A 121556-nucleotide genomic window follows, 5' to 3' on the forward strand; every position below is an offset into this window, starting at 1 on the left:
TAACAAATACAGAATTATATTTTACTGATGTGAAAAACCATTTTCTTTTGTTGCAAATTTGTTTTGGGCTTTTTTTGGTTGGTAATGAATTTTACCTTGTTTCCTAAAAAAAAAAAAAAAAAAGACCATTTAGATAAATAAATAAATTATAAAATAAATTAATTAATAAAAAGTAACTTTTATGCCAAAAAAAAGGGTTAAATAAAAAGGAGCAGCCCACCCCAACCAAACCATCCATCCTCACCTTTCTTGCCCCTCCATCCGCCCCCCTTTCCTTCCTTCACCACTAAAACCACAGCACCGCGCCTTCTCCGACACCCCTATTCCGCCATCGTCCACAAACTACAAGGCCTACGCTTCACCAACCTTATCCGCTCTGCAACCACGCCAAGCGCGACCTCACCCGCCAAGCCAACGTCGAGTCCTTCTTCGCCGCCGAGAAACCCCAATTCTTGATCCCGCCGTCGTGGCGGCATTCACGCCAACACCACGTACCCGACATATTTCATCGCCGTAAATCTCCAGAACCAGACCAACGTCATGGTTGCTTCTTTGTTAAAGGAGGAGCCTGCTTCTTTGTTGAACACTGCCAGGTTGCTGCCTTGTGCTTTTGCTTCGTAAAGGAAAAGAGAAATTGGAGATCTACTAATAAAAGTGGGCGATGGCGGTGTTCGGTGGCTGGTGCGGAGAAGATGAGCCATAAGCCAATATCTTTAATTTTTCATGTACCAACTGCGTTTTAAATTGAATTTTCTGAATTTTTAACATTTTTTAAATAGTTAAATTTTGTTAATTTATTGCTATTTAATTAATGTTTTAATCTAGTTGGATGAGGAGTGGGTCTCGTATTTTGAGCATTTAAAATTTGCAACAAATTTGTAGGATGATGATTGACATTGCAATGTTAAAACATGAGATTGTAGGCATAATTGAGGTAATTTTGTATAACTTACCCAAAAATTAACATTAAAGAAAAATATGAAGTTAAAAGAAAATAAACATAAATACGATAATATCACATCATCACATAACCATTTTGGTCATTTTATACTTTTATATAAAAGTTTACTAAACACTTAAACACTTTTACAATTAAAATTTACCAAACATTTTGCTGCTTTATTTTATAATTGTTTATACTTGCGATACAACGAGAGCAGTTTTTTTTTTAAAAGCATGAGAATACCAAACTAACCCTTAGGAGGAGGTGCGTACGAGTGCAAGGGCTTCACCAGCATGCAGGTTTGCAGAGAATCTTAGCTTTCTGTAATCTTCATAAGTAAAGGGAACGTAAAGTCGAGGGTGCTCAGAATCCACCAATTCTGGAGGAGGTTCCACTACTACTCCCTCATCTGGTCCACGTTGGAATGAAGCGATCGAAACTCGAATTCTCGTCTCCCGAAATTGGACTCTGTGCTTCACATTGCACAACCTTCCATTGCTCCATGCCTTAAAATATTAACAACATAAGGAAATATGCACAAATGAAACATGTTACAGACTTGTAGAATTTGAGGGACGCTAAACAGACAATATATTACCTGAGCGACATCCCCAAGATTAACAAGGAGAGTGCCTGGGCAAGGATCAACAGCTACAAAGGTGCCGGATTTGTCCATCACTTCCAAGCCACCGACAATTTCATCGTCTTGAAGAATGGCTAGAAATCCTGAGTCTGTGTGTAACCGTAGACCAGTGGATCCAACTGATTCAGGAGTGAAGGTGTACTTGTTTATCCTGAACTAGCAGGGCCACCCCTTAAGGTAATCATTATCAGCCAACCCTAGACTCTCTGCCAATTTCTGCCCCATATCCACAATCTGCTCACACACTGCTTGAGCATACTTCTCTATCACCTCTCTGCTCGATTAGTGATAAAAACAACTTTAAGACGAGTTTTTCTACTATGCATCAACGTATGCAATACATTGCTCAAATTAACGACTAGATTTATATATTCATGATGAAACCATTGTATATAACATTATGCTAAAGCACAATTTAACATGTGTGAGGAAACTTTTGTTTGTGTTTTTAACTATTGACAAATCACAATTGACATGTTTGTAGATACTTTTGTTTTTATATTTTAAGTCAATTCAGTATATGTTGTTATTTGCAGGTAGGTAACGAGGAATTGTTCCTTAATTGTAGGGAGCCATGTGGCTTTTTAACATAATGAGATTAGAGTTTAGAGCTTCGAGTTTAGGGTTGACATGTAGGCCAATTAACATAATGACTATTGACTAATCTAGAGATTAAGGTTCAAACAATCTTGTCATTCAACAATCCTCGTTTGAGATTTGACCTTAGCAAAGACTGAGCTGCACTAGACCAAATAATTATTCGGAGTATTCGGGTTATATTTTCTTGTTTTATCTTAGCTAAAATTTAAGCAATAGTAAAACTATCAGACGATCAAAAGCTAACCTCTGGTAGGAAGAAGCATTTAACTGAGAGCAAAAGCTATCCAAAGCCTGACGCGATCCCAAGTCGTAGAACCCCAAAGATTCAAAGATAGGGTTGTCTATGCCGGGAGCCTGGTATCCACTGCCTATTATCCCATCCTTGTTCTGCTTCTTGATCTCCATGGGCAGGTCCAACAAAGATCTGACCACTGATTTCATCTCCGACATCAGAGCCGGTGGGATCATGTGGTTCACAAGCCTGAAGCATCCCCATGTCTCTGATGCTTCCCTCAGCTTCCTGTACTCTTCTGCTTCTGGAAATTTTTTCAGGTCAATGGCTGGGATTGTCCTGCAGTCTTCCTCTCCACCTCCCATTTCTGAATTTTGGGTTTGTTTCTTATAACTCCTCGTTTTTTTTTATATAAACAGCGAGAAAGAATCAAACCCGAGACTTCGAATATTTTAACTTTCAAATTCTACTTTTTATTTGGACATTTGCATTGGATTTGTTCATTTGGGATTGAATGACTGTACCATACGCATTTGTTTTTGACTAATTACGGTAACATTAATTAAGGGGTCGGCAAGAAGAAAAAGATTAGCACGCCTCCCATGTTAATGCAAATCGTCAGCATCATTATTTTTTGCCATAAAATCATCATCAGCATGCACTTTCAATTATCTAGTACTTCTTTTCAATCGTCAGCATCATTTACTTAAAACATTTACCATCTACTCCTCTTTTAGGGACGGCAAAATAAATCGCAAAAACAAATAGACGATAGATGTTCCTTCCAACTCTTGCAAAATAGAGAGCTTTGTTAGCTTGGGGTCCCTAGAAGACATTCACCATCTAACATATATATGGGAAGATATGATATTCTATATTTTCAATTGTATATATGACCGTTAGATAGTGAATATATTAATATACAGTAGCTAATCCTTTAATTTGGTGGGCAGAGAAAATTGCAATATAAATTTACTTTGAAGTGCATATATAGCTAAAGGGGATTAAAATCACTATCATTTTTGAATATTTTCGGGTTAAATGAGATGCGTTGAATGTCAATAATGCTAGGCATATCAAATTTTGTAATAAGCCTAATATTTGGATGCTCACATAAACTCCTCGGAAAATATCTATTTAGCAAATTAGATAAAATGGTTTAGTAGAATGTTTGATGAGAAAATAGCAGAAAAATTATAAAACTATCAACTAAGCTTGATAAAAGATATATTTTACAATTAAGCTTGATAAGAATTCAATTGAAGTTTTTTTTTTTCCTTGAACAAACTCGGAGAGGAGGATTCGAACTTAGAACTTCACGTACAAGATAAATACTACAAATGCCTTGATCTTCTTTTCTTGGTTTAACATAGGTTAAAAGGCAGGATGATATATGCTACCTAAGCTTGTCATATACATATCAGCAAATTAGGAAGGGGTGCGTAGGAGTGCAAGGGCTCCATCAGCTTTCAATTTTCTGGAGAGCTTGAACTTACTAACTCTAAGATATTCGTAAACAAAAGGGACGTAGAGACGAGGGTGATCCGAATCCACGAGTTCTGGAGGAGCTTCCCTCGCTTCTTCCTTTGGCCCCAAGAGAAATGTAGCGATCGAAACTCGAATAGTAGACTCCTTGCGTTTTACTGTATGCCTCACATAGTACAGCCTCCCACTGCTCCATGCCTTGGTATAAAAATATCAACAGCACGGTGTTATCAAATAGCATTAGTATTGTAGCAAATAGTCACATCGATAGCAAATAATTCAAGACAGTCTTGATATGAAATAAATAAAGTATCGATGGAAAACCTGAGTGAAGTCTCCAAGATTAACGAAGGGAGTTCCAGGGCAAGGATGAACAGGCACAAAAGCACCAGATTTGTTCATCACTTCTAAGCCACCAACATCATCATCCTCTTGAAGAATTGTTAGAAATCCAGAATCTATGTGTTCTTGTATGGACCTGATTGATTCAGGAGAGAAGTTGTTGAGCATATTAATTCCACATCAAGGAAATAAGGGACCTTGCATGCATGTACTTATATGTAATTGACTCCCCATATAGCTAATTGATTTTACAGTGGTATCTCAGCTTTCTTCCAAAGTTGTACTTGTTCATCTTGAATTATCAAGGCCATCCCTTGTGTAAATCACTGTTGACCAACCCTAGACCTTCTGCCAACTTCTTCCCAATATCCACAACCTGCGGCTCGCATGTTGCTTGAGCATATTTCTCTAGTACATCTCTGCTCATTTAGAAACAAATGCAACTTCAAAATATTGAGTGGGAAGTTAATGAAACGGTTTAGATCGAATATCGGTACTTGTTCAAAGGAAAATACCACAAGGTCATGGACCTTGAAGATTATTCCACATCTAGAAACTGTGATTCTACAAGACATTAGATAACAGTATGAATTGCCAATTTAGTCCATGAATTATTGATGAGTAGATTTTATATTATATATTGAACCCTATTCTTAGTATATTTTGGTTAATATTTTGGAAGAATTTTCATACTTTAAATTGTATTTGTAATATAGGACATTCAACTTCTTCTGGAGCAAAACGTGGTCAAATGGATGGATTTTGGAGTAATTCTAGTTGGAGGCCGTTCATGAGTCACTTGGATTGATCATGTCGAAATATCAGATTTTTCCACCAAACGGTTATTTTTTGGCAATAAAATAAAGGAGCGATACACGGTGCTGGAATAGTGACGTTTTGGGCTTGAATTGCGTTTTTGGAGTCCAAGATGATCTCGGATGAGTTCGTGACCTTCTAAAGATGTGTTCAGAACGTCCCGATCTTGAAAACAAGCAATTATGGGCCGATTTTGGATGATATTTAAGGCTAAAACATGGCTGGACAAGCACTTAGCAGATTCTCCTGGCTTAATTAGGACTTTATTTCCTAAGATATTTTGTTATTATTTAGCTTCCTAGTTAGAATAAAAGACTACATTTTAGGGTTTATGCGATGGCATGGCAGCATCTATTGCTTTGCCGTTCTTAGTTTTTCTCTACGCTTTCTTTTATAAACTTTGGAGACAGAAGAATTTCTAGGGTTTTCAAAGGCTTCCAGATTTTCTACTTCAAGGTGTTTTCATTCTTAATCATTCTAATAATATTCTCTATGATTTTAATTACGAATATGCGTAACTAATTCGTTTTGCTAGGGCGAAGCCTTGCATGAATGCGTAATTTTTATATAATTGCTTATGATTGATTGCATGCATGCTTTGAATTATTAATCACTGTGATTAAAACTATCTAACTATCTTAATGCCTGATCACCATTAGGATTTTTAGAAAAGTAATTTGATGCAATTTGGTTAGAAGGTTCCCTAAAATTGATGATGGCTTCTTGTGGTTAATAATTGTAATTTCACTTAAGATGAACACCATGTCTTAAGGGTTGCATAGTTTTTCAAAGGGTTTTCATAAAGCATAATGAGTCTTTCATGTTCAAATTTGATCCGAACGTCCGGACAGGTTGCATGTTAGATATACGTTTTATGGTAGAGGTTCCAAGTAGAATATATATTAGGAAAACCTAACCTTCAAAGTGGCATGTGTAGATCATAAGTAATGGGTAAAAATTCATAGGATTGCTAGGTGATGGTGAAACCCTAGTGCTTTTATAAATTGGTATTTAAAACTCTTTTCTTTTGTCATATTAGTTTTTAATTAAAATTCGTTTTTAATTTACCCAAGTCCGAAATCTCTTTTCTCAATTTTTAATTCTAAGTAGTTAATTAGGAATTGTTTTTACATAAATTATCCAAATAGTCTTTGAGGAGAACGACCTTGCATAAGCAGATATACTACAACATCCTTGTATTCTTGCAAGTATTTCATGTGATTTTGACCCTATTTGCATAGACAGTAAAAATCCTATCAATTATCACCTGAGTGAAAATTAGGTCCCTAAACTATTTTTCTAGAAAAATTAGTCATTAAATTGTAAAAATTTTCCAATTACATCCCTAATATTATATTCGAAACTACTATATTCAATTTTCCATCAATTTAAGTCATGTTTTTGCATGTGATACACATTGGAGGCTAGATTAGTAATTTTACATAAAAAATAGTGCAACTAACTTTGGAGGGTAAATTAGACGTTAGATTCGCAATCTATATGAAATGTTAAAAGTTTATAGGCAAGAAAAAAAAATGGTATTACGCTCTAAAATGTGTCAAGTGACTTAAGTTGACGAAAAATTGGATAAATTAGCTTTGAATATAATAGTAAGCATGAAATTAGCAATTTTAATTAATTTATGGACTTATTTTACTGAAAAACTAATTCAGGGACCTAATTTTCACTGAGGTGATAGTTCAAGAATGAAATCGACACTTCACCCTAGATAACAATATATACAACTATGAATGTGTTCTTTTTGTCTCTAATACTCATTGCTTGATTATATATTCTCATTGACACTTCATATTTTATCCCTGAATACTTAGGTGTCACTAAACCATGTTGCTAGCAATATATTAAGGCTATTACATTGATTTAGTGAGCTAGTTTTTTTCTCTCTCTTTGTTTTCTAATTTCCATCAAGCTAAGATGTAACAATCAAGAATCAAAACTGTTAAAATAATCCTAGTGATACTAAGTATGTGATCAAATATCTTAGTATTTAGGGCGTTAAGTGTTTACACATGCGTCTCAGATCGAAATTTCTATTTTTTTTTAAAACATAAAACTATCTCAACTATGGGTCGCACCATAATTTCATACCTCATCTTTTAAACATTGCAATATCATATTTCAACTTATGATTAATTTGCAATGTCATACCTCTGTCAACTTTTAATAAAAAAAGCCCACTCCTTGCCTAACTGAATTAAAAATTAATAAACTAATAATTTTTTATCTAAACAAATTTAAATGAATAAAAAAAAAATACTCTCCCTCATCTTTTACTCCTTACTTCTCTTCTCCCAGAACCAAGAACGTGCTTTTACTGAACCACTGAGTGGAACTCGACCAGCTCCGAGTCCGGGACTGAGTCAGGCACGCCCGACTCTTGCAGAACGTGGTGGGCATCGTCGACTTTTCAGTCGGAGGCACCTATGATATCTGTAACGGCACCGGAATACCGAGATGGGGATCGGGCGGTCGAAGGAGAATTGTACGAAATGGTGGGGGGGGGGGGTTGTTGAGGTTTCGCGGAGGGGGGGAGGAGCGACGGAGAAATCGGCCAGTTAAGCCATTGATGGCGAAGTCTGAAGATTTAATGGGTGAATCGAGATCGAATCGATCACCCACAAAAAAATTTCTGGGTTTTTTCTTTCAAAATTTTTTTTATCTGGGGAGAGAGGAGAAGGAGGGGGGGGGGGGGGGGGGTTGGTTTGGCGCTAGTGGGGTCTAGGTTTTCGGCTGTGAATAGTGAGGGTGATGGGTGGTAGGGGATGGGTTCCACAGTTTTTTAATAAAAAAAATTTAAATGATTTTATCCAACATTTAATTAATTTTTTAATTTGAATAGGTGAGGATGTAGATCCCGTACTTGCCACAATTTGTAAGACAATGTATAATATTGTAATGTTTAAAAGATGAGGTACGAAATTGTGATTTAATATATAATTAAGATAGTTTTGTGTAATTTACCAATTATTTTAATAATTTCAAACTCTCACCTTTGGTTGGGTCCCATGTAGTAAAATAGCTCCGCCTCAATTACAATTAAACAATTCCGCCTCTTCCTAAATATATTAACGTTTGCATCTAGCAAATGCTAATTATGCGATAATTTAGTGATAAAATTGGCTTGGAGTACTATTAATGTGACATTCATTATTGTCATCGTCATGCAGTTTTGGAGTATTTGAGTTTTCATCTAAGAAAATTAGATGAATATGTTGGAATTGACATTAAATCAACATGCCTAAATTAAAGCAAGAATCAAACAAGGATTGAGATATCTTGGACGCAAGATATTTGACTTTGTGTTTCCTAGTTGGTTTGGGATTTGGTTTTAGTATAGGATTTGGTTTCCTATATTCTATGAACTTTGTGTAAACCTATGACATCTATTGGTATAAACAGATGGATGTGGGTTAGAGTTTAGTGTGTGAGAATTTCAGAGACATAAGTTTGTATACTTGAGAACACTTTGTGTTTGTGAGTTTTCTTGTATTTGTTAGTAATCAATAAAGCTTCCGTTAATAGAGAGGTATTTCTATATTGGAGGAACTCTGGAATCGTTGTGTTTTGTTTATTGCTTGATTGTTTCTTAGTTGGGTTTATAACAAGTGGTATCAAAAGCTTAGGGCCTTACGTGGATTGTGACCATCAATCAATGACAAAGACTGGTGATTCCACCAGTGGTGATGATGTTGAAGAAAAATATGGCACTAGTGGAACCAAGAGAGCAGTTCAGGAGTGCTAGGCTTGAAATTGAGAAATTTGATGGAACAAACAACTTTGCTATGTGGCATCGAGATGTCCTGATACAACAAGGTTTGGTTGTTGTGTTAGGAGACATGCTGTTCTTGATGAAACAAGGAAGAACGAGAAAGATTCAACGCTCATGCATGCTCTACAATTAGGCTATGTTTGGGAAAGCAACAGAAGTATGGTGTGATGAACATAACTTCTGCATACGAATTGTGGGTTGCATTGGAGACAAAATATATGAAGAAAAGTGCAGAGAATCGACTACATCTCAAAAGCAAGTTGTACAGGTTCTAGTACAAAGAGGGCACAAAGATGATTGGCCATCTAGAAGAGTTTAACAAGCTTCTAGCTAAATTGGCAAATCTTGAAGAGATGATCAAAGATGAAGACAAGGCTTTGATCCTGATGAACTCATTGCCTGAATCCTATAAGCATTTCATGACAACTTGGATTTATGGCAGGGAGACAATTAAGTATGACGAAATCTCAAGTGCTTTTATGAATCATGAGGTGAGACACCTTGATAGGCAAGAAAGGAAAAACTTTGAAGCTTTGATGGTGAGAGGGAGTTCGAAAGAAAAGAAAGGTTCATACAGGAAAAATAGTAGGTCTCGTACTAGAGGAGTCTTAGAGAATAGGAAGTTCTTGGATAAAGATGAGTGTGCTTTTTTTCGTGAAAAATGACATTAGAAGAAGGACTGCCCTAAAATCAAAGAAAAGACTAAAAATAAGAAGGATGACTCAAAAGCAAATATGGTTGAAGTCGAGGATGAGGAATTTTTCTATGCCCTAATTGCATCGAGCATTGTGGTTTATATGAAAGAGTGGGTGCTCGACACAAGTTGTACTCATCACATGACTTCTCAAAGGGCTTGATTTTCAAGCTTCAAAGTTATGAATGGAATTGTGTACATGGGAGATGATAACCCATGTATAACTCAAGGAATTGGCAACGTTAAGATCAAGCATCATGGTGGTGTGATTTGAGAATTGCATGGTGTAAGGTATGTTCCAAATCTGAAGAAAAATTTGATCTTACTAGGCACTCTCGAGTCACAAGGTTACAAGTTTTACCAATAACAACGTGCTCAAAGTTGCTATATTAGCACTTGTCATAATGAAAGAGCCTCATAATGGCTTACTTTATATGCTACAAGGAAATACTTTGGAAAATGGAGTGGTTATGGTAGCTGATGAAGTGCAAAGTGATAAAAGTGACTTGTCTGCATTATAGCACATGAGGTTGGGACATGTAGGAGAAAAAGCATTATAAGGATTGATCAAGAAAGGGTGTTTAAAAGGAGCAAAAAGTGGAAAGATAGAGTTCTGTGAGCACTACGTTCTTGGCAAACAAACAAAGGTGAAATTTGGCACTACTGTTAATCAAACGAAAGGGATTTTGGACTATGTTCATTTTGATGTTTGGGGACCTGTAAAGAATGCTTCTTTAGGTGGGAAAATATGGTTTATATCTTTTATTGATGACTACTCTCGCAGATCATGGATATATATGATGAAACGAAAGGACAAGGTTCTTGATATCTACCTGGAATGGAAGAACATGGTGGAGAACAAGACTGGAAAGAAGATTAAGATATTGAGAAGTGACAATGGAGGGGAATATACCTCTGATCTTTTCTTCAAAGTGTGTAAAAAGGAATGGATTACTTGGCATTTCAGTGTCAGACTTACTACACAATAGAATGGGATTGCAGAGAAACTAAATATGACCTTACTCGAGAAAGTTCGTTGCATGCCATCTCAAGCTAAGCTGTGAAAGAGATTTTGGGCAGAAGCTTTAAGATATGCATGTCATGTGCTTGATTGACTACCATCAACAGCATTGGAGGGTAAAACACCCATTGAAGTATGGTTTGGAAAACTGGCTCAGGACTATGATAAGCTACGAGTGTTTGGATGCAATGCCTACTTTCATGTGAAGGAAAACAAACTGGATCTACGAGCCAAGAAAATTGTCTTTATGAGATTCAATAGTGGTGTGAAAAGCTTCAAACTTTGGTGTCCCGAGTTAAACAAGATTATAATAAGTAGAGATGTGACATTCGATGAAAGTCACATGAAATTGAAGGAAGATGTTCAGATGGTGGAGCTTAGGGAACAAGTAATTGTGAATTCACAGCTAAGTAAAGAAGATGTGGAAGAAGAAAGAAAAGGTAATCAACTTGAACATGAAAAGAATGATCTCGAAGAAGAAACACCATCAGAAGAACTAAGATACAAGATGATTGCATAGCCAAAATGAAGGGAAAAAGAGACATATCCCTACCTGCGAGATATAAAGATTGCATGGCTTGCATGATATATGCATTGCCAGTAATTGAGGCTAAAATTCCTACTAATTTTGAAGAAGCAGTAAAGAGTGAAGAAGAGAGTAAATGGCATGATGCAATGGACAATGAGATGCTCTCCCTTCACAAGAATAAGACTTGGGAATTGGCGGAGCTGCCTAGAGGAAGAAAAGCAATTGGCTGCAAATAGGTTTATGCAAAGAATGATGAAGTGGATGTCCAGACCTTGGTAAGATTTAAAACTAGGCTAGTGGCTAAAAGATATGCTTAGAATGAAGGAATAGATTACAATGAGATTTTTTTCTCCTGTGACTAAGCACTCCTCTATTTGAATATTGCTTGCCCTAGTTGCACAATTCAACCTTGAATTGGTACAACTAGACGTGAAGACTGCATTCCTTCATGGTAATTTGGATGAAGAGATTTATATGAGACAACCCGAGGGGTATCAAGTGAAGGGCAAAGAAAGATTGGTTTATAAGTTCAGAAAATCTCTTTATGGTTTAAAGCAATCGTGCAGGCAGTGGTATTTAAGATTTGACAAGTTTATGAAGGGTTAAGACTATACAAGAAGTCACTATGATCACTGTGTTTATCACAAGAAGTTGAAAGATGGTTTGTTCATGTACTTGTTAATCTATGTGGACGACATACTCATAGCCTCAAGCAATATTTCAAAGATAGAAAAGTTGAAGGAGCAAATGAGAAGGGAGTTCGAAATGAAGGATCTCGGTGAAGCCAAGAAAATATTGGGAATAGAGATCACAAGGGATAGACAAAATGTTTTGTGTGTTTGTCTTAGAAGCAATATCTTGAGAAATTGTTACAAAAGTGTGGAGTAACAAAAGACAATAAGTCTGTAGGAACTCCATTAGGTGCTCACTTCAAGTTGAACAGTCAACAATGTCGCAAAACTGATGAAGAAAAGATGAAGATGAATGATATTCCATATGCTAATTTGGTTGGAGGATTAATGTATGCTATGGTGTGTACTCGTCCTGATATAGTATACGCATCTGGAATTGTTAGTAGATTCATGCATAATATTAGAAGAGAGCATTGGAATGTTGCTAAATGGATACTAAGGTATTTACATGGAACGAGGGACAAAGGTATTTGTTTTGAAAGTTGTGATGAAGGAATTGATAAGTTCTCAGTTGGATTGTGGACTTAGACTTTGCTGGAGACTTAGACAAGAGAAGATCGACGATTGGGTAAGTGTTTACCATGACAAAGGGTCATATATGTTGGAGATCAATATTACATCCAACGGTGGCATTATTAACCACAAAAGCAGAATACATGGCGATCGTTGAAGCTATCAAAGAAGCAATGTGGACTCTAGGGTTGTTAGGAGATTTAGGTGTAGAACAACACAAGTTGGATGTATATTGAGATAGCCAAATTGCCATTTATTTGGCCAGATATCAGGTACATCATGCTATGACTAAGCACATTGATGTATGATATCATTTTGTGAGAGAAGCGGTAGCTGAAGGTGAGATTTGTCTAAAGAAGGTTGTTATAGAAGATAATCTAGCTGATATGTTGACAAAGGTGGTTAATGCAGCTAAGTTCGAGAACTGCTTGGATTTGGTGCAGTTGAAGCAAGTTTGATCTTGCGATATGGTTGAGCAACGAAAGTTGTTTGATGCCTCATTATGGATTTCATGCCAAGGTGGAGATTGTTGGATTTGGCATTAAATCAACATGCCTAAACTAAAACAAGAATCAAACAAAGATTAGGATATCTTGGGCGCAAGATATTTGGATTTGTGTTTCCTAGTTGGTTTGAGATTTGGTTTTAGTATAGGATTTGGTTTACTATATTCTGGGGACTTTGTGTAAACCTATGACATCCATTAGTATAAATAGATGGATGTTGGTTAGAGTTTAGCGTGTGAGAATTTGAGAGGCAGAAATTTGTATACTTGAGAACACTTTGTGTTTGTGAGTTCTCTTGTATTTGTTAGTAATCAATAAAGCTTCTGTTGATAGAGAGGTACTCATATATTGGAAGAGCTTTGAAATCATTGTGTTTTGTTTATTTGCTTGATTGTTTCTTGGTTGGGTTTACAACATAATATATATGGGTTAGGATCTAGGACGCACGCTTTTAACACACATTTTGACACTTATTTTGTAGGATCCACTTCATAATATTTTTAATCCGAACCGTCTATGTTTTAGTATATAATTTATAAATCATCTTTGCAAAAATTAGACAAATCCAAAACCATTAAGATATTCATTTGTACTGAAAAAAATGGACGAATACAGTTCTATGAAACACTAAATTTAATACAACGATCATATATGTAATACCCTGAAAATTTAAATATGAATTAGATATTCATAATTATGAATATGTGGTGAAAATCGAAAATAAATCGATTTATGATTATGAAAAATTGAATTGAGAATGTTTAAAGTTTTATTTCCGAGAATTTTGATAATTTACGTCGGTTTTCCTTGTCGATAAGTGAAATGATGAAAATGCCCTAGTTGGTTAAATTGACATATACGAGGACGTATCCTCATATTTTATCGTTTTCTTAGCATATTTGGATAGAGTTCGAACTCACGAGGGTGTGGGCGAAAACCGTTCGTGAAACGGAGTTATAACGAATAAAATAGAAACGAACGAGCGTAGGGGCAGAATGGTCATTCCACTATGAATCTAGAAGGCTTCATAATTTTGGGGGCTTGTCGTGGAAAAGAGGGGAAAAAAACGAAAACCACGGGAGTGGCTGACAAGGGGGGAGTTTCAGGAGAGTTTCAGGAGGGGGAATGAGAGAAGATTGACCGAATGGGGAGATGAGAAAGAAAGAAAAGGGGCCAATGGGAAGAGAATGCATTTCAAAAATGAAAAACTTCACATACCAAACGCTTGGAATGATCTAATTTAATATTATATCATGAACTAAATGATCAATATGAGTTAGTGAACATTAAGTAACGTACCAAACTCCTGGTACATTACAAACACATAATGTATAACGTTTTTCCAAACAAATCGTTTCAAAAAAAGAAAACTTTACGTACCAAACGCTTGGAATGATCTAATTTAATATTATTTCATGAACCAAACAATCAATATGAGTCAGTGTAACATTAAGTAACGTACCAAACTCCTGGTACATTACAAACACACATTGTATAAGGTTTTTCCAGACTTATACGTTTCAAAAATAAAAAAACCTTTACGTTCCAAACGCCTGGAATGATCTAATTTAATATTATTTCATGAACCAAACAATCAATATGAGTCAGTATAACATTAAGTAATGCACGAAACTCCTCGTACATCACAAAGACACATTGTATAACGTTTTTGCAAATGGATACGTTTCAAAAATAAAAATTTTACGTACCAAACGATCAATATATGTTAGCACAAATTAAATGACATACCAAATTCTTGGTACATTACAAAGTTGCAGTCCAATAATGTACCAAACTAAAAATGTTAACTAGTACATTTGAGCTAACGCACAAACATAAATAATATGGCACAAAGTCAACTTATATTCTCAACAGAGAGCCAAAATTGCATTTTGGCATGGTAAAATAAAATTATTAATATCCTTAAATTCAAATCCTTCTTATATTCAATAATCAGTATTTTTCTTAGATTAAAACTCACTGGAAAATAAAATTCAATAGAAAAATAACATTATTAATATCCTTAAATTCAAATCCTTCTAATATTCAACAATCAGTATTCTTTTCGGATTAAAACTCTAAGACATTAGTTTGCAAGAATCTAGGAACCTTGCGTGCATTTTGGCGTTAAGAAACTGATACAAATATGTTAAAGGCCTTGGCAAAATATGTAATTTAGGTACATTACAATGGGTTAATTAAAATACACATGGCACCAAAATTGTAGGAGAATGTTTAATCAAATTGTTAAAATGAACAAATGTTTAATCTAAGAAGCCTAAAAATGAGGGGTCTATATCAGAACGCCCCTTCTTTTTAAGTAAAGGAAGAGAGAAATTGGAGATCTACTAATAGAAGTGTGTGATGGCAGTGGGCGGTGGGCGGTGGCTGGTGTGGAGAAGATGAGCCATAAGCCAATACCTTTAATTTTTCATGTACCAACTGCGTTTTAAATTGAATTTTTTGAATTTTTGACATTTTTAAATAGAAAATTTTACAACAAATTTATAAGTTGATGTATGACATTGTAATTTACTAAAAAATAAACATTAAAGATAAATATGAAGATAGAAGAAAATAAACATAAATACGATAACCACTACAAAATATATGGTCACTGCACACAAAATAATATTGTGCCTATAAGGCCAAAGGACATCAGCACATGTGCCCATAGAGCAATAGCAACACTGCGGTAACCAAAATGTCATGTGCACTCTATTGACGTGCCCTTAGGTGAAAGGGCACAATATGTGGTTTTGTGCTCAAAGAGATGAGCACAACTAAAGGTCATTTTGTGCCTATATTCTAACAAAGTTGTCAGATGACCTTCTCCCATCCATATTAGCACAGCTTTTGTTATTGTGCCCAATAGGTCAAATATTTAAAAAAAATATATAAAAACTACAAAAAATTGAAAATTTGAAATAGCCTACAAACTGAGACTGAGGCTAAAACAAAAATATTCAAAATCATCCATCAAATATACCTTTCTTGCACGGATCTGGCGACCTCCTGGCCTCCGCCAAATTTTCCTTGAATTTGCAATTTGGGCTGCTCGACATGGCAACAGCATCAACCGGAACAACAGAGCCGATTAAAAAGTGTTACGATCACGGAAGCATGGTGTGGTGCTGGTGAGGAGAATGCTCAAGGCCACATCTCATTTGCTCAAGAAACTAGCGTAGCTAGACAGCTGAGCCCCTGCAACATAAGCGGTGAGAACAAAGCCAGCGTAGAACATCCTCGGCACGCCAAATATATTTGCAGTTAGTACCCCAAGTACTGGTTTCAGCACATACTGGGCGATAAACCCAACAGAGAGTGGTAAAGATCTGCAACAGATGAGAAGTAAAGAATATTGGGAGCACACTCAAACCCTCACTAACGGATTAGAATAAATAACTGACAGAAGAATATTACCTTTTGAATACATAATGTTGAAAAAAGATATTACCTTTTGAATGCAAGGACAAAATCATCAATCGAAAGTTTGATTCCAATTGAAAGCATGATCCCACCAAGAGCAGGGCATATAAATCCTTGGATACCCTTTATTAATTTTGAGTTAATACATTGCTAAACTAAATTAACAAAAATTAGTGTCTCATGTGCCTATAATCAAACACATGCTAGCAACATAATGCTAGACTCTAACTTCAACTCTCGCCTCGGGGACTTTGGCCTCGCACATGCCCTGGACAACGAGAAGACCTCGTACGCCAAGCTCAAGGGTGTCCCAGGCACGATGGGGTACATAGCCCCTGAGTGCTTCCACACGGGGAAAGCCACGTGCGAGTCCGACATCTACAGGTTTGGGGCCGTGATTCTAGAAGTCGTGTGCGGGCAGCGGCCATGGACCAAAATGGGAGGGTTCCAATCGTTGTGGATTGGGTTTGGTCATTGCATAGAGAAAGGCGCGTGTTGAATGCTGTCGATCAGAGTCTGCTGGGAAATGATTGATAACATTCATCAAAGTATACATAGATGAATGTTTTGCAATAAAATATAAGAACTATATTCGAAGAAATGTAGAGAGAGAGAGAGAGAGAGAGAGAATCAAGAGAATGCAAACTTTGTTATTTCTTAGAGAGATGAAAGATTATCTCACAATGATTCAATTGACACGTCCTGATCCCGATGTCCACCGAACATCGGGGTGGTCACGTACTGGCCGACACTCAAGAGTTAACGAAAGCCATTTAATTAATGCAAATGATGAGAACATGTGAAATATGCATAAAAATTGGGACTATTCAAGCACTAGAACGTAAAACACAATACTAAAGCTCAACTGCTAACAATTAATTATTAAGATAATGCATGACATGTTAAGAGCATACGTCTAATACAGAGTACAAGCAGAAATTAAGATAAAGAAGTGCTATTACAATAGGTGCCGAAGCAGAGAGAATATAGCACGATGTCACTGGTAAGGGAATGCCTCGTAGCTCAAATCGTAGTCCTCATTCCTACGTCTTGAAGGGGGCGCAAAATAAACATGAGTGGATCAAGTTGATATAGATATAACAAAATAGTTATCAACATACTAACCGCAAGGTTTTATGAAAACACATATATCATGATAAATAAAATAGGTTTTCCGAAACTAGCATGTCGTGCAATGTCTTAAAACATATCTCGTATATATCGTAATCACTAGTGAATGTCCAATATCCCTCCAAGCCTCGTGCCATGCCAAAGGAAAATCATCTTCAGGCCCTATGCCAACTCCGTGTTTCTCAGCCCGTAGCTAGAGATTATTTATTTAGGCCCTATGCCAACACCATAACCTCGCCCGTGATGGAATCTATCCCTCGCCCCGTAGCGGAATAGGGACCACTAGGTAAGTACAAAACCATTGAACATATCTATATTTGAAAAGCATCTTTATAGTATAAAGTCATCCATCATCTATACTACGAAGAAGTGTTTGAAACATGTTCTAAATATTATATCGTCATCCATCAGATATCCTATAAAGAATATAGGTTATAGGAAAAATAGTAATAATTTAAACTAGCCTCAATAAGCATGTTATCCCATAAAACGTAATCATTAAATCATGCTTTTCATGTATGCATTCTATTATTAAAACATGCATTTTTAGAAGAGGTCCACTCACCGTACACCGTTGGTGCAAAGCCATGCCCAAAGGAATAACGGAAACTCCGCTATTAATTACACCTATGCACATAAAGAGTACAATTAACAAAACTATACTCAAACGATTGAATTTCGGAAAACGAACGTCATAAACGAATTTAGGACGTCGAATAACATAAAAGAAGACCTCGGATACGGCCACACATCACTCCACATGCCCTCACGTGCCGCAGTAAGGTGGCAGCTCTGAGGCCACGTGGCGCCATGGGTTGCCAGAATAGTCGACGATGCCGCCATCAACGCTGCCATGGACAGTGGCGCGTGCATTTCATGCGTCGGCACAGGCCATCGCCCACTCACCGGCCACGTGCAGGCTCATACGCGGTTGGGCTGGGGTTTCTGAATCTGATTTGGGCTTGGTTAGGGTATTGGGCTTGGGCTTTGGGGTCCAATTCACACGGCCCGAAGGCCTAGGCCCGCACGGCCTTGAGGCTTGAGACCTAAAGGTTTTGGGTTTTAAAGGAAACGGGCCTAAAGCCCTAACCAAAATGGCCCAAGGCTTTTTGGGTTTGAGAAATTAAAGTAAAAATAAAAAAAATGCAACGGAAAAAGGGTTTTGGGTTAGGTCATTAACATGCCTAAGGCTCGAGGTTTTAGACTGGCTTGAAAGGCCTGGGTTTCGACGGGAAAGCGCCAGAGCTTTCCCAACTCCGGCCGATGACCATACTTATCCATTGAATCCGATCTAGGTATCAAATTGAAGAGGAAGGTGAGAGAAAGAAGTTGGTACCTGCTGTTTGCCGTGAAATGGCCGACAATGCTCAGAAATTGGGCTGGGTGCCCTCGGGTTTGCCTGGGCTTTCCTGGGCTCCATCGTGCCTCGCAACAACGAGAAAGGGAGAGAGAGAGAGAGACGACAAGGTGTTAATGGTGAAAGTGGTGTTGTCGACGCCGAGGTGGTAAGGGTGCAGGTGGATCGGAAAGTGAGAGGGTTTCGAGATAGAGAATGAAGTGAGTGTAAAGAGAGATAGAGTTAAAAGTGAGAGTGAGAGTGAGTGAGGTCTTGGGTGGGGGAAAGAAAGAGAAGTGGGGAGTTGGGGTGCTGCCACGTGGCAGCTTAAGGGAGTTTAGAAATCTAGATAGAGGGTCCAGTTTAGTCAAGATAGGGGACCAAAATGAAATTTCATTACAACTTTAGGGAATTTATGAAATTACACTCTAATTTGGGGGTGGTACAAGCATATATAGCAGTCGAATGTAACTTGTCAGCTAAGCTATCAATGTAACTAACTTTTAACAAAGTAACAGAAACTAAAAGACTACAATAGTTGATGTGGCATTCTTATTTGACTGTGATAATATGTCAAATGATGTAGCAGTAGTCATATTTCTTCAACATCCCCTCAACTGGGATTTTCCAGTTTGAGATTGTAACAATGATTGACAAATGAGGGACTGTGAAGACCTTTAGTAAGGACATATGTAGTTTGATCTTTAGTTGGAATGTATGAAACCTCCAAATCTCCTTGTTGTATTCTCTCCCTTACAAAATGGTAACTGGTGTCAAGATATTTTATCCTTGAGTGAAAAATTGGATTTGTGCTTAATGCAATGGCAGACATATTGTTACAGTGAATAATTTGTGGAGCATCCAAGAATACTCCCAAGTTCTTCAATACATTTCATATCCAAGCTATATCTGTTGTAATATGTGCTAAGGCTTTATATTAAGCCTCAGTAGAGCACATTAACATTAAGGTTTGTTTCTTAGACTACCACAAGATTGGATTATTCCCTACATAAACCACATAACCAGTAATTGATCTTCTATTATTCAAATCTGTAGCCCAATCAAAATTAGAAAAAAAAAAAAAAAAAAAAACAATAAGCTTTGTAACTGTGTTTGTAGAAAAAGCAATACCAGTGTTTATGGTTCCTTGAAGATATCGAATAATTCTCTTGACAGCTCCCAAATGGATATCAGTTGGTGAAGTCATGAACTAACATACTGTACTCACTGCAAAAGCAATATCTAGCCTTGTAAAGGTCAGATATTGTAAGGAACCCACAATGCTTTTATAGGTGGTTGGGTCTGTCAAACCTTGTCCTTCTGAATAAAGCATTTGATGATGAGGTTTACAATGAGTGTTTGCAGGTTTACATGAATCCATTCCTGCTTTGTGAACCAAATCCTTAATGTATTTAGATTGATTAACAAAACATCTCTATTATCTTTATATTGAACCTGTAAGCCCAAAAAATAAGTAAGCTGCCCCATATCTTTTATCTCAAATACCTCAGAGAGCTCTTAAATCACCTTTTGTATCTTCACATGATTGGAACCAGTTAAGATTATATCATCAACATATAGTAACAATATGATGATATCGAATTCATCCCTCTTTACAAACAAACTTGTGTCAGAAGTTGATGTATGAAATTCCAGAACTGCCAAAAACTTTGAATTTCAAGCCCATGGGGCCTATTTCAATCCAAGTAATGACTTGACCAAGTTGCAGACATAAGAAGGGTAAGATGGATCAACAAACCCTTGTGGTTGCTTCATCTAAACCTCTTCTTGTAAATCTCTATGTAAAAAGGCATTTGTTATGTCTAATTGTTTAAGATTCTAATGATTAATGGCAACTAAAGCTAGAATAATTCTAACAGTGGTATGCCTCACAACTGGACTAAAGGTGTCCAAGTAGTTAATCATATGTTCTTGAGAGCAACTTTGGGCTACAAGCCTTGCTTTATACCTTGAAACAGTGCCATCTAGATTTTTCTTCACTTTGTATAACCATTTGCTTCCTACAATTGCTCTATCTTCAGGGGATGAGACCAATACCCAAGTCCCTTGTGCTCTAAGTGAATCATACTTCTCCTGCATTGCCTTTGCCATTGTGGTATAGTGGCAGCTTTTCTAAATATTGCAGGTTCTGATGCATCAGTAATCTTAGATATAAAAGAGTAACCTCTAGTGAAAGGTTCTTTTTCATTGATTTGAAGTGAATGAAGTTCAGGACAATGTGCTAACACAGCAACATAATTTCTTCTCTCAATTGTACCACTCTTCAATCTAGTAACTATTGAATGAGTAGATGATATTGTATGTCCAATCAAATCAGATTGAGATAAATTTGGAAGAATTACCTCAAGTTGAGAATCTGAGAGGACATGTAACAATGATTGTGTACCAAAATGATGATTTGTAGGAGAGGGGTGATGTGAAGAGCTTGGAAACTCATGTGAAGGGTGCTATCAATTGAATTTACATCTCTATCACTAATTGGAAGTCTTTGTGAACTACTGGTACTTAAAACATTCAAGTTATCAACCAAATTCACACCTTCACCATTTCCATGAATACTGTGAATACTTCAACTTGGACCAGTATCATTCTCTAATATATTCATAAAGCTAACTACTTGAGAATCATTCTGTAACTGTGTAGTATACAGAACCTTTTCTTTTGGAACTTGTAATTGAACCAAAATAGGTGACTAAGGAGACCTGTGAACAATTGAATGATCCTTATGTTTTTTAACTTGTCAAAATGGATATACATCTTCATCATGTATTACATGCCTTGACAAAATGAACTTTTTGGTCTTGATATCATAACAAATGACTCCCTTGTAGCCATGAACAAAACCAAGAAATACACATTGAGTTAACCTTGGCTCTAGTTTATTCTTGTTAAATGGTCTCGATAATAGATATACTGCAGTACCAAAAACTTTAAGATGCTTAATCTCAGGTATACCGCCAAACACAACTTGATAAGGAGACTGCATATTTAAATTTCTACATGGCATTCTGTTGATTAAAAATGCATCATGAGAACATGCATGATACCATAACACTGGAGACATTTGTGCATCTGATAACAAACTAATAGTTGTCTTAACCAAATGTTTATGCTTCCTTTCAGCAAGGCCATTTTGATGGGGTGTATAAAGACAAGAAACCTGATGTATAATCCTTTTTATCTCCAAGAATTGTCTAAACACACTGCTTATATACTCTTCTCCACCATCTGATTGAAAATATTTAATTGACACATTGAATTGATTCTCAATAAAGGCATGGAACTTGGTAAAGATTGCAAAAGCATCTGATTTATTAACCATTGGAAAAATCCATACAAATCAAGAGCAATCATCAACAAAGCTTATGTAGTACCTATAACCCTCTATAGACTTCTGTGGTGAAGGACCTCATACATCTGAGTGTATCATTTCAAGCACAACATTTGACCTATCTTGACTTAATGAAATGGCAAGTTACTCATTTTGCCTTGAATACAAGCAGTACATATAGATGGACACAAATCTATACTAGTTGACACTTCAGCATTATTCAACATGACACTAAGAACCTCTTCAGATTGATGATCCAACCTTTTATGCCAGACTGCAGTTTTTATTTTCTTTCCAACAAATGATGCACACCTTCCAAAACTTGTAGTTTTTGACCTTGAAAACATTGTTGTTGGTATCTTGAATAGCTCCCCCATCATCACTTTTTCCTTGGTATACAATCATTCAAGTTGCCTTGTCTTGTATAAAAAAGATCAAATCATCACATATAAACCAGCAACCATTATCTCTGCATAATTTCTTAACAGATAACAGGTTCATTGTAATTCTTGGCACATGTAACACATTACGTAGAATTAATGACTTTTGTTGAGTTTTAATGAGAGAAAAACCAATATTCTAAACATGCAAACCTTATCCCTTACCAACAGTAATTTTGGCATCACCATTATAAAGAGTAACATCTACATTTGATGTCATATGGTGAGTTGCAATCGTATCAATTACCCATGTATCAGTAGCTGAAAAACCTTGGATATTTGAATTTTCACTTGTGTCAGTGAATCTTGGGCAGCCATACCAGCAAGAGATGTTGAGGGTGCACTTCCTTGATATGAAAAATTATTCATGTCAAAGATTCCAAAGCTCTATGTCCTATTTTTCCACAAATTTGACAGACCAAGAAACCATCAGATGATTGACTATTATCAGCTCTATGATAACAATTTGGTGTTGTATTCCCTCTTCTGTAGCAAATTTGACACTCATGAGATATAGCATTCTTGTAGTTGGTATTACCAGTCCAAGTATTTCCTTGTTTACTTCCATTTCCAGAGAAAGAACTTTGAGAACCTCTATTTTGAACACCTTTCCCATTGTTTCCAAAAGTAGAGTATGACCTGTAGTTATTGTTTCCACCATTGTCTTCACTAGAAAATCTTTGATTATTGAAATTATACCTTGTATTGTTATATCCACCATTGTAATATTGCCCACTTGGGGCCTCTGTGCATTAGAACTTTCCCCTTGTTCATAACCTTGATCAGCTTCCTGAGACCTCTGTGTATTAGAACTATTCCCCTGAACATACATGGCTAACATTGAATTTGACAAAGTTGTAATTCTGGATTCAATACTTCCTTCAGCACCAAGAAGTTGAGCTCTAAACTCTTTCATTGAAATTAGAGTTTCCTTGGCTAAGATTATTGATCATCTCAATTATTTTCTCTCCTGCAGCAACCAATTGATCTTTGATACCCTTTAGTCTAAGTAAGTACCTATCAATAAAATCAGCACCTTTCTATGCATTATGAAATTCAGCCTTGAGTTGATTAACCCTGACAACTGATACAGAAACATATCTTTCTTGTAAACATTTCCAAGCTTCTTGAGAGGTTTTGCATCCAATGACATAATCCATAGCATCATCTAAAAGTGTAGCAATAAGAAAACTCAATAATGACACATATGTTTTAACCCAATCTTTATAGGCAGTAGTAATTTCTCTAGTTACACCAGTCTCAATATTAATGACATACTTTGGAGAACACTGAGATTCACCACTAAAGAAATCATAGCCCTTAAGAACTTACTGAAACTGATAATCCAATTTGACAAAATTATCTTCTCTCAATTTCACAGTGATCATGCCCAAATGACTCTCAATTTTCATAGTACTAAATGCCATATCTTTACAGTATTGTAATCACAAGCAATCTAAAGCGAATAACAAAGTCAACTTCTCAAACAATCTTCAAGAACACACATTACTGGCTTCGGCCTTGTTTGTGTGAAAAATTCAACAATCAATTAAAAAAGCAATGGCTATCGGCCTTTATGCTTTGACAGAAATACTTCATCAATTATACAATCAAGAACTGGCTATCGGCCTTCAAATTCATACTTCAAAATCAAGAAATGGCTATCGGCCTTCAAATTTCAATTCTTTTGACAGAAAATTCTTCATTGCCACAATTACACAAACAATAGGAGTGCATAAAGAAAAGCAACACCTGATAAACTCGAATTCTGATCACCCGAACCCAGAAAGATCTTCTATTACCAGAAATCTTCACAGCAATCGAATTGTCACAACACAGCAGAAAGAATCACCAAAATATTGAACCAATGGCGAAGATACCATGATAACACTCATCAAAGTTACATAGATGAATGTTTTGCGATAAAATATAAGAATTGTATTCAAAGAAATGTAGATATAGAGAATCAAGAGAATGAAAACTTTGTTATTTCTTAGAGAGATGAAAGGTTATCTCACAGTGATTCAATACAAGCTTATATAGCAGCCGAATGTAACTAACTTTAACAAACTAACAGAAACTAACAAAGTACAATAGCTGATGTGGCATTCCTATCTGACTATGATGATATGTCAAATGATGTGGCAGTAGTCATATATCTTCAACGAAAAGAGATCCTCTCCGGATCTCTTCCACCAAGGTCATCAGATCAAGTGATTCGGGCCTTTGAAATTTCATCCAATGGCCCACCTGTTTTGACCCTTTAAAAGTTATAATAATTTTTGGCTGTTGGATGAAATTTCAAAGGCCCGGATCACTTGATTCGGTGGCCTTGGTGGAAGAGATCCGGAGATGATCTCTTTCCATCTTCATGATTACGTGGCGGAGGAAGCCAATAGGCTTTTGCTTTTTGGGCTGGCCTGTATGCACCCGATTGCGGGCAAGAGGCCCAAGACCCAAAACATTATCCAAATCATTTCCGAGTCAGTTCCGGTGCCCCGAGTTCCACCTTTTAAACCCGCTTTCGTATGGCCCTCCAGCAATATGCCTGAGGGAGTGAGTAGCATAGCAAACACAGTGAAAACAACGTCATCCTGTCCCTTTGAGATCTCGGTGTCGGATACTTCGGAGTGGACTCCATGCTATGATAGCCTGGATAGCAATGGAGAAACATGGAAAAGGATCCTTTGCGGATCCCTTCCACAAAATCCTACCAATCAACAAATCTGGGCCCTTAAAATTTGATCCAACGGCTAAAAACAGGGGGTCCTTTTAAATGTTATAATAATTTTAGCTGTTAGATCAAATTTTAAGGGTCCAAATTTGTTGATTGGTAGGATTTGATGGCAGGGATCCGAAGAGGATCCATTTCCGAGAAACAAGAGGACATAGTGACAGCTTCTCCTTGCTTTAAGATTCTTGTTCTGTTGTCAGTCCCACGTTCTCCCATTTTATTTATTTTTCCATTTTTTTTAATTTTAAAAAAATAAAAGAAATTTCTTTGTTTTTTGCTTGAGAAATTTCCTAGTTTTAAATTTGTTTTATTTTCTATTTTGTTTTCACCGAAGGTGCCTTGTTCATGTGTAAGTTCGTATATTTTGTCTCAATATTTATAATTATATAGATCTTCATTCTATTTTCCGTACTTATGAATAATGTAATATAAGCGAACAATTAAGTTTGGTAAGCTGTGAAGTGCATACTAATCCCTACTTCTTTTGTGAATTACAAATTATTATCACCTTAATCTTCTTTTGTGGCGGGTTATAATCAACTATACTTTCAAAGTTAATCGAGAAATGATTATACAACTAGAGTTATATTTCCTTGTGTCTATCATATTTATTACGTCAAGTTTACATAATGAGTGTTGTGGATACAAAAGAGTGATTTTAAAGTTATTCGTGAAATAATTATACAACTCAAGATATATTTTCTTGTGTTTACCGTATTTTTCATGTCAATCTTACATAATACGTGTTGTAGACACAAAAAAAATATATTCCCACTGACACCATAGGTTTTCTCCTTCAGTACACGACTCGCCTTCAAAACCAAATTGTTGGGTTGATTGATTACTCTATGATCGAAACCATGACACCATTGTTCTTTCAATGAGCAATCCCAATTCTATTAACAATTTATAACACCGAAGAAATCTCCACTAGAAAGTAGAACCAGAAACAACAGTGAGATTATCTGAACAAATCGGGATTAACCAGTTCAATTAGACAACATTGTAATATAAAATTACTTATTTCAAGATATTATATTAATGTAAACATAGCAACGCATTAGGCTCACTTGTGTCTGGTGCCGCATCAGCAAACTTATTAGGAGGGGGTGCGCATGAGTGCAAGGACTTCACCAGCGTGCAGTTTTGTGGAGAGTATGAGCTTTCTGTAATCTTCGTAAGTAAAAGGAACGTAAATTCGAGGGTGCTCGGAATCCACAAATTCCAGCGGAGCTTTCACTAGCGCTTCCTCCTTAGGTCCCAAAAGGAATGTAGCAATCGAAATTCGAATGGTTGCCTCCGTGGATTGTACTCTGTGCTTCACATTGCACAACCTCCCATTGGTCCGGGATGTGACAACTTTCCACCCCACATCAAACTCTATGTATGTTTGCTTCAATTGCGTGTTCACCCCACAAACTCGTTTTCTTTCTTCCCGGATCTCCATATTGAAATCAAGCAAATTGAAACCAAATGAGATTTTACTCTCAAATGATTTGAACAATAAAATTCTCAGACGTTTTAAGTCTAACCATGGAAGCCTTATACAAGGTTTGGAATCGTATAACGGGCATAGAAGAGAATGTTATCACAGTAAATTTTGGGGTGCATTCATATTATTATTATTATTATTTTTTAAATTGTACGGACCCTAACTAATCATTCAATATTGTACGCTAATAAAGAAACCCTAAAGTTATACCAAGTAGAGAACAAGTAGTAAAATTATCAGACGATCAGAAGCAAAGCTGTGGTAGGAAGAAGCATCCAACTGAGAGCAAAAGCTGTCGACAGCCTGACGCGATCCCATGTCGTAGAGCCCCAAAGCTTCATAGAGAGGGTTGAAGCTGCCGGGAGCCATGTATCCACTTCCAGCTATCACATCCTTGTTCTGCTTCTTGATCTCCATGGGCAGGTCCAGCCCATGGGACCCAAAATTATAAATTTTTGGACAACAATACCCCATATCTTTTTCATTAATTCCATTGTCTACCCTCTTTTCTCTTCCTCCTCCACCATAAATCCAGCAACCCAACCATGGCTTCTCCACCGTCTTCCCCGTAGGACAACTTCATCCTCCCTCTCCGATTGGCCCTAACGCTAACCCAATCCGAGTACACCCACCCGAACCCAACCCTGCCTTCCTCCTCCCTGGTGGTCCGCAACGAGACCGTCGCCCTCCGCCGTGCCAAATTAAACTGGTCTTAACAGGTTCCTATTAAAAATCTAATGAATTGATTTGTCACCTCTAACGTCAGGTTTACATAATGCATACCGTAGACACAAAAAAAAAAAAAAAAAAAATATTCCCACTGAAACCATAGGTTTTCTCTCCTTCAATACACGACTCGCCTTCAAAACCAAGTTGTTGGGTTGAATGACTAATCAAAGATCCAAACCATGTCACCATTGTTCTTTCAATGAGTAATCCCAATGTTTTTAACAAATTGTAAGACCGAAGAAACCTCCACTAGAAAGTAAAACCAGAAGAGAGATTATTTGAACAAATCTGGATTAACCAGTTCAATTAGGCAACATTGTAATTTTAAATTACTCATTTCAAGATATTATATAATCTCTGTAAATACAGTTATTGGCATTAGGCTCACTTCTCTCTGCTGCCACATCAGCAAACTTAGGAGGGGGTGCGCATGAGTGCAAGGGCTTCACCAGTAGGTTGTTTTGTGGAGAACATGAGCTTTCTGTAATCTTCGTAAGTAAAAGGAACGTAAAGTCGAGGATGCTCGGAATCCACAAACTCCGCCGGAGCTTCCACTACCGCCTTCTCCTTCGGTCCCAAGAGGAATGTAGAGATCGAAAATCGAATTGTTGCCTCCCTGCATTGTACTCTATGCTTCACATTGCACACCCTCCCGTTGCTCCATGCCTTCACATAAAAATATCAACAACATAAGAAATATACCCAAATGCAACATGTTACAAAAAATTGGAGAGACACTAAACAGAAAATAAGGTACCTTAGCAACGTCCCCTAGATTAACAAGGAGAGTGCCTGGGCAAGGATCAACGGCTACAAAGGCGCCGGATTTGTCCATCACTTCCAAACCACCGACATCTTCATCGTCTTGAACTATGGTTAGAAATCCTGAGTCTGTGTGTAAAATTACACCAGAGGATCCAACTGATTCAGGAGTGAAGTTGTACTTGTTTATCCTGAATTGGCAGGGCCACCCCTTGAGATAATCACCATCAACCAACCCTAAACTCTCTGCCAACCTTTTTCCTATGTCCACAATCTGCTCATACACTGCTTGAGCATACTTCTCTATCACCTCTCTGCTCATTTAGTAACAAAAACAACTTTAAGACAAGTTTTTCTACCGTGCATCAACGCAATACATTGCTCAAGTTAACGACTAGATTTAAATGTGCTAGATGAAACCGTCGTATATAACATTATGCTAAAACACAATTTAACATGTGTGCAGAAACTTTTTTTTTTTTGTGCTTTTAACTAGTGACAAGTCACAATCAACATGATCTATTAAGGTTGTATTTTTTTCTTCATTCAACATTAGTCGTCGAATGAGAATTAGAGTTTAGGGTTGAAATGTAGACTAAATAAAATAGAGTAATGCTATGGAGACTAAATTTATAGACTAAATTTGCAAACTAAATTATGTGTCATCAATAGGAAATAAACACGTTTATCAACATTTAAGTAATAATCAAATCATCAACTTCCATGTCATGTAGTTTACAAAATTGAGTCTATAAATTTAGTCCATTAGCATCACTCAATAAAATATATGATTATTGATTAGTCTAGAGATTAATGTTCTAACATTCTTTTCACTCAACAACCATTGTCCGAGATTTGACCTCAGCAGGAGACTGAGTGTCACTAAACTAAATAATCACGCGGATTATTGAGGTTGTGTTTCTTGCTTTCACTAAGTTAAAATGTAATCAAATTACTGATACCAAGTAGAAAACTAGTAAAATTATCAGAAAATCAAAAGCTAACCTCTGGTAGGAAGAAGCATTCAACTGAGAACAAAAGCTATCGACAGCCTGACCCGATCCCAAGTCGTAGAGCCCCAAAGATTCGAAGAGAGGGTTGAGTTTATTGGGAGCCATGTATCCACTGCCCGCTATCACATCCTTGTTCTGCTTCTTGATCTCCATGGGCAGGTCCATCAAAGATCTGACCACTGATTTCATCTCCGACATCAGAGCCGGTGGGATCATGTGGTTCACAAGCCTGAAGCATCCCCATGTCTCTGATGCTTCCCTCAGCTTCCTGTACTCTTCTGCATCTGGAAATTTTTTCAGATCAATGGCTGGGATTGTCCTGCAATCTTCCTCTCCTTCTCCCATTTCTGAATTTTGGGTTTGTTTTTTTATTTCCCTTTTTTGGTGAATACTAAGAGACTTCCGAACTCTACTTTTTATTTGGACATTTGAGTGTACCATACGCATTTGGGGTTGAATGAGTGTACCATAATTATTTGGGGTTGAATGCAAGAACAAAAATATTAGCACGTCATCCATGTGCGGAGAAATTTTTGCAGCAAACCGTTTATGCACGTACAAAACTAGGAAAAAATTTCTCCCCAGGGCAACGTGGAATCTTACAATCCACGGGTTGAATGCAAGAACAAAAATATTAGCACGTAATCAATGTGCAGAGAAATTTTTGCGTCCAACCGTTTATGCACGTACAAAACTAGGAACAAAATTTCTCCCCGGGCGGCGTGGAATCTGACAATCGGTGCCCTTAGGGGCCCGACGTAAAATATTAGCACGTAATCCATGTGCAGAGAAATTTTTGCGTCCAACCGTTTATGCACGTACAAAACTAGGAACAAAATTTCTCCCCGGGCGGCGTGGAATCTAACAATCGGTGCCCTTAGGGGCACGACGTCCTCGTCAGCACACTTTCGGCCGGGAAGTGGTTCTGATACCAAATTGTCACATCCCAATCCACATAGTAAGATATTGTTCGTTTTGGGCCACGTCCTCACGGATTTGTTATTGGGCTTCCACCCAAAACGCGTCTCACTGTAAGGAGGTGAGCATGTACATATAAGGCACATCACTTCCTCTCCCTCAGACGATGTGGGATCTTACAACTTACATCCCCTAAACCAAGTTACAACCTTTTTTACCAACTACAAGTTTCGCCAAACTAGTTTCTGCGAAAAGTTAGATGGAATGGCGGCCATCTCCTCTATCTTTCACCGGTCGCTCATCCTGAATTTCTTCCAAATCTTCATCGTTTCCTTTCTTGCCTGCTTGTTCTTTCCAATATGCAGCCAACTTCTTCAGCCGCCTGATCTCTTTTGAAGAAACGTTTTAGCTTGGATCATTCACGATTGATCGTACTCTTGATGCATATATATTTGAATTTAGCATAAAGGTGTGAAGAAATAGTAGTCATTACCAATTTATGATAAGTTACACAAAATTACCTCAATTATGGATCGCATCACAATCTCATACTTAAAATTTGATACATTGTAATATCATATCTCAACTTATGAATTTGTGGCAATGTCAGACCTCTGTTAATTAATCTGTTGAATTGATCGTTAAGTGATAATGTGACAAATGCAGGGTGATATTTTACAGATGTAAAAGATCCTTTAGATAAAAAAATAAAATTATAAAATAAATCAATTAATAAAAAGTAAATTTTATGCCAGAAAAAAAAAAGGTTAAATAAAGAGGAGCAGCCCACCCCAACTAAACCATCCATCCTCACCTTTCTTCCCCCTCCATCCGCCCCCCTTTCCTTCCTTTACCACTAAAACCACCAGCACCGTGCCTCCTCCGACACCTCCTCCTCCGCCATCGTCCACAAACTACAAGGCCTACACTTCACCAACCTTGTCCTCTCTGCAACCACGCCAAGCTCGACCTCACGCGCCAAATTTACGACTAGATTTAAAAGTGCTAGATGAAACCGTCGTATATAACATTATGCTAAAGCACAATTTAACATGTGTTCAGAAACCTATGTTTGTGTTTTCAACTAATGAAAAATCACAATCAATATGTTTGTGGATACTTTTTTTTTTTTTCAAAGTCAGTTCAGTGTACGTTGTTATGTGGAGGTAGGTAACGAGGAAACGTTCCTTAATTGTAAGGAGCCAAGTGGCTTTTTACAAATATGAGTACTGAAAAAACTATTAAGGCTATAAATTTCTTCTTCATTCAACAATAGTCTTCAATTGAGAATTAGAGTTTAGGGTTGACATGTAGACCAAATAACATTTATGACTATTGACTAAACTAGAGATTACGGTTCTAATATTCTTTTCATTCCAAATAATCACGCGGAGATTGAGCATTGTCTGAGATTTGACCTCAACGGAAATTAAGCATCACTAAACCAAATAATCAAGCGGATTATTGAGCTTGTGTTTCCTTGTTTTCTCTAAGCTAAAATGTAATAAAATTAGGGTTTTATTCGTAGTTGCACCCCAAATATTATTGATTACACTTCACTTACTTAATACACTTACATCTGCTTTTCAAATTACAATTTATTTTCAGTACAGACCCCACATATTTTTCAATACTACCCTCGTACACCACACTTTCCACCCACATCAAACTCTATGTGTGTTTGCTTCAATTGCGTGTTCACCCCACCAACTCGTTTTCTTTCTTCCCGGATCTCCATATTGAAATCAAGCAAATTGAAACCAAACGAGATTTTGCTCTCAAATGATTTGAATAATAAGATTCTCAAACGTTTTAAGTCTAACCATGGAAGCCTTATACAAGGTTTGGAATCGTATAAGGGCATAGAAGAGAATGTCATCACAGTAAATTTTGGGGTGCATTCATAATTTTTTTTTTTTAATTGTACGGACCCTAACCAATCATTCTATATTGTACGGATTTATACCAAGTAGAGGAGAAATTTTTCCAAGTGACGGGAACACCATGACACGTGGTGTTCCCTCACACATTAGGATTTAGTTTTATTTATTTATTGAAATATAAAATTGAAAGATATTCAAGATGTCAAATCCTAATGTGTGAGGGAACACCACGTGTCATGGTGTTCCCGTCACTTGGAAAAATTTCTCCAAGTAGAGAACAAGTAGTAAAGTTATCAGACAATCAAAAGCTAACCCATGTTGTTATGTGGTAGGAAGAAGCATCCAACTGAGAGCAAAAGCTTTCGACAGCCTGACGCGATCCCATGTCGTAGAGCTCCAAATCTTCATAGAGAGGGTTGAAGCTGCCGGGAGCCATGTATCCACTTCCAGCTATCACATCCTTGTTCAGCTTCTTGATCTCCATGGGCAGGTCCAGCCCATGGAACACAAAATTATAAATTTTTGGACAACAATAATCCTTAACTTTTTCATTGATTCCATTGTCTACCCTCTCTCGTAGCCTCTCTCTCCCTTTCTTCTCTTCCTCCTCCACCATAAATCCAGCAACCCAACCATGGCTTCTCCACTGTCTTCCCCATAGGACAACTTCATCCTCCCTTTCCAATCGGCCCCAACGCTAACCCAATCCAAGTAAATCCACCCGAACCCAACCCTGCCTTCCTCCTCCATGGTGGTCCGCGATGAGACCGTGGCCCTCCGCCGTGCCAAATTAAACTGATCTTAACGGGTTCCTATTGAAAATCCAATGAATTGATTTGCCATCTCTAACGTCAGGTTTACATAATGCTTACTGTAGACAAATATATATATATATATATATTCCCACCGAAACCATAGGTTTTCTCTCCTTCAATACACGACTCGCCTTCAAAACCAAGTTGTTGGGTTGAAAGACTAATCTAAGATCCAAACCATGTCACCATTGTTCTTTCAATGAGCAATCCCAATGTTTTTAACAAATTGTAAGACCAAAGAAACCTCCACTAGAAAGTAAAACCAGAAAGAACAGAGAGATTATCTGAACAAATCTGGATTAACCAGTTCAATTAGGCAACATTGTAATTTTAAATTACTTATTTCAAGATATTATATAATCTCTGTAAATACAGTTATTGGCATTAGGCTCACTTCTCTCTGGTGCCACATCAGCAAACTTAGGAGGGGGCGTGCATGAGTGCAAGGGCTTCACCAGTAGGTTGTTTTGTGGAGAATATGAGCTTTCTGTAATCTTCATAAGTAAAAGGAATGTAAAGTCGAGGGTGCTCGGAATCCACAAACTCCGCCGGAGCTTCCACTAGCGCCTCCTCCTTCGGTCCCAAGAGGAATGTAGAGATCGAAAATCGAATTGTTGCCTCCCTGCATTGTACTCTATGCTTCACATTGCACACCCTCCCATTGCTCCATGCCTTCACATAAAAATATCAACAACATAAGAAATATGCCCAAATGCAACATGTTACAAAAAATTGGAGAGACACTAAACAGAAAATAAAGTACCTTAGCAACATCCCCTAGATTAACAAGGAGAGTGCCTGGGCAAGGATCAACAGTTACAAAGGCGCCGGATTTGTCCATCACTTCCAAACCACCGACATCTTCATCGTCTTGAAGTATGGTTAGAAATCCTGAGTCTGTGTGTAAAATTACACCAGATGATCCAACTGATTCAGGAGTGAAGTTGTACTTGTTCATCCTAAGGTGGCAAGGCCACCCCTTGAGATAATCACTATCAGTCAACCCTAAACTCTCTGCAAACCTTTTTCCTATGTCCACAATTTGCTCATACACTGCTTGAGCATACTTCTCTATCACCTCTCTGCTCATTTAGTAACAAAAAAAACTTTAACACAACCTTAATAGATCATGTCGATTGTGACTTGCTCAAGTTTTTCTAAAACACAATTTAACATGTGTGTGAAAACTTTTGTTTTTGTGCTTTTAACTAGTGACAAGTCACAATCGACATGATCTATTAAGGTTGTAATTTTTTCTTCATTCAACATTAGTCGTCGAATGAGAATTACAGTTTAGAGTTTAGAGTTTAGGGTTGACATGTAGACCAAATAAAATAGAGTAATGTTACGGAGACTAAATTTGCAGACTAAATTTGCAAATTAAATGATGTGTCATCAATAGCAAATGAGCACGTTTATCAACATTTAAGTAATAATTCAATCATCAACTTCCATGTCATGTAGTTTGCAAAATTAAGTCTATAAATTTAGTCCCCTAGCATCACTCAATAAAATATATGATTATTGATTAATCTAGAGATTAATGTTCTAACATTCTTTTCACTCAACAACCATCGTCGTCTGAGATTTGACCTCGAGACTGAACGTCATTAAACCAAATAATTACACGGATTATTGAGCTTGTTGTTTTCTTGTTTTCACTAAGCTAAAATGTAATCAAATTACTGATACGAAGTAGAAAACTAGTAAAATTATCAGAAAATCAAAAGCTAACCTCTGGTAGGAAGAAGCATTCAACTGAGAGCAAAAGCTGTCGACAGCCTGACCCGATCCAAGTCGTAGAGCCCCAAAGATTCGAAGAGAGGGTTGAGTTTGTTGGGAGCCATGTATCCACTGCCCGCTATCACATCCTTGTTCTGCTTCTTGATCTCCATGGGCAGGTCCAGCAAAGATCTGACCACTGATTTCATCTCCGACATCAGAGCCGGTGGGATCATGTGGTTCACAAGCCTGAAGCATCCCCATGTCTCTGATGCTTCCCTCAGCTTCCTGTACTCTTCTGCATCTGGAAAATTTTTCAGGTCAATGGCTGGGATTGTCCTGCAGTCTTCCTCTCCACCTCCCATTTCTGAATTTTGGGTTTGTTTCTTATTTCTCCTCGTTTTTTTTTATACAAACAGCGAGAAGAAAAAGCTTAGCACGCCTCCCATGACTGTACCATATGCATTTGTTTTTGATCATTTATCAACCTCAAGGAACACGAGGCATGTACTATCTTATATACAAAGTCAACTATCCAAAAGTCCTGTGTCATGTTCAGTTTTGCAGATTTGCAATGGCAACGGACAACAATAATACATACCTCTAGAAATTAAATCGACCTAGAAAGAGATTTGGCAGGTAAGTGAAAAGATTGAGGAAGTTGAGGTCGCTCTGTCAAGTGTCATTGCCGAGAGTTGTAGATGCTACATTATGACACCAAGAGAGTTCTGGATACTGTAATTTTGTATACTTTCATGCATGCATATATACATAAAAGATCTTGTAATCATTTTGGAGTTGCAGTCAAGAAAGTTTGAAGTACTTGATGAAGTTAGAACTTTCATTTCTTCTTTGCCTTTTATTTACATTGCCTTCGCCACACGAATAAATTACTAAGATCCACACGAATAAATTATTAGGATCGATCTGTTCGTATGTTCTATCTTCATCAGAGCACTCGATTATTACTGAAGACGCATAAAAGCTGATGCAATATTATACCTATATTAAAACCCAACACAAGTTACTGTTCATTACAGTAAACGGAGTAAAACGTCACTCAAGTTAGTTTTCAGCCATTACTTTTTTCCTTTTTATACAGTAAAATACCGAATTTGCCCTTCATGTTCACCTGTCTGTGTGGACTCTTTCTATTAGTCTTTTCTTAATTTTTTAAACACATGCATAGCTTGTGGGAGACAAAAAAATTATTAAAAAATGTGATTGAAATCGAGGCACATGGTTTGTGGCACAACAAACAATAAAAATTTATATCATCTTTTAGCCTTTTCTTAATTTTTTAAACCCATGTAAAGCTAGTAAGACAAAAAAAAAAATTCTAAATGTGATTAAAATCAGGCCACATGGTTTGTGGCACAACAAACAATAAAAATTTATACCATCTTTTAGTCTTTTCTTAATTTTTTAAACCCATGTAAAGCTAGTAAGACAAAAAAAAAATTTCTAAATGTGATTAAAACCAGGCCACATGATTTGTGGCACAACAAACAATAAAAATTTATACCATCTTTTAGTCTTTTCTTAATTTTTTAAACACATGTAAAGCTAGTAAGACAAAAAAAAATATTTAATTTTTTGAAAAAAAAATTTAATTTTTTGAAAAAAAAATTTAAAACCAGGCCACATGGTTTGCGGCACAACAAACAATAAAAATTTATACTCGACCAAATGGTATGTGGCACAACAAACAATAAAAATTGGATAAATTACAGTTTACCGGATAAATTACAGTTTACCTCCTTAAGTATAGAGCTAATTGTAATTTCATACAGCATTTTTAATACGTTTCAATTTCATATATTTACTAAACATTCACTAAATTTCATACATCCCGTTAAAATTTCTGTTAAATACACTGTTAATTGATGACGTGTCAGTTAAATTTGTTTACACTAGCAACCGGCACACACGCTATATGTGTGCAACTCAATTTTATTTTTATTGTGGTATGAGTTGTAATCAATGTGCAATGTATAAGTCATTCTGAAAAGAAAAAAATCTTTTCACTGTTGTATGAGTTACAAGAACTTATGAAAACAATTACTAACATTAGTGAAATAAAACCAAACTTATGAGTTAGGCAATACTTTCAGAATTTTATAATAATTTGTAAAGATATTGTTACATGAAACACTAAAATCATCACTAATTTCAGTACATCTCCCAAAAGTTGTGTAATGTGGAACTCTACTTTGATGAAACGAAGTCCTGTAAAAAAGTAAAAACAATCGAATGCAACAAAATGAGTAATTGAGGAGTGATAAATCATGATTAATATATGTATTTCAATGACACATCGAACGTATTGCAAGGGATTTTAAATGCTGAAAATTTTCTTCCTCCAACCTCACATAAGATGTAGAAACTAAATAATGAGGCTCATATCTTCAGAACATTGGATGCCCATTCATGGTGGGAGGGCCTCCAGTCAAGGATTCGTGGGTCAAAGAGGCAGGGGGCGGCGAAATAAGGGTCATGGGGGAAAACGCAGAGTATGTGGGAGAAGTTGTTGGGTGGTGGGTCTGGCGGAGCGCGATTAGGGTTGGAGGAGAGGAATAGCCTACATAATTTGCAGGTGGGTTAGAGGCAGGTGGGATGGGAGAAGGGGATGAAGGAGGTGGGGTGGTTAGAGCGATTGAAGAGGATTTTGGGGAGAAAGATGCTGAGAGTGATAGAGAATGTAAGAGTAGGAAGTGTTTTTTTTTTTTTTTTTTTTTTTTTTTTTTTTTTTTTTTGTAATTAGAGATATGTTAGAATTACATGTAAATGAGGCTTTAAAAAAACAGCAAAACTTGGGAGTGTGAAATTATATTTCTGCCCATATTTCTTATTCATGTTCTATTTTAATTAGAGGGTTAAACCAATAATTTCATAGGATTTTGGTTAACAATGAGAGTTTTATTAATTAGTAGAGATAAATAAAAAAATAATAAACAAATAAAGTTTTAATTATTTAAATAAACGCCAAAATGAGTGAGCCCCATCCCCTTCAATTCATCGTCATCCCTCACATCCGCCCTTGCCGACCTCCCCCTCTCCAACCTCCCCATGCTCACCACCACTACAATCAGAAAGGCCTCATCTTCCCCCTCCTTATGTTCCCGATACTCTCCAGCAACCTCTCTCTATTTCACGGCTACTCGCTCAGCGAATTGAGATCCGACAATCTGGCCCATCTCCAAGCTTCTACAACTTCTGCATTTCTCTTCCATGGCGCAAGTCGAATACGCCCAAGCTTTCCTCACGAAGGCAGGCTTTTCCTTCTCTCACTAACCCATTGTCGGAAAGCTCGTCGCTGTCTCCACTGGGCTGATTCGCAGCCTCCCAGGCCCTGTTCGAAGAGACCACCATAGACTACCTTTTCATCTGCAACAGCGTCTTCCCCCATCATTGCTATACATGTTTACAACCAGGAGATGAGTGTTGGGTTGGATTATTTCATCTTAAATTTCTAAAGCAGATGGAAGATGGAGAGAACTCGTACGAATTTGGTGATTTGTATGTGCAGATCACGACGATTTCAGTTCTTCGTCTCAATATGCCTCAACGCCGGGATCGCTTGCAGCCTCATTTCTAAGTCATGAAAGAGGAGCAAAACAAAACATGAGTGAACCAAGTTAATATTAAAAATACTAAAATCAACTACCCTTCAAACGTACTAACCCCAGTTTTAGAAAACTCATATAACATAATAAGAAAAAAGTTTTCCGAAAACCCTAGCATGCCATAAAACCTCCGTCGTTTGCATCGCCTCATCAACACCAATATCTCTCTGAGCTAGTTATAATCACCAAATCAATTGAAAATTTAAACCCTAAAATCCCGATTAGCCCCAAATTCCTGTTGAGATTCTCAGACAAGTTCTGTTGCAGGATATCATCCGGATTCAAACATGGAGCGCCCTTCGATTTCTCCTTTCTTTCCATGCAGTCTTTATTCGTAAGTGGTTTTTCCTCTACCTGCATTCAGACTTTAATTTGAGCTCTATCCTGTGTTGCATGAAAAATGGGGTAGGTTTTATGTATGAAATTTCTGTATTCCTAGTTTTCTCTTTGTTCCTATTTTTTAATTACATCCTAAGGTTCAGCTACATTCAGATTATAATTTGAGGTGTATATCGTGTTGGATAAAAAATGGAGTGTGTTTTATGAATGAAACTTCTGTATAACAATGCCCAGGTATTTACATGTATATGTGTGTATACTTAGGAAAATAGTCATTTAGGTAGCTGAGTGAAGTGCGTATGATGATTACTATTTGGGATTTATATTTAGTTATATTTAAAAAAAAATTGGTTAGAAGGAGGAGGACAAATAAAGAGGAAGATAAATTATGTGCCTGGATAGACATTTCTCAGTGTAAAGTGTGTGTGCTTTGTAAATTTTTTTTAATCTTTCTTAGAAATAGAGCTTAAGAAGAAAGAGGAAGATAAATTATGTGCCTAGATAGAGATTTCTCAGTTTAAAGTGAGTGCACTTTGTAATTTTTTTTTAATGTTTCTTAGAAATAGAGCTTTCTTAGTTATTAGTGCTTTAATGAAAGAAAGAAAAAAAAAAACATTGTAGTATTGGTGTTTTGTGTATCTGATTTGTAACCGTATTTTCTATTGCAGATCATTGTCAGAGCAATTTATATAGCTACCGAGTGCTCTTGCTGAGATTGAAAAAAAACAGGTGAGTCCGGCTACTAAGTAGTGTCAAGTTTACAATTTACAAATTTCTATTAATTGTTTTGATAAATGTTTATATATATATATATATATATATGCGCGCGCGCGTGTGTTACCATTGCTTTGAATGAAAAAAAAAATTGTTATAGTGTTATTGTTTTGCACGTCTTATTTATGACTACTGTTTCTAGTGCAGATTAGTGCTACAACAATTTATATAAACCACAAAGTGTCTTTTGCTGAAATTGGAAAGAAAAATAAAAGGTGAGCTGACAAGTAATGTCAAATTTAGAATTTACAATTTTTTTAATTATATTGATAATTGTTTATACATATATATAAATGTGTCTTGGTATTTGTATCATTCTTTAAAAAAATTTGGTATATCAAATGTCATTTCGTGCAAAATTTGTATTTTCGTTTATGTCTTTTACAATGCGGTTCAGCTTTTATTTTTTCTTTTTGTGTTAGAAATTTAGAAATATAGATTAAAACATCTTTGGTGGTGGGTAACAATTTTGTTACTTCACAGTTTAATAAATTTATTGTTCAATAATATTTATGTTGGTTTTTCACAGGGTTTGAGAACGTGGCATTATTTAACATCAAGTTGGTTTTGTTCGCGTTCCAAGATTCTCTACACAAAAGGTAGGTGATTTAAACTTCTAAAATTATTGAGTTCAAATTTATACCATCCGGTTTAATTTTATTTTTTTACAATTAGAAGAAAGTTTCATGTTCTGTTTAGGTTTTATTATACTTAAATTGAAATTTTAATTTTAGTAGTTTGTTTGCATTTAATGTTATATCTGTTGTTTTAATATGTGTGTTGCATCTTTGTTAATTTTTTCCTTTTCCCCCAATTTGTTTACTGCTATTTGTTTTTCAATTGGCCATAAAAATTTGTTTGCAATGTCTAAAAGATCTATAAATGCATTAACAAACGATGTTGTCAAGCAGAAACAAAACAATGACAATCAATATAATATGTTTGTCAATTATGGTCACCAACCAAAAAGAGTGTGTAGAGCCAGTTATATTCAAAATTCTCAAACCGTTGTTTTGTCTCAAATTGATACATTTCATCGAACTTCATGGTTTGAACATTAGTACTAGCTGGTCAACTGCTGTACAATGTGCTATCAAAGATGCAAATTATCATAACGCAGTCCATTACACGTGTTAAAAAAATTGTTTGTGGCTCTAATAAAAGGGAAAAAAGGTTGTTAGTTTGTCAAACAATCTTGAAAACACACGTGAAAAATCCTTTGATCGTGAGAATCACAATCTCATAAACAAGAGTCCAACATTTCTCCAGAAAAATAGAATTGGTATGTTTTTTTATTTTATATAATTTTTTTTTTTGTTGATATATAACTTTGGCATTTAGTTAATAGTATGTTATTCTTAAGTCATGTTTTCTTTGTTTTCCTATGTATGTTGTTATGTAGGAATTGCAGAAAATTACATGGATTTTGGAGATAAAACTTATAAGTGCGTTTATTGCGGTGCTTATTTTTTTGCTAAAAGTGTATTAAACCGAGGTCGAAAAAAATCAACCAATCTTTACACTTCGTTATCAACAAGGAAAAATTTAGTTATAAGTGACTGCATTTTCTTTGCGTTAGCTGGGATAATATCTAAGTGACTGTATTTTCTTTGAAGCAAAAATACGAAGAAAACAAATATAAAAGACTAGGACGAAATTTCGAACTCCTATGTACAAATAAAATTAAGAGCATGTCATTTATACACACCATCCACACTGTACAACTTACATCCTCCTAAACTAGTTACAACCTTTTTTCCAACTACAAGTTTCGCCAAACCAGTTTCTGCGAAAAGTTACATGGAATGGCGGCCATCTCCTCAATCTTTCACCTATCGCTCATCCTGAATTTCTTCCAAATCTTCATCGTCTCCTTTCTTAATTGCCTGTTTGTTCTTTTCCAATATGCAACCAACTTCTTCAGCCGCATGATCTCTTTTGAAGAAACGTTTTTGCTTGGATCATTCACGATTGATTCAACTCATGCATATATATTTGAATTTAGCATATAGGTGTGAAGAAATAGTAATCATTACCAATTGGGAGGGTTAAATTATTGGAAACTTTAACAAAAAGTTTCTGGTATTATTCATTTTAATGAAAAACCATATTTTTTCACTAAAAAGTCAATCATGGTACTATTCATTTTACCCTTTATTTTGTCATTTTCGTTAAAATCAAAGTTTTTAAATCATTTTCATTAATTTTCCCTAAATTATTTCAAGTTAGACTTGTGGATAAATTATACAAAACTACTTAAATTGTGAATTGCACCACAATCTCATACTTAATATTTAAAACATTGCAATGTTATATCTCAACTTATGAATTTGTGACAATATCAAACTTCCATTAATTAATCTGTTAAATTAACTGTTAAGTGATGACGTGGCAAATGCAACACATATTTTTCTAATGGGAAAGACAATTTAGATAAAAGTAAATAAAATTATATATATATATATATATATTTATAAAAAAAAAAGTGACTTTATGCCAAAAAAAGTTAAATAAAGAGGAGTGGGCCCACCCCAACCAAAACCACCCGTCTTCACCCTCCGTCCCGTCCATCGTCCCCTCCATCGCCCCCTCCTTCCTTCACCACTAAAACCACAGCACCGCGCCTCCTCCGACACCCCTCCTCCGCCATCGTCCACAAACTACAAGGCCTAGGCTTCACCAACCTTGTCCACTGCAACCACGCCCTCACCGGCCAAGCCAACGTCGAGTCCTTCTACGCCGCCGAGAAACCCCAATTCTTGATCCCGCCGCCGCAGCAGCATTCACGCCAACACCACGTACCCGACATATTTCATCACCGTCAATCTCTAGAACCAGACCAACGTTATGGTTGCTTCTTTGTTGAAGAAGGAGTCTGCTTCTTTGTTGAACACTGCCAGGTGGCTGCTTTGTGGTTTTGAGTGGCCAAACTCAAATTCCTAATTTTTTTAGTAAAGGAAAAGAGAAATTGGAGATCTACTAATAGAAGTGGGCGATCAAGGTGGGCGGTGGGCGGAACGGAGAAGATTAGCCATAAGCCAATACCTTCAATTTTTCATGTACCAACTGCGTTTTAAATTGAATTTTCTGAATTTTTAACATTTTTAAGTAGTTAAATTTTGTTAAATTATTAATATTTAATTAATATTTTAATTTAGTTGGCTGAGGAGTGGGTATCGCACTTTGAGCATTTAACAAAAAAATTTGCAACAAATTTGTAAGTTAATATATGACATTGCAATGTTAAAACATGAGATTGTAGTGCAAATGCGACCCATAATTAAGGTAATTTTGTATAACTTATCCAAAAATGCACATTAAAGATAAATATGAAGATAATTATAACTTACCCAAAAAAATATACATTAAAGATCAATATGAAGATAGAAGAAAATCAACATAAATACGATAATATCACATCATCACATACCCATTTTTGTCATTTTATACTTTCACAACAATTTTACATAAAAGTTTACAAAACACTCAAGCACTTTTACAATTAAAGTTTACCAAATACTTTATTACTTTATTTTATAGTTGTTTCTCCTCATAGTACAGCAGAAGTATTTTTTCTAAAAGCATGGGAATACCAAACTAGCTTAGAAGGAGGTGCGTACAAGTGCAAGGGCTTCACCACCATGCAGGTTTGCGGAGAATCTTAGCTTTCTGTAATCTTCATAAGTAAAGGGAACGTAAAGTCGAGGGTGCTCGGAATCCACCAATTCTGGAGGAGCTTCCACTCCTGCTTCCTCATTTGGTCCACGTTGGAATGAAGCGATCGAAACTCGAATTCTTGCCTCCTGAAATTGTACTCTGTGCTTGACATTGCACAACCTTCCATTGCTCCATGCCTTTCTTAAAATAATAACATACAAGGAAATATGCACAAATGAAACAAGTGACAAACTTGTAGAATTTGAGGGACGCTAAACAGACAATATATTACCTGAGCGACATCCCCGAGATTAACAAGGAGAGTGCCTGGGCAAGGATCAACAGCTACAAGGGTGCCGGATTTGTCCATCACTTCCAAGCCACCGACAATTTCATCGTCTTGAAGAATGGTTAGAAATCCTGAATCCGTGTGTAATCGTAGACCAGTGGATCCAACTGATTCAGGAGTGAAGGTGTACTTGTTTATCCTGAACTGGCAGGGCCACCTCTTGAGATAATCATTATCAGCCAACCCTAGACTCTCTGCCAATTTCTGCCCTATATCCACAATCTGCTCACACACTGCTTGAGCATACTTCTCTATCACCTCTCTGCTCGTTTAGTGATAAAAACAACTTTAAGATTACTATGCTTCAATGTAAGCAATACAGTGCTCAAATTAACGACTAGACTTAAATGTTCTAGATGAAACCATCGTATATAACATTATGCTTAAGTACAATTTAACATCTGTGAGGAAACTTTTGTTTTTGTGTTTTTAACTATTGATAAATCACAATCGACATGTTTGTAGATACTTTTGTTTTTATATTTTAAGTTAATTCAGTATATGTTGTTATTTGCATGTAGGTAACGATGAATTGTTCCTTAATTGTAGGGAGCCAAGTGGCTTTTTAACATATATAAGTATTGAAAAATCTATTAAGGTTGTAATTTAATTTTTTTCTTCATTCAATAATAGTCGTCAATTGAGAATTAGAGTTTAGAGCTTCGAGTTTAGGGTTGACATGTGGACCAAATAACATATATGACAATTGACTAATCTAGAGATTAAGGTTCTAACAATCTTGTCATTCAACAATCCTCGTTTGAGATTTGACCTGCGGAGACGGAGAGGCATTAGACCAAATAATTATGCGGAGTATTCGGGTTGTATTTTCTTGTTTTCTCTTAGCTAAAATTTAAGCAATAGTAAAACTATCAGACGATCAAAAGCTAACCTCTGGTAGGAAGAAGCATTTAACTGAGAGCAAAAGCTGTCCAAGGCCTGACACGATCCCAAGTCGTAGAACCCCAAAGATTCATAGATAGGGTTGACTATGCTGGGAGCCAGGTATCCACTGCCAGTTATCCCATCCTTGTTCTGCTTCTTGATCTCCATGGGCAGGTCCAGCAAAGATCTGACCACTGATATCATCTCGGACATCAGAGCCGATGGGATCATGTGGTTCACAAGCCTGAAGCATCCCCATGTCTCTGATGCTTCCCTCAGCTTCCAGTACTCTTCTACTTCTGGAAATTTTTTTAGGTCAATGGCTGGGATTGTCCTGCAGTCTTCCTCTCCACCTCCCATTTCCGAATTTTGGTTTTGTTTCTTATTTCTCCTCCTTTTTTTTATACAAACAGCGAGAAATAATCAAACTCGAGACTTCGGAAACTTTAACTAACTGAGCTACGTAGACTTTCAAATTCTACTTTTTATTGGACATTTGGATTAGATTTGTTCAATTGGGATTGAATGACTGTACCGTACGCATTTGTTTTTGACTAATTACGGTAAGATTAATTAAGGGGTCGGCAAGAAGAAAAAGATTAGCACGCCACCCATGTTAATGCAAATCGTCAGCATCATTTTTTTAGCCATAAAATCATCATCAGCATGCATTTTCAATTTTTAATGTTTCTTTTCAATCGTTAGCATCATTTACTTAATACATTCATGCAAAAAAAATTGCAAAAACCAATAACGATGGACGTTAGCCCTCCCTCCAACTCTCGCAAAGTGGAAAGCCTTGTTGGTTGCTAGAAGACATTCACCATCTAACATATATATGGGCAGAGATGATATTCTATATTTTCGATTGCATATATATCTTATGATGAATATATTAATATACAGTAGCTAGTCCTTTAATTTGGAGGGCAAAGAAAATTAGAATATACATTTACTTTGAAAATCACTATCCTTTTTGAATATTTCTGGGTTAAGTGAGATGCTTTGAACATCAATAATACTAGGCATATCAAATTTTGTGATAAGCCTAATATTTGGATGTTCACAGAAACTCCTCTGAAAATATCTATTTAGCAAATTAGATAAAATGGTTTAGTAGAATGTATGATGAGAAAATAGCAGAAAAATTATAAAAAATTGATATATACTAAGTACTGGTTTGGTACTGAGGTGCTTTTATAAAAAGTGGGTATAAAAAAAAGCTGAGCTAAAAAATGTATTTGTTAAACACTTAAAAACAGCTTATTTTCATAATTTTGGGTAAAAAAAAAACTGAAAAAGTGAAGCAGCAAAAATAAGCTTTGAAAAAAAGTTGAAAACGTGAAGCAGCATAAATGTTGGATTATATGTTGAATATTGGATTATGATTTCTTGTTAAACGTTGGATTATATGTTTAAAATAAAGTTTATAAATATTTTTCTTTTAAAAATGAAGTATATTTAGTAATTCACCTTTATTTGTTAAGAAAATTAAATTAATGGCACATCTAATATTATACTTTTTTTTGTCATTTTACACAATCACAGCTGTTTTACATAAAAATTTACCACACACTATAACACTGTTTTTTTTTTTTTTCAAAAGTACTTTTACAAAAAAGTTTACTAAACACTTTGCTACTTTATTTCACAACTGTTTATTCTCATAGCACAGCAGAAACTTTTTTTTTTTTTTTCAAAGCACATTAATACTAAACTTGCCTTAAAACAGGTGGGGAAATCAGTGTAGTGGATTTCCGGTTTTACCCCTGATTATTTTGCTGTTATTCCAAATTTGCCCATTTGTCTTGCTGTCAATTGAATTTTGTGACACGTGGGACTCCCAGCTTCCTCCACCTGTTTCAGTCGCTCACCGCCTCACCGTAAAAAAATTAAACCGGATTCCTTTCAAATTTCAAGTTTCAACCACCGCTACCACAGTTCTCCCGCACCTCAGCTCTCACCTGATTCTATTTCTTCTTCTTCTTCTTATTCTTCCCTAAAACCCTCCAATTTCCCCAAAATCCCTCCCTTCCAAATCCCCACTACCTCCTTCTCCCCCTCACAGAGTCAGATTCCCCCAAATCCTTCCAAGCCAACGGTCCAAATTTTCAATCTTTCCTCCAAGAATTAGCCGTAAGCATCCATTTCCCATTTCTAATTTCGATCCTTTAGGTCAAATTTTGAACCTTTAGTTATTGTCATTGCTTAATGTAGTTGTAATTTAAAGTTTGATTTTTTCAGTTTTGTTATTTCCTGTGCAGGACATCTTTGATCTTCCAGATGACTACTTTGCGCAGCTTTCGAATGATCGCCGTCTCGATGTGAGTATCTCGATAAGGAACAAAGGATAGGTTCATGTAGAATATATTACATAGCAAAAGTTGGGGATTAAGCTATTTGCGTTATTTGATTATATTGTGGGATATTTGGTTAGAAAATTGCTGAATTTTGTGCTGTTTGTGTGATTGTGTTTATCCATTAGGTTTGTTCTGCGCAGATATCATAGTTTCAATATTTCATATGATTTTGTTGTTGGGTAGTTCTTTCAAGTAAGTTTTAACTCTGTTATTCTGTACTTATTTGGAATTTGATGGTGTTTCTGTACTGTTGCAGGTGATTACCAAAAAATCGATTTCGAGTGCACAGGTAGTGAATAGTCCTTCTCTGCTTTAAAAGCCTCATTAATTTATCATACGTACTGGTTCAATTGAGTTGTGTTTTCTGCAAAGTGAGGATTTGTGCTAACTGATGGACTTGGTATTGCTTACGGAGCAACATGCCAGGACTTTACTTATTAGTAAGTGTTATCCAATTTATAACATAGTGGGATAAATATTGGATGTCTGATGAGCAAAAGAACAGAGGTATCTATGTCTTCTTATTATCGAGGACTCAATGACACTTGCTTCTATGTTGATTGGTCTTTGTACTCTTATCTTTCCATTATTTTGTTAGTTGGTCATTGTGTGAATTTAGTTCTTCAAGACTCCAAACATTAATGGATCTCACATAACTCTTTATACATGATAAGCCTATTGTAGGAGTATGCAAGTGCAGAAAATTAATGGCGACGTGAAAGACTCGCTAATTCAAATGATCCTTCGATGGAAGGAACATAAACACACGCACACACAAATGAAGCAAGCGAGATGTGGAAACTGTAGATTTATCACTACATGAAGATAAAGAAGTTCCCTTAGAGCAAATTAAATGAAATTGAAAGAAAGAAGCACTACGTGAACATTTGAGATAAAAGTGATATAGTGGCTGGGGTGTTAGAAATTGCATATACCTTTCTGTTGATTGAATTGGTTCTTCAACCATTTCAAGATAAGTGCTATACATGCATAGGTACTCATTTCTCTACACTTTTCGAAGATCTTATAAATCTTTTCCTATATTTATGCTTATTGTGTACAATTCAGCAGGTGGTGCATATTTCCGTCAACCTTTATACATACTTGCATGCTGAGAACTGTGGTAGAAGATTACTGGTGAGATGAGCAGTTCAATAATTCTACTCATACGTTGCTCTTAACATATGTCAGTATTAATATCGATGAGCTTTCCCGTAGGGCACTCACATTATTCCGCTCTGCATTTGTATGTCAGAATATAAGTTCCCTATTGATTATGCACCATTGTGTTAAGCATTAGTAGAACCTATCTTGCATATAGGAGAAAAAGAAGATGCCAACGAAGGGGTCAGACATGAAAAGTACAAGGAAGAACCGCGGAGAAATGGAGGATATTATGTTTAATCGCTTTGAACAAAAACCAAGTCAGCCGTTACCGATGGTAGTTGTAAACAAGAATGTAAAATGCCATCATTGAACACCTAATATGGTTATAGATATGTATTGAACTTTTTACATGTTTTATACGTTTTTAAAACCCGCAACAACTTGCGGGCACTTATGTTAGTATCAACTTAGCTTGATAAAAGATATATTTTATAATTAAGTTCGATAAGAATTCAATTGAAGTTTTTGTTTTCTTGTACAAACTCGGAGAGGAGGATTCGAACTTAAAACCTAGATAAATACTAAAAATGCTTTGATCTTGTTTTCTGGGTTTAACATAGGCTAAAGGCAGGATGATATATGTTGAACACTGCCAGGTGGCTGCTCTGTGGTTTTGAGTGGCCAAACTCAAATTCCTAATTTTATTAGTAAAGGAAAAGAGAAATTGGAGATCTACTAATGGCGGAAGGCGGTGGGCGGTGGGCGGTGGGCGGTGGCTGGAACGGAGAAGATGAGCCTTAAGCCAATACCTTTAATTTTTCATGTACCAACTGCGTTTTAAATTGAGTTTTCTGAATTTTTAACATTTTTAAATAATTAAATTTTGTTAAATTATTAATATTTAATTAATGTTTTAATCTAGTTGGCTGAGGAGTGGGTCTCACACTTTGAGCATTAAACAAAAAAAAAATTGCAACATATTTGTAGGTTAATGTATGACATTGCAATATTAAAATATGAGATTCTAGTGCCCATAGTTGAGGTAATTTTGTAGAACTTACCCAAAAATACACATTAAAGATCAATATGAAGATGGTTATAACTTACCCAAAAAATATACATCAAAGATAAATATGAAGATAGAAGAAAATAAACATATATACAATAATATCACATCATCACATACCCAATTTGGTTATTTTATACCTTCACAGCGATTTTATATAAAATTACCAAACACTCAAGCACTTTTACAATTAAAGTTTAACAAATATTTTGCTGCTTTATTTTATAGTTGTTTATATTCGCAGTACAACAGAAGCAGTTTTTTTAAAACCAGGGAATATCAAACTAGCCCTTAGGAGGAGGTGCGTACGAGTGCGAGGGCTTCACCAGCATACAGGTTTGCGGATAATCTTAGCTTTCTGTAATCTCCATAAGTAAAGCGAACGTAAAGTCGAGGGTGCTCGGAATCCACCAATTCTGGAGGAGCTTCCACTCCTGCTTCCTCATCTGGTCCACGTTGGAATGAAGCGATCGAAACTCGAATTCTTGCCTCCTGGAATTGTACTCTGTGCTTGACATTGCACAACCTTCCATTGCTCCATGCCTTACTTGAAATATTAACATAGGGAAATATGCACAAATGAAACAAGTTACCTGTAGAATTTGAGGGACGCTAAACAGACAACATATTACCTGAGCGACATCCCCGAGATTAACAAGGAGAGTGCCTGGGCAAGGATCAACAGCTACAAAGGTGCCGGATTTGTCCATCACTTCCAAGCCACCGACAATTTCATCGTCTTGAAGAATGGTAAGAAATCCCGGGTCCGTGTGTAATCGTAGACCATTGGATCCAACTGATTCAGGAGTGAAGGTGTACTTGTTCATCCTGAACTGGCAGGGCCACCCCTTGAGATAATCATTATCTGCCAACCCTAGACTCTCTGCCAATTTCTGCCCTATATCCAGAGTCTGCTCACACACTGCTTGAGCATACTTCTCCATCACCTCTCTGCCCGTTTAGTGATAAAAACAACTTTAAGACGAGTTTTTTCTACTATGCATCAACGTACGCAATACATTGCTCAAATTAAAGACTAGATATAAATATTCTAAATGAAACCATCGTATATAACACTATGCTAAAGCACAATTTAACATGTGTGAGGAAACTTTTGTTTTTGTGTTTTTAAGGATTGACAAATCACAATCGACATGTTTGTAGATGCTTTTGTTTTTATATTTTAAATCAACCCAGTATATGTTGTTATTTGCAGGTAGGTAACGAGGAATTGTTCCTTAATTGTAGGAAGCCAAGTGGCTTTTTAACATAAATTAGTATTGAAAAATCTATTAAGGTTGTAATTTAATTTCTTCTTCATTCAATAATAGTCGTCAATTGAGAATTAGAGTTTAGAGCTTCCAGTTTAGGATTGACATGTAGACAAAATAACATAATGACTATTGACTAATCTAGAGATTAAGGTTCAAACAATCTTGTGATTCAACAATCCTCGTTTGAAATTTAACCTTAGCGGAGACTGAGCTACACTGGACCAAATAATTATGCGGAGTATTCGGGTTGTATTTTCTTGTTTTCTCTTAGCTAAAATTTAAGCAATAGTAAAACTATCAGATGATCAAAAGCTAACCTCTGGTAGGAAGAAGCATTTAACTGAGAGCAAAAGCTGTCCAAAGCCTGACGCGATCCCAAGTCGTAGAACCCCAAAGATTCATAGATAGGGTTGACTATGGTGGGAGCCCGGTATCCACTGCCAGATATCCCATCCTTGTTCTGCTTCTTGATCTCCATGGGCAGGTCCAGCAAAGATCTGACCACTGAATTCATCTCCAACATCAGAGCCGGTGGGATCATGTGGTTCACAAGCCTGAAGCATCCCCATGTCTCTGCTGCTTCCCTCAGCTTCCTGTACTCTTCTGCTTCTGGAAATTTTTTCAGGTCAATGGCTGGGATTGTCCTGCAGTCTTCCCCTCCACCTCCCATTTCTGAATTTTGGGCTTGTTTCTTGTTTCTCCTCGTTTTTTTTTTTTTTTTTTTTTTTTATACAAACAGCGAGAAAGAGTCAAACTCGAGACTTCGAATACTTTTAACTAACTGAGCTACTTTAGACTTTCAAATTCTACTTTTTATTTGGACATCCGGATTGGATTTGTTCATTTGGGATTGAATGACTGTACCATACGCATTTGTTTTTCACTAATTACGGTAAGATTAATTAAGAGGTCGGCAAGAAGAAAAAGATTAGCACGCCACCCATGTTAATGCAAATCGTCAGCATCATTTTTTTTTTGCCATAAAATCATCATTAGCATGCATTTTCAATTTCTAATGTTTCGTTTCAATCGTCAGCATCATTTACTTAACACATTCACTATCTACTCCTTTTTTAGGTGTCATGCCCCGATCCCGACATACATCCAGGATCGATATGTAACATCACCAAATATCCGTATATCCAACAACCCCGCCTCCGGGATATGTACAAAGCATAATTCAACATTCGAATTGCGTAGTAATTTTTGTAAACTTTATGGCTGCATTTAACCTCCTCATTAGACTGCCTACGTACCCTAGAAAGGGATCAAGCCATTCGTAGTTCACCAGTTCAATAAACTCCTATCACTACTGCAAGACATTACTACATACATGTAATCAAAATAACTACTAAAAACTGTATTCTTTCTTTGTATAGCTTGTCTAGGCATATGAAACATATATACACATAGCTTCAGAACGTGAATCATCAACTTGATTTTGGTTTCAGTATAGGCATGCGTATAGATATTTATGTTTAGTGGGACATCATTCTACCATTTATGAAAACAACATGATACGTATTAAGGTGAAGTACTTAATCGAATAGTAATCACACCAAATTGGATCTGTCAATCATTGATATCTATACCAGCCATGACATTACCAACCAATATACTTTAGATATAATTGTAATCAATTACTGTAAGCATACCCCTTTCAAATTGTAAACCAAAATACAAAGCCAATAGTACATAAAAAAGCAACAATATAACTATAATCTAATAATAACTAGCTGGACTAGTTATAGCAAATAAAATGGTTCGTTGGAACTAATCCAATTGGAGTATATAATGAAATTGAGTGAGGAAGATACGTCTAATTTGATACATAGGCAGATAAAACTAGCTGCCTATATTTTCTCTGTATAAGTAGTTATGTATTTAGCATATAATAGTTTGAAAACAACCACCTCACATAGAATCCAGTATATTTATAACTTCATTAAATCTGATAACATTTATTTGCACTAGTTAATCAAATAAGCATGCCAAACAAACCACAAGAACCTGACCCGCCATATTAAATTGGTCTTGAATTCAGAACATAGTTATATTCAACTAGAGAATAAGTAAAATGTTTGATATCAAGGAACTAGTTCTCAGGCCATAGAATAACATGTGATCCCTAAACTATAACATTCGAATAATTATTCGTAACTAGTACACCAGCCAAACCATATCAATGATTCTTAATAATTAACATAGAAAACCAAACTGTTTATTCAAGTGCCTCAAAATAAAATATAAATTCCTAGCAGTCTTAAGCTCTTCATCCTCTGAAAGAATGAAATAAAGACCTACCAATAAATCAGTGACCAAAACCAAGAGTCATATACTACTCTAATAATAGCATTGTCCAATCAAGTATTTAGCATCAGCATCTGACAATGCCATGGAAAAATATAGAACCACTCAGTAGTTTTAGAACTCTAATTATCTAGACAAACCTAGGCTACAACACATACAAATTCAGCAATGTTCTTCAAGGGTAGGACAAATATGGCACACAAAATATTCAAATGTATCTGGCCTCGATTATGGAATAACAGTAATACTTATAAAACCAACCCAACTCTTACATTTCTAAAGAGACCCAAATTGAGGTTAGGATTTCAAGGTTCTTCCCTAAATATGCAACCAATCCTTATTGCCCACTTCCGATTCAACTCCTAAACAATACAACGAGTATCATCTCAAATATTCATACAGAATACCAAATTAAAATTCGAAATCAATAATTGATCCCAAAACTGAAAGTTAAGACCTTGGGAAAAACTTACGCTAGAGGAGAGCCTACGGGGAAAGAATCATTATTTTCACTTGGGTCGAGGCCAGGTTCCAGCGGGGTTGGCCGAAACTGGAGGAAAGTCGCCGGAAAACGTCAATATGTTTGGCCATTTTTTTCATCAACATAGCTTCTGGTAATTTGCTACGTTTGGTTCTCAAAAGCAGTATGATTTATCCAGTATCTGCTAAACAAAATTATGTTGTGTAGAACTATTATTTATTCACTAGAGAAGTCAAAGAACAAAGCCACGCAACAGAGCACGGGTTTAACAGTCAGTTTAATACCCCACCCATATATATTTTAGGCACAAAACTACAGAATGCTCAAGAACATTTGGATTTAGCACCAAACTAAACATCAAAACTGAATAATCTGCGATTCGAGAATCAAAAATTACATACCAGCTAAACAGCCAGCTCCTCTCCAGTTTGTACATTTACACCAAACACTTACCACCACAAGAATTTCATTAGAACTTTTTTTTTTTTTTTTTTTTTTTTTTGGGGGGGGGGGGGGGGGGGGGAGCAAAACATTTTCCCATAAAGTAGTATACCACCATTCCTACTCTTGTTCAAAAATTCAGCTTCCAAACCCAACATAAATCACACACAATCATAAAATTCAGATATGGGTAATTGAGAGGAAACAAATCAACCTAATGCCAAGAAAAAAAAATCATAAAATTATCAAATAAATTGGGCTTCTGATCGGGAATTTGATTTGATTTGATCCAGTAGGATTCCAACGCTGTTGACTCATCATCAAAATTCAAAAAATCGCAGAATTACAAAATTGAGAGATGGGTATTTTAGAAGAACTCACGTGGAAGACGATGTTCTCTTTGAGAGGCTGGAATCAGAGTCGACGAAATAGAGGATTCTCCTCCTCGTTGCGTAAGGAGAAAGGGTGAGGTTGGGGGTTTTTTGAGATCGAAGGTGCGGAATTCAGTTCAGTCGTTCGCAATAACGAATACTACGAAAATATCTAATTAATATCTCACACATCTCCTGACTACTAAGTAAGTAAAAGTCGACACATACCTTTAAGGACATTTTGATCATTTCAAATTTTTCAAAAATGTAGTAAAATTATAGACGTGTTGTTAGGGATAGACAAATACTTATTGATTATGGATAACCGCGCTTATCCGTCTATTTAAATCTGACGGTTACAGTTATGGATAATCGTTTAGATAAATAAACGGTTATGGGTATAACCATTTACCCATGAAATTTAAATAGACAGTTATAGGTATTACTCGCGATTATAAACCGTACTCATTTAATCGTTTATTTTAATATATGTAAAACTAAAAATAAAAAAAATTAGTTTCTAACTAAGTTTAGTATCGCGAGATATAATTGGTTATAAAGGACTATATAATATATATATATATATATATATGTATATATATGTGTGTGTGTGTGTGTGTGTGTTTATTTATGTCTCATTTGAGAGAAAAATATAATTGATAAAATGGGCTAATGTTTAATATATGTGATTGAATGTGCTAAAGCATTAGAGTGTTCGAAAATTTTGTTTTGGAATCTTTTAGAGCTTTAACCAATTCAAGATAATGATTACCTTGAGCATTTAGAAACATGTTATTATCCGATAATGCGTACATTTATATATTATCAGAGTTGTTAGAGATTGAAGTGAAATGGAAAGCATGTATTATTCTGTTTATTTTCTTCACTAGTATCTGATAAAAGAAATGAACGTAGAGAGGGACAAATGAGGAAAACATGATTATTACTTTCTGTTTTTCATCTTTTTGTACTACCCATACTATACAAGCATACATCTCTTTTAATGCATGTAAAAGGCTTACACATCAAAACAATAAAACCAAACTTCTACTATTTAAGCAATATAATTTTGACTTCTATTCTTCCACTTTCCACCTTTAGCCATATGTGATTGTTTTCTTTGTATGGGCATTCACACTAATTTCACAACAAAAATCATTACTTGAGTATTTATAGTCTCAACAACTACTAATGTTAGTGAGAAACAATTCAAGAATTAATTACAAAAAAACAAAAAGACACAACTTTGTATTACTTGGGCAAGTAACCACATTATTTTTCTTAAAAAAGGCACAAGGTATGGAGAAATATCATCACAATAATTCTTAAGCCTATCTTTTCTCCTTATGCAGCTACACCCCTCTCTCTCCTTCAATTAAATTTAGTCCACAACGCATTGTTAAACACGTTTCTGACACTGAGCTAAGGAATTGAATGTTTGTTTACTACAAAGCCGTTCACAATATTCATCAAGCAATCCAAGTAATCTATAAAACATGGCTTCAATTTCGATATTTTTTCAACAATGATTGCATGAAACATTCACTCTAATTTTACATTTTTTTTTCAAATTATAGATTCAGCTTAAATTTATTGTTCTTATAATTGTGGTGAATTGAATATGCGTAAATAAGAGAACAAAAAAAATGGGATTTTTCAAACCATACACTCATGGGAGCCGCAGCCTGAAGCTGCGCTGCCAGAGCCACCAAGTCGTTCCTGCTCCAAAACCCTAAGGTCCAAAATAAAGCCGTTTTGCATCATCTTTCTTACGGACCTGGGTTGTCTGCAGTTGACCCGCAATCCAATTGGGCATATGCACCAAACCGTCCCACTTATTTTTTTTCTTTTGGACCTTGTTTTATTTTTGGCTCACATGAAATAACAAGCCCATGGGTTAGGCCTTGTTTTTCACTTTACCTTCTTAGCCCAATAATTGGATATATAATCTATTAACTCATTTACTTCTCATTTGTTGCACAACAACCCAAGAACCACTCTTTTAGGCCTGCAAACCACGACAGTCTCATATTTTGGGTCATCACTCATTCTTTTCACACATAGGTCCCGAAGCTATTCCCGTTCACTGCGTTTCTATATTGTGTTTGTTTGCAAGTATCATGAACATAGAGTTCATACTTAAACTCGAACTTGAAGTTTTGAAAATAAGTGCCATAGAAATTCGAAGTTTCATAAAACAACACACCCGTTAAAATCTGAAGTTCTTGTAGGTGATTTGTTAGGATTACATGTAGATGATACTTTTAAAAACAACTGTAAAATTTAGTTTGTGCAAATTACTTTATTGTCCATAATTTTATTATGTGATAGAAGACAAAAATATTTTTTCACCCTCTTCTAGTTGATAAAAAGAGCTTCATTAATATATGGTTTAAATTAACTTCTTTCTTACAAATTTTTTATCTGTAAATAAACTAACTTGAAATAGGTCTAATTTTATGGAAATAGATCTTCTCCGAATCCCTTCCACCAAATCCACCCAATCAATAAATCCAGACCCTTGAAATTTGATCAAACGACTACAAACAGGGGGGCCCTTTAAAAGTTAGAATAACTTTAGCCGTTGGACTAAATTTCAAGGATCCGAATTAGATGATTTGGTGGATTTGGTGGATTTAGTGGAAGAGATCCGGAAAGGATCCCTTTCCCAATTTTATGGCCTAACAATTAGATTAGTCCAATTTTTAGTTATTTTTTATTTAGGTCCATGAATAGGACTCCATGTGTCAGCACTTTTTGTTGTTAGGTTGATACTTTGCATTGTCATTACTATTTTACTCTACTATAGCTATTCAATGAAAAAAAAGAAAAAAAAAGAAAATAATACGATCGGTACTTTGCTAGCTACTCTCTTTAGAGATAATCGCTAAAAAGATAGCGACCGATAGGTGAAAAAGTCGCTATCTTCATACCGATCCCTTCCTTTTCATTTTTTATTTTAGTTTGTTTTTTTATTTTTTATTTTGTTAATGTTTCTTTTATTTCTCTTACTATAACAACAAACTATCATATTCGTGTTTTTCAAAATATATTTTTTCGATGCAAAATATATTATAAGTCATTTTTAAACACTTATAATTAATGATTTAAAACCCAAATTTAAAAATATTTTTCCATTTTCTCACTTTAAGAATCAATAAAAAATAGTTTCAGAACCTAATAATCGATAGGATCACATCCAAAGGTTTTGCAATATTTTCCTTAACTCCAGTGCAAAATATTTCTTAAAGCTAAATTTTTTTTAAAAAAAAATTCACAAAAAACTATGTGCTATAAGCCGAAGTTATAGTCATTCTATTCGCACCACATATTTCCTAAAATTAATTTAGGACATTTCCAAAATTTTGGACACCTATAAATCTCTTGGGGGGCCTCGATATTAGTTATATTATTTTTCTATTTTTTTTTTTCAACTCAGGTACCCTATTAGTCGGAATAAACCCAAATTTCAACTGATCTTTTACAATCTAAACTACCTATCATATAAGTACTTTTACAGTCTAAACTACATGTCATATAAGTACTTGTACAAGCTAAACTACCTATCATATTATAATATTAGTCAGCATAAACTTAGATTTCAACTGATCTTTTATAATCTAAACTACCTATTATATAAGTACCTTTATAATCTGAACTACCTGCCATATAAGTACTTGTACAAACTAAACTACCTATCGTATTGTAACTACCTATCATGGTGGAATAAGGTATTTTACATGATTCTAATAGTAAAATGTAGTCCTCCATCTTGGTAATGTTAAAAGCCTCCAAATCTAACACGATCAATGTCAAAAGCCTCTTGAGCAATTACTTACATAAGACAATCTATATATAATGCTCGCGAATCATGTAGACTAGAATCATGTAACAAATACCAGCAAAAATGAAGCTTATTGTTGTAAACGACTCAACGAAAACATGTAAAATTACTTGTAGTTCTCATAGTTTCATGCGAATTCAAAACAGGAGTCGAATAGAGTTTTTGATGAAACGACGAGATTTGATAAGTAACTTTTTTTTTTTAATACAACGACATATTTTACACTAAAAAGGATGAGTTTTTTTATGAAATGATGAGATTTGATGTGTAACTTAAAGTTCCATGTTAATTCTGGAAGAGTCATGATAAAACATTCAACGACAATCGGTGCAATTTTGTTTTCAAACTATAGACACTTTAATTGCTCTACTTATTAGACCCTGCTCATGATTGTGCAATACATTAAACCCATATCAAAACATGCGGATCAGGATCCTCTCCTGAGCAAAGGGTGAGGATCCTCCTGACCAAACTCATCGAGCCATTGAAATTTTATCCCACGGCTACAAACAGGAGGCCCCTCTAAAAGTTATAATAATTGTAGCTGTTTGATAAAATTTCAACAGCCCAATGAGCTTGGTCAGGAGGATCCTCACTAGGAATAGACAAATACCCATTGGTTATGGGTAACCGCAGTTATCTGCCCATTTAAATTTGACGGTTATGGTTATGGGTATAACCGTATGAAATTTAAATGAGCGGTTATGGGTATTACCTGCGGTTATAAAGGGTCATATAATATATAATATATATATATATATTTATATTTATGCCTCACTTGAGAGAAAAAATATAGTTGATAGAACGGGCTAATGTTTAATATATGTGATTGAATATGCTATAGCATTAGTGTTCCACAGTTTTGTTTTGGAGTCTTCTGGAGTTTTGACCAATTCAAGATAATGATTACTTTGAGCATTTAGAAACATGTTACTATTAGATGATGCGTACTTACATATATATATATATATATATATATATATATATATTTAATTGGCTTCGAGTTTTCAATAAATATTTGATCCCAAAATTAGAAATCGATTAAATGGCTTGGACCGATGAACATATGTTTCTAAATAAAAATTCAAATATTTATCAAATTAGCATTTTAGTAGACTGATGCGTACTTACATATATATATATATATATATATGTATGTATGTATGTATATATATATGTATGTATGTATACAAGAATATTAATTAATCTACAACCATGCATGATTCTTGTAATAGATTGACCGTTAAATAATTGGGAGACATCGCATATATTCATAAATAATATTGTTGTTAATATAAAAATACATGTTAAATGTACTTCTAACGGTATTTAATATTTAGAAAAAAAGAAAATTATGACAAATTTCTTTTTAATTTTCAAGTTGTTAAAAAAATAGATAGACGGGTAAAAAAAAAAAAAAAGTAAACGGGTACGCGGTTATGGGTAAATGGGTATGCGATTATGGGTATGGGTATACCCATTTATGTAAATATCCAACGGGTAAACGGTTATGTGGGTAAAAGTTTAAACGGTTATGGATAAATAACCGCAGTTACCCGTCCACCATAACCGTTACCCATCCCTACATGTTGTAACATTAGGAATGGCAAAAAAAATTGCAAAAACCAATAACGATAGACGTTAACCCCCTTCTCCCTTCCTCCAATCCTCGCAAAGCGAAGGGTCTTGTTGGCTTGGGGTTGCTAGAAGACATTCACCATCTAACATATATATCAGCAGAGATGATATTCTATATTTTCGATTGCATATATGACTATTAGATGGTGAATGTATTAACATACAGTAGCTAGTTCCTTAATTTAGAGGGCAGAGAAAATTGGAATATACATTTACTTTGAAGTACATATATAGCTAAAGGGGATTAAAATCATTACCCTTTTCGAATATTTTATGGGTTAAGTGAGTGCTTTGAACGTCAATAATGTTAGGCATACCAAATTTTGTGACAAGCCTAATATTTGGATGTTCACAGAAACTTCTCTGAGAATATCTATTTAGCAAATTAGATAAAAAGGTTTAGTAGAATGTATGATGAGAAAATAGCAGAAAATTATAAAAATATCAACTAAGCTTGATAAAAGATATAATTTATAATTAAGTTCGATAAGAATTCAATTGAAGTTTTTTTTTTTTTTTCTTGTACAAATTCAGAGAGGAAGATTCGAACTTAAAACCTACGAGATAAATACTACAAATGCTTTGATCTTGTTTTCTGGGTTTAACATAGGCTAAAGGCAGGATGATATATGCCACCTAAACTTGCCATATACATACCAGATTAGCAAGGGGTGCGTAGGTAGGAGTGCAAGGGCTCCATCAGCTTTCAATTTTCTGGAGAGTTTGAACTTGCTAACTCTATAGACTCGTTTTTTAATGTTTTTAAACACCTGAAAGCAGTTTTAAATAAAATATTTTTAGAACCAAATCTTAGTAAAAATGCAATTTAATTATGGAAAAGCACTTGAAGTGCTTCATGCTAAAAGCACTTGTCAAACGAGCTCTAGAACATTTGTAAACAAAAGGGACGTAGAGACGAGGGTGATCCTAATCCACGAGTGCCGGCGGAGCTTCCATCGCCTCCTCCTTTGGCCCGGAGAAAAATGGACAGCCTCCCATTGCTCCACGCCTTGGTATAAAACTATCAGCAACACGGTGTTATTAAATAGCATTATTATTGTAGAAAATAGTCACGTAATCCCTGAGCAAAGCCTCCAAGACTGACAAAGGGGAGTGCCAGGGCAAAGGATGAACAGGCACAAGGGCATCAGATTTGTTCGTCACTCCTGCAACTGTCTTTTTTTTTTTTTTTTTTTTTTTTCATTTCACTTTGTGTTGGCTGGGATAAAATCTGAGGGACTGTACTTTCTTTGACGCAAAAACATGGAGAAAACAAGCATGAAAGACAAGGACGAAATTTCGATCTCCAGATACAAATAAAATCAAGAGTATGTCATATATACACACCATCCACACTGTACAACTTAGATCCTCCTAACCCGGTTACAACCTTTTTTCATCACAACACAATAAGAAAAAGAGAGTATCAACTAGAACACAGAACCAAATCGAATGCTCGCTCGATGTGGTCTACCCTGCCGAAACCCTAAAGCTCACATTCCAAAATTCTGCCTAAACTTGTAATGCTAGAATTTCCAACTACAAGTTTCGCCAATCTAGTTTCTGCGAAAAGTTACATGGAATGGCGGCCGTCTCTATCTTTCACCGGTCGCTCATCCTGAATTTCTTCCAAATCTTCGTCGTCTCCTCTCTTGCCTGCTTGTTCTTTCCAATATGCAACCAACTTCTTCAGCCGCATGATTTCTTTTGAAGAAACGTTTTTGCTTGGATCATTCACGATTGATCGGACTCTTGATGCATACCTGAATTTAGCATAAAGGAGTGAAATTACAGTAGTCATTACCTTTTGGGAGAAACATTAAGAGTCAAATTATTTGAAATTAGAAAAAGTAAATAATAAAGAGAAGTGTGACATACATTAGAGAATTGTATGTCTCGTCCACATTTGATTCAGCAGGAGAAACGTTTACAAACATAAGCGTCTTCGCGTTACCACCAAGTGAATCACTCATTAGCATCGTTAACTTATGGTTCCTGTACGGTATGTGTTGACCACCGGAAGATAAAGAACTAATAACATCCCCAAGTGCTGAAAGCGACTTGTTGATGCTTTGCGCTTCTTTAAGTTGACTACCTGAAGAGCCCGACTTCTTTATTCTTTCCGAACCAGCAAGATCCACAAAACTTAGCTACACATGATTATGTAAAAGAAAGATATTAATGAATATAATTTCCAAACAAATATTCAAATAGACCTGAAGTGAATGCAAACCAATGTGCATCACCTTAATTATTTATTTTGAAATATATTAATATACCTTTCCTCTTGCAACAGATTGGGTTTGAAGGTTGGTACTTTCGATGACAACAGAAACTATGAGGTGTGATCTTGAACTTTCATCGTTCATCTGAGTTCCAGCAGTATGCCTTCGTTCAGAACCTCTTTGAATGACACTTTTCAGTTCTTCATGTGATGAAATTGAGAGAACAGTTACATTCTCAACCGAGACCATACCCTAACATTACAAAATCAACCATTGAGCGACCTTAAAGATGTGATACTAATCAACAGATCAGAATAAAAAAAAAAAAAAAATTAAATAACATGAATTAAGGATCAAATGTGATTAACCAAAAATACTCTTCACAGTCTGATTAAAAAACACTGGCCTCGTAGAATTACAAAGTATTACAGACATGTGAAGAAATTACCTTTGAATCTTTCTTGATCTCCAATTTCAAACGCTTGGCATTTTTCGGTAAGAGAAGGTCTACAAGTGTATCTTGATACAACTCCAACATGTATGCCTGCGTAAAAAATATTTACTCATTACCATTACCAAGTAGTAATTGAAAAAAAACCATTACCAAAAGCCTAAACAACAATGAATGTAATTCGTATATTTCTTAGGGTGTTAAACCATATATGATAAGACTTCTTGCCCATCTTGTATTTTTTTCCCATTTTCTTCTATTTATATGGGACGTTTTTATTGTACTTACTGTATAGAAGTTTCCCATGTTCATAGGAAACGAAAGCAATTAACAATCTTATCTTGCTCTTGCAAGGGTTTTAAGCGACGACCACTAAAATTGTTCAATGTACAGAACCAACAAGATAATACCTTTAATGAAAATGAGAATTTGTTGTTCTCTCGCCTCAATATTTTAAACAACTCTGCAGTAGCTCGTGGAGTAAGTCCAGGATTAGTTTCTGAACCGTAGATGGTATATGTCTTTCCGGAACCGGTTTGCCCATATGCAAATATGCACACATTATACCCATCAACTGCAGATTGTACCAAATACTGCATTACGTGCACGTAAAAAAAACATGTTAGAAATGATTTACAAATGTATATTCATAGCAATTAAAAAAAATTAGATCTCTTTCGATGAAACCATTTAATACAAAAAAACCTTACCCTTGTATCTTCAAAGACATCCTCTTGGGTGGCATTACCATCAAATACACGATCATACATATGTTGTTTCAATTTGTCATCTTTCCATGGATGTTCAATTGTGAACTCATCTACACTTTTAACTGTATCTCTTTCCTTTTCAGTAATTTCTTTTTCACTCAAGGGTCTCAATCGACAGAAGACTCTAATCTTGCCTTTCATATCTGAAAAGTACATAGAATGGAAAAAATATCACGTCAGGGATACTAAAGGGACAGAACAAAAGGCTTACTTAAATATTGCAAAGATTTCAAGGAATGACAACCTTCTATAGTATTAAAATATCGCTTCCTCAAAAGTTGTTCTTCCTTGTAAAGCACTTCCATCTCAGCTAGCTGAGCTCCTTGCATCCTCAAGATGGCAGCAGTTTGCTCGTTCTTTCTATCAATGTCCTGAAATCAAACATGAATTTGTTGGCAATGTTTACCATTTTTGGAACCTTGTACATAAAATAAGAGAGTTTTAACAAAAAGCCCATGGTACTGTTCACTTTAACGAAAAACCACATTTTTACACTAAAAAGTCAATCCTGGTACTATTCACTTTACCCTTTATTTTGTCCTTATCATTAAAACTCAAAGTTTTCAAGCCCTTTTCATTGGTTTTCATATAAAATAAATACAACAAATGAAAGAAAATGCTTTATTAAAGAATCTATACAGGACCATTACCTCTTTCATTTCTCTCAGTTCCTCCAATTCCTTTAAGCTACTTTGTAATTCAGCAACCTCAGAGTTTTTGGTGGCAAGAGTTGACTTAAGACCTGCTAATTCTTGGTTAACTCCTTCAAGCTTCTTTTCAAGTTCAAACACTTGAAGTTTTAACGCTCTGCGCTCTTGCTCAAACTTTTTCCCGACAGAATCAATCTACATAATGAACACTCACTAAGATATTTGATTCTTCTATTGGGCACCAGAAACAAAGACATTACAATCATTAAAAAAGAAACAACGAACCAACACCAAATTAAGATGTCAAGGGAATTACCTCGACAGATTTAGTCTTTTCGAGGCCAGAAAGTCTTTGCTCCAATGATATTTTTTCATCAGATAGTCTCCTTATAGTTTTTTCTTTTGCTAACAATTCCCCACCACGAAGCTTTATCTCGTCTTCGAGCTTCTGCAATGCCTGTGTAAGATATTGTTTTCAAAATCCCTTGTGCCTTATCATAAACCACTTGATAGAACCAACTTAACTAAATTGATACCGAAATGTATTTTCATAAAAAACTTACGTGGTTAATTCCACCAACTTGCTGTGTTTTGTTATTTTTATCTGCCAATTGATTACCCAAGTTTTGCAGCCTTGCTTCCAAGCTTTTTTTCTCTAGCAGTGCAGCCTAATAGATTTGTGAATCCAGTTAGAATATTTAAAGCACATTGAGTGCAAATACAATTAGTGACACTGACCTGAAGTGCCATATCCTTTTCATCACACAATGATCTAAGCCTATCATGATCACATCTAACTTCTGTCAGGTTTTGCTTCTCAGATGCCAAGGATTGCTTCAAACTTTCTATTTCTTCTTGCATGTTTGCTTCTTGTTTTTGCTTTTCACGCAATTCTTCCAGCAACTGAATTAACATAGTTTCATTCAACCACCAGGTAATAGCAGTAATCAACAATTCAGCATGTTAAAGTCTTATTTTCTTACTTGATCAGCATTCGTCTGAGACTCTTCAACAGCTTTTGACAAATCCTGTATACGTTTTTCATAAACTTCATCATCAGAGGGCTTAACATTGTTAGAAAGATCTCCGTTTGTTGAACCACTAGCAGCAGGCCGAGCTTTAGAGTAGCGCCTCAACATGACATCATTTATGTGTGTTTGAAGAGCAACACAAATTTCTTCACCCTGCATGGAAAGGAGAAATGCACATAAGTCAAAGAAACTTTAGTGAAGAGGCCTAAAAACCTCAAAAACAATGTATCAACAAACAGATAAGTTAGAGAGGTGCCAAAACCTGCTTAGTTTCAAATTGGAAAATGTGAAGAACACCTGCAACTCTCATCTTAAAGAAAACAGCAGTATTGCTACTACCAAATTGCATTATGTCTCTTAGCTCAGCTGAATGTAGATATTCCTTTGGAACTGGACGGAAAAAATGAACCTGTGGAATGTGATATCATAATGTCAATACAACGTTAAAACGAGGTGCGCACACACACATATATTATATTTGTATATAAAGTTATAAACTCACCCCTCTTTTGTTGATGCCCAAAATAATTTTCCCTGGAAGAAGTCCAATGGGATCATCAATCTTGCGAACACTGAAGAAGACTGAATTCCCATAAGGAAGTTGTCTCAGTATTCTCAAAAATTGTTGTCTTGCATCATCTTTTGTCAAATTTTCCTACAATACAACAGCAATGTCTTATATCAAAAGTATTATCTCCTTCAAAATAAAGACGTATGATTGAGGATGCATGCACAAGGAGTCACAGACAACCAAATCAGATAACAAATTTGTATTTCTTTTTAAAAGTAACTGTACATAAGAACTCGTGCAACAGATTTCCATGCATATCAACTTAAAGTTTTACCACTCTGGTAACTTACCATTGAATGGTAACGAGAAAGAATATCAAACTCCCACTCTCGTTTTGCTCGTGTCATTGCGATTTGTCTGGGTAGGAAGCGTTCCAAAAGCAAATTCCAGTCACTGAAAAATATTAACCTCAAGTTAAGATAGAAAGACCAACTATAAACGTGACATGCTCTAAAACAATAACAGATAACAAAAAGCCAAATAAAATATGGAACAAAAAGGTAGCAAGAAACTGACGTGCATGATTCAGGATTGCGCAGAAATCCGATGTCAACCAAGATTTGCAATGCAGACAGCTGGGCAGCATCATCTCTTCCAACAGGATAATTTCCCAGTATATAATCATGTTGCAACTATAACATAACAACATATAAACAAACTTTGGAGGTTAATCGCAATAGTCTAATACTACTGTAGAAGTTAATCATCAAGATAGAAATCATTATGTTCACAAATTCAACTTGAGCTCTTGAAGGCAACGTTTACCTTGGTGTCATTCAAAAAGCCATGTCAAAACAACAGGTCAACAAACAATGCTCAATTTCTTTTTTAATGAGCATCACAAAAGAAAAACAACAAAGGATTAGGAAGCTTAGTAATACTTTTATTGAGATTACGCACCTGAACGTAGGACAACTGCACAAACATTGGATCTGTGACAGCTTCATCCGACTCCCGAAACAGCTTTTTCTTAAATGTCAGCTTGCAATGCAATATTTCTCCTTTACTTCGATCCTTTGCGGCCTTGAGTTCTGCTAATAGATCCCCTATGTACTTGTTGTCATCTAACCCAATATACTCCTCTGTGTGACAAGAAAATGCATATCAGATAATGTTCAGTGAACCCTAACATAGGAAACCACAAGGAAGAAAAATAAAAGAATACCATTTCCAGGATCAGGTGATTTGGAGCCAGTTACAACTTTGCGGCATTCAAACAGACTAAAGCTAGAAAGAGCTGAGAGTTTAATTACCCCTGCAAGTTCCTGAAAGCGACACGGAAAACTATCAAAATCATAATCAAGAAGACAGATGTATGACAGAACAAGAATAAAGAAACTTTTAACAGTAAAAAACTGGGGCATATTATTATTACAATCCTATGAGTACTTAAAGGTGATGGATCGTAATTGCAAATCACAAATACAAACTAAACAGATTCAGTGGCAAAAGACCTTGTGAGTTAGACAAGTCAGCAACACAACTGTGGTTACTCATCATACTGGATAATTCAGAGTCATTATGCCATAGTCAGAAGTAATGACTTAAAAAAAGGTCCAAGTTATTAAGCGATTGAAACAAAATTTCTTAAATATCAGTACTTCAAATGTGTGTCAAATACACCCAGTATGTTGCTACTGTATCTGTATCACCCTAAATATTTACTTTACCAGAAAGTTGTTTGCTTAAAATTTGAATTTTGTGATGACCTACCAAAGCAAAGGCTTGCCAGTTGCCACTATGTTTGACCGTAAGGCACATGTAATTCTGCTTTGCATATTCAACTCTTTATTTTTGTGATATTTTGTCCTTTTACTCTTTGGTACCCAAACAGATAGTGCACATTAAAGTTGATAAGCCTACCTCAACAGCATCAGCCACTGTTGTTGCCATTTCATATGTGATTTCTTCAAAGGTTTCATCCAAGAAAAACACAATTGTAGTTAGCTTTCGACCAGTTAAAAGCGCTTCAATCTCCTCGCGGCCTGGTATTGTATGCCTAGGACCAGCCTTTACAGAACGCTTCAAGGCATTTAATGTATTAATTGCTAGAACTCGAACCTCAGAGTCAATATTCACACCATGTGCTACATTGTGGACATACTCGGACAAATACCCCCCAATGTCCTTGCTCGGAGGCATAGAGGATGAACACAGATACATTAATTCCCATGCTTTGATCAAATATTGCCTGTTATAACAAAACCAATTAAGTCAAGTCATGGAGCATAGAATTGACAATAGTTTACCACTGCCTTTTACACACCCAAATCTTATCTATCATAGAAACAAAACACTATGACTGAAAAGAAAACGATGCATACTTATCAGGATTATTTCTTGTTTGTTTTGAAATCTGAACAAAAAGTTCATCCCGAAGCTCTGTCCGCTTCAAGGTTTGCTTAAACATCTTTCCAACAAGCTCTATCCGTTCATCTAAGCTTGCTGGAGTAACTCGATCATCAGATGAATCAACTCCCATGTACTTCAAAATGATTTGGAACAGTTTCATTGCCCGGCTTACCAGGTCACTATTGATTTTCAGTAATGATGTAGGTATTGGATCCTGTAAAAGCACATAATTTAGCTCTTCAAGAGTTTTATAGTTTAATAAATAGAAGTTTTATGAAACATTGGATGTAGTTACCTTTTGGTAGCACAGCATATCCTCAAAAGTGAACCTTTCTCGGGGTTGTGGACCAACGGATTTTTTTGTAAAGAATCCACGTTTTCCAGCGGACTGAATCTGTTTCTGCATCAACCTCAAAAATCCTTCTACCTATTTTCAAAAGAAAATAAATTATATAAAGAACATAACGACTGTTGATTGCCCTAAAACAATGAGCAATAAATATTATATGTATTCGAGTAATTTAATTTCTGGAACAAAAAAGACTACAAAGGAGAATGACCACCGAAATGTATGCTTGTACATGTTGTGTAGGTGTGTGTCAGCATATCCCGTTGATTATTAGAGAATATATGCTCCTACCTGAAATCTATCAATCAAGGGTATTGCACCAGCAAGTTCTGCTGGAATGTCCATGGACAAGGTCCTTGGTGTTCTGCAATTAACAAGTGGAGAAAATGCTGACAGTCAAAGGCAATACGACGTCATAACAAGTAAACTGCTATCCGCTTATCAGCTTTGCAAACCAGAATGTTGAAGAACCCATCTTTTTTATTGTACCATTATGAATTAGACATCATGACCGATTTCAAATCACAATTTTACAACCAGAGATAATATGTCATGCCTCACTCTAGATTATGCTTCCAAATAAAACAGGTAAGCGGAACAATGAAGGCATTCAAAGCGCAATTCAAAGACACTGGTTAAGAGGAACATGCGAGTGAACATACTGCGGTGCCAAGCTGGAGCTATCACTGTCATAATCATCCCCATTTGCAAATGCAGCAGCAGCAGAGCTGTGTAAAGGAGTTGTATTCCCATTGCCATTGCTAGAGCTAAAAGAAGACCTACTTGTTCTAACACTTTGCGCCATTGACGGGTGCAGGTCCATTGTCATTTCAGTGCAACCCCCACAGACAGACACGCACACACATACTTTCCAGAACCAGCTTCAGGTCCTCAAATCATTCAGGTACGAGGTTATCTTCCTTAAATTCAGAACAACACAAAAACAAATGCAACAAAAAACCAAGTAAAAAACACATTCATACGAAACGTTACACAATCAAAACATAATCTGTTCATCCTAATAATTTCCAGAAACCTCCAAAAACCAAAAAATAAACACATAAAGCCGACAATTTCCATGGTAAGGAGCAGCATCCAGCCACAAACGACCAAACCCAGAAAATAAAAAGCCTCAAAAATAAAAAAAGCTCCAACCTTGATGAAATTATTGCCTGCCTGAAATTGGGTCTTTGGATTTTGCCTCTGAGGGGATAACAGATCGAGAGACAGAACGAACAGACAACAAAAAAGCCCAGAAAAAATCAAATGTAATATGACATTCATAAATCGATTAAACAGGGAAGAAGAAGGTCTCTTTCTCTCTGACACTGACCTCTGCAAACATGAACGATCGGAGAGAGGAGAGAGAGAGAGAGAGAGAGAGAGATCTGAGCTACAAAGATAACCCGGACACACCACTGCTTCCAGTGAAAAGCAGAGAGAATCACGAGACTATTATAAATGACAAAGGGTACTTACGTAAATTCAGCAAACATTTATTTTTTAAAGCTTTTGCTTTTTTTATTGCGCGTTCGGTGCGACTTTGTGTGCATTTCAATTCTTCGAGTTTTCCGAGCGCGAAATGACCATTATATCCTCGTACCTCTACTCATATGTAATTCGAATTTTTCGTTTTTTTTCCCGAGGAGGAGGGTGTTTTTATTGGTACGATGCATATAAAATTTGAAAAGGTATGGAAGGGTATTATTGTAATTTAGGGAGTGTCCTGGGACGGGAGGGAGATGCCCCCCAAACTTTGGGCCTTCCACCCGCTAAAGCTTGTACTTGTGGGAAGTTTTTTGGTGATGGGCCCATCCCATCTAACTTTATCCTTACAAGTTTCCTACTTTAGAAGCCAACAATTTCACTTTTGTTTATGGTTTTACTTAAAATTTACAAAAAAGAAGAGAAAAAATAACAATAATATCTTTTGTTGAAGCTCAATTAGTACCTACAAATTTGGATATGATTCTAATTTGTAAATGATTTTTATTTTGTTTGCCCATTTTTAATGTCCAAGCAAAATTCACAATCTGACAATATAATGTCACATGTTAATATCTTTGAGTCTTCCTTACCACGAAATGGTTGATTATTGTGACTTATCCATCAGCTGGTCATTTTATTTATATATATATATATATATTAATTAATAAAAACACTTATTATCAACCAAAATCCTATGAAATTACCAGTTTAACCTTCTAATTAAAACAGAACATGAATAAAAAATATGGGATAGAAATGTTATTTCACACAACCAAATTTTGCTTTTTTTTTTGTTTCAAAACCTCATCTACATGTAATCCTAACAAATCTTTAATTTAAAAAAAATAATAATAAATAAAAATAAAAATAAATAAAAACTTCTCATTCCCACATTCTCTATCACTCTCTTCCTCTCTTCCTCTCTTCCTCTCTCCTTTTATTTCAAAAACAAAAATAAAAATTATTCTCACACATTTTGTGTGTGCCCATATGCTAGTGTGTGTGTCTGTGTCTGTGTGTGTATGATAAGACATTGTTTAATCATAACATTCTCAATTAGGACTACATTAACTTAGTATTTTGTAGTTCTTAAAAGATTCTTCTACCAATTTAAAACTTAGTAATTTGAAACTTTAGTTGTGGTTTTAATAACAATTTCATCATGTTCAAGTTCAATTAGTACTACATGTTTGGACATGATTTCACTTTTAAATGATCATGATTATATTTTTGCCTTTTGAGATTGGTTCAAATAGATTTAGAGTCTAACATCATAACAAGTTAAGTATCTAATAACACAATATCGTTATAATCATAGCATTTACAGTCGTACGTATTTTTGTCAATTCTTACCGCCTTACAAATCTACCAATTAAGAAAATGTCATATTTACCCTTTGTCAATGTCAAAAGTATAGGAACACCCCATGTCTTAGAAGGTAAGAAAATTCTCAAGTCATGCCATGTCCCATCGGGAGCCTGCATTTCAAACAAGGAAATTGGGTCCCTATTTATTCTATTTTTACAAAAATGGATATTCAAAGTATCTTGCTTTGCTATATAGAAATGCCCCTAATGTCAAGAAGCCGGCATTGCCGGCAAACATGCCAAATGTAGAAGAAGAGTTTAATACAACTCACGAGTGTTGCCACTTGATTGACTTAGCAACACAAATTTGGATATATGAATTTATTGCTTAATTAATTAGATTTACGTTTTTTTCATATGACAACTACGTGGTCACCAAGTGATTAAGAAATGCATGGTCACTCAATTTTAATTTTTATCTCAACTTTCAACGACAAATCTAAAGTTGAATGATCATAAATTTTTAGTTACCAAACGAAAAGTAAAAATGAAACTCTTTTGTATAAATGTCATAAATGACAGAAATAAACAATAATAACCCAGAAAGTAGAACAAGTCAAGGAGCTTAAATTGCTATAAATGAAATCATGAGAAAGATGAGAAGTGGGTACGTCTCACAAACAAATGGGTCTAATGAGAACAACCATGTAAAAGCAACCAACTGCACTCCATCTACATCAAATTATTTATAGCAGCAGGTGAAAAGAGGGTCCATTTTCTGCTTCTCCGGACAAATTGCCCTCCAACAATGATGGTACCTTTTAATTTAAGCAAACCCTAATCATCACATTTTGGAACCACCTAACTTATTATTAGTCCGTCTTCGCTTTCTAAATATTGTCTTATAATTGTAAGAGACTTGTAGCTCAAGCAATTAAGAGTTGCTAGTTTTGCGTCCAAATGTTTTAGGCAGAGCAATGCCTTATTATCTTAATATCCAACAAAGCATATTCAGCAACAACAAAAATTTGGTTGGTTCAAAAAAAACAAAAACAAAAATTTGGTCGAAATGTGGAGCAACATGTGGAATGAGCCCACATGTGTTTCTTTTTCCCTTTAAAAATGACATCTTCTTTAGATGGTTTAACGTTTAAGGTCAAAGTGTTCTTGTAGCTTGTAGTGGACACTAGTGAAATAGTGAAAAAAAAGGAAGTTATTCGTTAAAAAAATAAAAAATAAAAACCAAATTCCAAATTCAAATGCGTAGACATGATTACAATTAGTGTCTAAAATATGTATGAATTTGTTGACATTTTCGTCAAAAAATCAAGAATGGATATGAAAATGAGGGGTTAAAATACAAACTTCACCCTATATCGGTGAGTTATAGGAAAATCAATGAATATTGATGATATTTAGTATGTAAGTTACCGATTCATTATAAAAATTTTGCAAAAATCCATTGCAGATTTCGAACCTTAGAAGAAAAAAAAAATGAGAAAATCTTATTTAATTTCGACTAAATTTGAATAAGTTAATATACCCACCCCATTACAAATTTCCAGAATTTTCGTCAAAGGCAATCAATACAATCTAACTGCATAAAAGAATACAAGTCGTGTAAATCAACTACAAACTAACCATTCAACTGCATCTCTATAGTGCCATGCCATGAAAGAAGCTGGCCGGATCCTGTTCCTTAAGCGGAGCCAGAACTCAGTGATTGAATGCTGGAGTACAGGGATATGCTTCTCGTTTAGCACTATGTCTTACGATGGTCGGATTGCATTTTTCCAACTGTTGGACATGCTTCGAAAGACAACTTATGCTAGCAAAGATTTTGATCCTTTGACTTTGAAAAACTTTTAGCAAAAATCCGTAAGCGCTCCATGACGTCTTGGATTTTCTCTGAAATTGCACTGTACAGATGTTTTTGAGCTGCCTCGTCCAAACCACCGGGGCAACTGCTTGGCCATCCTAACGTAGAATGTGAAGTCTTACGAGACAGAGAGGTTGCCATCTGCCTCATTTCAGGAAGGTCCAATTCCATTGGCTCGCCAACTATTATCTTAATGTCCTTATTCCATAACGGAAACGGAGGCCTTTTACCACGATGAAACTTATCAGGCATCACCTGGAAATGTAAATATTAGCAAATGGGAGATGAGCAATGTTGAACAAATGTGTCATAAAAGATCGGTAATGGTATAGTTAATATAACCAAAAATAAAAGATCACAAAAACGTAAGGTTAATATGTATTTTACTTTCTGCGTAAATGGATAAATTCCGTCATATGTCTAGTCCAGTTAACTAAATCATTGTACAGGACTTCAAAGAGTAAGACGTGAACACCAAAAAGTGTATCAAATTGTTGAATAGCACAGCAGAAGTTCATGATATCAGCTTATTTCACTAGATATTCTGGCACGGCTTAGGTAACTTCAACAAATGTAATAAAACATACGTCAGTAGTGCAATATTTTCATAACATATTGAATGCATAACAGAAACAGTTTTAACTGCCACGTTCACGAGTTTCAGTGGGTTTTGAGCCACACCAAAATTCTAATATCCCGAAAATGTAAGGCTGAATTTTCCACAATGATATTCTGTGTAGCAATCATTCCCAAACTACACAGCTAGCCATTTGGACGTCAGGTTACAATGTTATGGCTCAAGTTTTCAGTCAATTGATCAGAACCACACTACAAATGACAAAGAGTATGTTGGATAGAGAGAGAGACAAGGAAATGGAAGTCTGAATCAATCAAGGACCGTCGTGTTAAATGGATGAAACTAATACTGAAGTTCACGTCATACTTTTCGCAGGGAATAGAGAAAAGAATATTCAATCAGATAACTTGTGATACTGTTGTACATAATGTATGGTTTATAAAACATGTCAGTACTGCATTTTGTTGGGGTGAGTGGGGAGGGGATTGAGAAGTTTCCATCTTTAGCAGTTCACTAACATCTAATAACAATATAGTCAAAATCTTATGAGAAACACACACAATTGGTTGAAACAAAAGTCCAAACAAAGAGGAAGAATCCTAAGAAAAGAAAATTACCTGTTCAAATCCAGTATGCACAATTGGCAAAACTATAGGGGTTACAGGAGCACGAGCAATGAGACTAGCGGTCCCCCACTTCAATCGTCTTATAGGTGCATCTTCCTGGTACACTTTTCCTTCTGGAAATGTATGCAACTGCCCATCAGAGATCCAAAAGTTTGAATTTTGAATAACCAAAACTTTCACATAGATGTCAACGAATTATACATTACCGAACAAGTTAAAAACTTTAAAAAACTACTGATTCTATAAGGCAACATTCCATTTCACAAACAACTAATGAAGAACCCATCAACCCGAAAAGTTACAACCTGTATATTTAAAAAACACAACATTGAGCTATGCAAACCGAAATATGCCATTGAATTCAGCAGAGTCACATCCTAAGCAACATTGAATAGCTCCCAACTCAGTGGTGAAACTGGACTGACCCATTAAGCAGAAACTAAGAACATTTAATAAGATTAAGAAGTGATTACCCATGAACCTTCACTCAATCTCTCAAGAGCTTCATTCATGTGTTCTTGATAAATGCCGCCACCCCGCGTAATCGGAATGCACTTTCCTGAACAAATCATCACATAAAAAACAAATCCCACCTCCAAAATAACAGATACAATGTGCAAAAAACCCAAATCAAGGAAAGAAAAGAAACCAAATTCAACTAACCAACTCTGAAGAAGTAAGAAAGCATTGAATTTTTAAAGCAGATGTCCTCGGCGGCCAAAACCCACCTCGACAAATTCGCATTAGTGATGGGGAACCCCTTGAAAGCCCACAAAAAGGGGTCGTCCATGGTGGACATGTGGTTGCTGACAGTGACGAGTGGGACCCCATTAGGCCGAGACCGGACCAGACGGAGAAGCGTGTCGGCATTGTGGACGGTGGTGGAGTTGAAGAGGGAGACGACGGCCTTCGCCATACCCCCAACCGTCGTTAACACCATCTTCCTGGGTATGCCGCCCACGTAATCGGACCGGGCAGCCCATTCCATGATTCTTCGACCCATGATTTGGTTCAGCGGAATCCCAGTTGGGTCGATTTGGATTTCATCGATCAGGGATCGAATTGGCGTGATTTCGAACGCTGCATGGTTGATTAATTTAGCGGAAAGGCAGGGTGTGTTAATTTCGTTTGTGGTTCGCTGCGCGTGGAGTGAGGTTTGTTCTAGTGAAATTGGTGAGGAAGCTTCATCTTGGGCCTAGTGGGCCTTTCCTAATCTTATCCATTGGGCCTTTACATTTAAGGTCGACTTGTTTCTTGGAAAATGTAAAGTGACGATAATGACCTTTTTCCAATAAGAAAAAAAAAATTCCAGCATTGTAATTCTGAATTAATCATTGTTCTGAAGATAAAACTAATTTTGAATTAATGTTCTGAAATAACAATTTAACAGTCTAAAAAGTGTGTCATATTAGACTAAATTAAACTGTTAATTCATCATAATTCTAATTTATTGCCTCACTCTTCCTTGTAATCTTTAAAAACTTAATTTATAAAGTCACTTCTCACTTGAGTCCTAATTTTTGTGGGTGTGTCCTAAAAATCCTCGCCTATAACCGCCTAGGCACCAAGCAACTATTTACCATCCCAATTAATTTCTAAGCATTTGAAAAATTAAGAAATAGCGCTTAGAACTCCTTAAGCGTCCGCTTAGCCCGCCTAAGTCATGACTCTCTCTTAGATAGAAAATTGGTAATTGTCATTTTAGATTTTATTTTTGTTTAATAATGTAAAAGGTTTATTGAATATTTATATGAACACTCATGATATGTTTGTTCCATGTATTATTAATATGTTATAATACTTTAATTCATATGTCATTGTATTTTACAATCTATGTATTTCAATACAATTATGTATTTTTGTAAATATAAATAGACACTTATTTATAATAAATTTATTAAAATTCGCCTAGGCATTAGGCTCAATCCATCGTCTGAATAACGTTTAACATCTTTTAGAACCTTAGTGTGGCCACACTTGATAAGACACAAGAACTCCACATTAAACATACAAAAATGATCTATGAAAATGATTCTAACATGCTTTATTGTCTGTTTAGTGTTCTCCGAGTAAATTTTTTATTTTTTATTTTGTGAAAAAAAATTGCAAAATATTCCCCTTACATCCATCTATTGCAAAAAAGTTCAAATATTTGTTTCTTCTTCGTACTTGCCACGTGGAGAAGTAGGTAGTAAGTACCCCATGAGGCCAGATCCTCTTTATGAGGATCATGGAGATTTTTAAATTGTGTTCATTTATCATTTATCGCGCGATCAATTTTAGTTATATACTAATTTAAAATAAAAATATTAAAATAATTTTTAATTGTATAAGATAAATGAATATAATTTGAAAATTTCAGAATCCCCATTGTAAGTACCCAAGTCGGTAGAAAAAAACCGAAAGACAAACGAAGAATCCAGAAACCAAAATGAGAAAGTGACATCACACATATGGCAGATTTGTGCGTTTCCCAGTCTTCTCTTTTCCTCCTACGCCCCAAAATCGGAGCTTTCCCCAACACCGCCATTTCTCTTCCCCTCGCCGGCGGCGGAGCTCGGCGCCTGCAACACAACAACAATCTCACCTTTCACGGATTCAGAGCTTCTCGCGGTTTGAGCTACACCACCTCGATTCAAAAGCTTGGAGTGGTTTCCGACACCAAAACTTCCACCGTATTCACTGTTGATTCAGGAACTAAGGATATCGGTATCGAACCGGTTGCCGGCGGCGGAGACGGTGGGGGTGATTTTGGCGGTAGGGGAGGCGGCGGCGGCGGAGGCGGTGGAGGTGATAATAGCGAGGGTAAAGGGGAGGGTGAGGAGGGACCTGAAGAGAGCAAGAAGAAAGGGATGTCGATGTCTCAGAAACTAACCCTAGGATATGCTATTCTTGTTGGAGGTAATCAATCAAATTCCTTTGTTTTCGAATCGTTAACATCTTTGATTAGCTTGTAAAATGTAAAGTTAACATCTTTGATTAGCTTCTAAAGTTGGTTAGGAAGGCAGATAATAGTTAGGTTTTGCCTGTTGGGTTGTTAACTTGTTACGATTGTGGCTAAAGTTTGAGTCTAGGCCTTGAGTGGTGCTTGTAATGCCAAAGGAAGTAGAGAGTGTTGGAACCCCCAGTCCCACATCGGACAGAGGGAGAAGAGAAGAGTGCTTTAAATAGAAATACCCCTCTCTAATTAACACCGAGGCCTTTTGTGATAAAACCCCACACCTGAGGATTGTGCAAGTGGTTAAGTGGGGACAGTATCGGTGTTGTTGGAGTGGGCCCTAGGCCCGTTGACCTGAAAATTTCCACATGGTATCAGAGCCAGGGGACGGGCCCGTACTGCCACGTGATTGGGTGGATCCCCATTGGCCCCGCGTGATTGTCCACGTAGGCCAAAGATGCCACGTGTTTGGGTGGGTCCCCATTGGCCCCGCGTGATTGGGTGAGTCCCGACATGGCTCCACATGGTTGCCGATGTGTGGAAATTCACGTGTGACCCATAAGTGGGGTCTCACGTGCGGGGGAGTGTTGGAACCTCCAGTCCCACATCGGACAGAGGGAGAAGAGAAGAGTGCTTTAAATAGAAATACCCCTCTCTAATTAACACCGAGGCCTTTTGTGATAAAACCCCACACCTGAGGATTGTGCAGGTGGTTAAGTGGGACGGGTTTGATGTCGATTAGTGTGACGGGTTGGTTTCCGATTTTATTCGTGATCTCTGATTCCGCTACGGAGTCATGCTCATGGATTGTGGTTGTAATGTGTACTTGCAAGTTTATAGGTGATTTTTAGTAGCATTGCCATATAGGTGGGTTTATGGATGTGGATGGTTCTCATAGGAAAACTTTTGTGTTTGCAAATTCGAAGTTTCGAGAAGCTTTTCAGTCTAGTATCTTCCAAATGTCACTAAATCTTTCGTGCTTGAGGTACCTGCTTAGGTTCAAACTTCTACTTAGCTTTGTGTTCCAAGACAACAATTCTTGGGATCAAATAATTATCTCGTGGATAGCAATCATCCCTAGGAACATATCAGTTTATTGATGTCTGGTTGCTTTTTTGACAGTGGGTGGCCTTATGGGCTTTTTGAAGAGTGGCAGCCAGAAGTCACTGTTGGCAGGGGGAATATCATCCGCCTTACTGTTTTATGTTTCTACTGAGCTTCCCGTAAGACCAGTTTTTGCATCATCTATCGGGCTTGGTTAGTTGTCATCACACTCATCTCATGTACTTATGTTGATAGTTGCTGCAGTAGTTGATTGGAAGATTATGTTTGCTTTATATCCATTTTAATGGTTCTTCCACATATCTGCTTTAATGACATTATTTCAATTGTATAATGCCGCTAAATACGGGCGATTCTAGGATTATCCCGTTTTCGCTTTTTCTGAGTGCAGTTCAATATCTTAATTTTGTTCGACCTTAACAAATTACTAATTGTCATTTTCTCCAACCTCCAGGGTTGTCTGCTGCCCTCCTGGCTGTGATGGGATCTCGTTTCAAGAAGTCAGGGAAGATCTTTCCAGCCGGCATCGTCTCTCTTGTGTCGCTTGTAATGACTGGTGGCTACTTACATGGAATTCTACGCAGTGCACACTGAAAATGCAGAATGTAAGTTAGACTGTAATAAATGTGAGTATACCGTCTGGAATTATGGATCTTTCTTTTTTTGTTGTTAATATCCGGTATGGATTATCAGCATTAGCTTTTGAGGAAGGCATGTAAACTTTGTGTTGGAGGATGTCGTGCTTGAAACTTCGAATGTTTGTTCGACAATTTCTCACTGTGAAAATTATATGCGGTTTTGGTTTGCTCCTAGCTTCCACCTATGATGAAAGTTCGATTCCCATCCTGTTCACTGGATTTATTCCAACTATTAGGTAATGTCAGCGGTATGCCCTGCCGCAAAGCACATGAAATCTTGCAGAAAGAAAGAACTGCAAGAAATCGAATGCAATGCAGTGTGGAGTGCTGAACCCGGGGACTATGGCCTCACACGGTACAATGTTCCTCCCGGAACTTTCATTTGGGGTTCAGCCACCGTACCTAACTGCCGAAACCTGATTGACCAATGCACTTCGGGTGCCATAGAAATGCACAACCAAAAAATTGTTGTTCAAACTTGGATGAAACATAACAAGCAGCTTAAAATTCACCACACGACTAAAGTCGCACAAATAGTTTTGTTATCTGTTTGGCAATTCCACGATGTAAAACGACGAGTGCGGTCTAACCGCCTCGGCATAAACAGGGCCAACACATCTACGAATTCTTCACCAATCGAACACAGAATTCATCGTCGACCACCAATCTGTTTCAATCGACGGAGAACTTGTACACGCATGGCCCCGATTACACAAACGGGCGAGTCGGACACAACAATCACTGGTTAAATGTAGGTCTTTGCGAAATTACAACACATACGCTGAGACATAAACAGGGATAGAAGTTCAAGCTGGCTAGGCAACAGAAGGTTGAGTTTCTTCCTGAACCATGGCGGATTGTTTGAAGCAACCCACAACCGGAGAAGCGTTATCGCTCAGGTTAGTTTTTGCATCGTCGTCCTTCAGTGTTGCTGGCAAAGTAGGATATGGACTGTTGCTGACCATCCTGAAAGAATGAACAAAAAACAATTAAAACGAGAATTAAACACAGTAATTGATGTGTAAACTGAGACGGCCTAGGTACGGTGACAGAATGAAAACCGATACAGGATTTAGCGAGGGGGCACCTGTCCCGTCGCTTCTCCAGGAAACGCTGAAGAGAATGTCTCCTTGCAATGGGAAATTCTGAACCAAAAGAAACAATGAAGCCGGAATCACGAAGCCATCATTAATACTCTCAGAAGGAATTTACAATCACCGTGTCGATAGTACTGAATTCTTACCAGCTTGCAATTTGCAAATGGAACTATTCTGCTCAGGGTAGGGCTGGACCACTGGTGAACCAGGAGCAGTATAAGAGTTTTGCAGCGTGGACGATCCTGTACGAATCAGTGGACTTGGAGGACAGCTTGTCGCGGTATTCTTCACATCACTAGTCTTCTTATCAGCAGCAGCAGCGGCCGCAATAAGCATAAGTTCGCGAACCTATTACACATTTAAGTGCGCAAGTACAAAATTTGTCAAGCTCATAAATGACCGAGTTACATGTAAAACGCTTATGCTTGTGCTGTTTAAGGGTAGAAAATAACGTACCTTTTCCGCAGTAATGGCGTCAAACACGCTCACGCTCCCTGCGTAGAAGATGGTGAGCTGAGCCGGAGCAGGACAGGTAATGTTTAGTGCAGATGGTACTTTCCTGGCACTCAAACATAAAGAACAACAAACAAAGTCTCATGTGAACCTAGCATGAAACAGACGTGAAAACTGAGATTGAACAGACTGGTAGTAAGCGCTTTTAACTCTTCCAGAAGCAACCAGGCTCATAAAAGCGCTTCTATCAGAAGCGCTTTTGACAGAAACAAACAGGCCCCAAATCTAGAGTTGCTTTTAAAAGAAAAAGAGTTACATGATAACTTAATCTGCTATATATTTTGCCCTAATTTCTTGTTTCCAAAGCAGAAAGCACCACAAAAACATTAAGCACAAACACAATCTACCGACATCATGAAACTACCAGATCAGATCTCAAACAAAATCACATTAATGTTTCCAAATTGCTAACCAACAAACCAAACAACGTTGGAAAATCTGAAGGAAAACAAACACGAACAGTATCACTCTGCAAATTGCACCTGTGGGGGCTCATAAATCCAAATTGACCTTATCTAAATCAGATAATTACAACTAGTGCAGGTGAATTTTCTTGTTTTTGCAATAAAACCCCCAATAATATACAAAATAATATCTTTTTCCATCCCCAAGAAACTAAATCTTCCTAAATCCAAAGCTCGGTCAAAGATTGACCCTTTCTTTCCAAACCCTTTTAATTCAACCGAAGAAGGACCTAAAATTCGTAGCTAAGTTGACTAGAATACTGTGCTCCCGAGACACCCAAATTTCAATCACCCTTCTCGTAGTTTAAATCAATTAGAATATTGCTCGAATCAAAAACAAAAAAATACCCAACAAAAAAAGTTTTTAAATTTGCAATTTATTTAAAATTTTGAGCTCACCTGGTCTTTTGCAGATCATCCTCCGTCTGGTTTGGCTTGTTTTGGGCAACCATTTCTTCTTCCATCTCTGAAAGCTGCACCTTCACATCGCAACCAACTTCTGCTTTTTCCTCCATTGCTTTTTTTTTCCTCACAGTTTGTTGCTTGCTTCACAACTTTCCCGGAAAGTGTTGAGCAAACACAAAACAACTCATTAAAAAAGCAGCTTCTTCCGGAGACCAACCCACCCAACCTCTCTCTCAATTATTAATTAATTTTCACCATTTTCTTAATTTCCCCACGTGTTTAAAATCCAGATGCTTTCTGGCAATTTAATAACGTTAACGACAACTCAGCCGCGTTTGGAGGTGCTATCTGTCGCCTTTGGAGTTGTCGTGAGCACATACGATCGTGTGGTCACAAATATGTTTCTAATTATTTGCGTTGATGTGAGATGTTCCCATTAAGGTGAACTGCTTGAACAGATTGGGGTATTGGTTTCTTGGGGAAATTTCTTACCCATACGTTTTTTAGTGGAACCAGTTGCACCACGATCTTGTGGTAAAAAATCATGATCGTGTGGTCAAAAATTTTGAGTGAAACCAGTTGCACCACGATCAAAGTTTAGGGCTTGGATCGCAGTAGAGAGGATTGTATGATTCCAGGCAAAAGCATTTAAACTACTAAATCTTACACTAGTGATAGCATCGGTAACAAAATTAGATTTCTTAAAAATATGCTTCCAAGAGATATTGATAAAAGACGAAGTCAGACTTATGATAACCAAAATGTTATTTTGATTCTTCGAGGAATGCCAAATCTCCCAATCACTGCATCAATGACCAATTTGGAGTCATTTACGACACAAATATTTTGAAATATTTAATAAAGTAACCACGATCGTCGCAAATTATGAACCCCGCTGCAGCTCTCTGATTAAAAATGTTATTTACTTTCTTGTTTCTTACTTCTTTTAAGATTAGACTTGAACGTTCACTTCCATTAAAATTTTTGAGTGATATTTGGAAAGTGACACTCCATAAAAAGTTATCATACAGAAGATTTTATTTGCCTTGTCCTTTTATAAGAAAAGGGCTGCTAGGGTACGAAATAGTGAATGAAAATTATAGGTAGAATAGGAAGAGTCATTTAAGCCAGCTTCTTATCGGAGTTCACGTAAAATAATCAATTATAGGACCGTTCCTTAGAAAAAAAATACATGAGAGAAAATGCATACTTTAAAATGATAATGACTTTTTGGCGTGTTTTAAAAATCTTCCTTAAACATTGGACGTTGGTTACTGCTCTAATTAATGTTTAGGCGCTTAAAAATGAAAGGAATATGATTCTCTCCCCTCCTAATCTCTCTTCCTTTCCATCACATCCTATTTAAACGGTTGTGATTACGTCATGTCTACATCTTGTTTTGAATTTTTTATGTAGATAATAAAAGAAAAAAAAGAGTGTGAGAGGAGGAGATAGAAGTGGATGGTAATGAGAGCAGTTCCACCGGGGAACTGATAGGCCAGCACCCAGCCAAAAAATCAGCCGACACCCAGGCTATCCACTCCAGCCTAGCATTTTGATCGGCACCCAACCCAAGCTAGGCAAGAGACCAGCCTAAAATCGACAAACCCACATGCCGGGCCGAGCCATCAACCCCCTGCATGATCAACGCGTCGCAGAGAAATCTTGGTGCAGAACTCCTCGAGGCTGAGGTTGAAGAAGCCCAATTTGCAGGCGGAGCAAAGGGCAGTGGGGATGGGGGTTTGGGGGCCTTCGACGCCCTCCTCGAGGCTGAGGTTCTGAGAGAGAGAGAGAGAGATATATATATATATATATATATCCCTTCCACTGTGTTATTCCCATATCCATTCATCTTGTTAATGGGTTTCTTTCTTCTGCACATTGGAGGGGAGCGGTGGGGGAGCTTCTGAGGCAGAGGCAGGGGAGGGGAGCGGAGATGCATTTGTTAAAAATTAAATTATTATTTTATAATAAAAATTAATAATATTTAATAATATTTTAATAAAATTGACTAGGCTATTTGATTTTTGGGGTGGAGATGCTTTGGCCTATTACTGTACACTGAAGTCTATTACTGTTCACTTGAGTGGATAAATGAGCTAGGTGCTGGCGCAAAGTTTTTAGGGATGGAATTGCTCTGAGAGATAAGAGAATTGTACTCCACAATAAAAAAGAATGCATAGGCAGGTCTAGGTTCCCCCTAGTTCTAGCCTAGTTGGTTTTAGGCGGGTTTGCAATTTTGTAACTTTTATGCTTTATTATTATTATTTTTTTTTTTTTTAAATTGTTTAGGGTCACAACTCTCTCTCTCTCTCTCTCAAATAGAAATTAGATAAATTTTATTATGCATTTTATGTTTTAAATAAATTGTAAGAGACTTACTAAATATTTAGATGAACATACTATATGTTTGTTCCTATGTTCTATATCATTTATTCACCACTCGACTAACGCATACCGCATTTTAGTCTATCTTATTTGAATAGTTCTCTAAAAAAAATTATATCAATACCCACTTGGACTCCTATGTCTTCTAAGCAATGGGAATCATTAAAAGCTTAAAGCTTAACCTAATTTCAATAGCAAGCAACATTGTTATAAGCTTAACCTAATCTCAATAGCAAGCAACACTATTATCATTATGGGATATGCATAGAAGGAGAATATATCTCCACAATGCTACTTCAAGTTCTCCGAATTAGAAAATCTAGTGAGGCTACAAAGGCTTGGCAAGTGAAGATAAAGGACTTATCGTTCACATGTTCTTACTTTGTACGCTATTATTGACAACACTAGAAGCAACCATTATGATTTAGTTGTGGGGGGCTAACGTCTACTTTGAAAGGTTTATCATATGGAACTGTGTAAGTTCTAAGGACAAAGCCATAACAAGTGAAGATAAGAAATCTATCTTCATTAGTTTTTAGTGTGGCTTAGCTATCATTTGAGATTATATATCAACTCAAGAACAATTGGAAATGTAATTTGCTTCTTTATAGAGATAGTAAATACGTAGTGGATTAGTTCACTAAATGGTTTTAAATTATCTCTTTAAGGGAGTTATTTAAGGTATTAAATGCCTAGTGATCTTTCGAAAAATATCTTAAATGTGCCCAAGCATATGCAAATTACTTTGTAAGTCATAACATATGTTTTGAAGGACTTAACATTGGAAACAACTATTCTCAAATGAATTTATTTCCATGCATGGATACGAAGCTTGTGATGGCCATAGATTGTAGATAGTCAACCTATTGGTACCAATTATAAGGTTGAAATGGGTTAAAAGAAGCAATTATAAAGGTTTTACTGGAGATTTTATTTGCTTTGTCCTTTTATAAGAGAAGGGCTGCTAGAGTACGAAACGGTGAATGAAAATTACAGGTAGAATAGGAAAAAGTCATTTAAGCTAGTCTCAGCTGATAGCTTCTTATCCGACTATATGTAAAATAATCAATTATGGGACCGTTCCTTAGAAAAAAAATACATAAGAGAAAATGCACACTTTAAAATGATAATGACTTTTTGGCGTGTTTTAAAAATCTCTGCTTAAACAAACTAGGCAGTTGGTCACTGCTCTAATTAATATTTAGGCATTTAAAAATAAAAAGAGTATGATTTTCTTTCCTTTTAATCTCTCTCCATTTATATCCTCTCCTATTTAAACGGTTGTGATTACGTCATGTCTGCATCTTATTTTGAAAATTTTATATAGATAATAAAACAAAAAAAAAGAGTGTGAGAGGAGGGGATAGAAGAGGATGGTAATAAGAGGGAAGAAAATCCTACTCCAAAATAAAAAAGAGCGCATAGGCAAGTCTAGGTTCCCTCTAGCTCTCTCTCTCTCTCTCTCTCTCTCTTTCTCTCTCTCTCCCTATCTCTCTCTCAAATAGAAATCAGATAAATTTCATTATGCATTTTATGTTTTAAATAAATTGTAAGAGACTTACTAAATATTTAGATGAACATATTATCAGTGGCGCCTAGGCGTTCGGCGGTGGTCTCCCGATCCGATTTGGGGGAAATCGTTACAAAAGTCGGTGGGTATCTAGGCGGTTTGAAATTCTTGCCAACGTTGAAGGCTCTGCAACTATTGTTGTCTCGAACTCTCATCGAATCTACAATTCTAACTTCTGCATTTGCATCGAAACTCCCATCTGCGTCTGCATTTGAATATAGCCATGGTTGCTTTGCTAGAGGTTTCTGGAAAAAGAACGAGAGAGAGAGAGAGAGAGAGAGAGAGAGATAGCCATGGTTGCTTTGTTAGAGGTTTCTGAAAAAAAAGAGGGAGGGAGGGAGATTTTTGGGATTTTGTGTTTCACGGGCTGAGAGAGAGAGAGAGAGAGAGAGAGAGAGAGAGAGAGAGAGAGAGATTTATGGGATTTTGTGTTTCACGAGCATATAGGAAATTAAAGTGGAAAGATAGTTGTGGAAAGAAAGATGTGGCTATCTATTTGCCACGTCTATGTCATCAAAGAATAAGAAATTTATTTTTATATAAAGAAATAAGGTTGTTTATTAAATGAAAAGCAAAGCCCAATCTTGATCACGAAAAGAAGCAAAGCCCAATAATAATTAAAATATGTGGATTGAGTAGATGTTATAAAACTAACATAAAAAGCCCTAAAATTTTAACAAATATATTTATATTTTATAATATATATAATAAATATACATAAATCCACCTAGGCGCCCGCCTAGGCGCTAGGTCCCTGATAGCCGCTCGACTAGCGCCTAACGTTTTTTAGAACCTTGCATATTATATGCTTGTTCCTATGTTTTATATCGTTTATTCACCCTCAACTAACGCCTACTGCATTTTAGTCAATCTTATTTGAATAGTTCTCTAGAAAAAATTATATCAATACCCACTTGGACTCCTAAGTCTTCTAAGCTATAGGAATAATTAAAAGCGTAAAGCTTAACCTAATCTCAATGGCAAGCAACACTGTTATCATCATGGGACATGGATAGAAGGAGAATATATCTCCACAGTGCTACTTTGAGTTCTCCTAATTAGAAAATCTAGTGAGGCTACAAGGCTTGGCAAGTGAAGATAGAGGACTTATCGTTCACATGTTCTTACTCTGTACGCTAGGAAAGTGATTATTGACAACGTTAGAAACAACCATTATGATTTAGTTGTGGGGGGCTAACGTCTACTTTGAAAGGTTTATCATATGGAACCGTGTAAGTTCTAAGGACAAAGCCTTAACAAGTGAAGATAAGAAGTCTATCTTCATTAGTTTTTAGTGTGGCTTAGCCATCATTTGAGATTATATATCAACTCAAGAACAATTGGAAATGTAGTTTGCATATTTATAGAGATAGTAAATACGTAGTGGATTAGTTCACCAAATGGTTTTAGATTATCTCTTTAAGGGAGTTATTTAAGGTATTAAATGGCTAGTGATCTTTTGAAAAATATCTTAAATGTGGGGGAGTTTGTCCAAGCATATGCAAATTACTTTGTAAGTCCTAACATATGTTTTGAAGGACTTAACATTGGAAACAACTACTCTCGAATGAATTTATTTCCATGCATGGATATGAAGCTTGTGATGGCCGTAGATTGTAGATAGTCAACCTATTGGTACTAATTATAAAGGTTTGACTAGAGAGTTAATTGTATCATCAAGGGGAATGGGTTAAAAGCCCGTGATTAGAAAAGTCATAATGGAAACCCAACCTAATCGACTGGAAATCCGAAGATCTAGGTTCAAAAGGGACAACTAAATTATGACAACTCGGAGTAGCACTGCAAAGATATATTCTACTTCTACCCATGTTCTATGATGATAACAGTGTTGCCTGCCATTGAGATTAAGTTAAGCTCTATGCTTTTAATAATTTCTATAGCTTGGAAGACTTAGAAGTCCAAGTGGGGTATTGCAAGATACTCTTAATGGGAAGTCACCTATCTTGAGTGAGGAATGGGGCCGTTCTTATGAAAATTTTATGAAGGGCTTAATTCTCTAGAGCACTAATGAGAAACCAGGAATTGTTTAGGGCCAAAATGAACACAACTGAGTAACCACGAGGAGTCTGGAAAGGTATTGTGTGATTACTATTGTCTTGATTTTCACAAACGGCTGAGCAGTTCAAGATATCGCGTTCACTGATTAGGCAAGTAAATCCGATAGTAGTTCACTATGGGAGGTTCAAAGCCAAAAACCACCTATCCCGATGCAATATTTTTCCTACTGAATTCTCTCTCTAGTGTCAGCATTGTCATTTGCAGCTCAATTTCCATTCATGTGAGAGATTGTTAGAAAATTTAATGTTATTATTCTATTAAATTAAATAATTGAATGAATTAGAAGTGATGCTTTTTGGTGGAAATATGAGTCTATCTTAATGAAGAGTTGCAATTTTTTATTCTTCATGAATGATCACATGTTTTCCAAAGAGGTATCTCAAATTCTATAAATAGAGAAGTCCCTTATAATCGTCAAATAACTTTTCATTTACATAATCATACATAGAGTGCACTAAATATTAGAGAGTCTCATTGAGTCCATATGAGAGAGTTTTCAACATAATCATAGTTCATGGAGCCTTGTGATTTGGAGTGCTACCATTACAAGGACGTGATCGTTGTATTCTGGGAGACAAGCGCCGATCAACCATGAACACCGTAGTGGGGTGTAAATTTGTCTTAAGGACAAAGTGTTTAACACTTGCCTCGACCGAATTTTTAGGTTTTTCTAATCTATTATTTAATGTTCATTTAACATTGATGTCTCATGTACATGCACTAATTTTAATATATAATTACATTAATTATTTCTTAATTTTTTATGTGAATTAATATAGCAATTAGACCATTTTTTTTTTCCAACAAATGGATCTTATCAATTTATATCACCTAACTAAAAAACAATCAACATTTAAATCACATGTTATAATTTGCAAAATTAAATTACCATTTGCAACGTCGTATTCGGTATTCTCTTCTAAAAACGAATATGGGTCTGCAGATGATCTGCACCATCCAACACGTTGACTGTTCCAGACAGTTGTGATTATTTAACATTTGTATCTCAAATTTAATCCTTTTGAAACTAAAATAAAATAGGAAAATTGAGCTAACTAGCCGCTTTACAAATACACCAACCAAAATTAGCCCTCCTTTCAAAATGCAATATCCAGTAGCCTTTTTTTTTACGAAAATATTCTCTATATTGTGCCAATATTATATTAATATTATATCGATAATGTATTAATACTGTATCGAATAACGAGAGTGTTTTAGTCAAAGAAGGTCTGTAAAGATTTCAATTCGAGGACTATTTTTGGTTAGAGAGTTTGTAAAAGGGCCTACTAAGCCCAATGGCCCAATAGAAAAGATAGAAACGAAAAGTAAAAACCCGGAATCCAAACTCGGCGGGTAACCCGAAATCTTTGCAGCAAAGTTTCCGATTGATGAAAATTGGTCTCAACTAATCTGAGCTCGATGGGGGAGGCAGCCATGGAAATTGAAGATTGACTCGGTCTTATCAAAAATCGATCATCCACAATTCACAATTTTCCTGTGAGCGAATGGAGCCTCCTTCTTTCCAAGAAGCTCCGCGCTGCGACGTCTGCAAATGCAGCTTCAACGCTTTCAGGCGACGGGTACTCATCTCTCTCTCTCTACATTTTTTTTTTCTTTATTTCAGTAGGTAATGGAATTTGATTGATTTAGGAGTATCCTTTTACCTAATTTGTCTTTCCCATCGAATCCAGAGGGACCCCATTACTTAATTTCCACTGCCATGGCTTCCCATGCTTTATTGGGATCTCAAAGTTTTGTGTGTTTGTTGAAATTTTCTCAATTGGGTACGATCAGAGCTCAAAATTTGATATTTATGGCCATGATGCTTCTTTTATGATGATCTAAAACTGGTTTTTTTTCTTCTTCCAATTGGGATTATTGATTGATCATCTTGCTGCAAGCTACAAGCTTTGAATCCGACTTAAGCATTAAGCGTTTATTGCTTGTGATTGTCGTAAGCAACTTATATGTCGGAAATCGATATCAGGGAGACCGAGTTTTTTTTTAGAGTTAATGAACCTAAATGCTTATAACTGAAGTTACTATTTTTGGAGTAGTTTCTTCAGTGCAATTAATGTGCCTTAGTTTATCATTTATGCAGCATCATTGCCGGTCATGTGGGCGGACATTGTGCCATGAACACTCGGCAAACCAAATGGTATGTTTGTTTTCCTTAAAGCTTTGTTTATCTTTGCAGTAAAGTTTCCAGTTGATGAACTTTTAATGAGTGATCATGTTTTTTGCAATCTCAGGCTTTACCACAGTTTGGCGTTTATTCACCCGTTAGAGTTTGCAGTGAATGTTTCAATGACTCCTCTCGGTAAATTACTCCTCATTGAACATTCTAGAATACGCATACTTCTATACATGCTTGTTCAGTTGTATATCATATCTGTTTTGGCATTTTTCCTTCTTCCATTCCGTTCTAATTCTAAATATATTTTGTCTGTGATGTTTTGCTGTCACTACTAGAGTTGATCACTGCCTGCAGCTTAAGGCTCTTGAAATCCTATTTTTAATGAAAACTTAATTGATCTTGGTGAGCTAAGCTTGCGAATTAGTCAACCAATTTAAGTAGTCAACTAGAAATAGAAACTCGAGGGAAGTTGCCACAGATGACAACTCCCGGTAGAAAGCTACAGTTCAGGTTACATCTTGCCTTGGTTCTAAAGGTGGCATTTCTTTCTTTCATTAAACATTCAAGGGCTACTCGTCTGTTAAGTGGTTGGTAATAAAGTATTACTAGGCCTTCAGGGTTAGCTGTAATGGAATCATGGAAAGGAAATCCCCTTTCAATGTTTGGGTTTGTCCAGGAGTGATGGTGCTTTAGTGGCAATAATTGGCTAACGGACCTGAGAAGGATCATTCAGGTGTACTAGTTTGTTAATTATATTTACATATGGAGACTCATGGCATGCCTTCCCCTAGTGTGTGTAGTTGTTCATATACACTTGTACTTCTTACTCTTTCCTTTTGCCGTACTGCTCAAAAAGTATGCTTAGTGAATAATACTGAGCACTTTCCAAGCCTCCACCTTATTTCTGTGTTCCATTCTGATATTGTTATCTTTCTTATTTATGCCTACATATACCAACCCACGCCAAATTGCTATGGTTGGGACATCTTGTCCTTTGCTCTTCTTCTCTCAATTATTTTTTCTTTTATTTTCTCTGAAGGAAATGAAAAATCTTTTCTACTATTGGTCATTTTGGAATTTCTTTTTGCACAGAACTACCAAAGGTGACGGACAAGCTTCTTCAGATGGAGTTGATGGTGTAACAGCTTCAGTTTCTAGATTGGACATTGATGCAGATGTAGATTCAAAGGCTGAACCAACTGTACAGTATCAGCCTGTGTCAGCCAATTCAGACTGCAAGTGTGGAATGCCTTTATGTATTTGTGAAGCGCCAGCGCCATCCGTGGATGCGGCTCCCTTGCAGGTATAATTTTTCCAATTTACGTTTCTTCTGCACCTTGTATTTGCCTCAAGGTCATATTTTTGCTTGTTGCAGAGCAAAACCATATCCACCTCTGCCCCTCGGCCGACTCCAAAACCGAAGAAGACAGAAACCGCTTTAAAACCCAAAGCTTCCACGTCTAATAGCAAGCAGAGGTTGGTTGCCTCTAGGTTTTTGCCTGCCATATCTTTTAACTCCTGGCCTGATATAATGGATAATTGTTGAATCTTGATTTACTCTGCGATTTCTGTGTGATGAGGTCACAATGTAGACATGCAGTTCTGTTCGGAAATTGTAGCCATTCTATAGTGGCCATTTCATCCATTTGTTTCTGTAAACTTTAATTCATTGATTTTGGTAAACAATAATGTTTTTGCTTTATGCTTAACTGTAAACTGGCAATGTGGGATGTTGGTCCCAAAGTACACTGTTTATGGTCTGTAATTATTTGTATAAACTTTGCAGTTCTGTCTTCAATCTTGGCCAAGCGAACAACGGAATTTCTGATAAAACCCAGACAGATTATGAAGCCAGTGGGGAGGTATAACTTCAAGTTTTCTATTTAATCACCAAAGGTACAATCATGCAGAAGAAATTTATTTGCTCTAGATTATGACTTCTTTATGTGCATTTTTAGGGCATGAGAGAAGCTATAAAGAATAGTGACGTTGCTGCCGTCAAGAAGCTTCTGAGTGAGGTATTAACATTAGAGTAAAATTAATATCTAGAAAGTGGATTTTATGAAGCACTCTCATTTTGGCAGGGTGTTGATGCGAATTACCATGACAAGCAAGGACTTTCTTTGCTACATTTAGTATGATCTCTCTCTCTCTCTCTCTCTCTCTCTGTTTGATGGCCGTAGTTGTCTGTGCATGTATCAATAGTTTCAGGGCTTAAACTTCTTTTTGCAACACTAATGTCAGGCAGCAGTCTTTAATCAGACTGAGATAGTTTTTGCCCTCATGGACGGTGGAGCACGCCTGGACTACAAGAATGCACAGGGTAATTTTTCCTCAGTTTTCTTAGAATTTAAATTGTTGTTGAACTTTATTTGGTAAGGTAGCTAATAAAGATAGCCAAGGCATGAGTGGGGAATGTCCTGTTGACATAAATTTTTGTGTTTGAATGGTCGAATTGTGCTTCAGTTAGTTTTGTATCCATCTGGTTGTTTCTTTTGGTGAACCTCTCCTATCATCTGCCCAAAAGCTAGGAAATGAATTGTGGTGATAATAAGAGCAATTTTGCTTCTGGAATACAAGACACCGCCATGAGTTGTCTTACCTCTTCCATAAAGGTGCATGTCTTACCAGCGTGGAGCTTACCCCCATGGAAGTGGGGTGCGTGCAGTGGGTACCTGTTTAGATGAAGTAACATAAGTATCAATGTTGTTTTCTAGAGTCATAGATGAAAGAAAAGTAATATAAATATCAATGTTGTTCTGTTGAGCCATAGACGAACTTTTTTTTTCTGCTCACATTTGGATAATAGCCGAGAACACTTTCGTAGCTAGTAGGCAACTTTTGTTCACATATTGCATCACTTGGTCACTTCTTGACTGGCTCCTTCTTACGCACAGGGGAAACACCATTGGACTGTGCTCCCGCCACGCTCCAATACAAAATGCGACAGAAGATGGAAGAAGATAAAAGAGCGTGAGAACTGCAAGTCTGCGGCTAAGCTATTGTGCATCCAAAGACTGATGTATAACCATTTTTAAGATACGTGTGCAACTCATTTGTTTCCGCTCGAGAAGATTTTTTGACAAACTACCTTATGGGTGTTTCTGTTATATATGACACACGTGGCAAAGGACACGCAATGCTATATTTTTGGAATGTCAATAAGAGTTTCCTCCGATGGCATCGGAAATATCATCTTCTGTTTGTGATAGGGAAGAAGGGGAATGACGCTATTACCTTATCCTGGATTTTGATGCGAATTGTGCAATAAAGTTTTTGCTTTTGTGGTTTATGGTGTTTGCTGAAAGGTAATATGGCATCATCCACTTAAACTTTTTCTTTGGTAAGTGGCTTTAGTCAACTTTTGTATTGAGGACGTAAGCAATAAAGCAACGGTCATATGTGGGGTGCGTTCTTATCGCTAATCACGGTGAAAAGTAATGGGAGATTTGGAAGAATTGTTGTACCTTGGTGGAATGTGACTAGGATTTGGTGCATCAAGGGTGGCAACTACACATGCAAATTGCAATGGGTCATGCCCACGTATCATGAAAAAGCTATTTATCAAAAGAAAAAAAAGCTATCCACTTGTGTATTCTAGAAGTTCAATAGTAGAGTGCAAATGACACAAGAAAATGAGATGTAAGAACGGTTGTCAGCTATTGATGTAAGTGAAATCTTATAACGCATTAATGATTGATAGTTCATGTCGTTGTTTTAAGTGGGTATTAAAATGCATCGGCAGATGACTGTCATCTATGTCATCAGTGACAATTGTACACACAATCGCTTGTATGATTGTCTGTGGTCAATCTAACTAGGTTTCATAAGCTATCAACTGCTAGCTACCAACTATATACATGTGAGCGATTATAATGGTTATTAACTATTGATGTAAATATCCATCAATGGCTAACTAACAACCATGTTAATATAAGTTAATCCCACAACACATGAGTGAGTTGACACGCGGAGGACAATTGGCAACCCATCTCATAACACAATTGGCCATCATAATAGGTACATAAACAAGGGACGAAATTAAAAGAAAAAAGTTAGTTGTAATCTTATGATCAGATCCACGTGCTTAACCTTTAATGATGATGCATTACAGAACTTATACACTAATAGTCTAATTCCACATGCTAATCTTTCTACTTAATCAACAAAACAAAACATAATTAAGCGTATTTAAAACCATTGATCCACCGACCTCTGCAACTGACTCAGAAACGCACAAATAAATCAACCAATAACAAATTAAACGACAACGGTGACGAGTCAGTCGTTCACAAAGCAAAAAAGCAATCAGACCCCACAGGGGGCTCCACACGCATGACCCTCCACTTCACAAACGCAGACCCACGTCTTTAAAAGCAGCCGGATGCCATTGAGAACTTCCCCTTTTCCTCTTCCTTCCTCCTCCTCCTCCGTTTTTCTTCTCTTCTTCCTCTGCTTGCTCTGCATTTCTCTTTTGATATGGTTTCTTCGCTGCTCGCATTTGCTCCGATGGGTTTCTTCGTCGTCGACAACGCGTCCTCATCGGGCTTGATACTGAGCCACGTACTGTACAAAGCGGCCTTTGTAATTGCTTTGATGAGATGCGTTGTGTTCTGGGCGCTCAGACTCAGGCAAACACTCTCCTCCTCCTCCGCCTCCGGTTCCTCCGCCGCGGAGCAGGGTTTTGATTTCCTACAGGCGGAGTACGATAAAGAATCTTGCTCCCGTTCCTCCTGTGCTTCTACCCAATTGATCAGGGACTGTCTGATTCAGACCACCTTCGAGGAAGTCACAAAGCGGAGACGGAATTACGGAAGCAACGGCGGCGGCGATTGCGACACGTGCGCGGTGTGCTTGTGCCAGCTGGAGATGGGGGACGAGGTGAGGGAGATGCGGAACTGCTGCCACGTGTTCCACACCGAGTGCATCGACAGGTGGCTGGAGTACAATGATCGTCATCATCACCATCACGACGAGGATAATCACAAGACTTGCCCGCTCTGCAGGACTCCATTGCTGACGTCATCGCAGATACAGAGCCTGAGCTGGGATCACAGCAGATCGCAGCCCAGTTGGGCTGTTCAGAGACTGCTATACCTTTTCGGGGATGATCTGGTGTTGTGATCTGAAGAACTGTAATTTTACATTATAGAGCCATTTTGGTTAAGCGAGGAGTTACTGTGTAAATTCTAAAATGTGATTCTTGATTAGTCCAAATTGATAAATAAATAGATATTTGTGAATTATATCGTGAGTTAAGTGAGTTGATTAAGTCGGTGCGCTTTCGGTCTTAACTCGGTTTTAATCCAGCTGGATAGATAGTAATATATTATTTTTCACTCAAGTTCAAATTGAAATAAATTGTTAAAATATTGTTTTGTCAAAATTTGACTTAATTTGAGTTAGAGTATCATTTCATAAAAAATGAGTTAATTTTGGGCTAGGCTATGGGATGATTTTGCAATGTAATGGATCCTTTATATACCAGAGCCCAAGAATGATCAAGTGACTATTCTCATACTGTTACATATTGATTTGGTTTGATTCGGTTATGGTGTAATATATAATTTAGTAACAGTCAGTTTAGTTTGATTCGGTTGCAGTGTAATATATGATTTTACCAAATTAAAGTTGTTAGTCATGTTTTCTTAGTTACTTAATGATCAACAATCAATAATCACATGTTCTTGGTTTTGATATCAAAATGTGAAGATGAAAACACTAATATGGAATTCAATAGTGTGTTATCATGTATTTTTTGATCTCTTGGTGATGAGGAAAACTTATTTTTAACCTGCGTAGAACATGTAACAAATTTTTTAGTAAAAATAACATTAATATGTGCAGTTTGCTTTGATTAACCGATGATTTTTAAAAATTAGAATCACACAACACACTGATCTTTGGGTTGGTTCGGTATTGTAAACCAAATTTACAAAAAAAAAAAAAAAAAAAAAAAAACCACCAAACTGTTTTGTTTAGCCCAATCTCCTAGGTAATCATATTGATGTACTTAAGAAGTTAGAGAACGAGATTTGACGTAACAGGAAAGTTGCTCAATTGTGACCGAAAGTTCACGAGTTCGAGTCGTGGAAACAAACTCTTTACAAAGTAGGGGTAATATTGCGTAAGATAAATGTTATTCCAAAGCAGGGAAGCCTTGTTGGCTTGTGGTTGCTTTAAAAAAATTACATTTTACCATGAAAAAAATAACTAAAGTCCAACACATTGGCAACATTTTTAGAAGTATGCTATTCACACACCATTTTTTACTTTTCACACTCTTCTTATTAATTTTTGTCATTTTATATTCTTCAATTTATCTGATCCAACGCCCGAAAATTAGAAGGGTATATGAGAAGTAAAAGGAATGTGTGATATTACACCCCAATTTTTATAAAGAGTAAATTGTAGCAATTGCCTCTCAACTTTAATTAAATTTGAGCAATGATTCCTTAACTCATCAAAATGTGGAGATATATAGTCATTTTCGTTAATTTTGTCAAAATAAGTTATGTTGTAACAACCATTGCTACAATAGGGATCCCTTAACTCATCAAAATGTGTAGTTATAGTATTTTTTGTTAACTTCGTCATAATTTTGTCAAAATGAGTTATGTTGAAAGGACCATTGCTACAATTGAGTTAAAATTGAGAGACCATTGCTCCAATTGGGTTAAAGTTGAGGGACTATTTCTCCAATTGAATTAAAGTTGAGGGAACAATGATAATTGATATTTCGTTGAGGGACTATAGCTGTACGTTTTGATAAGTTAAGGGACCAATGATAATAGATTTTTAGTTGAGAGACAGTTACTCTAATTGAGTTAAAGTTAAAGAACCATTACTATAATTTACTCTTTTATAAACTAGTATTTTAATTTGGCAAGGAAAAACATTGCTTTTTTCAAAAATAACCCGGTCTCTCCTAAACCGATCACTAGAAGGAACGACCCGAAGAATAATTTTCCAAATTCCAAAGGGTCAAAATCGAAATATGACCTGAACCGAAATCTGAATCAACAGCTTCCATTTCTAGTTGCGCGAATTCTCAAAAGACCCAAACCCGCCGTGGCAAAGCTCCGGGTCCCCGCAGCTCCGCTCCAGTAGAACAAGACCAGTAAACCAAACCAATACCAGCAGCGGATAGTCCAAAACGACGACGCATTAGATCTCGAGTATACATTCGCTGTTTGCTCGACTAGCTTCGCCTTCATCCCAATTACCAGATCTCTGTTTCTCCGCTCTCACCTCGCTCGCCCGTCTAAACGACGACGTCTTCGCATATGTGATCGTCTTCAACAGTCAATTCGAACAAGGTAATGTACAATTCTCTCTCTCTCTCTCTCTCTCTCTCTATATTTCTCTATCATTCGATCTTCGATTACCGTTGCAATTGATGTGTAATGGATCTTGGTATGATCCGAATTTCAGGCGTATTTTTCTGGATAATTTTCGGAGATGGCGGGCGGCGCGGCTGGCGGTTTTGTGACGAGAGCTTTCGAGTCTATGCTGAAGGAGTGCTCTCCTAAGAAGCATGCAGATCTTCAGAAGGCTATTCAGGCTTATTTAGGTTTCATTCTGATTCCCTTATGAATACACTTATGCATACACATTGCGTATTCGCATGTATTTTTCGGACTTTGGATGATCCGGTGTTCAGTTTGGTTTCGAGATTGTTGAATTGTTTGTTTTTTGTATTTTTAGTGTGAAATGCAGTATTTAGAGTTAGATGAAATCAAATTTTGTTGATGATTGCTTTGCGGGTTGGCGTATGTCAGTATAATGCACGATTTTGTAGCGTCAGTGTGTTTGCAGCGTCTGGGAATGGTTGAATACTCAAATATCTATTTAGGTGTTTGTAGCGTCAGTGTGTTTGCTCCCTAATTTTTCTAAAGCTTGGCAGATGGGAAAACCAAAGCCTTTAGTTAGTTTGTCTTGTTGACAAATGTTACTTCTGTTTATGAATGATCTTTCTTCCATTCAGTATCGGTGATTAATTTCAGTTATCTCTCTCTCTCTCTCTCTCTCTCTCTCTCTCTCTCTCTCTCTCTCACTCGTGTTTTTGTGTCTCTTTAGATAGTACGAAAGAGGTCAACCAGACTCAACAAACCGAACCAAGTGAGAAGAATCAAGCTACAACTTCAGCTGACGATGGAAGGTCTGTATTTGTAGTTCAATTATTAATTCATTTTTCTGCCCCATACTCTATTCCTCCTTTTAATAAGCGGATTTGTAGAATTTTTTTATTATGTTTTTATGGGATTAATGACATGATCAGATGTATAGGTCCACTATTTTTGACTTTTGGAATTACTGCTGTTTTGTAGTTCTCCTGAAACAGAAGGTGAAGCTGCAAAAACTGATACAGAACCAGGTCAGTCTCAAACTGAGGAGGCAGAGTCCGTTGCCAAGCCGGCGATCACCACCACAACTATTTCAACTGTCCTAGCAAAGGCCGGGAACACCTTAGAAGGAGCTCAGGCAGAGCTTGTTTTGAATCCCCTACGACTTGCGTTGGAGACAAAGAACTTGAAAGTCCTAGAACCTGCTCTGGATTGCCTTCATGTATGAATTTTCATTTCTTGATTTGCAGATTTAACATTACGTGCTTTCAAGATATTGATATATTACGGAATCCTTACACAAGGCATCAAGAAATTCATTGTTCTATCACAGTGTCTGCATTCTTAAATGATTAGCCATTTGTTTGTGCTATCATTACATATAGCTGTAGATTTCTATAATTCGTAATACGTGCACCTACCTTGTAGTAGCTAACTAGTACTTCAAATTTCATAAGCACAGAAACTCATTGCATATGATCATTTAGAGGGAGATCCTGGTCTAGATGATGGTAAAAGTGCACTGCTGTTCACGGACCTTCTGAACATGGTTTGCAGTTGCATTGACAACTCATCACCTGATAGGTATGTGCCATGTGCATTGGTTGTTTCCCCTCAATATATGTGGCTTGTTATTCTTACTTATTTTGAGAAATGATGTGCAGTACCGTTCTGCAAGTGTTGAAAGTTCTTCTTACTGCCGTGGCATCCACGAAGTTCAGAGGTAAGTTGTCGGGGATTCTTGGCTATCAAGTATCAAGTATAATTTTTCTGGTTTAGTATATGACTTTTATAGTCTGCTCCTAGTTGGGCCTTTTATCCAAGTAAATGTACTCATGTGTACTACGGTACTGGGTCCTTTCTCCGTAATATTCGTCATTAGTAAGTGCATATGGTTGCTTGCTTTGTAGTCAAGCATATACATATAGCTTAAATGTTGTCAATCTGTGCATATGCATTTTGGTTCTGGTTCATTGTGCCTTTTCTTTGCTGCAATTTTAGTGTGAAAAATTATTCTTTTTATTTGAAACTGGTTCAAATGCAGTACATGGGGAACCTTTGCTGGGAGTTATCAGAGTGTGCTACAATATTGCTCTGCACAGGTAATTTTACATTTGTATAAAGGATCTCATTATCAAGTTCAAGCAGTGCTAATGAAAGTTTGGGCTTGTAGCAAGAGTCCCATAAACCAAGCAACGTCAAAGGCAATGCTTACGCAGATGGTCAGCATCATATTCAGGAGAATGGAGACTGATCCGGTATGGATTTGAATCCTTCAGTTCTGTATGCCTTTATCTGTAGTCTCTCGTACAACTGTACAGGAGAGGCATACATTTGAGTTGTTTTACCCTTTATTCTAGAAAGTTTGTGATTTCTTGCAGGGACTTGAGGTTGCATCATCTGGTTCCGGTGGACATATAGAAGCCATTTCAGGACAAACTTCAAATACTGAAGGCGAAGAAACTTCCTCAGAAGGACAAAGTGAGAAAGAAATGACTTTAGGAGATCAACTTAACCAGGTCAAAGATACACCCATTGCATCTGTTGAGGAACTTCATAATCTTGCTGGCGGTGCTGACATCAAGGTACATGTTTTTCTTTAATTATCTATGTTCTCAAGAATTTAGCAGTCTAATCTGTGTTTTCCACAATTTACTATGTATCCCCATTCTGGCTATTTTGTTTCTTTCTACTAAGATTGTCCTTGCTATTTTGTTTAGGGCTTAGAGGCTGTTCTGGACAAAGCTGTGCATCATGAAGATGGTAAAAAGATAACCAGGTTTGGATATGATTTTATTGTTTAAGATATCTCTTTCTTTGATTCAATATACACCAAATGATTTTACATCGGACTGCTCATAACTGCATTGGAATTTTTTTAGAGGGATTGACCTCGAGAGCATGACTATAGTTCAACGTGATGCCTTACTGGTTTTCCGCACCCTTTGCAAGGTTGGCATTTTGATCAATGTTTTCTATCTGTTGACTGAAATTCCTAGCCTCCATGAATCTTAAATCTGTTGTTTGTAGATGGGGATGAAGGAAGACAACAATGAAGTTACGTTGAAGACGAGGATTTTATCTCTTGAGCTGTTGCAGGTTATATTCGTGATTTAATTTGTTCTTGTATGCGCTTGCTTTATCGATGGAGGCTTAACTGAAAAAACAGGCAATATTGTTAAGTAATCGAGAGTAGTATTTAAAAGACATGGAAGGAAAGCGAGTGATTTGGGAATGCCGAATTTGATTTTTTTATACGCTTAAGGAGCATTCTTATATTTATGTGCAGTGTTTTATGAATAATGTAATTAATTCTATGGTATTTCAGGGTTTATTGGAAGGGGTTGGCCATCCATTTACTAGGAACTTCCATTTTATTGACTCGGTGAAAGCATACCTTTCATATGCTTTGTTGCGGGCTTCAGTTTCCCAGTCTCCTGTCATATTTCAGGTTTACATTTATCTTTCTTTCCTCCAATTTTAATGGAATATGCTATGAGATTAGTGCTTCTGATTATAGGTTTCCTTCCTGCAGTATGCAACTGGAATTTTTTTAGTGCTATTGTTGCGATTCAGAGAAAGCCTCAAGGTAGGTGTATGATTTAACAAATAGATACAAAGGTTACCTTGATATATTCAGTTCCTTACGCCAACAAATTTTATTCAGGGTGAAATAGGCATCTTCTTTCCCTTGATAGTTCTACGATCACTGGATGGCTTGGAATTTCCAATTAGCCAGAAATTAAGCGTTCTTAGGTATGTTGGCTTTTCTGGTTGTTACATGTGTAGTATTATGCGCATGTTATTCTCATTAATAGTTGGTGGCATTCACTTTCAACACGTCTTAGGAGAACCTTATGATTTCGTTTTTTTTTATCTGGTCTTCTAATGAGGTTTTGATTTGCAGGATGGTTGAAAAAGTTTGCAAGGATCCTCAGATGCTTGTTGACATATTTGTGAACTATGATTGTGATCTTGAGGCACCAAACTTGTTTGAGCGTATGGTACGATTTTGCATACTGTTTCACATTCTGTTTCACATTCTGTTTCTATCCGTTTTTTTTTCTTTCTTGTTCATCTAATACATCTGCAATGTTTTCTGTTTTCTGACTGTTACTATAGGTTACAAGTCTATCCAGAATTTCTCAAGGGACTCAAAACACAGATCCAAATACGGTTGCTGTATCACAGGCAACCTCAATTAAAGGTTCATCTCTTCAGGTAGGTTTACCAACTTACTCCTTTCCTAGATTCATCAAATGTTTATTCCTGCTAGATATTCATTGGTGTTACCAGAGGTTGCTGGATGACTGCTTTTTCCTTGACCTTGCCAGTGTCTCGTGAATGTGCTTAAATCACTAGTTGATTGGGAAAAGTCACGTGGAGAATCAGAAAACCAGAGTAATAAGACTCGGTCTCTAGATGGAGAAGCTAAAGAGTCTGTTGATGTAACCAGTAACTTTGAGAAGGCAAAAGCTCATAAATCTACATTGGAAGCTGCCATCTCTGAGGTAATTAGTCTGCATCAAATTTCTTAACTCGATTAACCTGGATAATATATATTTTCATATAACTATTATGTTTTTCCGATAATCTGTTGCTACTCTGGAACTGATTTGGAAGATTAATAATAATGCAGTTCAATAGGCAACCAGTAAAGGGTGTAGAATTTCTGAAATCCAATAAATTGGTGGAAAATACACCCAGTTCAGTTGCCCAATTTTTGAGAAGTACTCCCAGTCTGGACAAGGTGGAAGCTCTGTTCTATATATGTTGCTTTTCTACAATGATACAGACTTCTTAGTACTTAAATGATTTTTTTTTGTCAGGCTATGATTGGGGAATATTTGGGTCACCATGAAGAATTTCCCCTTGCTGTGATGCATGCTTATGTAGATTCCATGAAGTTTTCAGGAATGAAGTTTGACACTGCAATTCGTGAACTTCTTAAAGGATTCAGACTTCCAGGGGAAGCTCAAAAGATAGATCGCATCATGGAAAAATTTGCAGAAAGGTATTGGGGGTGTCTGTGAATGTTTTGTTGCTGTCTGTTTCCTTAATTTTCTGTGTATAAATGTACGTTGAGTATGCTTGCATGGTCAAGCATATGATTCTAACATGTAATCCACGAAAATGTGTAAAATCCATTCTAGTGAGATTATATGCCATTTTTATTGCTGGACAGTGACGTTGTTGAATGTATTGCATGTGCAGATATTGTGCAGATAATCCAGGTCTTTTCAAAAATGCAGACACTGCATACATTTTAGCATATGCGGTTATAATGTTGAATACTGATGCGCATAATCCAATGGTGTGGCCTAAAATGTCCAAGTCGGATTTTATACGCATGAATGCTGTGGATGACGCAGAAGAGTGTGCTCCAACTGAACTTCTGGAAGAAATCTATGATTCAATTGTTAAAGAAGAGATAAAGATGAAAGATGAGACTGCTGGTCTTGAGAAAAGTGGAAAATATAAGCCAGAAGGTGAAGAGAGAGGCCGCCTTGTCAGTATCCTTAATCTGGCTCTTCCCAGAAGTGCTTTGTCCGTTGACACTAAGTCTGAAAGTGAAGCTATCATTAAGAAAACACAAGCTATATTTCGGAATCAAGGAGCAAAAAGAGGGGTCTTCTATACTACACAACAATTAGAGCTAGTAAGGCCTATGGTTGAAGCTGTGGGATGGCCTTTGCTTGCTACTTTTTCTGTTACAATGGAGGAGGGTGAGAATAAGTCGAGGGTTGTTCTCTGTATGGAGGGCTTTAAAGCTGGAATACACATTACACATGTTCTTGGAATGAATACTATGCGCTATGCCTTTTTAACATCTTTGGTCAGGTAAGTAGTCTTGTCTTTTCTTCTGCCAAATGTTTCTGTATTTCTACATCTATTTAATTTGTTGTTACTCTTTTGACACACATTTTGACACCCATTTTATAGGCCCAATATGTAATATATTTCAACGATCCAACTTGTCTATATTTCAATTCATCATTCATAGATCATCCTTGCAAAAAGTTAGACAAATCCAAAACCATTAACGCATTCATTGTAGTGAAGAAAATGGACAAATACAGTTCTACAAACAAAAATGTAAAATGACTACCATTGAATCCAAGGTCATATGGTTTCGGCTTTGGGTGATTTTTGGCACATATGATCTTTGAGGGAAGACCTAAAATAAAGACGGTTGGATCATTGAAATATATTATGGAGTGGGCTCAACGAAAGTGTGTCCCCTGATCCGTACCTTGTATATATATTTAGTGTGAAAATATGTATTTTGACCTGGAAAGAATTGTGTTGTGTATCACAGTTTTGAAATTGATGCAAAAACAAAATTCATGATAATGCTAATTGAGCTTTGGATTTTGGTTCTCAGATTTACTTTCTTGCATGCTCCGAAGGAAATGCGTAGTAAAAATGTGGAAGCACTGCGAACTCTACTCTCTTTTTGTGACTTAGAGACTGGCACCCTTAGAGATACATGGAATGCAGTTTTAGAATGTGTTTCTCGGCTTGAGTTCATTACTTCAACTCCTTCTATATCAGCAACAGTCATGCAAGGATCAAACCAAATCTCCAAAGATGCTCTTCTTCAATCTTTAAGAGAGTTGGCTGGAAAACCTTCTGAACAAGTATTTGTGAATAGTGTTCAGCTTCCTAGTGATTCTGTAGTGGAGTTCTTCACTGCACTCTGTGGTGTATCAGCTGAAGAACTAAAACAAACTCCAGCTCGTGTGTTTAGCTTGCAAAAACTTGTTGAGATCAGCTACTACAACATGGCCCGTATACGCATGGTATGTTTTTAACAAGCGAAACCTCTATTTTTTTTCGTGTAAGTTAGATGGTGAATCTTGTTAAGTCTGTTGCTGGTAGTCATGTGATGCTCTATAGTAATAGTAAATTGGTTAATGCCCTTTATTGAGATTGGATCCGTGGGATGCCCTTTGCACCTTTGGATTAAGCAATAGAAGGTACCCCTGTCTCATCCCATAAAATTCCCCATTTCTTGTTGGGGTTGCATTCTATCCTTTGTTTTTTGTACAATTATCAGTTTCTTTATGCAACAGAACAAGTTGGCACAATGGGTCAATGTTCTTAAATGTTAACTGTGGGCCACATGCTTATTAAAATCTAAAACTTATCAGCTACCATGGCAAGCTTAAGGAAAATCAGGATGTTCTTTGTCCTTTATTCCATTTATTTTAGTTTCACATTATAAGATGAACCCCAGCCTACTATCTTGGAGCCAGTGGGGTCAATATTTGATTGGTTCTTTTTGTTGGATAACCCCTATTTACCCTGTGATTGGTTCTGGTATTGTTTGATTGGTCCATAGATTAAGCTCACTCCTTGATTTGGTCACTTCAGGCATTTCTATGCATGCATGATTACATTCTGTAGTTCAGTTCGTATTTGAAGTTGTTCACTAAGGAAATTGAATCATGACATGTGAGTATGACTTAGCATAAGGTGTCTGCATGAAGATAACCATCATTAACTGCATGTCATGAAGTATTATTTTGTTTTGTGCTTTGGTTGTTTTTAATTAATCCATATTTTGACTGTCTAATAATGTCTTACAGGTCTGGGCTAGAATATGGTCTGTTTTGGCAAACCACTTTATTTCAGCTGGGAGTCATCGTGATGAAAAAATTGCTATGTATGCAATAGATTCTCTGAGGCAGCTTGGTATGAAGTATCTGGAGCGAGCGGAACTTGCCAATTTCACATTCCAAAATGACATTCTGAAACCTTTTGTTGTTCTTATGCGCAATAGTCGAAGTGAAACCATAAGGAGCTTAATAGTTGATTGCATTGTTCAGGTATGTGGACATAATATACTTTCCCGATTGCACTTCTTTCTTCTTATTTATTTTTTCAATATACAACTATCCTGCTAGACTGCTACAAATAAAATTGATTCTTTTGCCTTTTTACAGATGATAAAATCCAAAGTAGGGAGCATCAAGTCTGGATGGCGTAGTGTTTTCATGATTTTTACAGCTGCTGCAGATGATGAATTGGAATCAATCGTTGAGAGTGCATTTGAAAATGTTGAACAGGGTAACAATTTCCTTTACATTTCTTCATTGCATATTGATGTTTTTACTCATCTTCACAATTTTTGTATTATCTAATACGGTGAAATTTGCAGTTATCTTGGAACACTTCGATCAAGTAGTTGGAGATTGTTTCATGGACTGTGTCAACTGTCTTATCAGGTTTGCTAATAATAGAACTTCACACCGTATAAGTTTGAAGGCTATTGCACTTTTGCGCATATGTGAGGATCGTCTGGCAGAGGTTTGTTAGTCTATTTTTGCTTGCTGCATGTTGAACCTATCATTTGTGTACTAATACATAACATTTCCTCTTTGTGAATGCCTTTTCATTCATTGCATGTTGCTTTCACATATTTCCTTCAGTATTTGTCTTTGGCAGATACCATAAATATCCTGAACTATGTTAGTAGCAAATTGAATCCATAGAAGTTTAGGCGAAGTTTATAAATTGGAATAATTGGGTTTGATAATTTATATTACATAATACTCCAATTAGCTTTGTGAGATTGTCAGTATGACATGACAACAGATGGAAGTCCTAGACAGAACTTGTTCAAATGGTTAAGAAAAAAGAAGAAAGAAAAAGGGTTAAGTAGCTTTTTAATTTATTTTATTGATAGTCTGGTGACTGGCTATTTAGCCAAAAAAAAAAAAAAAAAAAAAAACTCTGCACTGTTCTTGGGCTTCTTTGCTGTGGGTGGTGTGGTTGTTGTGGGTTCATGTCTTTATATATGGTGTCTTCCAACTTGCTTGTATTGATAGCTTGTCACGTTGCTATTGAGATCTCTGCGTTTAACGCTGGTCAATTTATTTCAGGGTCTTATACCTGGTGGTGCTTTGAGGCCTCTTGATGTAAATATGGATACAAGTTTTGATGTGACCGAACATTATTGGTTCCCGATGCTGGCTGGTCTGTCTGATCTGACATCGGATCCAAGACCAGAGGTCAGAAGCTGTGCACTTGAAGTTTTGTTTGATCTACTGAATGAGAGAGGTACCAAGTTCTCATCAACATTTTGGGAGAGCATTTTTCATCGGGTCTTGTTTCCCATATTTGATCACGTGAGACATGCTGGAAAGGAAAGCTTGGTTTCTTCTGATGATGAATGGTTCCGTGAAACAAGCATTCACTCGCTGCAGTTGCTTTGCAACCTTTTCAACACATTTTATAAGGTAGTTTTAGCTAAATACGAGATGTATAAGTTGTATTGGTAAAAAAAATAATGCAGAGTGGTATTATCATATCTTTGCTTCTGGTGGTAAAAATTTAGTGCATTTTGAAGTTGGTGTTCCAAAGATTAGGGTAAATGTGGAAGTATTTCGTTTGTGCAGGAGGTATGTTTCATGTTGCCACCCCTACTCGGTCTACTTTTGGATTGTGCCAAAAAGACTGATCAAACAGTAGTTTCATTATCTCTGGGTGCGCTAGTACATCTCATTGAAGTTGGAGGACATCAATTTAGTGAGAGTGACTGGGATACATTGTTGAAAAGCATAAGGTCTGAATCTCTTATTATTTGGTAATATTTTATGGTTGTTCTAACCTCTAATACTAATCATTTTATTATTGTCATCAGAGATGCTTTGTACACAACGCAACCACTTGAACTGCTAAACGCTTTGGGATTTGAGAATCTGAAGAACAATAATAGGGTGCTAACTGGAGACCTAGAGGTCAATTCAGGTGATAGCCCTTCCATAAAGTCTGATTATGACGGAGTGGATAGCCGTCAATTTGATGTCAGTGATAATGGAAGAAATCCAAATGCATCAGTGTTGGCCAAACAAAACTCGGGGTTGCAAATGAACATGGATGGATCTGAAGGTCAGGTTTTTAAGATGTGTTTATGGTAGTTTGCATTTATTGAAAAATACTTTCTAATTACCGATTACTACAATTTATTTCCTCTATTAATAGAACCTAGAGAGTCAATATTTGTCCTAAAACTATGATTGATGGAGCTAAGCTTTACTGTAGGCCTTCCATCACCATCGGGAAGTGCTTCAAAATCTGCTGAAGCTGGAAGCCTCCAACGGAGTCAAACAATAGGTCAAAGAATCATGGACAATCTGTTTCTCAGAAATCTTTCTAAGCCTAAGGCTATTCCATCCGATGCTTCAGTACCATCTTCTCCAATTAGGGTATGCTGTAGCAGGATATTAATTCCTACAGGATTTATTGTTCATTCTGTTAGGTCACAGGGCATCCAGATTTAGTGGGTATTCGACATGTATATATGCTTCCATATTTTCATGCGTGTATGATGTGTTTGATTCTTATGCTGCATTAGGCACCTGAGGCTGTCGAACCTGATATCAGAGATGTGGAGGAGAGTTCACTGTTGGGAACTTGTAGGAGCAAATGCATCACTCAACTTTTACTGCTTGGCGCCATTGACAGCATTCAGGTTTGGATTTTGAATTTGTTTGGGGGGTGCCATATTGTTACCATTGGTTTCTGTAAAAAAGTCTCCAGGAACTGTCTTCCTAATAAAATCGCTTGCAATTTGTAGAAGAAATACTGGAGCAAGTTGAATGCACCACAAAAGATTGCTATTATGGACATATTGCTGTCTGCATTGGAGTTCGCTGCTTCCTATAATTCATATACCAATCTCAGAACACGCATGCACCAAATTCCTGATGAGAGGTAGGATGAAACCTTGTGCACACATTATTTTCTGTTGCTGTAGAATTTTCTCCTTGAGGACGATAGTTTGTTGGACAAAAGAACATAGTTTGTGACTATTTCATCTTTTGGACAGGCCACCTCTGAATCTTCTTCGCCAAGAATTAGCAGGAACTGTCATATATCTGGAGATCTTACAGAAAGCAACCTCTGGGGTTAGTGCCGACAAAGAGGGAGAAACTGATGGTGAAGAGAAAGTCGAAGGATTAGCAGAAGAGAAACTGGTGTCTTTCTGTGAACAGGTACTCAGGGAGGCATCTGATCTGCAGTCCGGTTCTGGCGAGACTACTAATATGGATATTCATCGGGTTCTGGAGTTACGATCTCCGATAATTATCAAGGTATAATTTGAAACCCCAATTTGATTGGTTTGGTGGATTCACCTCATTGTGCTTGTTGATGGACAATATTTTACGGGATCAGTTTCCCATGAGTTTCGAATATTTGCAGTGTTAACCGATGATAATTTCCTCATTGTTTTGGTCTTTCAGGTGCTTAAAGGCATGTGCTTTATGAACCAACAAATTTTCAGAAGGCATCTGAGAGACTTCTATCCGTTGCTTACAAAACTCGTATGCTGTGATCAGGTAAACTGAGTTTGACACTCTCTTACAAAATTTAATTACTAATTAGAGATTCAGGATATGTTCCGGGAAAACTTATATTTGCTCGATTCGTTCAGATGGATGTTCGCGGAGCTCTTGGTGATTTATTCAGGGCACAATTGAAAGCACTTCTGCCATAAGCTATTTTTCCGGTGTTGCCACTTTGATGAGTCCCGGCAGAAATGATTTTCGACATCACCGCTTTAAACGCCGACGGTCTAATTTTGTTCAGCTGATATTCTTTCTCCCTTGCCTATAAAATTTTCATTTTACGCAGTAAATTTTGTTGTAATGGTCCTAATGTAGAGTTAAAGTGAGAGGAAAGAGTGAACATAATTTGTTTTGAATCGGCCTCTTATTGTTTCAAATCATCTCCTTTTCTGTTGTGTAATTTTAAGTAACAATGATTAGTAGATATTATTCGAAATCAAAATGATTAATAGATGTTATTAATTACAAATTCATTGTTTATTTATTTATTTTGAATGGCTAAGAATTGTTAAAAGTGCTTCTAGGTATAAAAGCATTTTAACAGCTTGTTGGGAAGTGTGTTGAAAATGGTTGAAAATCCTTCTGGCAAAAATGTTTTGGAACTAATACTCAGTAAAAGTGCAAGTGAATTTTGAAAAAACACTTAAATTTTTTTATGCAAGAAGCACATAATTCAATGCTTTTGGAATCCACTTGAATTTTTAATAAATTTAGAGGTATTTGTTGATTTGCCCTTTGAACTTGTATACAGTTGTCAAATTTTCTCTTGAACTTTAATTTTAGCAGATTATCTCTTTGAACTTTTTTAATTAGTCAATTTCCCTATTGAACTTTAACTCTAGCTGATTAACCCTTGTGAACCCACTTGAATTAAATGCTTTTAGTCATTTAGAATTTGACTTTAGCTAATTACTCCTCCTGAATTAAATGCTTATGGAACCCACTTGAATTTTCAATAAATTTATTTTACAGGCTTTTAACAAAAGCACATGCAACAAAAGTGCTTATGAACAGAAGCATTTTTAAACAGTCTGGAAGCTCGTTTAAAAAGTACCTTTAAATGACTAAAAACGCTTTCAGTTATTTAAAAGTAGTTTCTTAAACGAAAAGTGAGAATAATACGAAAGGGACTTTTCCCCAAGGCTCTGTAGTCTGGGACAAAAAAAAGGCAATTCCTTCCATGTGGGTTTTTTGATTCCCATCCAGGAACTACTTGGCGCATAAAAAAACTAGGTTTACAACAAGTTCACTCTATCCCTTTCCCTCCTAGAATCCAGTTTTCCAGTTAAACATTCATCTGATTCCTTGCCTTTCCTCTCATCAACGCACATTTCCACCCAGTAGAAATACGCTCGAAAAACCGAGAAGACTGAAGTGAGGAAGGCGTAAGAAAACATGGGTTTCCGGTTCTTGTTGTTCTTGTTGCTCTGCGTTACCAGCGAAGGCGTGGTGAGAGGGGTGCTTGGTGCTGGCGGCTTGGCGTGCAACTGGGGAACCCGTTCCACGCACCCGTTGCCTCCTAAGATTGTCGTCAAGCTTTTGAAGGACAATGGCTTCAGCAAGGTGAAGCTGTTCGAAGCTGATGCCGGGGCGTTGCAAGCTCTGGGAAGGTCAGGCATCCAGGTTATGGTGGGGATACCTAATGATTTATTGGCACCACTTGCTAGTAGTGTTACTGTCGCTGAGAAATGGGTGTCTCAAAATGTATCTTCCTACATATCTAAAAACGGCGTCGATATAAGGTAAATGACTCAAAATTTTCGTTCGTATTACTCAAAATTGTAAAGGTTTCAGAGAGTACTATGTTGGCCCACCCAATATAAGGGAGTCGCACTTTTTGCGTGTGTGGTTCACCTACCGGGCTTAAGAATTTCTCCTATATTAGATATCAAATTAACATCTGAATCTACGCAGGTATGTGGCCGTGGGCAATGAACCTTTCCTCACAGCCTACAAGGACACTTTCTTGCAAACCACGTTTCCAGCACTCCAAAATATTCAAGCAGCCCTCATAAAAGCAGGGCTAGGGAGGCAAGTGAAGGTGACGATTCCCATAAACGCCGACGTTTACCAGACTGACTCCGGCCTTCCCTCCGGAGGCGACTTCCGGTCTGACATCCGCACCCTCATGATGTCCATCATGAAGTTTCTAAGCGACAACAACGGCGTTCTCACCATCAACATCTACCCTTTCCTCAGCCTCCAAGCTGACCCCGATTTTCCGAAAGAATACGCCTTCTTCAACAACACTGCGAAGCCCGTTGTCGATGGCTCGATCTCCTACACCAACGTGCTTGATGCCAACTTCGACACCTGCATTGCCGCCCTCGAAAAGAACGGCTTCTCCAAATTGCCTGTCATTGTTGGAGAAGTCGGATGGCCAACGGATGGTGACCCTAATGCCAACATACAAGACGCCCGGCGGTTCAACCAAGGCCTTCTAAACCGAATCCTTGCGGGACAAGGCACCCCAAAGAGGTCAGCTGCGCCCGACATTTACATATTTGCACTCATAGATGAAGATGCCAAGAGCGTTCAGCCCGGGAATTTCGAGAGGCATTGGGGGATGTTCAATTACGACGGATCACTCAAATACCCGTTGGACATGGGTAGCGGAAAATCTTTGGTTCCGGCGAAAGGGGTGAAGTATTTGCCTAGACAATGGTGCGTAATGTCGCCGGACGCGAGCACTATCGATCCAAATTTGGCTCAAAGTGTCAACTATGCTTGCTCCCATGCAGATTGCACAAGTCTTGGAAATGGATCTTCTTGTGGAATGCTTGATGCTAAAAGCAATGCCTCTTATGCTTTCAACATGTACTTTCAAACAATGGACCAGCGCAACGATGCCTGCAACTTCTCCGGTCTTTCAGTCATTACAAAGATGGATCCAACTCCGACTCAGAATGGTTCGTGCCGGTTCGAGATCATGATTGATCTCGCAAAGTCTCGACCGCGGTCTCCTGCTTCGCCTTCTGCTGGATTGAGAGAGCACAGCTCCTACAAAGTTGTGATAGGGTTACTTGCGCTTGTTCTAGTGTCCACATTGATCATCTAAATTTTCATCACCACTTGTATTGTATATATTTTAAGGGTTTACCACCACTTGTATATATTTTAAGGTTTACTTTGCATTGAATCGATGCTGATTGTTTTTTACCTACATTTGTGTTCTTGTCCATTTTAATCCCCTTGGTATTGAAACGATGTATTTTTAAATCAGATTAATTGATTACATTATATGATAGTTGAATTAACGATTGATTTGTTAATCGAACAAGTACGAGAGAATTTTAACAATATTAAAATGGAGGAGAAATTCTTGTATTTTGTCCATATGTTTGGGTAACGTGACTATTTGACCACACACACAAAGATCCCTTAACTCTTTTGTGTTTAGTGCACTGTACGGATATCCAAACACAAGATTTTCTCTCGATTGTAAACGTAAGGATAATACATTCGATTACAAAACAGATTTTCTAAAAGAACAATACTAATTATTGCATGTCGTAACATGTGAACTATTGAGATAAAAGAAATTGTTATTGATGTACAAAGAGAGGTAATGACAATTACAAAGTTACTAAGCATGTAGTTGATTAGGTTTTCTCTAAATAAACGTAAAATAACATCAGTTTTCATATCCGAAGCAAAGCCAAGGTTAGACTCCTTTTCTTTTCAATGGCCAAGAAAACACAAAAGGAGACGAAAGGAAAAGACAGAGATGGCCCACCGCAAGCAGAAAACGTGGACACAATCAAGACCGTCGGATTACATTGGTGTGGGTCCCATAAATGATACACACAGGAATGAAAGAAGAAGAAAGGTACTGAAGGAGGGAAGGCATCCATTTTTACAAATTAAATTTTTGTAATTTAATCGGAAATCAAGGCCGAGTTTCCACTTTAACCAATAATTAATCCTCATAAACTGAAAATTACTAAAAGGTAATTCAGAATTAAACAAAAAAGAATAATTTTTAGATTTTTTTTGCAAATTTATACGATTGGATCACAGCTCCAGAGAAACGAACGAGAGAGAGAGAGAGAGAGAGAGAGAGAGAGGAGAGAGCTTCCAATTTATTTGCTTTTATGAATATACGTGACTTGCATTCTTTGGATTCACCTTCCCAACTTCGTGCATCCCGTGGCCGACTCAGAATTTTGCAGAGGAATCTTCCCGCTACGTTTTGGGAGTTGGGCATTCCCAAATCGGCAGTTTCTAGGGTTTATGCTGCAATCTCTGTGAATGTTGGGGTTTTGGGTGTGAGGGGCATTTGGGGATCGTTATGTTGTTGTTGAAAAGGCAAGGCGTCGATCGCTTCCTCTTCGCAAGCTCAAAGCACCGACCTTTGCTCCTCCATCGCCGCCAGCAGTATACGGAGGCCATGGCGGCTGCTTTTTTGTTTAGCCATAGTGGATGCAGAGGGTTTCAAACCCAAGCTCAATGGACGCCTTCCCATTTTTCTGCGGGCCATTCTTGCAAGTCGGCTAATTTTCCGGGGAAAGCTGGAAATTTTCCTGGGAAAGTTGGGATTTTTCCTGGGAATCTGAGGAATACAAGCATTGGGTGCAATTTTGTTGTAAAGGGGTGCTTACAATCTCAGCATCATCCCCACAATCAGTCTCATAGCAATAGCATTAAGCGTCATCCCAATGCTCAGTTGGTTCGTGATCTTGAGCTGGACCTCCGCAGCTCGGATACCGTTGGATTGACCTCCACAAATGGTTGCCAGGAGTGCGGAGGCCGAGCTGGAATCCCACACCATCCTTTGACCGGTGATAAAATCGTTGTCGCGGTCGATGTGGACGAGGGTAATGTATATACATTGATTCTCTTTTTCTGTTACGATTATTATGTTGTCTTTTATATGTGCCAACTTGGGTTTGTCTTGATTTAACCAAAACGAGAGCTTGGAACTGTTTTTAGCTGATATATGGTTATTTTGTCCGAATGCTGTTTTTTATGAGCAGTATTGGGAAACTTTGTCTCGGCTCTCAACCGCTTTATTGCTGATCGTTACTCGTCCAACCATTCAGTTTCGGAGTACCATGTGTATGAGTTCTTCAAGGTATTACCTGCCAGCTAGTTGAGCCAATGAGTCTAGACTGCTACATATATAGAGTCATGCAATTATGGTTGTTTGTTTGCTTGCTTGTTTGCCATATTTTGGCATTGCAAGTTGGTATGACTCAACATTTCAAATGTTTTTAGCATTTTTCATATAATAGCGAACCTGTGAGTTGTTTACAAGTATGCTCGTAGTAGTTGGCGGTTTACTTTGTATTCTCGACTTGCAATCAATATTACATTGTGAACTGTGATTTATATTTCAGACGTTTCTTGTGTTGGAATATAGTAATATTTGCTTGCCTCATCCATTCCTCGCTCTGTTTGATTGAGTTGAGTTGAGTTGAGTTGTTACTCCAGAAATCCGAGTTCTTTAGTCTGTGGTTTAAGGTGCCAGTTCTCTTTGGTAGCAGGCTTCACGGATATATTTTTACATTTTCTGTTACCCTTTCCCTTGATACGCTTTCTTGGGAGAATATTTACATTTCCTTGAACATATCCTGATGCATCAAATTTCTTTTCTGTTACAGATATGGAACTGTTCACGTGATGAAGGTACTATAAATGTGTCCATCTTTGCATTAAATCACCAGATTCTTTTGGTTTCATGGTCAAATTTTTAATTCAGACATCTGATAAATGTTTTGAGATTGCTGCTTAAAATTTTACTTGCACTTTTTTCCTGCCATATCTTTTTTCCTTTCTTTAAAGCATAGTCACGATTGGTTACCTAATTCGTTTTGACAGCCGATTATCGTGTTCACGAATTCTTTAAAACATCATATTTCAAGACCGGGATCCATCCACTCCCAGGTGCTCAGGAGACGATTCATAAGTTATCAGATTTCTGTGACCTATCGGTTGTGACGTATGTACAATTAGCTGAGACCATTTTATTATTATGGTTATCAGAGCATTTAGTAACTTGATCTTTTGGCATCTCTGTGCTAATAGGTCTCGGCAGAATATAATTAAGGACCACACTCTTCAATGGATCGAACAACATTTTTCAGGGCTGTTTCAGGAGATTCACTTTGGCAACCACTGGGCTTTGCATGGAGAGTCCAGGCCTAAGTCAGAAATATGCAGGTATGCCCATGAACAACTTCAGATAGTTTCGAAGATGTTATGTATTTGAAACTTCTCAGTATGCATCTTTTGAAGCATTTTTCCTTCAGTTTTTAGAACCTATAAATCTGCTTTTCAAGTTTCCTGTTCCAATAATGATGCATGTTTACCTGCTTGTTGGTTTTGTCGACTACTATCTCCTCATAGGACTCAAGCATTGTCCTACTATACATAGTTAGCGACTCTCTGTTCTGATGACATGTACTTGCCAGGTCCCTGGGAGCAAAGGTTCTAATCGATGACAATCCAAGATATGCACTTGAATGTGCCGAGGTGGGGATCAGGGTTCTACTTTTTGATTATGAGAACTCGTATCCCTGGTGCAAGACCGAGTCTATTGATCAACACCCCCTGGTCACCAAGGTTCATAACTGGGAAGCAGTCGAGAAGCAGCTGATGACCATAAACAGCATAATTTCGTAGTTTTTCTTACAACCCATTACAAGATTGACCGCCAATTTGTCAAGATATGTTGAGAACACGGAGTCCTTCAGAAGGATGCTACAGAAATATCGTTGATGACGAAACTCTAGTCTTTAGAGACCGGACCAAATAGGGTTGTCCGGTGACAGTTTTAGTAGGACAATGGTGAGAAGTGATAATATCATATCATTACCCCAACTTCTGGCAACTAGCTGTCAGATTTCTGAAAGCCAACCCTGGATTGGGTTTGGTTTCTATTCCTTTTTCTCCTTATTATTCATTTAGAAGAGAATGAGGTAAAAGGAAAATTCCCAAGTTGTAAATATGGAGGATGACGAAAATTCGCGAATAATCCAAAATTTTCCATTGTTTAACTGTGTGACCTTGTTTTATTCTTTAGGTTTTGCTAGTTTTGTATTTGCCATTACTCCTGCTAGGGGTGGGTTTGAAAAACCGAAAACCGAAAAAAACTGAACCGATTGAAATGAACCCACCCCTAACTGTTGCTGTAGTTTATTAGTAGAACGACGGAGATGTTGGATTTTGCTCTAACCCTAAAATTTTGTTTTTGACAACCATGAAAATGCCTACACACTGCATTGAACTTATGAATTGGTTGTTTCTCAATTTTGTTGCACAAACTTGTACAGCGTTACCGTTTGATCAAGTTCGTTTGAACCCAACACGATAACCAGCTCAATTCGATACAAAGCATTCCTGGAGAACTCAAGTATTAGAATTTTGATCTGATAAACTGTGTCAAATTCATTGTTCGCATCGTCATTTTTCTTACACCAAGTAGGAACAGTAAGCCCCTCCCATTTGCAAACGCCATTTTCCGCGACTTAAGGAAAAAAAAGGCACTGCAAACTTCTCACTGGAGCCCTGTCACATAATTTACATCAAACACTTCCTTTCAAATATCTGTGCTCCCTTGCGCCCGAGCGATACCAGGCAGTAGCGCATCGAGTTTCAAGTTGGGTCAGTCGATATTTGTCAGGAAGGACGAAGGGAGATAGTTCGGATCACTCGATCTTCTCCATTAACTTGATTCCATATGCTTGTAGCATATCCATTGCTACAACACCACAAAAATTCACCAGTTATGTTGCGGACAACGAAATTTCATGTCGAAAAGGCTAAATCATGAAGAATAAGAGCAAGTGGTTACCTGGGACGTATACTTCTGGTTCGATAGGTCTCAAGACGCCTCTGGTTTTGATCTTGTTTCCCAGTAAGAGCTGCAAGGAAGTAAATTTGGTTAGGGATTTATCTCACTGCATACTATAGAAGATCATAGAAACGTGTAGCAAGTACCAGAGCTCCAATGGCTGCCGGTACTCCAACAGTGGACGCCATGGCGGTGATCATTTTACCACTCTTCATTTTCCCGAATTCCAGTAGGGTGCCTGTATGCTTCTCTCGAAGTCCATCCGGGAACTCAACCTCCACTTCATGATGCAAAAGCACCATATCCTGACCACAAATCACACAGGTTATGCATAATTTTGGTGTAAAATGACTTGGCTATCATAACGCTGTTTCACTTGTCTCGCAAGTAACCTACCTGTTCCGTGCTGGAGTATGCTAATCTCTCTTCCATCCGAAGACAAACAACGTCAAATGCGCTTTTGCAAGAGGCGGGGATCTCTTTCTGCTCGTGAAGTCCCAGAAATCTGTTCCACAACGGAGAACAAACCGATACATTTCAGTATTACTCTGTCTAGAAAATACGAGCACACAAGAAGAATGGAAGGAAAAGGGGTAAGAGGTGCAATGTGCATACACGATAGTCTTAGCTGCCCTCACAGCAGCTCCTTGCTCTTTGCAGTATCCGAGCGTGACAATCCTTTCGGGGATGATTTTCTCTCCGATCAGAGGTCTGTCCAGATCTTCAGTTTTCATTTTGAGGAGTTCAGACAAAAATTTCCTGAATGTGGGTCTCCTTGCATCCTTAAGAAGCGGATGAGGTTCCGATTCGAATAAACCAATTCTTGAAAGCGTTCCCATTATTTCTCCAAACCCTACGGAAAATAGAATTCAAGTCAAAATCTAAGCATTAACTTAACCTGGAAACCAAGCAATGTCATACCTTCGTATCGAAGAGTTCCACGAAAGACTGTTGATGCTTCATGTCCTATTCCATACAAGTCCCCATAAACTAGGGAGTTACGATTTGGAAGGCATTCTAACGAGAAAGCTGGAAGGTCTGGAACCCGATATTTCGCAGCTGAATCATAAAGATCCTTCCCTGCAATTTTGTACCATAAAGATAAAAGTGAAAAAGTGCAGAATGACTCGTGTTCATTATGATAATCAAAATAGCTCATCACTGACAACATACCATCAACTTCTACAATTTTGCCGTTAGATTTGTACGTGGCAGGATTACGTCCAGATTGAATAGCTCCTGCAGGACTCCAACTGAAATGATAGGTTAACAGAAGTTAGAAGTAAAACTATACACAGTAGATATAATTGAGGAGGGTATCCAATCCGAGTTACCTGAATTTATATGCTAACGGATTGTTTGCTGCAGCTGGGGATGGCAGTCCACCACAGTAAGAAGTGAAAGACCTTATTTTCCCCTTCCGAAAGTGTGCTTGGTTGATCATCTTCATCGCCATCATATGATCTGAAGTCGGACGAAATCAAAATAGTAATTGCATTACTAATAGGCCAAAGTTTTTTCAATCACAAGGACTAGTTTCAATAGTTCTCTTTTTCGTCATTTGAAAGCGTTTCTGGTTATTCTAAAAGCACTTCCGGACATAAGCCATTACCTATCCCAGGGTCCAAGCCCATCTCACCAAGAATCGTAATACCAGCACTCTTTGCCTTCTCATCCAGTTTTGACATGGATTCATCAACATAGCTAGCAGTGACAAGATGCTTTTTAAGCTGAATGAAGACACAAAACCTTTTTCCTTAGCTAAAGGAAGGAAGGCAGAAAAAGTAAAGAACGAAAAACAAAGAAAATATAACAGTGAGGCAACGTGAAGTACCTCAATACATGCATTTGCTACAGTAACGTGGCAAAAAGCCGGCAGTAAACTTATAACAAGTTCAGCCTGCATGAGGGAAACGAAGAACACCAAAAAGATAAGACTGCGATTGAAGCTTTGCAAGTTTTGAACACCGAAAATGGTAGACATCTAAGTTAAACAAATCATTTTGATCATCTGTGATATAGCTGCTAGGCATTCGAGTTCTCTGAAATTCAAAAACTGCTCAGAAAAGTCATTACCTCCGATATATACCTATGCAGACTGCCAGTGTCAGAAATATCAAGTTGAACTGCTGTTGTATTTGGAATACCTTCAGTGATCTGCTCCAAAATTTCAGCATCAAAATGTTCAAATGCAAAAAAATGAGACGAATACATAAAAGTTTGCACATCATTCTTGGAATGAAAAAATATACATCATGATAGAATTGAAAGCAGGTTTTTGAAATATATGGTTTTCTGCAGCCATACCTCTTCAGCATCCTTTAGGTAGAGAGATGCAACAGTAACTTGCACATCATTAATCTCTTCGAATTCATCTTCAAAGCATGTTTTGTACCATTCGTGGGATGACATTCCGCTAATTGATGCTAACATCTCAGCAGCTGGCTGGCAGACCCGGCCTGCTCCAATAATCAGAACCCCAGCCTTTCTTTTCGTGTCATTTCCCTTTTTAGTGGGACTGTGCTGGACTTCACCAAAACTCAGAGAAATCTTATTTTTCTCTTGCTTTAACTCATGATTTTCGTTTGAATTTGCTAGAGAAGTTAAAGAGTCGATAATTTGATCAAGAACTGCTCTGTCATCTGCATCCACCTGTCCATAACAACGAGTTCATGCTATGAAATTTGACGTAAAGATAACTTGTACTCGAAGATACCAAAGTGAAAACCTCTTCGATGACCAAACTGGCTAGAGGTCTACTTACTTCAAGTTCGGAGAATGATAGAGAATCCGAACATTGACCCACGTCACACTTAACCAAATGAAAGGAGCCGCCTGCAGCTTCAATGATATCTAAGGCCTCATTTATCAGAAACTGATCAAATAGGTGACCACTGAGAGATACCTGTGATTTAAAATGAAACTCAGCATATATGGCATGATAAGCGGAGAAATATCCGAAATTGTTAATAGAAATAGGGAAACTTACTGATATGTTGTAGTTCTTGTAGTTGTGATTAGCAAGATTCTTTGATATTTCTCTGCAAATCAAAAAGAGATTATATGCTTATCGTAACACCAAAGAACAAGAGGCAAGTATATATGTGAAATGAAAGCGCAACTTACTCTGAGTCTGACTTTCTCATACGCGGAATATATTCATACAATGAGGTAAGTGCTCCTCCATGGGTTATGCAAGCTCTCCTTAAATGTGCAGGCAACTTTGTAATGTCTTTTGTAGAAGCCAAATTACCAACAAAATTGGACAATATGTCTCCAAAATGTTTCGAAGCCTTCCCAAAATTAAAGAAATGTTTTATCAAACCATGAGAAGTATAATCTCTGGCATTAGACGATCCTAGAATTACTGCATTTATTGAAAAAGAAGGCAGGGATGAAAGTAGTGCACCTCTTTTGCAAATTCTGTTGGAAGAATGTCCACAGCTTGACATATCACACCAGCGCCGTCCATGTCACGATGGTAAGAATTAGTCACAGGATCGTATCTGCAAACCATGATACCGAAAGAACTGTTATTTTCAAAGCTGCAAATACTATGTTGCGAGCAAGAAAATGCATTTTGAGGTTGTGTTTATGCATGAATCTACGGAGTTTATGACTTATACCTGAAGAAAGGTGAGTCAATTGATGTGGTTTGGTTGACAAATTCTATTGACCCCACTATGTCACAAGTTATGTCAGCGATTCCAACAAGCACACTTCCTTTCTTTGTTAGATCTTGAACCTGCTTAGTACTCAATAAGCGCGGAAATCGTTTCTCCCAATACATGCAATTCACTGCAAGGTGAAAAGAACATAAAGAGTAAATTTTGTCTTTTTAAAATCTAATGGGATGAGAGGATGAAATGGATAACGATAATTGAGAACCAAAGGTTTCGAAAATCCTTAAGTTAAAATCCAAGGCATTCATTTAATGACATTAACTCTACTGATTTGTCTAAAAAATTGATAGAAGAGTGTAAAGCATACCGATTACAGATGCATATGGGGCTATTTTTTCATGGAAGACAGGGTTGTAGTGTTCTGGATGCGCATAGTAGTCAGCCTGAAAAATGCAGACGTTTTGAGTTAGTATATTCTGTTATACAATGGCGAAAAACAAGACGTGAGGAATGAAGAATTAAAAGATGACTATGAGATCAGGGCTTACTTTGTCAAATTCTCTTGTTGGATCTTCGTGGTCAACCATGTTTTTACTAGTCACAACACAACCGTATACTTGGAAGATCCTTTTCGATTTTCGAGTAGTTTGAGCAGCATCCTTTGCCTAATCGGTAAAAAAAAGAATGAAAACCTAACAGAAAGAAGGGTGACATCTATTTGTACAGAGCTGTTTCCACCTAAACTTTATGTCTCTCGAGTCGATAAGAACCAAATTAGAAGTGCATTTTCCCTTCTATTATTGTTATCTTACAAGACCAAGTTGGAACCACATTTACTATACTAGTTTTACTACTTACCACCCCAAATAGCGCCGGAAGTTCGCTTGGTTCCACAAAAGTATGAGGAAGAAGCTTAAATATCTCTTGTGCACCAGAAGAAACTACAGGAAATAAAATTACATAAGATATATTTTGCCATTAATTGTTAAAGAAATTAAGCTTCGTAAGAACAAGCAATGTACCATTTCCTGAACCGGTGAAAACGAAGACAAGAGGACAGATCCCTGATGGCAGTCCGAGAGTTGCTATCTCTTCGCCCACAGAAATTACAGCTGCCTTGGCAGCAGCCAAGGATGGATACATATAAGATGCACCCAACGATAGGAACGGTGTCGAATATCCAAGACTTAGGTACCCTTGACAAATTAAAACAAAGTGAGAAAAAACCTGACATCCAAAGTACCCAAAAGTACACAAGAGATGCACACATTAACATAGCTAAACGTAAACGAATACGAAACTTCCAGCTCATGCTCTATTTCACACTTAAAAATTGCCATAGCAGATGAATTTAAAACATCTCAGATATTGTGTGAATTGGAACATACTCTGTCCTAAACCGAGCAAGAAGTCGATAAATCCTGCTCTACCAGCATACTTTCCGAATGCAAGTAATCTATTCGCATGATCCCCGACGATAAGCTCGTAATCATAGAGCGACACTCTTTCTGCTAGGATCTGCATACCACACAGAGATTGATAAATTGATAACGAAGAAAACCAAGTATTAAAAATCGATGCACTGCTCGAAAACATGCGAAAATAAAACAAGACCTTATCCAAGAGTGGCATGTTTTCCTTCTGAGCCTTATGAGTATGCGAAAAAAACGCATAAGCTCTATCCGGCAGAATCATCTCCAGCTGCACCAAATCCAAACAATTGTATCAAAATTTGTGATCAATCGACAAACTTTCTCTTTACAAGGCGATATTCTAAACTATTCTGTTTACGTCTGCAAATCAATTGACAAACTTGATGGTACATAAAACGAACGAAAAATTAGTACCTTTGGCTGTTTGATGCCGAGGATCAAACCACATTGTGACAAATCCTCAGAGATTTCACATCCAACATCTTCATACATTGCATCATGATGAATTCTCTTCGTCGAGGGCTGCAGTATGATCCGAGAAACTCCGGTTTTATCTCTCCCGCTGTGGAGCAGCCGAGCGCAGTGAGACGGCGTCAGAGGCGCTCTTCTCTCCCACTTGTTCACAGACTCGGCCAAAATCCCCACCACCCCATTTCCAATCATTGTAATCTTAATAAAAATCCGAAACCGAAACCAAAACCAGAATCTACACGAACACCAAATTATTTCAATAATTCAACTCTGGAAACTGGAAAATTTTCAAACAAACCAAACGCAACGACCAAATCGACGAAAACAAAAAAACACAGTGATCAAAATCGAAATCGAGACGAAACACAGCGATCAGAAACGCATTTTTACCAGACGAAAAATGTGTTTAAGTTGTTGAATTTTTGTATGATCGTTTTGTTGGTGTAGGCAATTAGGTAGGAAAGTTTGAGAGATAAAATGAAGAGAGAGAAAGTGATAAGCGAGCACAGGCAGCTAGGCTGATGATATTGATATGGGAAGCTGGTGCTTTTATCTCTATCGCATGCATGTGATAATTCACGTGAGTGAGTCAGCAACCGAGTCGTGACTCAGCCATGCCCATGATCAACTGTGACACGCACCTTATAGTATATTAGAGAAAAAGGACAAACTACTGTTTTGATCCGAGTTATGGCATGGGTTTCAGGGCTTCAAGTTGGTCCATGATCCCACCAGATCACGCCACGTGGCGTAACGGACAAACTACGGTGACGTAACGGACTTCCACTTCTTTGCCGGTTGGGACAAGTTATCATGTATTTAGTGCTTTTCGCGCTCGTACCACTCTCTCTCTCTCTCTGTCTCTCTCATCAAAATTATC

General features: G+C 36.9%; 13 protein-coding genes, 1 long non-coding RNA gene and 4 pseudogenes across 29 annotated transcripts; 8 read left to right on the forward strand and 10 right to left on the reverse strand.

Annotated features, from left to right (window-relative positions):
- Positions 1-981: 981 nt before the first annotated feature.
- On the reverse strand, positions 982-3057 carry LOC137746416 (2-oxoglutarate-dependent dioxygenase DAO-like; annotated as a pseudogene). The gene is made up of 3 exons (XR_015952271.1): positions 2431-3057; positions 1542-1860; positions 982-1449 (listed from the first exon to the last, which is right to left on the reverse strand). The product of XR_015952271.1 is annotated as a 2-oxoglutarate-dependent dioxygenase DAO-like (transcript).
- Positions 3058-3846: 789 nt separating this feature from the next.
- On the reverse strand, positions 3847-27294 carry LOC137747747 (2-oxoglutarate-dependent dioxygenase DAO-like; annotated as a pseudogene).
- LOC148698759 (putative L-type lectin-domain containing receptor kinase S.5) lies at positions 15870-25239 on the forward strand (annotated as a pseudogene).
- Positions 27295-27629: 335 nt separating the features above from the next.
- Positions 27630-29644, reverse strand: LOC137748902 (2-oxoglutarate-dependent dioxygenase DAO-like). The gene is made up of 3 exons (XM_068489095.2): positions 29217-29644; positions 28207-28525; positions 27630-28115 (listed from the first exon to the last, which is right to left on the reverse strand). Exons 1-3 carry the CDS (start codon positions 29567-29569, stop codon positions 27864-27866), a joined length of 924 nt encoding a protein of 307 aa, XP_068345196.1. The 5' UTR covers positions 29570-29644; the 3' UTR covers positions 27630-27863.
- A 3287-nt stretch (positions 29645-32931) lies between these two features.
- LOC137746420 (2-oxoglutarate-dependent dioxygenase DAO-like) lies at positions 32932-53714 on the reverse strand (annotated as a pseudogene). The gene is made up of 4 exons (XR_015957824.1): positions 53613-53714; positions 34576-34955; positions 33604-33922; positions 32932-33512 (listed from the first exon to the last, which is right to left on the reverse strand). The product of XR_015957824.1 is annotated as a 2-oxoglutarate-dependent dioxygenase DAO-like (transcript).
- Positions 42702-44692, reverse strand: LOC137748881 (2-oxoglutarate-dependent dioxygenase DAO-like). Of its 2 annotated transcripts, none has more exons than XM_068489071.2 (3): positions 44200-44686; positions 43251-43569; positions 42702-43155 (listed from the first exon to the last, which is right to left on the reverse strand). In XM_068489071.2, the coding sequence occupies exons 1-3, from the start codon at positions 44550-44552 to the stop codon at positions 42904-42906; spliced, it is 924 nt and encodes a 307-aa protein (XP_068345172.2). In that variant the 5' UTR covers positions 44553-44686; the 3' UTR covers positions 42702-42903. The 2 variants fall into 2 exon arrangements, with proteins under 2 accessions (XP_068345172.2, XP_068345174.2); XM_068489073.2 differs by having other exon boundaries at positions 42917-43159; positions 44200-44692.
- Positions 46097-48180, forward strand: LOC137749024 (uncharacterized). 9 transcript variants are annotated; one of them, XR_015957828.1, is made up of 5 exons: positions 46097-46328; positions 46457-46516; positions 46809-47546; positions 47621-47689; positions 47771-48180. It is a non-coding gene; the product is annotated as an uncharacterized LOC137749024 (long non-coding RNA). The 9 variants fall into 9 exon arrangements; XR_015957832.1 differs by having other exon boundaries at positions 47874-48180; XR_015957827.1 differs by having other exon boundaries at positions 47624-47689.
- On the reverse strand, positions 48790-53751 carry LOC137748135 (2-oxoglutarate-dependent dioxygenase DAO-like). Its single transcript, XM_088687800.1, has 4 exons — positions 53613-53751; positions 50317-53238; positions 49358-49676; positions 48790-49268 (listed from the first exon to the last, which is right to left on the reverse strand). The coding sequence occupies exons 2-4, from the start codon at positions 50667-50669 to the stop codon at positions 49017-49019; spliced, it is 924 nt and encodes a 307-aa protein (XP_088543926.1). The 5' UTR covers positions 50670-53238; positions 53613-53751; the 3' UTR covers positions 48790-49016.
- Positions 53752-60363: 6612 nt separating this feature from the next.
- On the reverse strand, positions 60364-68956 carry LOC137747477 (kinesin-like protein KIN-14E). Of its 2 annotated transcripts, XM_068487591.2 has the most exons (24): positions 68639-68956; positions 68146-68403; positions 67775-67847; positions 67430-67561; positions 67107-67348; positions 66646-66973; positions 65948-66047; positions 65683-65864; positions 65299-65414; positions 65073-65175; positions 64714-64866; positions 64474-64620; positions 64164-64364; positions 63919-64083; positions 63744-63848; positions 63497-63637; positions 63181-63375; positions 62775-62901; positions 62471-62673; positions 62171-62353; positions 61758-61853; positions 61364-61561; positions 60963-61234; positions 60364-60847 (listed from the first exon to the last, which is right to left on the reverse strand). In XM_068487591.2, the coding sequence occupies exons 2-24, from the start codon at positions 68310-68312 to the stop codon at positions 60658-60660; spliced, it is 3819 nt and encodes a 1272-aa protein (XP_068343692.2). In that variant the 5' UTR covers positions 68313-68403; positions 68639-68956; the 3' UTR covers positions 60364-60657. The 2 variants fall into 2 exon arrangements, with proteins under 2 accessions (XP_068343692.2, XP_088543955.1); XM_088687829.1 differs by lacking the exon at positions 67775-67847.
- A 2817-nt stretch (positions 68957-71773) lies between these two features.
- On the reverse strand, positions 71774-74502 carry LOC137748590 (N-acylphosphatidylethanolamine synthase). The gene is made up of 4 exons (XM_068488758.2): positions 74024-74502; positions 73834-73919; positions 73352-73489; positions 71774-72412 (listed from the first exon to the last, which is right to left on the reverse strand). Exons 1-4 carry the CDS (start codon positions 74361-74363, stop codon positions 72107-72109), a joined length of 870 nt encoding a protein of 289 aa, XP_068344859.2. The 5' UTR covers positions 74364-74502; the 3' UTR covers positions 71774-72106.
- A 1215-nt stretch (positions 74503-75717) lies between these two features.
- On the forward strand, positions 75718-78165 carry LOC137747126 (protein FATTY ACID EXPORT 2, chloroplastic). 2 transcript variants are annotated; one of them, XM_068487144.2, is made up of 3 exons: positions 75718-76261; positions 77421-77555; positions 77815-78165. In XM_068487144.2, exons 1-3 carry the CDS (start codon positions 75814-75816, stop codon positions 77952-77954), a joined length of 723 nt encoding a protein of 240 aa, XP_068343245.2. In that variant the 5' UTR covers positions 75718-75813; the 3' UTR covers positions 77955-78165. The 2 variants fall into 2 exon arrangements, with proteins under 2 accessions (XP_068343245.2, XP_088543963.1); XM_088687837.1 differs by lacking the exon at positions 77421-77555.
- A 316-nt stretch (positions 78166-78481) lies between these two features.
- LOC137747127 (protein TIFY 3B) lies at positions 78482-82343 on the reverse strand. 2 transcript variants are annotated; one of them, XM_068487147.2, is made up of 5 exons: positions 80472-82343; positions 79552-79654; positions 79242-79443; positions 79086-79143; positions 78482-78964 (listed from the first exon to the last, which is right to left on the reverse strand). In XM_068487147.2, exons 1-5 carry the CDS (start codon positions 80585-80587, stop codon positions 78814-78816), a joined length of 630 nt encoding a protein of 209 aa, XP_068343248.2. In that variant the 5' UTR covers positions 80588-82343; the 3' UTR covers positions 78482-78813. The 2 variants fall into 2 exon arrangements, with proteins under 2 accessions (XP_068343248.2, XP_068343246.2); XM_068487145.2 differs by having other exon boundaries at positions 79552-79660.
- A 5413-nt stretch (positions 82344-87756) lies between these two features.
- Positions 87757-91943, forward strand: LOC137747365 (uncharacterized). Its single transcript, XM_068487462.2, has 10 exons — positions 87757-88094; positions 88616-88672; positions 88767-88834; positions 89744-89954; positions 90027-90127; positions 90438-90513; positions 90610-90669; positions 90736-90786; positions 90896-90974; positions 91549-91943. Exons 1-10 carry the CDS (start codon positions 88020-88022, stop codon positions 91626-91628), a joined length of 858 nt encoding a protein of 285 aa, XP_068343563.2. The 5' UTR covers positions 87757-88019; the 3' UTR covers positions 91629-91943.
- Positions 91944-93035: 1092 nt separating this feature from the next.
- On the forward strand, positions 93036-93897 carry LOC137748681 (uncharacterized). The gene has a single exon (XM_068488852.2). The coding sequence runs from the start codon at positions 93131-93133 to the stop codon at positions 93773-93775; it is 645 nt and encodes a 214-aa protein (XP_068344953.2). The 5' UTR covers positions 93036-93130; the 3' UTR covers positions 93776-93897.
- A 1696-nt stretch (positions 93898-95593) lies between these two features.
- Positions 95594-107823, forward strand: LOC137746731 (brefeldin A-inhibited guanine nucleotide-exchange protein 5). Its single transcript, XM_068486733.2, has 34 exons — positions 95594-95970; positions 96086-96224; positions 96731-96812; positions 96982-97219; positions 97460-97581; positions 97662-97720; positions 98042-98099; positions 98171-98255; positions 98379-98582; positions 98718-98776; positions 98880-98949; positions 99028-99096; positions 99326-99448; positions 99533-99586; positions 99665-99753; positions 99905-100001; positions 100120-100218; positions 100332-100508; positions 100637-100747; positions 100827-101011; positions 101212-101838; positions 102383-102800; positions 103590-103829; positions 103947-104070; positions 104162-104310; positions 104886-105242; positions 105402-105568; positions 105647-105894; positions 106048-106211; positions 106361-106477; positions 106583-106719; positions 106835-107099; positions 107250-107345; positions 107441-107823. The coding sequence occupies exons 2-34, from the start codon at positions 96113-96115 to the stop codon at positions 107501-107503; spliced, it is 5265 nt and encodes a 1754-aa protein (XP_068342834.2). The 5' UTR covers positions 95594-95970; positions 96086-96112; the 3' UTR covers positions 107504-107823.
- Positions 107824-108714: 891 nt separating this feature from the next.
- LOC137748996 (glucan endo-1,3-beta-glucosidase 5) lies at positions 108715-110517 on the forward strand. The gene is made up of 2 exons (XM_068489176.2): positions 108715-109096; positions 109269-110517. Exons 1-2 carry the CDS (start codon positions 108750-108752, stop codon positions 110410-110412), a joined length of 1491 nt encoding a protein of 496 aa, XP_068345277.2. The 5' UTR covers positions 108715-108749; the 3' UTR covers positions 110413-110517.
- Positions 110518-111199: 682 nt separating this feature from the next.
- Positions 111200-114352, forward strand: LOC137746971 (uncharacterized). Its single transcript, XM_068486973.2, has 6 exons — positions 111200-112171; positions 112331-112428; positions 112958-112982; positions 113175-113295; positions 113382-113516; positions 113768-114352. Exons 1-6 carry the CDS (start codon positions 111646-111648, stop codon positions 113976-113978), a joined length of 1116 nt encoding a protein of 371 aa, XP_068343074.2. The 5' UTR covers positions 111200-111645; the 3' UTR covers positions 113979-114352.
- Positions 114353-114692: 340 nt separating this feature from the next.
- On the reverse strand, positions 114693-121327 carry LOC137746970 (lysine-ketoglutarate reductase/saccharopine dehydrogenase bifunctional enzyme). 2 transcript variants are annotated; one of them, XM_068486972.2, is made up of 25 exons: positions 121067-121267; positions 120620-120911; positions 120387-120473; positions 120161-120290; positions 119795-119968; positions 119631-119713; positions 119321-119437; positions 119140-119215; positions 118776-118947; positions 118559-118655; positions 118276-118442; positions 118139-118190; positions 117914-118054; positions 117457-117801; positions 117226-117306; positions 116984-117049; positions 116762-116879; positions 116484-116613; positions 116323-116402; positions 116071-116229; positions 115765-116002; positions 115546-115654; positions 115296-115454; positions 115150-115219; positions 114693-115056 (listed from the first exon to the last, which is right to left on the reverse strand). In XM_068486972.2, exons 2-25 carry the CDS (start codon positions 120866-120868, stop codon positions 115004-115006), a joined length of 3153 nt encoding a protein of 1050 aa, XP_068343073.2. In that variant the 5' UTR covers positions 120869-120911; positions 121067-121267; the 3' UTR covers positions 114693-115003. The 2 variants fall into 2 exon arrangements, with proteins under 2 accessions (XP_068343073.2, XP_088543976.1); XM_088687850.1 differs by having other exon boundaries at positions 120620-121327.
- Positions 121328-121556: the final 229 nt, after the last annotated feature.

The sequence above is a fragment of the Pyrus communis genome, chromosome 2 (assembly GCF_041283825.1).
Source record: "Pyrus communis isolate YQ-2024b chromosome 2, ASM4128382v1, whole genome shotgun sequence".
NCBI lineage: Eukaryota > Viridiplantae > Streptophyta > Magnoliopsida > Rosales > Rosaceae > Pyrus > Pyrus communis.

What these genes read in the sequence shown, in the direction of transcription:
- LOC137748996 (XM_068489176.2), top strand. Translation starts at nt 108,750, where the DNA reads ATGGGTTTCCGGTTCTTGTTGTTCTTGTTGCTCTGCGTTACCAGCGAA. An exon ending in AAAAACGGCGTCGATATAAG is followed by an intron (nt 109,097 to 109,268) that starts GTAAATGACTCA and finishes GAATCTACGCAG; the next exon opens with GTATGTGGCCGTGGGCAATG.
- LOC137747127 (XM_068487145.2), bottom strand. Translation starts at nt 80,587, where the DNA reads ATGGAGGAAAAAGCAGAAGTTGGTTGCGATGTGAAGGTGCAGCTTTCA. An exon ending in GATGATCTGCAAAAGACCAG is followed by an intron (nt 79,661 to 80,471) that starts GTGAGCTCAAAA and finishes TTTATGTTTGAG; the next exon opens with TGCCAGGAAAGTACCATCTG. An exon ending in CTGGAGAAGCGACGGGACAG is followed by an intron (nt 78,965 to 79,085) that starts GTGCCCCCTCGC and finishes TCATTCTTTCAG; the next exon opens with GATGGTCAGCAACAGTCCAT.
- LOC137746971 (XM_068486973.2), top strand. Translation starts at nt 111,646, where the DNA reads ATGTTGTTGTTGAAAAGGCAAGGCGTCGATCGCTTCCTCTTCGCAAGC. An exon ending in GAACTGTTCACGTGATGAAG is followed by an intron (nt 112,983 to 113,174) that starts GTACTATAAATG and finishes TCGTTTTGACAG; the next exon opens with CCGATTATCGTGTTCACGAA. An exon ending in CCTAAGTCAGAAATATGCAG is followed by an intron (nt 113,517 to 113,767) that starts GTATGCCCATGA and finishes TGTACTTGCCAG; the next exon opens with GTCCCTGGGAGCAAAGGTTC.
- LOC137748135 (XM_088687800.1), bottom strand. Translation starts at nt 50,669, where the DNA reads ATGGGAGGTGGAGGGGAAGACTGCAGGACAATCCCAGCCATTGACCTG. An exon ending in AATGCTTCTTCCTACCAGAG is followed by an intron (nt 49,677 to 50,316) that starts GTTAGCTTTTGA and finishes CTAAACGGGCAG; the next exon opens with AGAGGTGATGGAGAAGTATG. An exon ending in ATCTCGGGGATGTCGCTCAG is followed by an intron (nt 49,269 to 49,357) that starts GTAATATGTTGT and finishes ATTTCAAGTAAG; the next exon opens with GCATGGAGCAATGGAAGGTT.
- LOC137748590 (XM_068488758.2), bottom strand. Translation starts at nt 74,363, where the DNA reads ATGGGTCGAAGAATCATGGAATGGGCTGCCCGGTCCGATTACGTGGGC. An exon ending in TTCTTACTTCTTCAGAGTTG is followed by an intron (nt 73,920 to 74,023) that starts GTTAGTTGAATT and finishes TGATTTGTTCAG; the next exon opens with GAAAGTGCATTCCGATTACG. An exon ending in GATTGAGTGAAGGTTCATGG is followed by an intron (nt 73,490 to 73,833) that starts GTAATCACTTCT and finishes TCTGATGGGCAG; the next exon opens with TTGCATACATTTCCAGAAGG.
- LOC137748681 (XM_068488852.2), top strand. Translation starts at nt 93,131, where the DNA reads ATGGTTTCTTCGCTGCTCGCATTTGCTCCGATGGGTTTCTTCGTCGTC.
- LOC137747477 (XM_068487591.2), bottom strand. Translation starts at nt 68,312, where the DNA reads ATGACAATGGACCTGCACCCGTCAATGGCGCAAAGTGTTAGAACAAGT. An exon ending in ATGTCTTTGAAGATACAAGG is followed by an intron (nt 62,354 to 62,470) that starts GTAAGGTTTTTT and finishes CACGTAATGCAG; the next exon opens with TATTTGGTACAATCTGCAGT. An exon ending in AATCTGTTGCAAGAGGAAAG is followed by an intron (nt 61,235 to 61,363) that starts GTATATTAATAT and finishes AATCATGTGTAG; the next exon opens with CTAAGTTTTGTGGATCTTGC.
- LOC137747365 (XM_068487462.2), top strand. Translation starts at nt 88,020, where the DNA reads ATGGAGCCTCCTTCTTTCCAAGAAGCTCCGCGCTGCGACGTCTGCAAA. An exon ending in TCAACGCTTTCAGGCGACGG is followed by an intron (nt 88,095 to 88,615) that starts GTACTCATCTCT and finishes TCATTTATGCAG; the next exon opens with CATCATTGCCGGTCATGTGG. An exon ending in TCAAGAAGCTTCTGAGTGAG is followed by an intron (nt 90,670 to 90,735) that starts GTATTAACATTA and finishes TCATTTTGGCAG; the next exon opens with GGTGTTGATGCGAATTACCA.
- LOC137746970 (XM_088687850.1), bottom strand. Translation starts at nt 120,868, where the DNA reads ATGATTGGAAATGGGGTGGTGGGGATTTTGGCCGAGTCTGTGAACAAG. An exon ending in CAACAAGAGAATTTGACAAA is followed by an intron (nt 119,216 to 119,320) that starts GTAAGCCCTGAT and finishes TGCATTTTTCAG; the next exon opens with GCTGACTACTATGCGCATCC. An exon ending in CCCATATGCATCTGTAATCG is followed by an intron (nt 118,948 to 119,139) that starts GTATGCTTTACA and finishes TTCACCTTGCAG; the next exon opens with TGAATTGCATGTATTGGGAG.
- LOC137746731 (XM_068486733.2), top strand. Translation starts at nt 96,113, where the DNA reads ATGGCGGGCGGCGCGGCTGGCGGTTTTGTGACGAGAGCTTTCGAGTCT. An exon ending in GATGGTAAAAAGATAACCAG is followed by an intron (nt 98,777 to 98,879) that starts GTTTGGATATGA and finishes GAATTTTTTTAG; the next exon opens with AGGGATTGACCTCGAGAGCA. An exon ending in AACTCGTATGCTGTGATCAG is followed by an intron (nt 107,346 to 107,440) that starts GTAAACTGAGTT and finishes CGATTCGTTCAG; the next exon opens with ATGGATGTTCGCGGAGCTCT.
- LOC137748902 (XM_068489095.2), bottom strand. Translation starts at nt 29,569, where the DNA reads ATGGGAGAAGGAGAGGAAGATTGCAGGACAATCCCAGCCATTGATCTG. An exon ending in AATGCTTCTTCCTACCAGAG is followed by an intron (nt 28,526 to 29,216) that starts GTTAGCTTTTGA and finishes CTAAATGAGCAG; the next exon opens with AGAGGTGATAGAGAAGTATG. An exon ending in ATCTAGGGGACGTTGCTAAG is followed by an intron (nt 28,116 to 28,206) that starts GTACCTTATTTT and finishes TTTTATGTGAAG; the next exon opens with GCATGGAGCAACGGGAGGGT.
- LOC137748881 (XM_068489071.2), bottom strand. Translation starts at nt 44,552, where the DNA reads ATGGGAGGTGGAGAGGAAGACTGCAGGACAATCCCAGCCATTGACCTA. An exon ending in AATGCTTCTTCCTACCAGAG is followed by an intron (nt 43,570 to 44,199) that starts GTTAGCTTTTGA and finishes CTAAACGAGCAG; the next exon opens with AGAGGTGATAGAGAAGTATG. An exon ending in ATCTCGGGGATGTCGCTCAG is followed by an intron (nt 43,156 to 43,250) that starts GTAATATATTGT and finishes ATTTTAAGAAAG; the next exon opens with GCATGGAGCAATGGAAGGTT.
- LOC137747126 (XM_068487144.2), top strand. Translation starts at nt 75,814, where the DNA reads ATGGCAGATTTGTGCGTTTCCCAGTCTTCTCTTTTCCTCCTACGCCCC. An exon ending in ATATGCTATTCTTGTTGGAG is followed by an intron (nt 76,262 to 77,420) that starts GTAATCAATCAA and finishes CTTTTTTGACAG; the next exon opens with TGGGTGGCCTTATGGGCTTT. An exon ending in TGCATCATCTATCGGGCTTG is followed by an intron (nt 77,556 to 77,814) that starts GTTAGTTGTCAT and finishes TCCAACCTCCAG; the next exon opens with GGTTGTCTGCTGCCCTCCTG.